The 144,179-nt window shown below is 51.7% G+C and overlaps 1 protein-coding gene across 1 annotated transcript; it reads right to left on the reverse strand.

Moving 5' to 3' along the window:
- Positions 1-39,270: 39,270 nt before the first annotated feature.
- Bmp7 (bone morphogenetic protein 7) lies at positions 39,271-111,393 on the reverse strand. The gene is made up of 7 exons (XM_051143890.1): positions 110,434-111,393; positions 85,783-85,975; positions 61,984-62,132; positions 48,980-49,177; positions 44,520-44,596; positions 42,799-42,909; positions 39,271-40,165 (listed from the first exon to the last, which is right to left on the reverse strand). Exons 1-7 carry the CDS (start codon positions 110,846-110,848, stop codon positions 40,016-40,018), a joined length of 1,293 nt encoding a protein of 430 aa, XP_050999847.1. The 5' UTR covers positions 110,849-111,393; the 3' UTR covers positions 39,271-40,015.
- Between the last annotated feature and the right edge of the window lie 32,786 nt (positions 111,394-144,179).

Consider the following 144,179-nt stretch of genomic DNA (forward strand, 5'->3'; position numbering starts at 1 on the left):
AGAGCTCGAAGCTGCCCCATGCTCAGATGGGGGCACCCCGGACACCTGTGTCCTTGTCCAATGTCCTGGACACTCTTGTCCATGTTACAAGCCCTGGTGCATTTGTGCCCAGCCATATCTTCGGGGAAGTCCAGTCTCACTCAGCTCTGGGTGGCTTCTGTCTGCCTTCAGGCCACCCTCAGACTCAGGGACAATCCTGTGGCTCTCTGTTCTTTGACTTATTGTGTTTCTAATTGATGCAACAAAGGAACCCGAATGGCTTCAAGGAACCAAGGGAGGCTCTCCAGAGACAAGAGAGAAGCAAAAAGCACTGGGAGCAGTGGGAACAGGGGAGGGCACTTTGTGGAGAAGTCCTGGCTCTTCGCAGCTGGGGACTGGGACGTCACAACCAGGGTGTGGTCCCTTCCCCTAGCAGCTCCTCTTCAACCAGATCGATGAAGGACAGCCACTGCAGGCATCTAAGGTTGTGTGACAGTTAGCGTTGGCAACTTGAATCCAGATGGCTCTCTGATGCTTTTGGGAGAGTGTCTTGACTAACTTTGCTGATGTGGAAAGATGCATCTTGATCAGGCTGAGCAGCTGAGCACCGCCAAAGCTGCAGCTCTCTATCTCTGGTGCAGATGTGACCACACTCCTCCAGCAACCACACCCCTCCAGCGCCATCCATGGACTATAACCCAGAACTGCAAGCTGAATAAATCCCTTTCCCTTAAGTGCTTTTGCCAGGTGTTTATCACAGCGGCAGGATAAGTCACAGACCCCCTGTGGGCCGTGTCCATCACCCGCCATACTGCCAGTGCCTGAGGGCTCGTGCCTACCCAGCTGACCTCACATCAGTTGCTGATGATTTCCCTCTGGAGTCATCTGGACCCCTTGAATATGAACCTGTTTTCACAGCTAAGGTCCTGAAGAGGGAGGCAGGGATGAGCCATTCACCTGGGATCCTTCTACCCCACAATCTCTTCTGTGGATGCCCCCCCCCCAGACCCCTGTGTCTCCTAACGGCTAGAGGGATTGATCTGCTGAGATCAGGGGCCAGCAAACTCCAGCCCGAGGTCCGTGTCCTCTACCACACCATGGAATGGAGATCATGAACATCACAGGTCCTTTAAAGAGAACTCTGCCAGCGTTGGAGAGTGGCTTGTCAAACAAAGGCCGCTGCCCAAGATGGGTAGGGGCTTTGTTTTAGCCTAGCTGTGTGGCTTTGGGGAGCCCCTCAGCTGCCACAGGCTCATGTCACTGTCCTTAAATCCAAGGTCTTTCCCCCCCTAAAGCTTTCAGCACTGTGACTCCCTGGAGCTACACCCCTTCCAGAATCTTCTAGTGGGCATTAGGGTATTCAACTCGCCCCAAAAGAGAGGCTCTCAAAGGGATTTATGACCGCCTAAGGAGAATCAAAGCACAGTTTACAAAAATCCCAGTTACCCGAGCTGGCCCCTGAACTTACGAGCATTTGTAAAATTAGAAAGAGTCGATATTAAACCCACCCGGGGTTGTGCAACTGAAGAGGCATGGGAAACGAGGCCTGAAGGCATCTTTCTTGGGACCTCAAGATCTGGGTGTGTCCCACTCTCTGGGACCCTTGCTGTGAGCTGCAAGGCCAAGGGGGGGGGGGGCAGGGCGTGGACAAGAAAGGAAGGCCAAGACACCCACAGCGACACACAGCAAAGCCTAAGAAGCCCCTCCATGCCTCCGCGGACCTCTCGTCCCAGACAGAGGGTGGTTACTGAACAAAGAGCTTTCATGGTGTCTTTTATTTCAAACATCTCCCCCATTAAAAAAAAAAAAATCATCAAGAACATCTGTATTGGCCAATCTGGACACACGCTAGGCCAGACACCGAGGAAAGGCTGCTGGTTTACACGGCCATGAGCCTGCAGCCTGGTTCTCTGCTTGGGCTGTAGCAGAGGCTCCGAGTTTGTGAGACTCAGTTTCCTCACTTGTAAAAAGGAATCCAGATACACCTTGTAGCCAGGTCTCCTGAAATGCCCCTAAGGGAGTGCAGGTAAAAGTTAACATACAAATACTGGCAAGAAGCCGCCGGAGAGGAGAGCTGTGGCTCTGTCACACAAGCCCTCCCCAGCTAGGCTGACTTAGGTCTCATTTTTCAAGAGGGAGACTCAAGTGAAGTCGTTTGTCTGGGATCGTCACACAGCCAGGCCCCAGCACAGCTCAGGATTGGGAGGTTCTTGAATACCAGTGACTCCCTAGCTCCCACAGCCTCAGTTTACCATCCTCCCTGCCCAGAGAAAGATCTCAGGAATAACAACTCTTTGTAAGTACAGGGTCTGAGTCCACCCCATGTGCAAAGAGTGCGTGGACCACCATGGTGAAGAAAGACGACAGCCTCTCGGCCAAGAGTGCTGCTGCAGAATCCATGTGGCCAGCAGAGGGCAGCAGAGAGCAAAAGCTGCTTCAGGGAGGAGCCATGGGCTGTTACCATTAGGGGTTGTTGGGCACAGTCCTATCTCTTTGACCCCTGATAAGGTTGGTGGTGACCTCCGGGCCCTCAGGTGCACGTATATATTGCTGTATTGTGAAGCGTTCTTTATGGCTGTGGCCAGGCCTATTGAAAAGGATGCCTGCCATGGGGTGCTGGGGAGGAGACCCTTACTGTGACCACCCTCCTTCAGGCCCCAGGAGCTTCCCACAGAAGCAGAGGTTCGGAACCAAAGTGATTCACCCAGGAGAAGCTCTGAGCAGTGACCCCCCAATTGTCACCTTCCTCCTTATCCCCAGAACCCAGATGGTGCTATTTGTCACAGCTGCAGGGGCCTCTCAGAGATGCATCTGGGAAGGAACACCGCGGTACGGATGTAGCCAGCGCACACGTTCACAAGAGGAAGATGGGAGCATCAGGAAGGTGTGTGCCATGGATACTGGGGCCCAGCAGCACAGTGGGGAAGGCTGTCTCATGGTGATGGTTACAACCTGGCAGATAGTAGCTGCTCCACAAATTCTTGCTGTGGACGGAATGCTTGCCATGCAGAAGAACCGCTCAGGCCAAAGCTCTTGGCTGCGATTATTTTTGGCAAGTCAGAGAAACTCAATCACCAGCAGGGGGCGCCTTTGACTTCTGACTTCACTGTGTGGTCCTAGGCCCAGACTTCACTCTCTCTCTCTCTCTCTCTCTCTCTCTCTCTCTCTCTCTCTCTCTCTCTCTCTCTCTCTCTCTCTCTCACTCACTCACACACACACCACACACAATGCACGCACACGTGCACACTCCTCCTCACTGAGCTGGCATGCCCCCTGAGCAGGCTTGTTACCCCAGCAGCTGACTGTGCCCACTCAAATTGGTGACCAGCTGCCAGTCAGGAGGTAGACCTGGAGCCCGGGCCTGGTCTTGCCTGGTAACACTAAGTCATAAACCTGTAAAGAGGGCCAGGACTAGGAGGGTGGCTACTATGTCCCTAGCTTGTGATTCCTGGCTAGGACCACAGGCTGGGAGGGCCCTGATGCAATCAGCTGGCACATCTGAGGGTCCCTTCAGGTCCTGCCTATATAAACCCACACCTTGTGACTCCCAGCTTCTCCTACCCCTGTGAAGACTGAGCCCAGAGGGGGCAAGGCTGTCTCTTACCCATGTGCAAGGGCACAGCCAGTGCTTTTCTTTTGCCATGTAACAGACAGTGCTGGAGAGTGTGTGAAAATAGCACAGGGTCAGCCATGTTTGTCTGATTCCACATCAGGGTGCAACTCTAGGCCCCTGGGCATCCTGAAGCAGGATTGACAGGCATGCAGAGACAATGATGGCTGGGTACCCCCAGCCTGTGCTGTGTCACTCAGTGTGGGGGGGCTGGGGGGCGGGGCATGGTTAGGCATGAGTCCTCCACACCTGTGTAGACAGACTCTGAAGTTCATTGTGTCCACGGGCTTCCTTGGCTTACTTTTACCTGGCCATAGTCAGGTCTTGGTCGAGGACAATGGAAGGTTAGTGTCCCCAAGAGCACCCAAAGGAGGAATCCACTGAGGGGCTTCACCCCTGCTGCCTGCCACTGTCTCGCAGCTGTCCCAACTTTCCCAAAGACCCTCCCAGCAGCCTCCATCCCTCCCTTCAGACTGGGTGGCATGGAGGTAGGGTGTCGAGATTGTAAAAGCATGCACTAGAATTTCCTGGAAGTAGGACCCCCCCACCCCCATAAAAGTCTCCCTGACTCTCATACTCTGTCCCAGGCCAGTTGCCCAGGTAATGGCTGTGTGTAGCCCAGCTTTAAAGGCAGGGTCTAGTAGGTTGTCAGGGGCAGGGCTGGCCAGCATGCTTTCCTTGGCATGAAGAGGCAGAGCGCTGCCTGTGGGAGGGCCCTGTTAGTGGCTTGAAACATGGAAGGAGAGGGACACAGCCTCCGCTGTGACCCACAAGGGCATCAAACTAGTCCACACTGCTTTGTCCACGGCAAGTTCTTCCCATCCCAGGGCTCCTCACCAGAATAAAAGTTCCAGCTGCTTAGATCACAGGGCAGGTGCCAGGATCTACACAAACAGGCTTGAATCTGGTTTCAGAATCTTTATTTTGTTTTGATGTGCTGTGGGTGGAACCCAGGGCCTCCGAACACTAAGCAAATGCTTTGCCCCTGAGCCGTATCTCAAGCCCCCTTTCTGGTTTTCAAGTGGAAACAGGGTCTCACCATGTTATCCAGGCATACCTCAGAATGCCAATCCTCCTGCCTCAGCGTTGAGTAGCTAGGATGACAGATCTGTTTCACCCCAACCCAGCTTTTTGAAAAGCCACCTCTCCTGAGCCTGGCTCCAAGCTGCTTCCTGCCCCAAGGCCATTGTGCTCACCTCTCCTCCACTTGAGGAAGCTCTCCCATCAATCTAGAGACCTTGCTCAAATACCCCCTCTGCCAGGGAGCCCTCTTGACTGCTGTGGTCACAGAGCCACCTTCCTGGCACCCTTCTGTCTTCAGCACAGTGGACTCCTCTGACTACCTCTTACCTCTCTGGGCAGATTTGCCCTCATGTTTGTGGATCTCTCTTCCCCTCTGTGTTTGTCAGCATTTTTGATTAGCACCTGAAGAGATTGTGTGCAGAGCATTTTTTAGTCCTTCCTCCTATATATCAGGCATGGTGCTGCACACCTGAAATCCCAGTACTCCGGAGGCTGGGACTGGGGGATCATGAGTTCGAGCCCTGCCCGACCTGCACAGCAAAGCTCACAAAAATAAAATTGGTCCAGGTATGGAGGCACATGTGCTTTGGAGGTAGAGACAGGGAGGTCACAAGTTCAAGGCCATCCTCAAGTATGTATCTACTACATACAAGGTTCTAGAAAAAGATGGCAAAGTCACACACTGGGTCTGACAGAGTCCTCCCTTGGGTCTGGGGTGGCAGCAAGTGGACACAGGCTGAGGCATTCTGACTGCAATCTTTGTTCTTACACCTGACATGGAAGATCATCTCAGCAAGAGAACTGGGCTTTGGGATTCCCTGGTCAGGGTCCAGTGTTAACACTGATTTGCTAACTGAAAAAGTTATAAAGTAGCCATACTATATAAAGAACTCTTAGAGGCCAATGACAAACGACAGAGCATCCATTTAAAAATGGACTCAAAAATGACACATTTCCAAAAGAGATGGCGCCATCAGTTGTTAGGCAAATGCAAGTTACACACTAATTCACACACATATACACACACACTCAGACACACACAGACACATACAGTCACACACACACACACATGCATACATAGACACAAGTGGAGAGTAACAAGTGCTGGGGAGAGTGTCACTGGTAATTTTGTTAAGTGACTTTCTCCTTTGGTTTTTTAAAAGCTAATCTACTGCTTGGTGAAAATTCTGGGAAATGGGGCTATTTGCTACTTCTCTGTTACTGTGATAAAATATCCTGGTGACAGCAACCTCAGAGGGAAAGGGGTTCTTTTGGCTCACAGTTTATGTACGATGAATCCTAGTGCAGGCAGGCAGGAGGAGCGAGGCAGCTGACATAGTGCAGACCTTGTCAGTGTTGGGGTTACTGTGTGCATCACCTTGCCTGGCTTGGAGAGCCAAGTTTGAAAAACTTTTCATTGATTCTTCGTGAATTTCACATCACGAACCACAAACCCACTCCTCTCCCTGTCCCGCCACATCTGCCCTCCACCCTCTCTGCCCTGCACTGTTGCAAACCTCCCCCCAAAACAAAACAAAACAAAAATCTCATTGTGGAACCTGCACTGTGTCACACAGTATACCATTCTGTCCACATATCTTTACTCGTAAATGCTCATTGCAATGAGCTGTTGGTCTGGTTCCAGGTCTCTGGCTTCTGCTACACTAACGATACTGGATCCTCACCGGAACTCCTCTCAGACATCCTGTTGTTGCCCTGTGTCAAGGAGACCCTGCAGCTTTGGTTCTAGAGAACCGGCCCTTTCACATGCTCCAGCAGTTCAGAGATGAAGTAGATGTTGAGGGTGGGCCACTCAAAGCCCTGGGCTGGGCCTGGGTGGTAGCTGAGTTGGTCAGCCTGACCAACTCTCCCAGGGTCACAGCATTGGGGCGAGCTCTCTTGCATCCACATTACCTGGACCAGCTCTCTAGCATTGACCAGGTGAGGGGTGGGGCGGATGAGGGGGGACAACTCTGCAAAGCCCTCCCCATCAACATGGCCCCAGGCAGCAGCCCAGACAAAGGACATCTGCTCCGGTCTTTGGTAGTAACACACCCACCTCCTCCCCCCCCCCCCCATCCCCCGCCCCACCCGCTGCTGCAGGGAGGGCCACGGACCCAGACATGACCCTTGGTGGCAGCACTGACCAGGAAATCACCATGGCCTCAGATGGCATTGCCCGCTACTCACATCCCTCACCACCCTCATGTCTCCGGAGTCTCTTCATCCTGCGCGGTCCACTCTGCTTCTCTTTTTTTCCCATCTGCCTTCTCCGCACAACTTACGTGCTCATCTGAGTGGCAGTAGGGGGCCTCTGAGTGCCTGGGGTCATCTCAGGAGTGCTATGGCCAGCCCTCAACGTGTGACACCGGGCGGGGGTCTGCCCACCTAGGCCGCATGGCACAAGTTTTAAATCTACGTCACGTCTCTTTAGCTCCAAATTTTAGTAAACTCAACCCACCTTGCCTTGGTGGAGAGACCAGGTCTATGGGGGTTGGGGAGGCATCTCAGACCCAGTATTTACTAGTGGCATGGCAGGCAGGTCTCTGTGGTGGCAATGGTCCATGCCACTGTATACCTCCCTCACCGCCCCACCTCCTCCCACCCGCTACCCACTTTCATTGTGGCCCAGACTCTTTAGATCCCAGAAGCTGTCACTCCTATGACCGGAGGCTGCTCTTCGGCACAGGTAACTCTAAGGAAAGCCTGGCTTTGATGGGTCAAAGGCCTCCTGGACCAGATTAGGAGCCTAAAAGATCTGATCTGAGGTCAGGCATGTGGCTCAGTTCTCTGAGTGCTTGCTTGGCGTGCACGGTTCCTGAGTGTGTGCACTCATGAATTAGTTGTGGGGGTGTCTGTCTCTCATCCCAGAACTAGGGAAGCAGAGGGGGCAGATCAGGAGCTCAGTCATGCCCAGCTGCCTAATAGTGAGTTTGGGGCCAGCCTGGGACTCATGAGACCCCGTGTCAAAAACAAACAAACAAAGACGGAAGTAGATCTGACTTAGCAGAAAATCCATGTTCAAATGGAAGGGGCCAGCTAGGACAGAATGAGGCTGCCTGCCAGGGGCGGGAAGGACTCCTGCCCTGTGGCCTGTGAAGAGGCAGGCACTGTGTCCTCCTTCCCCAGGCCTAAATGAGGAAATGGCAGACTGGGGGACACCTGACTATGAGCCCGCAACCCGACTGGGCACGGCCTAATGTGTCCAGGCAGTGAGAAGAAAGGAGGACCGCTTCAGCCCCTGTCTGTGGCCACTGTCTGCACTTCTGAAAGATAATAGCTTAAAAGGGATTTCTGAGAGCCCACTGAAGACCTTTACCCACTGTCCTGGCCCGCCCCCCAACACTGTCTCCTCCCACTCCCGGAGCCTCCTGGGGCTCCTGCTTTCCTGCCCAAACACTGTCCTAAAAGCCGGTTCTTAGATACAACAACATACTGTGTGCCATTCATCTCGCAGAGTATATAGAGGCCTTAAACTCCCAAGTAGGGTCCCCGGTGGGAGCTGCAACTGCGAGTTAGCACAGGGATGCCAACCCCCGACTACAGGGGCGAGGGGCTGGTTGGCACGGGGCGGGCATGGGGGGGGCGCAGCGTGAGCCTGAACAAAGCTCTGTCTTTGAGGTGGGCTGCCAACAGAGAGCCCTTTGTTCTGAGGGGAATTTAAGATTAGTGCTGGAAAGAAAGGGGACACGGTGACGCAGACATGTGGGAATCTCTGTAAGAATATATTTCTTTAACTCCTTGGCAAGTACAAACACATATCACATCCCGACACTTCCAACATCCGTTTGATTTGTCAGTGAGCCGTGGGTGTCACATTTTGATGACCGCCCCCCCCCACACCCCAACAACACAGATCGGGAGAAGGGAACCTTCAAGAACAGTGTGTCATAGAAGAGAGGGGTCAGGGTCACATCAGACTCCCATAGCTGTGTAACAAGCTACCCCAAACTCAAGCCCAATGCTGCAGCCACTGGCCATTTTGCCCAGATGTGCAGGCCCCTGAAGAGTTCATCTGGTCCAGCCTGGGCTCCCCGTGGTCAATATGGACTTAATACCCATGGCCAGCTTAAAGACTGAGACCAGTGTGAGTTGGAGTGGTGTAGTGACTGCAGCTGGGCCTCCTGTCCCACAGGCCACCTGGGCTTGGTCATAGTATTTGCAATGCCTAAAGGCTGCTTGTCCTCCAAAACCACCAAGCTACCCCAATTTTATGAGTGAGGAAACTGAGGTCAGGCGAGGAAGTGAGACGGCATACCCGCTCCCACTGTCTTTTAGTCCAGGCAGGCCAGAAGTCAGCACAGGATCCAGGAGGAAGGGAGGGAGGCCAGCTGCCATTAAGTGACACAGCATTGTCCCATGGCACAGAATGAAGCTCAAGGGAGTTTGGGGGGATCAGCTATCTGATGGATCTGCCCTGAGTACCACGTGCTGGCCACCCTGTATGCCTCTCTTTGCACCTCCAGGGAGGAGACTGGACCAGCAGGTCACTGCTTCCGCTGTGATTCTGTGACCCTGACTCTTGCTTGGATTCTCAATCCCCAGCCTAGGACACCCTTCCTTGGCACCCTGCCCCCCAAACCCTGGGAGGAGCCCCTTGCCATCAGCCAAAGTAGACATGTGTACCCCGCAAAGCCCACAGCATTCCAACAACCTCAGAGGAACCGGAAGTCCTTGAGATTCAGCCACCGAGTTGTAAACACTTCCACACACAGCAGAGCTCTGACCGCCTTTCCGTAGGCCTGGTCTCTCTGCATCGGACAGAGCAGCCAGGATCGTTCAAGACCGGCAGTAAAAACTGACCTATGTTTCAACTCAACTTAATGAGTACGTGAAGGCTGGAGCGGTCCCCAGGCGGCTTTGGGGCGAGGCCTCCTGCTGAGGCCAGCCCTCTGCACTGGTCCTGAGAGTCAAGGCCTGGCCTGTGAGACTGCAGTTGGAAAGAGACCTCTCCCTGGGTGCTGTTCTCAGAGCACCTGTCCCCCAAAACTCAACTACCCGCTCTGAGTGTGACACCAGGCCTCCAACCCCGGACCTGCCTCCGTCTGCCTTGCGACTTGGGTGAGCGGCTTAGCCTCTCAGAAGGCACAGAGGTCTCGTGCAAGAAGCGAAATGCGCTGCAAACACTGGTTCTAATTGCCACTGCAGATAGGATACCTCATTAATTTGAACAGCAGAGTGCAAATGAACAGTGCCCAGCCCAACATGGAGGACCCAAGCCTGGGGGCTCAGGAGACACGCCCATCAGAGAGCAGAGGCGAAGGTGGGTGGTGGCCAGGCCACACAGCCTGAGGGTGGGGCTCTCATCGGGCAAACTGTGAAGATGCAGTCACACACCTTCATTAAGGAAGATTAGGAAATACCCACTTCCCCCGACCTGACCTGACCTGACCCTCCACCTCGGGAGCAGCAACTGCAGACTTTGCAAGGAAAGCACCCATGCTGTGCACCTAGAAAGGGACCTTAGACTCAGCGGCTTCAGCATATGGGCAAAGCAAAGCTCTGGAAGGCTGACCCCACTACCTGTTCCCCAAGGCTGCCTGAGAGAATGTGACTGACAGCCTGCCAATCACAGGCAGGCTCCCTCTGGGTCTGACACTGGGAATTCCAGCCAAGTTACCTCCAATCCCTCCTCTCAACCTCAGCAGGGTTGGGATGTTCACACACACACACACACACACACACACACACACACACACACACACACACTTACACACTACACATATGCACACATATACACATATACAAACACACTACAAATATACACACATACATATATACACACATACATACATTCACACATACACACAGATACATATACATACACACACTACACATATATACACACATGTGAACTATACACATATACATACACACACACCACACACACATACACAGAGCATGAAAGCAATAGCTTGTCATATGAATCTAGGTGACAAGCCTGGTGCCACTAAGAACATTCACATTTGGGGGCAATTGTCTCCAGCCTCGTCCCATCTTGTAAAACTCAACCCTGTCCCTATGGAATTCTAGCTCCCCACTTCCTCTCTCCTAGTTGTGTGTCATTGGCACAAGAAAAGCTGCAAAATACTGTTTTTTTTTTTATTATAGTTGGTCATGTGTTGAAAAGGCTTCAGAGTCCATGGAAGAGGGGAGATGTAGAGTAAGGGACAGATCTCTTCACAAACATTGCCATTTCTCTGTTGTAGATGACACTGAGACCTGGGAAAGGGAGTGCCCTTCAGGCACTCAGCAGCAGCCGGCCCAAATAACTGTGTACTGTGCAAGCATGCGGACCTGAGTTCAAATCCCCAGCACACACATTTTAAACAGTCAGGTACGGTCATTCACACACCTATAACCCCAGTGCTGTGATAGGAAAGGTGGAGACAGGAGGATTCCTGGGAGTTGGTGGCTGCCACCCTAGCTCCAAGTTCAATGAGATATCCTCTGTCAAGGGTGGAGAGTCATAGAAGAGGACACTGGACAGCATCCTCTGGCCCCCATATCATAAAAGCACACACACACACACATACACACACACACACACACTTCACATACACACACACACACACTTCACACACACACACAACGTACACAGACATATACAACACACAGACACATATACACACATACATAAACACATGCATGTACATGCACACACACACGCAACACACATACAGACATAAACAGACACATACACACACATTCAGACAGACATGACACATACATAAACACACAGATACATGCACGCACACACACACATAATCATACATAGGCACAGACAGACAGACATGACACACACATAAATACACACAAACACATATACACATATGCAAACACATACAAACACTGTTGTATCTAACCATCTCATAAGAGTCAGTATGTGAGTGGTGACTGGCAAACCCAATAGAAAAAGCCAATCTAGAACTCGAATCAGATCCTCCGCCAGCCGCTCTTTGCAAAGCATACTGGTGATGTCAGCCAATGAAGAAAAAGGTCTGAGGGGGAAAAAAAGTCTGAACTGCACGCACAGAGACACAAGACCAGTTCTGCCCAGAGCAGCATTTTGCATTGTGGAAGCATGCTTCAGCTGGGATGATCACACGAAGAGAGGGAGAGAGAGAGAGAGAGAGAGAGAGAGAGAGAGAGAGAGAGAGAGAGAGAGAGAGGAGGGAGGGAGGTGGCGCCGTACTTCAGGGTCAGTAGTGGAAGTCTGAGCAGGAACACCCTGCTCACACTGCTCTGTGGGTTCAAGAGCTAAGGCTCCACTCTGCGAGCCGAGGGCAACGCCTCGGGACTGAGAGCATCCTCCAGGAGGGGTATTTGTATTCTGCGCCTATAAAAGTCAACACTCCTGTTACCCCTGTTCCAGGCCTTCCCCACCCAGCAGGGTGGAAACCAGAAGAATGTCATTTAGAAATGGGGCTGCGGGATGGTGCAGGAGCCCAGTGGCTCTGGCTGTCTGCAGATCCAGCCTCTGAAATTCCACAACCTCATGCTGCCCAGAAGACACTTCTACCTTCGCCAAGGTTTCATTGGATGCAGAAGAAGAAAGAGGTTAGAGACGACAGCCTAGAGGTGCCCTGGGGAGCTGGGTGAGGATCCTCCCGCCCCCTCATAGGCTGTGTGCGCTGTGCCAAGGAGTGAGGGCAAAACCTGCCTGAGCCATTCAGGATGCCTGCGGTGGCCACAGCAAGGTATGAGGGGAGTCTGTGTGTCATGTTTTCTGAGGTGAACTTCATTGTGAGAAGAGGGAGCTTGTAGCTAGGAGGATGGAAAAAAAAAAATACGCACATATTCCACTACCCAGGCGTGGGCACACTGGACTTTGTGTAGATCTATGAGGGAGTAGGTCTGCCCAAGAGGATAGAAGAGTGAGAGGCTGGGCCTCTGAAGGCAGGAGAAGCAGACAGCGATAGTCTCATGGCAGCTGTCCCCACGCCCCCACTTCACAGGACTCTTCCTCACACTGCCTCACTGTGGGAGCAAGGCTCGGTCATCTGTGACCTTAACTCTCTTGATCCCCTCACTCTATCCTCCCCAAGGCAGGGTTTCCCTAGGCCTGAAGACAAGTTGATAGTTTTAGGGGGTTACTGCACGTGGCATCATCTTTGAAGGGGTGTGTTCCACGGGCCTCCCTCTTGCTCTGCTCCAGCCTTTGAGTGGCATAGGCTAACAGCTGCTGGCCTGTAGCTGATGATGACAAGCTAGTCAGCATTGACTGGGGGACAGTGCTGCCTCTGGGAGGTCCACTCCACAGTCCTCCTCTGGGACTTGACAGTAGTGGGTGTCAGACCAGGACATTAGCTGATCGGCAAAGACGCTTCTAACAGCCAAGGGGAAGCAGGGGGATGGGACAGAGAGGAGTCCAATATGTGCCACTGGGGCCCCACCCGCATGCCCTCAACCCTCCCCAGCCTGGCGTGTGTCTGTAGCTCAATGCAGGGACTCATCCCTACTCTCTGAAGCTGTGTCACCATGAGACAGCAAGAAGCATTGGAAATGGCTGGCCAGAAGGTGCCACAGAGGAGGTGGGGGTGACGTGTAAGGGACCAACGCAGCCTTGGCCATCAGTCTCCAGGCTTCTGGTGGTGAAGTGACACAACTCAAGCTACACTCAGATGGCTGCTCTGTTCCTTGCTGGTGGAAATATTTCTAACAGGTACACTCTGTGGCTCTGTGAGTCAGCGGTGTCCCCCTCGGGCTCATGTGCTTGAACACCTGGTTACCAGCTGGTGGCAGGAAGTTGTGGAGTCTTTCAGATTGTGGGTTGGGAACAATCTTGAAGGTTGTTCTTACTTCCATCTCTAGCCTGTGCTCTGCTTGCTGATCCAGCATCCGTGGGGCAGGTACACACCAGCCAGAGCTGATTTAAGCAGTGCCTTCTGCGCTGTGTCAGATGGAAACTCTGCTGAGACTGTGAGCTAAAAGCAACCCCCACCCCTTCTTCCTTCAGCTGCTTCTGCAGATATTTGGTCAGAAGATCAAGAAGGGGTAACTAGGAACAGACTTCGTGCGTGTGTGCGAGTGTGTGCGTGTGCGCGTGTGCGTGTGTGCGTGCGTGTGTGTGTGTGCGTGTGTGTGTGTGTGTGTGCGTGTGTGTGCGTGTGTGCGTGTGTGTGTGTGCTGGTTATGGCAGCTTGGGCTACACTGCTCTATCTCCATCTCCATCTCTCTACGGCAGGACCCTCCCTGGCAGGCCTGGCTGCCTGACCCTCTCTGGCAGATGCAGTGTGCACAGAGGCTTTTGAAGTTCCCGTACCCTTTGCTTGGCTTGTGACTCAGCAGGGCTGCCCCCAGGGTAAGCTATTGCCCCTCTACTTGGGCCCCAGAGCAAGCAGCCTCCAACTGAGTGAGCCACCATGTCCTTTTAACTAAGTCTGGTGGGCCTAAGGCTGGAACAGAGATCTCTCCCAAGCAGGGCATTGAACAGTATCATGGTGTCCATAGCTGACCGGTACACGATGGTCACATAAAGGGTTTGCACCCTCCCCTGTCTCCAGGACTCTGGAGGCCAAGAACGGAGAGATACAGAACCTTGTGATCTTGCAGAACACCTATGACAGCCAAGGTGGGCTAGGTGGACATGAAAGGCCAAAGGACAGATCGATCATGTGGTCTAGCCAGAGGCTCGTGCGGCCACTGAGCCAGCATCATGTCACAGCTCAAACAGAAACAACACCTCCTAACACCATCTAAAAAACAGCTGGAACCAGCACGGTGGACAGAGAGGGTGCTCACCGTCTTCTGCTTCTTATTACATTTGCGTGTTACTAGTCTCACGAATTGACTGCTCCCACCAAACGTCGGACACCGTGACACGTTTGAAACCCTTGTACACTGACAAAAAGGGGGTTGTAGTGGTGGAGTAAATCCTATACTGGGAAATCCCAACCTGTTCCTGGAATTACACACACACACACACACACACACACACACACCCTCACTCTTCCCCTCCATTAGTGTTCATCAGACTCTATCCAAAATCCTGGGCAGGGTAGCTCTCTGAGAAGTGGTTGTGCATGTGTGTTCTGTAATGCTGTTGCCTCCCAGCCCCTTACTTTTGGACTGTCTCTGCCTGGGACATGATCCCAGAAAAAAATGGGTAGAGGCCTCCCCAGCCTTCGACACCAGGAAGAAAGACTCCAGGGGAATCCTCGGTATTCCCACGGATGCAGAAAGGAGCAGGTGTGGTAGGAACTTGCATCTGCAGTGTGCTCAAAGCACAAAGCCTCACTGAACTCAGAGAAGCTTCCCTGGGTCCTGGAGCTGCCTGGTGAGCTTTGGCTGAGAGAGAACCGAGGAAAAGTCACAGACAACAGGGGTGGGCCTGGGACTGAGACGCTCTGAGACCCCACGGATGAGAAGAGACGCTCAGCGAAAGGGACAGCCTGTTCCCTGTAACGGGGGCTTTAAGTAAACATTCACTTCTGCCTTGAGAGTTACACTCCTTGCACAGCAGATCAAAGTGCTGCCCAAGGCAAAGGCAAATAATCCTACCCTTCCCCCACCCCTAAGCAGTCAGTTCACTTCAGCGTTGTCTCTCCGTGTTCCCACTGCCCTAAAGCAGGGCTACAAATAAAGGCCCAAGGGCCAGATCTGGCCACTGACTATTTTCGTGAATATAGTTTTACTGCTACAACCACGGCCCCTCGCTTGTGCCTTGTCCAGTTGCCGTGGTAGGACGCAAACAGGCTGGCTCCATTCTCTTTGCTTTTCATCCCACTGCCTCCACTTTCTTCCCAGCATCACTCTCTAGACCGTGCCCTGACTGCTTCTTCTGCGCATGCTCTGCTCAGGCCCAGGGAAAGAGCCACCCAGCGGACAGGAACTTAGACCCACAAGTGGGCCTGCCAACCATTCCTCACACAGCCCAGAGCTTCCCAGACTTTACCCTCCAATTAGCCACTGCTGTGTGAGGCCTGCCTGGGTCGTGGGTACCTTCTATCAGTGCCCTTCTGTGCGCCATCGGTGATTCCCCCCCCCCCCCAGCCATTGCCCCCTCCCTACCCTCCCTCGCCCTGTGTTCCTCCAGAGAGGCCCCTGAAGGACAGAGGAGCCTCCGGATTCCAGCTCTGGCCCGACTCCACCCTGCGCGCGGATGCCAGCAGAAAGCCGGTGTTTTTGCCTCGATTAATCACAGGCCCAATCTGCAACTTGAGCCCCACGCACCAGAAATAAATGGAAAAGTGCAACCTGACCACAGAAGTATTATTTTATAAATAAGACCCTTCAGAAGTGGCTAATTAGATGCACATTTTGCAAGATTCGGGAAACATTAAAACTATCTACTCAAATTGGCTCGGTGGGTTCCTGTTACAGCCCGGGTGGTTTTTTTTTGGGTTTTTTTTTTTTTTTTTTTTGTCCCGCACCAGGCCCCAGCTGGCAGACTCTCTTCAAGTCTTTCTCAAGTACAATGCCCTTCTGCCCGGTTTGAGATTGATAACAGGTCTATAAATCACAGGACATGGCCCAGCCCCCAACCCTGCCAGCTAGGGTTCCACTGAGGCAAATGCCTAAAGGGGACACCAATTCTCACATCTACATCTCACCAAATTCCATTCGCTCCTGCTGTGTGTCAGTCAGCACACGCCTCGCATCCAGCCAGGGTCAAAGGCAGTTGTGCTCTCCCTCCCGAAGAAAGAGCTGGGAGGAGAGGGATCCAGGGAGACGGATCCTAAAAGCTGTGTTCAAGTTTGCTATAAATGGTGGCTCATGTGTGGTGACACACGCCTTTTTTCCCAGCACTTGGGAGGCAGAGGCAGGCGGATCACTGTGAATTCGAGGTCAGCCTGGTCTACAAAGCGACTCCAGGACAGCTAATGCTACAGAGAGAGACCCTGTCTCCGGGGGGAAAAAAAGGTGGCTCAGCCATCCCCACTACTCAGGAAGCTGAGGCTGAAGGATCACAAGTTCAAGGTCCCGGTGGCAACTTAGTGAGCCCCCTCCTGTCTCCAAATAAAAAGCAGAGAGAGGTGGTGGTGGGGTAGCTCAATGGTGGGTGGCTTGGCCCGGTGTGAAGGAGGAGGTCAAAGCCGGTTTCTCAGCTTCTCTAGGAAGATGCTCTCAAGTAGGATGGGAGCCGCTGTGTCAGGGCCTTCAGAGTAGGATGGGGGCCTCTGTGTCATGGCCTTTGGAGCAGGATGGGGGCCACTGTGTCAGGGCCTTCAGAGTAGGATGGGGGCCTCTGTGTCAGGGCCTTTGGAGCAGGATGGGGACTGCTGTGTCAGGGCCTTCGGAGTAGGATGGGGCCGCTGTGTCAGGGCCTTTGGAGCAGGATGGGGACTGCTGTGTCAGGGCCTTCGGAGTAGGATGGGGCCGCTGTGTCAGGGCCATTGGAGATTCCCACTGCAATAGAAGCAACTTACTTGTCTGCACAGTGGAACTGATGTCTTAGTTGCTCTCCCAATATTGTGATAAAATATACTGGCAAAAATGACTCATCTCACAGGTCAGGGTTCATCTCTCGCGGCAGGGAAGCCAGCCCGAAGCAGCTGGTCCCTTGCTTCCTCAATGGGGAAACAGGGAGCTATGAGCACCCGCTGCTGCCCAGCCCCCTACCCCTCCACTCATACAGTCCAGGGTCAAGCCAGGTAGTGGCAGTGCAGTGGGGGAGGGGGGCTCTTTCTACCTGGATTCAAGAGTAGGGAGATCACATCAAGGTTGTCCCCCTACCAACATGTCCAGAGGGCCATCTCTGGGGTGATCCTACGTCCTGCCATCCTTGACGATGAGCACTAGCCATTGCGGCTGATTCTCACACCACAGTGACATTTTAAGGCCACCCTCCCATCCTCAAATGACAATATAATTATCTTTTGCAGAGATTGGGCCTCAGATCTTCTGGGGCATTTCTTGTTTTGTCACCCACTGATTTGTCCCAGAAGCTAAATATGTACCGGACAGCCAGGTACATATCTCTGTCTCTGTCTCTCTCTGTCTCTCTGTCTCTCTCTCTCTCTCAGTGGTTCTCAACCTTGCTAATGCTGTGACCCTTTAATATAGTTCCTCATGTTGTAGTGACCCCCAAGCACAAAATATTTTTTTGTTGCTACTTCATAACTGTTATTTTGCTACTGTTATGAATCATAATGTAGATATCTGTATTTTGCAATGGTCTTAGGTGACCCCTGTGAAACAGTTGAACCCCAAAGGGGTCCTGAGAACAGCTAACTGCTCTAGATCTTCAGTCTCTTACAAAGAGGTCCCAGGTGGCCACAGTTTGAACAGTGGCTCCCCCTGCTGGCTGGGCTAGGTTCTGTAATTTCCGCAGTTCCCACCACTCCCTGGATACTGGCACCCAGCTTGAGCTCGTACCTTATCTGGAGCATTTGAGGATGTGGTGTTGTCTTAGGACTATGGGTACAGAGCGCTGAAAAGCCACTTTGCTGAGAAGGCAGCAAGGCCTGAAAAGGAAGAAAAGTCCATTCACAAAACAGTCACGCAGGACCACATCTGCAGAGGGATGGGCAAACCCAGTGCAGCTCAATGAAGCCTTTTTATTTCCCGGCCTACCTCTGATGCTGCCCAAAGTGATGAATTAGAGATGGTTGAAAGGGGGGGAAAGGCAGAAAGCAAAAGAAAAACAGCAGTGTTCAGGAGAAGCGTAGGAATGAGGAGGCTGGAGGCTGTGGGCATGTCTGCTTCCTCCCAGGGCTCCCGCTGGGCCGCTTCTGGCAGACACAGTGCATTTGTCAGAGGGTCTCCAGCAATTCTCTGGGATAGTCTAAAACACCACTCGGAAGTAAGTGGGGATCAACACGTTGTTAACTGTTTGATCTCCAAGTCAAAATTAATGATAAACATTTTATACAAAGGGAAAACCCGAACTTTCAGAGACGATTTAAGCTAACTGAAGACATCCTGAGCCATCATGTTGAGGTGCAGGCAGCTTCCTGCAGCACAGCTGGTCCACGTTTGCTGTCTGCGGGTGGCTGGCAGCAAGCAGTAATCTGAGCCAGACAGAGGGTGTGGGGGGGGCTGAAAATATAGGGGATACGCCCGGGGTGGGGGACTGGCTGCAAAGGGGATCCTAGGCTGGAGGCGGGATGCGACATTGTCAGAGCTTTGAGGAGAGATGGGAGGTTCTTTGTCTGGAGACAGAACTTCATTTGTTCATTCATTTGTTCTCTAAACGCTCGCAGAGCTGGCTGGGCTTTGTGGTCCAGATGGTACAGCAAAGGATCAATGTCTTTACCTACATTTAAGTGGTAGGGACACAAATCATCAAGTAAGAAAACTCCAAGTCGTGACCTGTGGCTTGGTGACTGTTCAATACACCTGGTGCCCAAGAACGGAGATCAGAGTGCAGGTCCCCAGCATACCTAGTAAATACCAGACCGGCATGGCCCACATTCAGAACACAGAAAAGACAGAATATGCCCTGAAGGATGAGGGAAGGGCATCAGTCATCTTGGATCAGTGGCTGAGGAAGGCCTCTCTGAAGAAGTGACAAGGGTCTGAAATCCAAGTAAACTAAGGAAGGTGTGAGCTAAGCAAACATCTAAGGTGCTGAGGCGGGCGGAGGCTTGGAGTGTTCCCACCACAGTAAGGCCAGTCACCCATGGGAGGGAGGGCAGTGGGAGAGGCTGCGGAGTGGAGACTGGAACATGAAAGGCTTGAGGCCTCTGTACTGAGCTGATGCATGCATTAAAGGGAGCCACTGGCCCGTGACTGAAACACGGGCTGTTGACTTCCGATAACTGAAAGCTCCAGGCCAGCCAGGCTACAGCGGGACCCTGCTGGGGGTGGGGGTGGGGGCGGGGAAGGACAAAAATCGGAGACTCTGTGGGGATGAGTTTTGATTTGTGTTTTGCAAACCTCTGTGGCTCTGGTGGAGACAGACTGTGAGTGCCAGCAGGGACAGTGGTGTCAGGAGCCAGGTGGAAACTGTGGGACATACAGGCAGATCAAGCAGGCAACGAGAGACAGAGGTACCCAGGGATCACACACCTAAGCCAAGGCTGGAACAAGGGCAAGGCATGTGGGCTTGGCACTCTGTGGTGGTTTGAATAAGGATGTCCCCACAGACCCCCATTTTTTAACAGTTAGTGGAACTGTTTAGGAAGGATTTGGAGATATGGTCTTGCTGGGGAAGGTGTGTCCCTGAGGGTGGGCTTTGAAGTTTCAAAAGCCAAAGCTAGGTCCAGTCTCACTCTCTCTGCCAGCAACTTTCAGGTCCTATAGGAGCCCCCAGCTACTGCTCCAGTGTCATGCCTGCCTGCTGCCATGCTACCCTGTTATAATCATGGACTCACCCTTTGAAACTGTAAGCACACCTCCAATGTGTGTGTGTGTGTGTGTGTGTGTGTGTGTGTGTGTGTGTGTGTGTAAATTGCCTTGATCATGGTGTCTCTTCACAGCAATAGAACAGTAACTAAGATACATTCTAAACCTCAATTTCAAAATGGGAGACAGAACATCATATGCTCAGAATCACAGGGAAGGATGTGGCCACATTTCTGACCTGTCTGATGTTCCTCAGGCTCCAGGGCACCCTGACCAATTCATCTTTCTACATGCTTTTGATATATTGTAAGGAAATTTTGCATTAATGCTTAATGTTTTAAAACACATTGGGGAACTGTCGAGATGGCTGAGTGGGCAAAGGTGCTGATGGCCTGCACCTGATCCTAGTGGTCCACAGGGTTGAGAGAACCAAGTCCTGCGAGTTGGTCTCTGACTACACACACTCACGCTGTGGTGCCTGGGCACCATCGACACAACAGCTAAACAAACAAGTACGTGTAATTTAAAAAAAAAATCAGAACATTACATTTGACTACATGTGACAGCACACACACACACACACACACACACACACACACACTCTGAAGAGTCTGGAGGTAGAGGCAGGAATATCAGTATCTGAGGCCAGCTACATACTGACTTCAAAGTTAGCCTGAGCTGCTTGAGATCCTGCCTCTAAGAGAACCTCCCCCCCCCATCTTATTCTTGTTGTGATTTCTTGTGCTTCATTTATTTTCTTTTCTTTTAGGCAGGGTCTCATTATGTAGCCCAGGCTGGCCTGTAATTCCTCAAGCACACTAGGCTGACCTTTGATTTGCAGCACAATTCTCCTGCCTCAGCCTCCCGAGTGCTGGGATTGCAGGTGTGCACTGCATGACCGGCATATTGTTTTTTTTTTCTTTTAGGGTCTCCCTAGGGGGTCCACTCTAGCCTCCTCCTTAGGCATCTCCTACTAGGAAGAGCCTGGCCATTTCCCAAGGTGGGAGCAACGGTTTATCCTCATTGTCGTTTTAATTGGATTTACAGTCATCAAAACTGTGAGGGGATTTCCAGAGAGGTTGAACTGAGGAGAGAAGATTCTGCTTGAGTGTGGACAATGCTGTCCTGTGAGCTGGCATCCCAGACTGAATAAAAAGGAGAAATTGAGAAGGTGGCCACCAGCACTCACCTCTCTCTCCTTCCTCCTGTGGATGCCATGTGGCCAGCTGCCTCGTGCTCCTGCTGCCATAAGGGATCCTCCAATAGAGGGTCAAAAAAAAAAAAAAAAAAAAAAAAAAAAAAAAACACCCTTCCTACCACCACTGTCACCAGGTATGTTGTCACAGCAGGACAAACGTGGCAGTCTGGACAGAGGGACACCAGCAGCCCTTATGTATTCATGTTTAAATATGTTGGGAAAACATAAGAAGCTGGCTGTGGCTTAGAAGCAAAGGCTGAAGGTGACAGGATGAGAGCAGGTAGTGGTGTCAGTGTCAAGAAAATGGCAAACAGCAAACATGGTCATTTCATGGACAGAGATGAAAATTGTGGAGGATAGTGACTGAAGACTTGGGGCATTTCCAATGGATGAGCCACGAGTGCTGGAGAACCCCTCAGATGTCTCCAGGTGGGTCTCCACGTGACAGGTGGCAAAATGCGTTTTAATCACACCTGTGCAGAGGCAGAGGAGGGACAGAAATGCTGAACCGTAAATCTTTGTGTATGTAACATTTAATTGTTTGTTGTGCCCAGGAGGCGCGCATGCTCCGTGGCTTGTGTGTGAACATTAGAGAACAGCTCTGCAGAGATGCTGTCTCCTTCCACCGGGTCTCTGGGATTTAACTCAGGTCCCAGGGCTTCACAGTAAGTGCCTTTACCTGCTGAGCAGTCTAGGCACCCATGGATTGTAAATTCTTGGTTCTGTAGTCTTCTCAACTGCCACCAAGCTGAGAATCTGTCTGTCGCTTTGCTGTGGTATTTTCTCAGACTTAGCCCAATTCTGTTTTTCTCAAGATTTCTTGAGGAAAAGAGGAAAGTCTATGGATCGCAATTCCTTCTTGTCCTGTGTTTCTCCACAGCAGCAACTCCCAGCCCAGAGTGAGGTTGGGAGAAGGGAGCCTTGTTAAGTTCCTAGCATGTGCAGTGTGACCCCGCAGCCAAGAAGAGCTTAGTTACAAGTGTCAGAAACATCCCAGTTTAGGAAGTCCCAGCCTTTGGCCACCACCATGTATCAGCTCTCAGGCTCGCAAGCATAAGGACCTGAGTTCGAATCCAGGCTCAGCGGAGGCAGATAGGTCTCCAGCTAGTTCCAGACCAGAAACAAACCACCTCAAAAGAAAGATGGAAGGTGTCTGAGAACCAGGAACAGACACTGCCCCATGACCTCTACAGTCAAATGTACACACCTGCCCCCACACAGGCAAGAACACACACACACACACACACACACACACACACACACACACACACGATGCATGCAACAACAACAAAAATAATAATAAATCCTGGCCATATAGCTGAGGTTGCCCAGAAATGAGCATGTTAGTGACTGCGAGCTGTGATGTGTTTGCTCATCTCAAGCTTTCTCACAGTACTATCTTTAGTAAGACCAGTGTTTATACAGCCTCATGTCAGACCAGGCACTGGACCAGGGACTTCTGCGTGTGTCCTCAACACTGCCCAACCAGCTCCATGCAAAAGAGGAAACTGAGCCCCAGAGAGGTCATACTCCAGCGGGAGGCAGCACAACCTCTACTCTAGAGACCATGTTTGACCCCAGCCCTTTGACTCACAAGCCTGGGCTGCTGTTCAGTGCAGTGTGGGCCCGTGTTAGAAGATTATATACTTTCCTTGGGACTCACTCAAAAGGCTTTTGTTATTAAAAGGGGGAAGCAAGCCCATGTTACATTTTTATACGTCCTGAGTTGCTGTTCAGAGAGGAAGAACTCACCCCCTCTTACCCCCCACCTCCACCCCGCCCCCACCCCACTATGCCCCCTTTCTCCTCTGCCTTTCATTTCCCTTCTGTCCCTGAGTGTCACATAAACCATGGCTGGAGGAGTTCACACAGCGAGGGCTGCAGCCAAGGGTTGCCAGTCACAAGGCTAAAACGGAACTATTGCTCCCAGCATGCACTTGAGCCGCACATGGCTGCCTTGCAGGGGGCTGAGTCCGGCGACTTTCTTTTTATACTGAACTCTGCAAACAACTCCCAGGTGTAATAGCAACCCCCAGGGCAGGGGCCAAGTCACTCAGCCACCCAGAAGAGCCTTGGTTCTCTCGGAAGCTTGCAGCTGAGTCAATACTGTTGGTTCCTAGGCTGTGCACAGCTGGTCAATGTTTGGCTCTTAGAAGCTGGACTTGAACCATACACACTTGCTCTTTGAGCAATCCTATAGGTCCCAGGACACTCAGATACATAACAGAAGACGAGAGGTGGAGGGTGGGTGCGGGGGAGGGGCACATTTTGGCACTAGATGACACCCACGCAGCTACTAGAGGGAGGGCTATGGCCATAGACAGTGGCCTGTGCATGGTTGATGTGACATGTTCTGCCTATCAACTCCCCTCCCTGGCCACTGGCCTTGGAGGGGAGGCTCCTTAGAACGTTTACAATTGTCCTCGGAGCAGATGTCTGCCATTCCCTAAAGTGGGTAGTATTTCTCCATATGTTATATTCAGGGGGCATTCAAGGGCTCAGAGACAACTTACCAATTGCTCCTGTCCCTGCAGCCATGGCAGGAGCCAGCCCTGCCCTGCTGCATAAGCAGAGCTTTGAGACAAGCATTCTTTATCCCCAAGAACTGTGTCCCTCACTCTGCCTCCGTGGCTCGAGGCTGATCTCTGCGCAGGAGGTCAGATCTGGAAGGTGTCGGGATCACGAGCAGCCGCAGAGAAGCACTGAAGGGACATCAGAGGGACAGGCCTGGAGGCACACCCCTTCATGTGCAGGCCAGATGCAGGCCAGAGAGCCTCAACCACATCAAAGTGGCTGGCATGGGCAGGCTGAGGGGGGTCCCACAACACAAGGACAGAGCCCCAAATTCTGTATAGCCAAGGCAAGCCATGCCCAGAGACACTGGCCCAGCATAAGTCTGAGAATGTGGGGACCTCAGGCTGCTGTGTCTCCAAGTTCAGAGGCTGGACCAGGCTCTGTCCTGTAAGCCAGGCAGTGTGAACCATCATCCTGCAGATCCCAGCATGCCTTGGCCTGAAGCTGCAGCCCAATTAGTCACTAAGCAATTCAACCCCTGGGCATCAGTTTGCCCATTTATACAATGGGATTGCTAGGGGCCTGGACAGATGGCTCAGCCAATATAGTGCCTACTGTGCAAGCCCTGATTCCCAGAACCCATGTAAAAAGTCTAGCACTGAGTAGGCACCAGAAACCCCAGAGCTAGATGGGCAGAGACATGTGGAGTCATGGAACTAAATGGCTGGTCAATCTCACCATTTTGGTGAGCTCCAGGTTTAGTGACAGAACCTGTCTCAAAAACAAACAAACAAAAAAACCCCCAAAAACCAAACCAAACAACAACAACAAAAAAAAAAAAAACCCACCAAGGTGAAGGAGACCAGAGAGAAGAAGGCTCAGAGGCCAAGAGCACTGAGGGCTTTTCTAGAGTGTCTGGGTTCAACTCCCCGCACCCCCTCTTCTGGCCTTCACAGGCACTGCATGCACGTGGTGCACAGACACACGTATACATAATAATAAAGAGGAGGGCAGGGGTGCAGCTCAGCTGGTACAAACCTTGTCCATGTGCAGAGAGCCCTCGGTTTGCCCCTCGGCACTATTTGAGTTCTGAGTGGCAAATCTGGCAGTGACCCTGTCACCCAGCACTTGGGAGGTGAAGGCAAGAGGATCAGATGTTCAGGATCACCCTTAACTACATAGAAAGTTTGACACCAGTCTGGGCTTCATGAGAACCCTATCAAGAGAAAGAAAAAAAGAAAAGAAAGAGAAAGAAAGAAGCAGAATACACCTGATGTGAGCCTTTGACCTACACACACACACACACACACTCACACAAACACACACCCACATACCAACACACACAAACACACACACTCACATACCAACACACACACACACATACACACACATGCACGCACGAGGTTGTTGACAAGATGAAATAGGGCAGCTGGTAGCATGAGGCAACAGCTCAGGCAGGCTCTCTGGGTGCTGGCTGCAGGCCTGCCAACCTCTGCGCTCCACTGAAGTTCTTCTGCACTGTCCTTACAGTCCCTGCAGCCACAGCCAGCCTGGCCCCCAAACATGCCTGTGGTGTCCTCTCTCCTTCCCTGACTCAGTTCCTTGCTCCCCTGCCTCTCAAACGCACGTCACAATCCTATGCCACCTTCTGCAGCCAGATGAGCCACACAGACGAGCCCACCACAAAACAGCACAGTCCCTCTGTTGCCACCATCTCACCTCCACACTCGGACTGGCCGGGAGAACCAGACCCAGGCAAGCCACACCCATGTCTGTCTCCCTGCCACAGGCAGACAAGAGGCAGTAAGCGTCAGGATGGGTTGTCTAGAGTCAGGTACAATCCTATACTTTGTCACCACATGGCAAATGTCAGGTATTTGGGGTGTAACTGGGTTGAACCAGCTTCGCTCTCATAGAACTCCAAAAGCTCTGCATAAAATTCTTCTATTGAGGGTTCCATGTACCATGGATGGCTTTGAACACGCACTACAGCTATAGATGATGCCTTGAGTTGCTGAGCCTCCTGCCTCTGTCTCCCCATCGCTGGGAGCGCAGGTATGCAGCACAGCACTTGATTTAGAAGTCCTGGCAAGGTCTTGAAATTCTCAATGTCTTCTAAGTAAAAGATCCGCCCCCCCCCCTCCGAGTTCCCAGTTTGCACCCGGCTTTGCCTTCCCCCCTGTGCTCCTCAGTTAGCCCAGCTGGCTCTTGGGCTTTTGAGAAATAAAAATGGGAAAATTAACAGACAGTATTGGAAGGACTGGAGAAGCTAGCTGCATGGGGGTCAGGACCAGCTAAGCGCACTGGTCCTCCACTCTTCCTCCAACCACTGATTGTGTGTTTGTGACATGGCCTCACGAGCCCAGCGTGGGCTCAAGTTCACTGTGTGGCTGAGGATGAACTTGAACTCCTGACCCTCTTGTCTCCACCTCCCGAGTGCCAGGATGACAGGTGTGTGACACATGCATGGCTCAGCCACTTTAAAAATTATTTTTTAACCAGCTTATACATCCACCCATGTGGTAGCTTACCAACTCTCCCTAGCATTACTGAGCACCTGGGCTCTGTCAATCTTGTGTGACTGTGCCTACCTGTCAGGTCCCCCCCCCCCCCCCCCCCCCCCCCGCCATGAGATGAGAGTGGGGAAGACACAGGGGTGTGGCGACTGGGCTACAATGTCTCCTCCATCAGCAAGAAGCTCAAAACTCCTCCCATTAGAGAAAAAGGGGTCAAAGCAGGCTCCTGGCTATCTTTCCCTGTAACCACACAGTATGAGGCAGCTTGCTGAGACTCTGCCTGTGTCTCTGTCTTGGCCAAGGCCATGAATTTGCCTGGACCTCCGCCCCGCACCCACAGTGCTCACCCAGTGGGGAAGGACCATTGATTGTGGGCCACAGGCGGGTGCAGCAGGGCCAGGGCTCAGACTCCACTGGTCATGGGGTTCCTGGAGTAGCCTGGGGTGGAGGAAAGGGGTCTGGAGAGATGAGCAGGCTGGTGAGATGAGATCTCATTACTGTGGTCTCATTCAACCAAACTTCCCATGAAGGTCGGTTGACTGCCACACTCCATGTCTGGTGGCTATGGCAGATTACCTCCAGGGATCAGCAAAAATAAAAGTAGCAGTAATGTCATCGCCGTCACTACTGCCGCATGCACGTCAGTGACCATACCAGGCATGAAGGCTCTGTCTCCCTTTTCCATTTTCCCCACAGCCCTGTGAAGCAGATGCTATAATTATATCCGTTTTGCAGATGAGGACACCAAGGCTCTGAATAACACCAAGGCCAAATAACACACCCAGCGAGTGGGTGAGGCGAGGCTGGGATACACCCACCTCAGCATCTTGAAGGCATGTCTCCCTTCTCACCAGCTGCCTCATCTCCAACCCTGTGTCCTTCCCTTAGGCCTGTCCCCACAGTCGAGAATGACTCCCATGGCTGGGTCCATTCAGGAAAGGGAGCCCCTCCCCCTCAACACAATCATCAGTGTGATAAATGGCGCATCCCACACACCCATCTCCAAAGGGGTACTTTGGTGCCTGCTGGTGACCCCCATCTACAAATCGCACCATCCACTGGTAGGACCAGCCCAACACCCTGCCATTGTCTGAGTCTCCCTGCCCCCTCCAGGTTGCCCCCTCTAGCCCCAGCATCCATCATGGTCTTTGCATGCAGCTCTTGTTTGGACTGGAAGCTTTTAAAGTGCTGTCTTGTAATTACAGAGAATGTGCGGGCGGAACGCACCAGGCTTGCCCACTCCGCTGCCCCCAGCAATTTGGGTAATGATAGTCATGTGCACCACTTATCTTTGGGGTTTCCAGAAATACAGGGACTTTTCCAGACACTTGTGAGTGCTTGAGATGAGTGACCCAGTCGTTGTGGTCCCAGGAAGCTGTGGAGATATGGCCCCACGGTGGCTCTCGGGGGTGGGGTGGGGGAGCTCCCAGTCAATCCACCATGGGGTGACCTCAGCAGTTCACCTAGAAGGAGGCTTTGTGCAACGGGTTTCCTGGGATGCAAGACTCCCTGTATGAAACCCCACAGATCCTAGGCAAAGAAGGACACAGGGTCACCATATGCATGCATTTTTCCTTTGCCTTTCTTCAAAGGGAAGTGTGTGAATTGTTAAAGAAAGAGAAAAACACTAAGGACGACGGGAAGAGAAAAGCCCATGGGGCCACTGAATATGGGAAGTGGCATATGGACTGTGAGGTCCAGGGAGCAGGGACTCCCCATCCCACCCCTCTCTGGAAATGCAGTGGGTGCCAACCTACAGAGGTGAGGCCCAAGTGTCTCTACCCCCAGGGTGATCGCACAGTGACGAGCAGGCCTCTGAGCTCACTTGGGAACGAAGGTAAAAGCCCTCGACCCCCCTGCCCTAGGGAACCAGAGACCAAAGCCCGGGCAGAAGGCAGCAGCAGATGTGGGCAGTAGAGCCAGCACGGAGGGAGGAAGATGCAGACTCTTGCCTCACTGTACTGTGCTCTTCAGTTTCACCAAGGACCCTGAAGCTTTTCCTAGCATGAGCACCTTGGGTCGTCTATTGGAAACTTCTTTGGGGTTTGGTTTCTAACGCCCCCACCCCCACCCCTAGTTTCTGTTCAATAGCTTCCAGGCCTGCTATGCAGTGTGACTCCTCCCATGGTAGACCTCGATAGTGCTCCCTTCTCACAGTGGATACTGTCCCAGTTGTCCTCAAATCACCAATGGAGGGATTTCCCAGATCAGATTAGCCTGTCTGTGGGGGGATTGCCTCAGTTGCCAGTTGGTGCACAGGCATAGATGGTAAGCAGCAGATTATATAAACAGTCCCTAGAGGACACAGATTTCTGCCTTACTGAGCGTGTACCCAAAACCAGTTCAGGCTATATCGGCCATTGTATGCTTTGTATCCTGATGCGCCACAAGTATGCTTGAATAGAAACTGTCTAAATTTGATTGTTGCTGGGGGGGGGGGGGCGGGGCAGAGAAATAAATCTACACTATTGCTCAGAGATGGGATTACATGCATCTTGATGCAGGTTTTATGGGCACTGAGATTGCCAGGTATATTGTTCAGAAAGGGGTGTGTATGCGCACAGTATGTGCATGTGAAGAAGCTAGGCCGTCAGCTTGATGTGTTACAAGAGGCATGTGCTTGCGTAACCCAGACTAAGTGGGGGCCCGTGGGTCCTAAACTGTCCCCTATGCTTGCTGTATGAGGATACCGATTCCAAAGACCCGTCTCCTGTACCGTCATGCCACAGTTAGCTTCAGCTGTCAGCTTGACACAAAACAAAGGCCACCAAGGAAGAGGGATTATCTGAAGAATTATCTCCATCAGGTTGGCCTGTGGGCATGTCTTGGGGGGGGGCACATTTCTTGCCTACTCCTTGATGTAGGAGAGCTTGGCCCAATGTGGGTGGCACCGGCCCTAAGCAGGTGGGACTGTGCTGTGTAAGGAAGGTGGCTGAGCAAGTCAGAGGAAGTAAGCCAGTGAGCAGCATTCTCCCTCCCACCCTCCCACCCCATGGTTTCCGCTTCAGTTCTTGCCCCTGGGTTCCAGCTGTGAGCTTCTGCTTCCATGCCTTAGTCATTGATGTGAAGAGATGCCATGACCAAGTCAACTTACAGAAGAAAGCACATAACTGGGGACTTGTTTACAGTTTTAGAAGGTGGGTCTATGACCTTCATGGAAGTCAGGCATGATGCTAGAATAATAGTGAAAACTTACATCTAAACCACAGGCATGGGAGAGAGAGACAGAGAAAGGCAGAGAGAGAGAGAGAGAGAGAGAGAGAGAGAGAGAGAGAGAGAGAGAGAGAGAGCGCCATGAGCTATTGAAACCTCAAAGCCCACCCCAGTGACACACCTTTTCCAACAAGGCCACACCTAATTTTTCCCAAGCAGAGTCCATCCCAAGCAGTTCCACCAAGTTCAGACAAAGCATTACAAACCTATGAGCCGATGGGAGCCATTCTCATTCAAACCAGCACATCTGGCTTCCTTTGATAATAGACTGTGATGTGACGACTCAAACCAAATAAACCAATTCTGCCCTCTTTAGGTTGTGTCTGGACAGTGCTTTATCACAACAACCGAACTAGGACATATCACCCTGGACTGTAGTCTAGATTTAATCCAGGAATTTGGAGGACAACGGACACTCAGACCAGGGCAGTGGGGTCATAGCTAAAGTAGGAAGTGAAGAAAAAGCATTGTGTATGTGGTCAGTATCATCTAAACAGAGGCACACATGTCAGGAGAGGGAAGGAGCGAAAGGAAAAGAGGCTCTTGGGAGGATCCAGGGCCCAGATTTAATGGCACGGTAATTTCCCAGTGTGGCCTGTCAAGACAGAACAACAAATTTGTGTCCCCATGAGAGTAGAGGCCAGTGGTGGGAAATATCATGGCTACTTTTTAATTCTAAATCTCATGATAGACATGAAGTTTTTTATCATTAAGATAGAAGTTTATAGCCAGGTGTGGTGGCGCATGCCTTTAATCCAAGCACTCAGGAGGTAGAGGTAGGAGGATCACCGTGAGTTCGAGGCCAGCCTGGTGTACAAAGCAAGTCCAGGACACTCAAGGCTAAACAGAGAAACCCTGTCTCAAAACAAACAAACAAACAAACAAACAAACAAACAGATAAAAGTTTACAACTGCAGGACGGCTTTCTGTGGAAAAGAAAGCAACAGATGTCCCACAGGTACACAAGCCCAGGAGCCCCGACTTGCTCTTAGGTTGGGATGGATTAGAAGCCCAGAGAATGTCTGTGTGCCCAAGACAATTTATGGAAAGTTTTACTTTGCTTATGGTTCCAGAGGGCTCAGCATGGAGGAGACTGCGTGCCAGCTAGCAGCAGGGCCTGCATCAGCCTTCATGCCTTGAACAGTGAGCACACAAAGCAGAGAGTGCCAGCATAAAGCCGGCCAGGCTTCTTAGCTCACAGACCACTTCCAGTGGGGCACACTGCCTCCAGCAGGACCACACCATCTAAACAGCCTCAAACAGCGTCACTAACTGGGGCCAAGTGTGCAAATGCTATGGGGACTTTCCCTTTCAAACCATTGCAGCCACTTAGTGAGGTGGCCCTATGAAGGTCAGTCAGGCTTAGGGCCAACCCCAAGAAGCAGGGGCTTCAAAAAGCCTGGAGGCTGGACAAGGTGTATGGATGGTAGCTGAGGCTAGGCCAGGAAGGAGGGCTCACAGGACCTGAGGATTCGGGACTTCACTTGGAGGCTGTGTCTCCTTGCTTAACACACACACACACACACACACACACACACACACACACACACACACATACGATTTGATAAGCACAGTTTTATTTTATGTATGTATTTTCCACATATGTATTTAGGTTTTTCTTTTTTCTCATTATGTAGATAGACACTCCCTGGAAATGATCTTAATGCTACAGGCAACAAATGTGCCCAATATCCCCATCCACCCAAGATGATTGATATTGTTGATGATTTGTTTTGGTTTAGTGTTAACTTGCTTTGCTTTGTTGGGGAGTAGGATGTAAGACAGGGTCTCGCGTGGCCCAGACTGCCCTGGAACTTACTATGTAGTCAAGGATGACCTCGAACTCCTAATCTTCCTGCTCTTAACTCTGGAGGACTTGGATTCTAGCATCTTTTATTGTACAAAGTCTGGATGTAAAAGGTGCTGGGCCGTGGGTGTCCAAGCAGGAGGCTTGTTGGGCCAAGCTGGCTTTAGGGGAGTTGGCAAGGGCCAGAGCTGCCCAAGAAGAGGCTGGGTAGGAGGTGCATGTAGCAGATGCTGGGCAGCTGAGCTGGAGAGGGTCTGCTGGGACATCCCAAGGTGGAGCTCAGTGGACAGGTTTGGAGTTGGGGGTGAAGAGTACTTGAGGAGGGTCTTAAGAGTCTAGAGATGGATGTGCCTCAGGAGGGGGAGGCTTTGTCTTTTGGACTTTGGTGGGCTGGTGGGACCTTTCAAGATGCCTATGTGGCCAGAGGGCAGCTCCGCAGACCAGAGTGAGCAGAGAGCTCTTGGAAGTCATTACGACTTCACGTGACCAGCCTCAGGCACACCTGTGTAGAGCCCCAGCCAGGTGGGTGCAGGTGAGCCCTGAGTTGGCCAAGGCCAGCAAACCAGCTCAAATATGCCAGAGTTGGGGCCAAAAGGGGCTTCCCTGGGATCCAGGCAGTTGAAAGGACCCGGATACAGATCTCTGTAAGAACTGGTAGCAATTCAGAAAGGCTAAACCACGTCTCAGTGGATGTACACAATGTATCCCCAGGAAAGGGGATTCTGTAACCAGATGGCATGGAGGACTGTCACAGGAGCTCAAGGAAGGGCCATCTTCACAGGTACAAGCAGTGTAGAGATGATACATATGGTCAGTGTCTGTGATGGCAGGAAACATGAAACACACAAACTTCCACAGTGTCACCGCCCAGCAGCAGCACAGCGGCAGGCTCCTGCTTGTTCAGCTCAGTCAGGACTGCCCACAAGTAAAACACAGAGGCAAGCTCATGACATCAGCCTCCCCCTCCCACCTAACAGGCATGAACACAGGCTCAGAGGGACCATCCCCAGCCAGTGTCCACAAACAGGAGCCCCCCCCCCCCACCCAGCTACCTCAGGGTTGCTGTTGACCAATGGCACACTCCCTGTCCCTCACTCAACGTGTCCTCCACCTATGGTGGAGGTGACTAACATATGTGCTTGGGACAGAAGGGTTGTTTCGCTTGTATGCTTTTCTAGGACTCTGAGGAGCCTGGCAGAATGCCTGGGGTTCCTGCCTCTCTCTAGTCACTGGGACAGTACGTGGCGTGGTCACGACACCTACAGCTACAGGATGGCCATATTGTGTCAACCCATCATGTGGTCACTTCCCCGCCCCAAGCCCAATGGACGGTGTTGCATATGTGGAGAGCACACAGCAAAGGGAAGTGATAGGGATGCTGATAGTGGTGATGGCGGGGATGCTGATAATAGCAATGCTGCTGCTGCTGATGCTGCTGACAATACTGGCAGTCATAGGCATACTAATGATGGCGATAAACATGATGGTCCTGAGAGTGTTGTCAACTTCACGCTTGTTCTGTGTGTGTTCTGAGCCAGGCACATCTCTGAGTACTGTGCATATGACCTTATTTAGCCCTCCCATCCTTGTTACGAGCTTCTAAGTAATTTCCACGCACGAGGACCAAAAACAGGGGATGGAAACCTAGGTGGCTTGTGTGTGCTCAGTCAGATGGCCACCAAATGTGAATCGGACCACAGTACCAAGAAGGCTGAGGCAGGACGTTGGTAAGTCTGAAGGTAGCCTGCACTACACTGTGGGACTCTGTGAAATAGTAGGTTTCAGAGGCGGAGGATTAAAAACAATAAGGAACAGGGGTGGGAGCAATCCCCATAGGTGAGCGTAGCTAATGTCCCAGTGTCCAGCAGGAAGAGCAGGTTTTCTGGGCAGCCTCCCTCCTCTCGCTTCATGCCCTTCTAATATTTCCAAACCACGCTTGGGAAAGCCTGAATGAGGGCGAGAGGAAATTCTGCAGGTGAGCCAGCTCCAGCCAGGGGATGCTGTGGGCATGATGTTGAGGGAAAGCGACACTGGCCAACACAGCTGGACAAAGGCTGCTCTGTGACTCAGTCCCCGGATGTCCCTTGACCTCATAGGCCCAGCTTTGTGAGCAAAGCATCTGTCACATACCAGGTGTGCCCACGCTAATGTTCCCAACACCGTACTGCACGCGTGGGTGTCAAGGACTAGTTATACCCCTTGGAATGTCATCAGGACAGCCAGCGCTAAGACCTGTCCATTCATCAGGGGCTCATGGCCACTTCTCCATCTGGCTCCCAGCATTCCTCGAGGACCCGGTTGGCATTATCAGCAAAGCCCTTCTAGAGATAAGTGGCCTTAACTCGGCCCACTAATGGTATTATTTTAGGGACCACTCAAAGGACACACTGGAATGGAGGCCCAGGTCACCTGTCACTGTTTCCATCATCAACACCCTAAACAGGTCAAACAAAGACCAGCACTTGTACATGGAGGTGGGGGGGGGGGTGAAAAGCGGAGGAGAGAATTCTCAAGCTGAAAACAGCCCCTCCCAAAAGGCAGCCGGGAAAAGAATGTGTTCAGTGTGCCTCTGCCTCTCATCACACTCCTGGGTGGACAACTCCCACGCCACAGCCAGGGCAACTGTACAGGGTGGAGGCACAGAGCTCCTACCACGCAACTCTGCGTTGATGGGGCATGGGAAAGCCTGCTCAGACAGACCTCTTGCTCGTCTCTGGATTCTGTTAGGGTCTCTGCTTCCTTCAGGGATTGAAATGATGTTTTTGGCTTTTTTTTTTTTTTTTTTTTTTTTTTTTTAATGCAGGCTAACCATTAGTTAAACTGAACATCCATTATCAAAGGTCAGGTAGGAAGGTGCAGACCTCTGAGCTCATGGTGGCTGGGCTCCTCACCCCCCAACTTCCGCCGTCATCCTACAGCTTCCACCACACTCACGTAACTTGTCCTTGGGTTTTATTTAGTCTGTTGTCCGTGGCGTGGTTATGGTATTAAACAATGACGTGAGTGTGGGCAAACAGGCGGCTAAGGTCAGATGTGTCATCATTAGCATTCCCAGGCACTTCCTTTCCTGTGAGGAAAAAGCATAGGAAACAGCTACATGGTGTAGAATGAAGGCCCAGGCTCCCTCAGGCCCCATCCTGTGCACACCTGAGAAACATCATGCGAGCTGCAAACACTGCCCACTACCACCAGAGTGCCGTGGCAAGATCTCAATTAAGTTGTCTAACACTGACATGGAAGGGGAGGCCCAGAAGAGCAGCAGTAAGACACCATCCAAGGTCATGTGACTAGCTGGAGCAGCCCCTTGTCTCCAGACTCCCAGGCTGTTAATAATGACACATCTAGTTATCAAAACACATCCAGCCAGCTGTGCAATGTGCTGAGAGCTTCCATCAGTTATCTCCTGAGCCAGCAGTGCTGCTCCCTCAGTCCATGGGGCTGAAAGGCCAACTCTCTTGACCTAAGGCTGGTTGACCTGCCATTAAGAATCATCTCAGGCTCAGGTATGGCGGACAGGGCTTGCTGTGAGGGACAGCAGATGTTCTCGTCACCCCTACCAAGGAATTCCAAGGGTGTCAGAAACTGTGCTTGGACATGCACCAAATCTTCCCTCACTTCCTTGCTGTTGTTATTTGTAGGCTTACTAATGATTAGTTCCTGTGTTTTTCACGCCTGTGTAAGTCTGTGTACCACATGCATGCAGTTCCTGAGAAGGCCAGAAGAGGGCATCATATCCTGTGGAACTTGAGTGACAAACAGTTACGAATGGCCATGGAGGTGCTGGCAATTAGACCAGATCCTCTGCAAGAGCAGCCAGCGCTCATAACTGCTGATCCATCTCTCCAGACCTCCGCTCACCTTTTTGGGAGACTCTGGCCATGGGAGGAAGAGTTTAAGCAGCTGAGCCCAGCTCATCACAAGGCCCCGCCCCTATACTCTGCCCTGTGCCTGCCTGCTTTCCACATGACCCCTGCCCGCTTCCCTCCACCCACTTCAAGCAGTCATCACTTGAGCAGATCTTTCTTCCTTCTGGGACCTCCTGCATGGTACGTTCCTGTGAGCCCTTGCTGGTGGCTGACTGGCTTATCACTTTCTGTTCATTCACCTGCTCAAGGACCTCACCTCCTGCTGTCTACAGCCCATCATGGCCAGCGCGCCATGCCCAGGGCACTACCAAAGGTGCTACCAAAGGTGCACAGACTCGAAGAATGTCCTTGGTGGATGACATGTGATGGATGCCCTACTCTATCCCTTGGGCACAGGATCTGTGAGGCCCCAGACGAAACAATAAATATGGGTCTCTTGTCTAAAGACAGTGATCAAGCCAAGCCGGCCACAGCAGAATGCCCAGCTACATTCAGGGTCCTTTGACGGTGGAGCCTGTGCCCAGCTGGCAGGACGGTGGGTGGGAGCAGACTTGAGGTGATGATTTGTGGGTGTGAGTCAGCCCTCCTGTCTTATCCGAGCTGATCACAGTGTCAGGGCCTTGCCTTGGTGTCGCAGAAGACTGCGGGAGACGGAGGGCAGCAGAGCTGATGTGGTGGGGGCAGCACGGGCCCTCCTGGCCAGGTGCAGTGTGCCTCCATCCAAGCAGCTGTCGAAACAGCCTTGGAGAGCCGAGTGTTTTCCTCTTCTATTTTTATTTCCTCAAATCTGGAACCAAGAGAGGCCAGCGCCAGAGCGCTAACAGGGTCTGAGCCAGGAGAATGGGGCCCACACGCCAATAGGAAGTGTCTAAAGAGGTCGGCACGCATATCTTTGGAAAGGGCAGACACTCACCACCCCAAGTGTGGGTTGGGCCCAGGCGACCTGACAATGCTGAGTCCTAGAAGAGAGTAATGCTGGCCAGGGCTGGCAGTGCGACTCCCTGGAGGCATTGTCCATTGACTTCATGGACAGCACTCAACTAGAGGTGTCATTTTATGGATGCTCTGTGCAAATAGTTGTGTAGGGCCCTGTCCAGGAAACAGCACTGGCACCGTGACAATTAAGACCCATGCTGCTTCTACTGCTGAGGCCTGGATCCAACCTGAGTGTGCTCACCTGCCGAGCATTCCTGCTCGGCTTGAGCAGGCTGCCCCAAGCCCATTCCAGGCATACCAGGGAGTTGGGCAAGGACTGACCTCCTAAATAAATTGGGGTGACAGGTAACCATTTTAGACACCTATCTGGGGTCTTGATGGGAACCATGAATTCAGCATAGCCCTATAATTGTGCATTGTGCTTGCTGCTGGTTGATGCTGTTTGTGCAGTCTCTGTGCTGGTTTCTGATGAGTGCAATGAAGCAGTGTTTTATGAGGCTCTCAAGAATTCTGCCATGGGTCCAGCAGGTCCTTCCTTGAATGCGCTGGGCACCATCTCCAAAGGGCCTTCTGCAGACAGGGCCAAGGAAGCGGCCTTTGTTGGCTCCAGGGGACTCTGACACCTTCCACCAAAGCTTTGTAGAGGAAAGGACAATGTTCCATGAGAGGCCCTATGGAGGGTACCCCCATGGCACTGATACCCCTCTCTGCTCCCACAGTGGTCACTAAGCCTAGGGAGGAAAGAGGAGGGACCACGGTGGGTAAGCAGCTTGCTCAGGGCAGCAGTCACAGGAAACCCAGGTCAAGGCCATGGCTGCAGATGCAGACCCGCAAGCAGTCTGAAAGCAGGAGAGAGATGACTCTGCTGGGCACGCAGGTCAGAGACTCAGCCTGGACTCAGCCACTAACATAGAGGGTTGGGAAAGGGCGTGCCCCGCAGGGGGTGGGTGTCATCAAAGCTGGGCACCCCGCAGAGGGTGGGCGCCATCAAAGCTGGGCATCAGTAATCCTTGCTTCCTAAACAGCCCCAGGAAATCCCAAGTCTGGGAGCCTAGGCTTCAGAAATTGCTAGCAGGTGGGCTTTAAGCAAAGCCTGTCACCTGCTGGTGCCCAATATTAAACAGCACTTGGCAGAGAGGTGGAAGCCAAGAGAGGAAAGGTGATAGGTGGTAAGACCATCTGGTCTACCTCACGTGGCCACAGAGCCTGCTTCGGAAACAGGCCGGCTTAAAACAAACATTGAAGCCACTGTCCTGAAGCCCATGCATCTCCCAGCACAGCTTTTCTTGTGCTAGTCCTTCTGGGACTTGGGCACAAACAGACGCTCATCTGCCTTTTTAAAGATGTCAGCTGACCTCACCCCTTTGAGGAAGAGGCAAAGGAATGTGGTGGTAATAGTGGCACTGGCATCTCTGTTCAGTTAAGAGCGGCACTCGGGGAGGAACCAGGTGGCCCACTCTGCCGACTGCGAGAGAGAAGCCCAAACTGATTTGCAAAAACATATTGGCAGCGAATTTGTGTTTTTAAAATGTGTAAACACCACTGGGGGTGGGGTTGAGGGGGATCAGGCACATCTGGGAGGCCACATCTGGGCCTCCGGCTTGTGGCTCTGGTCTTAAGCCTGGAAAACAGAACAAAAGCTAAATTGTCGGGACAGTGACAGGAGGGTTTAGAAATCACAGGGGCTGGAATGTGTTAGGAGCGGCTGCTGGGTCTGAGTCAACAGGGGAAGAAGGAGCAGCCTGTCCAAGGACCGGCTGGGATTCTAGAAACATCCATCAGGTGACCTTACTGCACACTTCAAAGACAGATGGAGCCAGATGAACACCGCTCCAAGCTTGATGGAGCCCACTCCTTCTCCAGGCCTGCGGTGGGCCGCCTACCTCCACAGCTGGCCTGCAAGGGCAGCCCACAACTGCCCGGGTGACGGGCACTGAATGACGCCAGCTGTGAGACCAGTTCTGCTTTCAAGTTTGGGGTATACACCCCCCTTTTCTCTCTTGTGCCTCTATTTTATTGGGATGACTAAATCCTTAGACTATGTTAGCAGTAAACACAGCTAATTTCCCCCTTGCCTCTTTGAAGCAGCTGCTGACAGCTGGGCTGTAATTCAATCAAGGATCCTTGCCATCCAGCCTACCAAACTCACATTTGTTGTTTGGTTCCATCTCTCCTGCCTGGAGCCCCACACAGCTGCACCAAATATTGACGAGCGCCCACTTCCCCCCGGGGCTGGGATGATAAACATCCCGTTAATGGTAGAGATCAAGGTCGAGGGTTCTCAGCAGATGAAATGCCAATGTCCAGGAGTAGGTGGGTGGGGGGAGCAGAAAAAAGACACAAGTACTCACATGGGTCAGACAACCAGAACCAAATGTTTCCTTTTATTGCAAACTCAAACCCCTTTTTACTCTATTTATACAGAATTTTTCACTAAGGACCACTTTATTCGACAGCTATGGGTACATCGGTCCAACTGTTAATAAATAGTCTTAAATAAGAAAACAAACAGATTGAAGGAAAGCGGCCCCATTGTTCTCCATGAGGAGCCTTTGAAAAGAGCCTCAGATGGAAATAAATAATTTCTTTGTCTTGTCATAACTATTTACACATTTAAATGTACAAGAGACACTAACTGCTTGCAGGCTGGGGCTGCAAGCAGTAAAATGTGTACCATGAGGGAGCCACACAAAAAGCCCCAGATCTGCCAACACACAAAACAAATTACAAGAGAAATGCTCTTCCCCCATTGATCAGGCAGAGTGGAAGCTGCAGCCCAAGCTACTGAAGAAGAAAAATTAAAACAGGACAGGAGAGAGAGCCCAGTGTTTCCAGGAATACAGACACAGAAAACCGGATCCCCCTTTGACCAGATGTTGCAGGGCCATAGGTGTATCCTGCCTGGCTAGCCTCACATCTTGTGTGGATGCAGGAAACACTGGCAGACAGTGCAGCCCTAGCCACAGCTTTGCCTTTGAGGCTACGAGCTGGTGCATGATAGGACACCACAGACCCAGGCAGAGTAGGCTTGCTTGAGCCATGACAGACCAGACATCCCACCTCTGAGGAAGAAAGTGTGGCGAGGAGGTTCTAAGTCACTACAACCCTGTTCCCATGAGACAACTGTTGTGTGGTCTCCCTCAGATCGAAGAAGCAATTTGTTACAGGGCCTTTTGATAGAGGTTGCGAGTGAGGAGAGGCAGACATGGAGGGCAGGGCCTGGAGAGGTCCCAGAGCAGAGGACAATGTCCTGAATAACCCTGCAACCTGTGTTTGTTCACTTTGAACTTTCTCACTGATCTCCTTTCACAAGGCAGGAATTGGGGCTGAGGAGCTGGCGAAGCCATTTTGCAGTCACGTGTGTGCGTGAGTGCGTGCATGTGTGTGTGTGTGTGTGTGTGTGTGTACATGCGTGCACCCCCCTCCATCTTCACTGCAGCACACCGCCTTTGAAGCCATGAGTCTCCGGCCTCTTTTGAGCAGACATCCTCCTTCCCCTCCCTACAGGGTGGGTTTGGGTATGTCTGGGTAAACACAAGGCCCTGCAGCCTCAGAAGGAAACCAAGATGGAAGGGAGGGGCCTCCCCAGCTCCCACAGGCCCCAGCCTCTGTTTATGAAGTCAGGGTAAACCAAGAAACAGGGATAAACTGTTTAGGAAAACATACCTATAACATCCTAACTATTTTCATTCATGGGTTTTATTGTGACATTTTATTACAGGGACTTCTGCTTTGCTTTTCCTGCAGCACAGACGGATGCGCCCACCCTGGCTATGCCCTTCCTCCTGAGGCAGTTGAAGTGTGCCTGCAGTTACCCATCAAAGGCTCGGTGCACTGCAGGGACCACATGACCAACGGACTCTTCCTTAGGAGATATTTTTCCTGCTAGATGTTTCCTGTGGCAGCTTGTGGGATCTCGTGCACAATGAGAGAGGGTGAAGGCGTGCTCGGCAGCCACTGGGTGCTCAGGCTTCTAAGGCCTTACGTGTTTCCAGAGGGGAAGGCTCAGGAGAGGTGGCTGGCCTGTTGGCTCAACAAGGTGGGCAGTGACAGACTTAGACAGCGAGACATCATCATGGATATGGAAAGATGTGGCCCCCAAAGGCCAGGCTCTCTGGAGGGCTAGTGGCAGCCACAGGCCCGGACCACCATGTTTCTGTACTTCTTCAGGATGACATTGGAGCTGTCGTCAAAGTAGAGGACAGAGATGGCATTGAGCTGGGTGGGCGCGCAGCAGGGCTTGGGTACCGTGTCTGGGTTGATGAAGTGAACCTGTAAGCCACCAACAGGAATCATGGTGAGAGGCAGTGAGGCCTTCTGCCTGCGTCTAGCTTTCTCTGAAGAACTTGTACTGTCTGGCTGAGCTGACCATAAACAACAGCCGAGCATGTCTCAGCTCAGGCCCCGGCTCCACTCTGCACACCAGGGAACCAGGATGCGCATCTTCATGCGCACATCTGATTTGGAAGACAGCTGTGGCTCCAAAGAGCCTGCGGAGCATCCTCCCCGACTCCTTCCCATTCAAAACATGCTCTGTCTTAAGGGCTGGGGTTGTAGCTCAGTGGCAGAGTGCTCGCCTGGTACTCACAAGGCCCTGGGTTCAGTCCCCAGTATCACAATAATAAGCAGAGGTCTGTTTTGCTCACGGGCACCTGTGCACCCTGAAGAGCAGTGGTTAAGACAAGGGAAAACTCAAATGCCTTGCAGGTACCACATGAGTACCATGTGAGCACCACATGAGTATCATGGACAAGCAAGGTAAAGCAGGGAGCAGGCAGCAGGGAGTGGTGGGGAGTGAAGCAAACGGAAGGGAGAGGCCACTCTTCATCCAAGCTGACCAGTCCACATCATCAGGCAAGCCCAGTGCTTAAGACAGGTCAGAGATTCCATTCTCCGCATGTGTTACTGGTTTGTTTGAGACAAGGCCAGGGCTGGCCTTGAACTTGCTGGGCTGGAACTACAGACCTAAGCCACCTCAGCCACCTAGTTTATGCAACAGTGGGGACTGTGTCCCAGGGCTTCCTGCATGCTGCCCAAGCAGCCCATCCCCAGCAGAGCCAGATCCCCAGCTCCTGATGTGTTGTTAGTGGGCAACTTCTAGGTATTGGGCCAACCAGGTATGGCAAAGCAAATGTATCTCAGCAACTGACTCTCAGCTCGCACCTTCCAGGCTGTGACCTCCAGTGTGGCTCCTTCCATCTCTTCCAGTGAACCGCACCAACCCCTTACCCTCTCCAACTTGCCCCTCTTTGAACAACTTTAACAGGGCCCCAGGTGTGTGGGTTTACTTCTAGTGTGAGTGGCAGCCAAGGAGTCACCCTGTGCCATGTACCCTTGGAGGAGGCCTCCTCCGTCCTCTGTTGATCCCCTGGGGAGATGCTAACAGAAGCAGGAGTTCCCTGGGGAGCTGCAACCCTGCCCCTGGACCACAAAGGCAGTGGCAAAGGGTGCTAGAGAGAAGTCCTAAAGCCAACAGGACACAGCGCTGTCGATACTCAGGGAAGGTCCCACAGGCAATATGGGCAGAGGTCACTCTGTCCCTGGTTTCAGACTCCATCTCAAATGCAGTTTGGGAGCTTATAGTTCAGAGGGAGGGAAAATGTTGGAAAACCAGCCCTTAAATACCCCTTAGTACTTAGCACCAGTATTTAGCTATCCCTTAGTCCTTAGTACCAGTATGTAGATATCCCTTAGTCCTTAGTACCAGTACTTGGAGATTCCTTGCTGCTGGCCTTGGGGTGCAGACCTGTAATTCCAGCTTCTCAGGGTCTGAGGCAGGAGGATTATAAGGTCACAGTGAGATCATGACCAGGTTGGATAGTTTAGTGAAACCTAAGGGCCAAAGAACCAGGTCATAGAGAGTTTGCCTACCATGGTTGGGGCTCTGGGGGCTGTCATTTCAACCATGAAAACAAGAGTGGGAGGAAAAGCGGGAGAAAAGGAAGAGGGAGAAGAAGGGGGGATGGCGATGAGTGGGGGACCCTTCCTCTGCCAAAGGGTAATGAAGAGCATGGCAGAGCCTCCTGTCCAGGGCTTATGAGTTGAGGTGGCACCGACATAAATTAGAATAACAAACAGAGCTGCACAGGGTGGGTGGGGGGTCAGGGGGTGAGCTCTTTGGCACCAGAGTCCAAACCAGCATGGATGACTAGTTGTCAAGAGAAGCCCAGACGAAGGCCGCTGCAGACAACAAGGTCTCCTAGAGCCCAGGGTGAAACAACAATCGCAGCAGCCACCAGAGGCTCTGTGCATCATCAGCACAGGCTTGGGCACCACCGTCATTGCACATGGCTCTTTCTGGTGACCCACAGAGGGAGGGTTGGCTTGAATCAGCTGCCGCCTCCTGCCGTCATCTACCCTTTCATGCGCTCGCTCTCTCCCTCTGAAATTCTCTCATCTGCTCGGTCTGTTTCCTCCCCTGGACAGTAAAGCCCTAAGGTGAAGCATATTGAGCTGCTCCCTGCAGTGTCCCCAGCTCCTGGCACGCAGCAGACAACAGGAGAAAGCCTCTTGTTCAAGTTCAAAGATGCGCCCGAGGGCTCGACAAACTTGTCTACCTTTCGCAGGAGAGGAGGGCCAGGTGCCAGCAGTCAGGTCTTATAACACAGGATGACAAGCTGATGCCTCAGAGGACAGTCCCCACCAGAAGGGGGCCCAGTCCTCCGTGAGGAACAGTGACAACATGGGGGCCCATAAAACTCTTTAACTTTTAAAATTAAAACAAATACAGAAATAAAAGAATTTTAGAGTCCTCCATGTGCCTAAAACATTTTCTCTACCCTTATATAGAGCAGATAACTGAAAGCATCATGACACACCCGGGCTGACAGCAGCTCAGGTTCTGTGTCAAAGGCAGTAAATGCCACTAACAACCCCCACTGGCCACACCCCCAGGAGGCACCCACCAGTGTCTGGACGATGGCGTGGTTTGTGGCATTCATGTAGGAGTTCAGAGGGAAGGCACACTCTCCCTCACAGTAGTAGGCGGCATAGCCTTCAGGTGCGATGATCCAATCCTACAGAGAGAGGAGAGTGGGGACAGGTCTGGCTAAGGCCTGCAGAAAGCCCAAGGCAGTGTCGCACCCCTGTGTGTCCCACCCCTGTGTGTCCTACTGCTTTGTGCCCCACTCGTGTGTCCCACCCATGTACCCCACCCCGTGTGTCCTCCCACCCCTGTGTCCCAGCCCCATGTGTCCTACTCCTGCGTGTCCCACTCCTATGTGTCCCACCCCTGTGTGTTCTACCTGTGTGTCCCACCCCTGTATGTTCTACCCCTGTGTGTCCCACTCTGTGTGTCCCACCTGTGTACCCCACCTCTGTATGGACTCCTTCCTTACGTCCAAGGGACATAGCCTAGGAGGCTCAGGCTATGCTCTCCTGTGCTGTGTGTGTGTGTGATCCCTGCAGGGGCAGGGAGGTGACCCCAGCATAAGGAAAAAAGCAAGAAAAAGAAAAGACTCAAGGCCTGGAGAGGTGGCCTAGCAGCAGGGAGTGAGACATGGGTCAGAGACTACACCTAGAACCACCCTGTCCCTGCTAGGGGTGGCATGCTTTAGCTTGCTTGCAGGTGTGTCCATATGACAGCCTAGACCTCGCATTCACTGGGTACAGATAGCTACCAATGACATCCAACGCAATGCCATAGACTTCGCTAAAAAACATTTTACGTATTTTGTCTGTTGCTTCTTTGTCTTGTTTTGTGGGTTTTAGTTTGTTCGGTTTTACGTCTTCTTTGGATGTGCAGTTTCAGAGTAAACTCTGTAGATGGTAACAGTCTGTCCCGCTGTCAAGACCGGACACGTTCATGAATCTAACACAACCTTCCCTGCCTGGCGCACTTTCTTGAGCAAGAGATTAGTGTCCCAGTGTGGCTCAGGTAATCTACCCAGGGCACCTCCTAAATTCTGGAAATGTGCCATGCTGCTCCATAAAGTGGTGCGTTGCAGGGATTGGAAGCAGAGAGCTCCTGCTAGAACGCAGGGAACAGCACGCCAGGAACACCTGTCATGTGCAGAACCCTCACTCCCACCACATGACCTACTGGGCTCAGGAACCTGAGTCACAGAACGGGACAGAGGAAGGGCAGAGGAAGCTGGCGCTCCAAGGCTGGATTTGAACACGTGTTCTTATGTGGGAGAAGCAGCCAGCCATAGGGTGAGACTAGGGTGTGAATGAAGAATGAAGTTCAGACTTTAAGTTCTGGCCCTAGAATCAATCACACCTTGGGTGTCGCGGGACATCATGGATGTCCTCATATGTACAAGCCCCTCTCTCGGGTGGGGCATCGAGTATCTCACCAGCAGAGACAAGAACTGTGGGCTGGGGCTGGTACTGGGCCTGGTAGAGTGCTTGCCTAGCACACAGGGAACTCTGGGTTCTGTCCCTATCACAGCACAAGCTAGGCATGGTGGCACACTCCTGTAATCCCAGAACCTGAGAGGTGGAGGCATGAGGGTCATCTTAGGCTATAGTGAGTTTGATGCCAGCCTGGGACATATGGGACCCTGTCCCTAGTTGGGGGGGGGGGGGGAATGAACTGCCACACACTGTACCCATGAAGACAGCCCTGTGGTGGGCAGGGACAGAGCATGCCCCATCCAGTGTGTGGTATTTCAGCCATCCTTACCTGCCAACCAAGGTCTCGGAAGCTGACGTACAGCTCGTGTTTCTTGCAGGCCTGCCTCTGATCACTGCTGCTGTTTTCTGCGTGGTCAAGGTGGTGAAGGGGGAAAAAAACCCAGGGAGGAGAGAGAAACACACATTCAAATCCCCTTGGTCCTACAGTGGGGGGCGGGAGCAGCCATTGGATTCAGAGGCTGTAGGACAGTGATCGTTCAGAAGCTAGCTTGAGGACCTGCCAGCCTTCAAGGTCACCTTTGCCCTTTAGCAGAGGTCCCCAGGCCTGCTCAGACTATCCTGCTTCCAGACCACCCTGCCTGAGGAGGCCCAGCAAGTGAGCCCCAAGATGCTCATGCAGCTGCAGTACTGGAGGTACAAACTGAGACGGGGGGGGGGGGGGGGGCAACACCAGGAAGAAACCAGAGGAAACTGCACAGCCCCAGCAACACCTGCTGAGCTGCTTTTTTTGTTTGTTTTGTTTTGTTTTGTTTGTTTTCTTAGACAAGGTTTCAATGTGTAGCCTTGGCTGTCTTGGACTCCCTTTGTAGATCAGGTTGGCCTTGAACTCACAGCGATCCGCCTGCCTCTGCCTCCAGAGTGCTGGGATTAAAGGTGTGTGCCACCCTACCCAGTTTCTTTAAGGAACAAGAACAGTGTGCTTGTGTTTTCCAGGATTTAAGTTTGTAGCATTTGTGCCAGAGACTGCACTTTGTAAATACAGAAGCATCTGTCTGTCTGTCCCTCAGGCGCAGTTAAGGACTCTTCCTCTACCTTGCAGCTGCACAAATGGTTGGTAATTAATGCCTCTCCTTAACCTGAGTTGACTCAGAGCTTTCCTTCACCTGTCCTTGCCCATAAAGCCCAGGCCCCTGGTCGCACCACAGAGCCCTACAGGCTGGGTGTCTGAGCAGTCAGGTGACTTCTCATCCCCACACACCCTGCGACTCTCCAAGCATGACTACTCCCTCTGAACCCACTGACAGGGGCTGACAGGCCACCAGGTGTCTGGTGATAACTGACACACCCCTCAGAATCAGCTTCCCAGGATGCGCAGAGATTCCACCTGCACAGCTCTGAGGTCAGGAAGAAAGAGTACAGGCCAGGATGTCGCTGGCACACAAAGGTCAAGAGTCTGGGCACCATCAGAGCACAGTCCACAGAACTGGACAACTGGTCTACCTCCTGGAACAGCTATGGCATGGATATCTATGGCACAATTCACCACTGTGCAAAACTGGGGGCTGCAGCTGCCACTATGCACCCCACAGCTCAAGTCCCTTTTTCCCTGAGGGAGAAAAGATGGGAGGATGAGGATCACCTTCTCAGCCCAGGGTGAAGCAGCCTGAGCGAGATACAGTTCTGAGTAGGATCACTAGGGACACAGCTCCCAGTCCTTAGTCACGGCTAATCCTGAAGTGAGATAGAGGAAAAGTGTGTGATTATTAATTAATGCTCTCTGTCAAGTACAGGGAAGAGGTAGCTCCCAGTGAAGAGCTTTGGTTTAATGTTGGAAGCTAGCTATGGGCACGCTGTGGGGCATGGGCCTTCACTTATGCGATCTGGAGTTGTGGCCTTGGAGCGGGTGGGGGGGGTGGGGGGGGTGGGGCACGGTGGGGCAGGGGGGCGGGGCTGGAATTCCCCAGCGTTCTCAGGTCTTTCTTAGCAGAAAAGCAAGGGAAGGAAATAGTGGAGCCACCCAGCAACCTCCTCCCACCTCCAATCCTGCTCCACCCATTCCACTCAGCACAGCAGAGCGCTCAGCTACCTCGCAAATGCTCTGCCCCAGACAGGTGCTCAGACTTGCTTCCACACCTGAGGGTCAGCTGGAGTAGGTGGCCAATTACTAGGGCGTTGGCCTGAAGCAGACAGGGGACCGAGGTTCTCCACCTGCATCTCAGAAGCAGTTGGAGCCCTGGGGCAGGGGTGGCTCACAGGAAAGAGACTTCCATGCAGAGGCATGCTGGGACATGTGTCTGCAGCTGGACACATAAAGGATGATGTGCGTGCAAGAGACGATTCAACTTGTGTGGCCTATCACGTGAGGTGTGAGCACTTCAAAGGCACTAGGCACACGCCTACACACACACACACACACACACACACACACACACACACACACACACACACACACACACACACACACACACACGCTGCCTTACTAAACCAGGGTGGGGCCTCAGCCCTGGTATTTTTTTTTTTTTTTTAATGTTAAACTTCCAGGCAGGGTTTGGAAGAACTTGAAACAAGGGTAGGGAGCTGAAATCTACAGGGGTGGGCAGATTCCAAGCCAGATGGACTAGCTGTCATGTGAGAGAGTGAGGGCCTGTCCTGGAGCTATGGAAGTAGGCACTCAGTGGGGCCCAGTCGGGTGGTCAGCTGCCAGCCCCCGCAGCATTCCTCTCACTCTACTGCCGAATGTCATAGACCTACAAGCTCTACACTGTAGACCTGCAAGACAAGGCCACCTTTGCTGGGATGGGACTTGCCAGCACCTTTTGCCAGCTGAGTTTGCCAAGACCTCTGGAAAGCTTCAGATTCTGAAAGGAGGCCTCCTTCACCCTGTGCTACACCCACCGTTCCCAGAGCAGCCAGCATGACCTCACACCTACACCGAACACAGCCCGAAACCATCAAACTCCCACTCCAGCTGGGGATGGACTTCAAACTCAAGAGAATGTCCCTCCCACCCACCCATAGCTTCAGCTACCTCCTCCCTCCCAGGCACCAGTCGTAAAGGCCGATGAGAAAAGTCGGAAAAGCTAAGCCATGAGACTCTGTGCCCTCCGGGTGGATGGGCCTCAGGAGTGGGACCACCCTTGCCTCGCTCTGGGCTCTCAGCTCAGTTCCCATGGGAATTTATTTCTGCACTGCTGAAATGAACTACCCAGTCACCAGCCCCCATCCAGGGCCGGTCACTGCACACGGATAAGGGGGACAGCCATGACCATCTTTCCCAAATAGCTGCTATCTCTAGACTTCCACCATGGAATTCCAATCCTAGCGTAAACAAGGCCCCCAGATATGAAGGGGCTCAGTTTTCATTTGGGAGCTCACACACCCCTTTGAGGTGTCTAAAAGGCCTCACCTGACAGAAGAGAATTCTATCCACAAGGAGCCACTGGCCACCGGCAGAGAGCAGGCAGGCAACTCTGTGCTCACAACAGCTGCTGGCAGCGTGCACCTCGCCCACCCCTGTTTTGCCTTGACTTGCTCCATGTTGGGTCTGGCACTGAGGCTGACCAACTCTGCATCTTATTTAACATGGCACCGCAAGCCTCCACACCAGAAGCTTGGCCAACAGGCAATTTACTTGCATCTATAAACAATGTTATCAGAACATTGTTCTGGACTCCCGAGCCATCCGTCAGACCAGAAGGAATGCTCCCACCTGGACTAGAACAGAGGAGCAGCCAACACAGACACGCAGGCACAGTGGCCCAGGCCCTCATCACCGTCACGAGCCTTGCCCAGGGACATTGCCACAGCGGGGGACTCCACCTGTCCCTTGGCCTCAGCTTCAGCCTCTGCCTGTCACCCTCAGACCCCTGCAAATTAACACCAAAACTCACCTAGATCTGCATTTGGAGACTCTGTCCCAAATAGACCTGAGCTGGTCCTAAGGGCCCTTTATCTGGTCCCCAGAAAGACTTTGCCTGTGGCCGGACCAGCTCTGCATCCCTAGAGTTAGGGCAGTCTCACTGAGCAGTGCTGCCTCTTTCTGAGCCACTTCATAGCCATTCTGTGCTGTGTGTGTTAGATATTCAATATGTCATCCTATATGCATTTAATGAATGCTAAGAGCTATTGATATAGGTAGTTAAGACTGACTTAGGATTGGAATAAAAACATGTGATTGGAAGTAGCCCTGTCTACCAAGGGGTAAGTGGTACCTGGTGAATTAAAGCTAATGAACCTGGCATAGGCTCTGAATCAATATTAAATTCTTATGCTGTGGAAAGATAAGATTGTGCCGGTCTATATTTCTGACACAACTCCCTCTACCCAGCAACGTCTATCCGGGACACTGGGGGACACACTAGAACCAGTAAGTCCAACTGCCCCCACAGGCCACCCTCTCTCTTGAGAAATAAAATGACTATCAATTTCAAGATGAGAGGAAGAAGCTGTGTGCAATGCAAGGTGACCTGGAGCGGACGGGTGGGAGGGGAGGGGAGTGGAGGGGGAGGGGGAGGGGAATGGCCTGGTGGTCTCATACTTAATTCTAAACAGCCCAAACCCCCCAGGGTGTTTCCTCATAATTCCCCAGGAGTTAGAAGACTGAGTCGGCTTAGAGCCCTCACGCATGCTTGGTTTGCTTGTGTCCAGCCCTTGCATTGCCTCAAGGTCACCAGAGGCCTGGAGAAGCTACATGCTGGACAGGCATGGCCCAGTCACAGGCTGATGTGTTCTGGAAGCCTCTACAATGCAGCTGGTCCCCTCTGGCTGCCCGAACCTGCATTGGCCTACCTGCCACACTAGCCATCCTGAGTGCCTCTTGGTTTTTTGGCGTCTTGGAGCGGTTCTGGCTGCGCTGCTTCCCTCCGGTGGACCGGATGCTGCGCAGATGGACCTCTGTGGCCTTGAAAAAGGCCACCATGAAGGGTTGCTTGTTCTGGGGTCCATGCCGTCCAATCAGGCCTGCCAACTTGGGGTTGATGCTCTGACCTGCAGAGAGGGGTTCATTACATCGTGGTGAGGACACAGGGGGAGGGCAGGGCGCGATTCTGTTCTCCCATCACACCACTTGCTAGTCATTCATCTGACAAGGACTATCGGATGCATTCCAGGAGCTATTTTAGAGGTGCCCCGTTCTGTTGAGCCCTGAGGGGTGATGGGCAAGGAAAGGCAAAGCCAGGCTAAGACCTGCAGGTCTCAGGCTAGAGAGCTCGGCAATGCACGGCTCACACTTCACTGGCCAGGGTTGGTCACTTGGTCAATCAGTCTTCGAGGGGTAGGAAATACAACTGCTATGGGTGCATGGCTGACAACAGCCCAATGACAATGAAGAGGCCACCACAGGAGAGACCAGGTGACAGGGCGGAATGAGCCCTGAGTCAGGAAGGGTGCTATGGGTGGAGGGCCCTACAGAATTAAAGGCCTGGCAGGAAGAGCCCAGGCTGGATTCCAGGAGTGTGAGAGCCTGTGGGAGAGAGAACAGCCACACAGGGTGAGAACTGGTAATAGGCTAGAGAGCACCTCCGGCCCAGTGGCAAGCATTTTGCCTGAACAAGGTCTTTGTAGGTGTAAGTCCTTGAGAAGCAGCCAGGCCATGCAGGACAGGCTTCTCTCCAGGCACCAGTGGCTTCGCAATAAGGAAGGGAGAGGCCACACATCACCAACAGATGCCAGGAGCTGGGGCTGCCTTCAGTGGGTGTGGGGAGGGACACCTGGGTACAGGATCCGTGCTTTTACAAGGGGACAGCAAGGCCCTGGTGCTTAGGAACCACAGACGTGTGAAACTTGGTCACGGAGACCCAAAATGGGACAGGAAGAGAGTGTAGAGATTGGCACATCCTTGGCCTTTCAGCCGCGAAGGCTTTACAAGATGGCAGCCAAGGCAGGGGCCTGCAGAATCAAGCATGGGAGACAAAGTTTAGTTTAGTGTTACAGATGCTGCGTGAATCCCTTCTCGGTACCAAGGGTTAGAGTTAGAGTCATGCGCGCCGCAGGAGGTCCTCACTGGGCTGGCAGGACCTAGCAGAACAAATGGACAAGCTTTACCTGGAGAATCAGTACAGCGAGGCTCCTGGGTCCTCCTCACTTTAACAACCCTCCTCACCCCACCATGGTACAGAGCTGGGCTCAGTTCTGTTTGAGATTTGAGGTTAGACAAACATGGGCCTAGATACCCTCTCTCTTACAGAGTCCAGGGTCTTAAAATGCATGGACAGGAAGAAGGAACTCTGAGAGAGCCTGGCAACCCAGAAACCAGAGTTAGAAGTACAGAAAATAGCATCCAGGCTGCAATGGTCAGTCATGACTGTCAATGGAAGCAGTCCTCTGGTTACGTCAGTGAGCGACTCTCTAGGCTGGGGTGGCTGAGCTGGGAGGACAGTGTTATCCCACGGGCTGGGATGCTGGAGTGAGAAAAGAGGAGAAAGGAGCTGAGCACTAGTGTCCACCTCTGTCTGCTTCCTGGCTGTGGACGCAGCGTGCCCAGCTGCCTCACGCCCCCGACATCATGATGGACTGTACCCTCAAGTCAAGAGGCAAAGCAAACCTTTCCTAAGTTGCTTTTGCTGTCTAATTTGTCACAGCACTGAGAAAATTAACACACACACAGGTCCTGGCCTGTCCCAAGGCCCTGGCGATAAGGATACGCTGTTCATCTCCCCATGGGCCAACATCAAGGAGACTCTTAGAAACAGAAATGAACGTCACACCTGGTGATGGATGCTTCAGAGCAGAGAGACAATGCCGACTGCTCACTGCAGAACAAGACTAGAGAGGCCGAGAGACTCAGAAAGCAATGACACTGAATCCAACCCCAGGCGAGGCTGAGTTGTGTGCGAGCACATGCGTACGTGCATGTGTGCGTACGTACATGCATGTGGCTTCACCATTGCAGCTACAACACCCCCAAGTTCAGTGACAGAGCCAAGGCCAGCAAAAGTGATAGTTAGTTGGGAGAGCCTTGGCCCATCAGGAAGTCACATCAGCTAGTGTCCCCCAGGCAGGTCAGACACAGGGAAGCCAGCCTCCAGTGCCTGGCTCAGTCCCGGCAGTTGGAATGGTTTTTAAGAGTTCAAGTTTAAGAACACACATTTCCCCAACCCCCATGGTTCACCTTCCCCCGCTGTCAGCATCCAGTTCTCGTGCATTCTTCAGCAGGGTCCCCCCCAGTTCATCCATCTATAACAAGAGTGAGTCTATAAAAGAAACCATTAAAGCCGGCCCCCGAGGAATTGTGCTTCCCCCCTGGAAGGCTTTTAGGGCAGAATAAAAATACCTTGCCTGAAACCCTGATGCCCCTCTGGACCCCTTAAAATCCAGGTGCCAAGAGTGGCCCCAGCCCCGGCAGCCCTCTTGACCTGCCGGCTAGTGCTGGAGGTTGCCAGCAAAGCCACCTCCAGCCGTCACAACCTCTGCTAAGAAAGAACCAAAACCCACGCCTGCCACCAGGATGAGGCCACCAGTCTCAGGTCCCTGTTTCCCTAGTTAATGGAGCTCTTTTCACCCAGGCAGATTTGCTCAAGCTGACTCCACCCTGGCCTCCAGGCTGGGTACAAGGTGGTTTAAGAGGCACCTAATCCTCTTGCACAGTCGCTGTCACTGCTCTGGGGTGAGACATGACCCAGTTCAGCCAAAACACAGAAGAGAGGTGTCCTGGAAATTTCTAGAAAACATACTTGCTGCTATTATGTTCAGAAGAAACCTATTCTCTCAGTAGTATAAGAGTCACCTGCATTGTAGGGGTTACCAGTGAACAAATATCTCCATCTACTGAGTTCAGGGAAACCATGTTTTCAAACAAGGGCTACCCACGGGAGGAACCTCTTGTGACACAGCTGTCACAGGATTCAAGGGAGCCTGCAGCCTGGATTCTCATCCCAACCATCACCATGAATGCCCTACCTTGAAGACTAAATCTAGAACCTGGTATATGGCTGTTCCTCCCCGACCCCCACCCCCACCCCCAAAGGCTGTGGACAGAGAACATGGGCACAGGCAGACTTTGGGCCCAGCATGGAGCCGGCCCTCAGGAGCGAATGCTCCTTCTGACCTCATCGCCTAACATGGGGACAGGTTCAGGGTTTCTATGTAAAGCCTGGAAGACATCCCAACTACATTCATTTGCCTTCAGCAGAAAGCAGGGTCGGGAAACCGGCTGGGGCATCTTTAGAAAGACATAAACACACCCCTATTAAGAGTGACGGCTCCCCTTCTTTGCCAAGGTGGCTAAATTTAGAACCGGAGACACACCTCTGGGAGAGTCTGAGGAACTTTCCCAAGAGGCTTAACTGGAGAGGGAAGACCACCATGAACGTGGTGGCCCACAGGCCCACACGGAGTGAGAGGGAGCGAGCAGAGCTGCAGCATTCATTCACCTAGCTCTCTGCTTCCTGAGAGCCGACATTGTAACCAGTTGCTAGTGTCCCTGCAGTGACAGAATGTCCCCTCAAACCATGACACAAAGAAGGCCCCCTGCTCCTTTAAGCTGCACTTGTGGGGTGTTTTGTCACGGCCATGTGGCTAACATAGCCCACACCACACATCAAGTCCACAGCAGCACTATTTGCAATAGTCTGGAAGCAAAAAGCCCAGCATGGCACCTGAGGGACGAAGAGGGCAGGAAGGGTACACTATAGGTATGGGTCCCAGAGAGTGTTCTATGTACTGCGGGGTGCTCAAGCAGCTTCCACCCAGGACCCCAGACACTGTCACACGTCTCCTCAGAAGCAAAAGACCCTGGATGGAAAGCTACAGCTGTCATAAGAGTTCATATACAACGTAATCAAAACAATCATTGACGTGTGGCTCCCAGGCAGAGCACTTGTCCAGCATGAGGGAGGCCCTGGGTCATGCCCAGCATTTGGTAGATGACAAATCACAACTGACCTGTTCTATACAGAGGTGTGTCTGTAGACAGTCACACACATATACACACAGGCACACACACACACACACACACACACACACACACACACACACACACACACACACACACGCATACATATTTGATATATGGTCTCATTACACATCCCAGGCCAACCTTGAACCTACTTCTCCTCCGGAGGGCTGGGGTTACAGGCATGAGCCACCATGCTGTGCTCTTCCTTTTGATATTGAACAAGGGGGCAGTTTCAAAAGAGTGATTGTAAGAATTCATTTCCCTTTGAGATGTTTCTGCATGACACTTTTAGTTAGGGCTCCTAATTACTTGTTTTGACTGTTTGTACTTAAACATCCAGCAAGTTCCTGAACTGAGGTACGGGGTAGAAGTGGGTGAAGTAATTAATCCAGGCAGAAAAAAAGATACATACATAATACTTTGAATCATAAAATCTCTGGCTTTGGCAAAATTAAAAAAAAAAAAAAAAACTTTCTAATGTAGCCAAGGGTTAGCTGGATGAGTATTTTTGTCCAAGCCCACAGATTTGCCTATGAAAAAGCAGGGTTTGGAAATATGAGAGCAGGTTGCCCCAAATGAAACCATTACAAGTGTTCACTGCCACACAAATTCAACTGGCATCTTCTGTCTCCTAAGCCTGGGTTGGGACAGTTTTCTCACTGTGTCCTAAGGACCTCTTTGGAGCTACAACACGCAGCAGGGGCATGCGTACCTGCGCCTGCCAGGCAGGCAGGATGAGGCCAGAGGTGGCTGGTCCCTCCTGGAACTCACACTGGTCCTTTTTGTTGTTGCTCCCTCGTTTTGTGTTTTGAAGCAAGGTCTCACATGGCCCAGGCTAGTGTTAAATTCATTATAGAGCAGGGGCTGGCCTTGAACTTCCTGTCCTCCTGCCTCTACCTCTAGAGGGCTGGAATTCCAGGCGTGCACCACACAACCCCTTTACGAGGTGCTAGAGATCAAACCCAGGACTTCAAACAAGGTGGGAAGTCTCCACCAAGTCACAGCCCCGCCTGTTTACTTTTTTTTTTTTTTTTAAATAATAGTAAAAATTACTTTTTAGAGGTTGAGGGTTTTTTTTAATGGTGTTTTGTTTGCAAATCTGTATTCTGACATGTGTGCCAACAGCCAGTTGAGTCAATACATAATAGTGCTGCCATAACACCACACACACACACACACACACACACACACACACACACACACACACACACCACATACACTACACACTACATACACACACACACATATATATACATGCACACATACCACATACACCACACACCACTGCCTCTTCTAGTTCTCAGCAGGGGGCTCCTGCCACACACCATGGTCTAGGGATGTAAATGTCAGGGGGAGCCCAACGTCCCTGGCAAATCCCTCAGGGGGACCATCTTGATCCACTAAGTGTGATTTGGGGCCTCACTAGGGCTCCATCACATGTACTTGCCAGTCTTCTGCACTGACCTACTTCAGTGTTTGTGTCTTCCAGATTCTTCCATGAAGCCCCATTTCCATTACTTCCTTATATTGCTGAGTAGTATGTCACAACATACATCAGAGTCCATTTGTCTGGTCACTGGATGAGACCCTCGTAGTGCCCAGGACTGGTGATTTTGGATATAGTGGGAAGCAGCCACACACAGGTTGTCATGAGAACCTGCCTTCTCATTTCCTGATGCAGAGTAGAAGATCCTTCATGTCCCCAGCTCCTCCAACTCAACTCGGCACACTGCAGAGGAAGGGCCAGAAGAGCTCAGCGAGGCTCACCCAGAGGCCCAGGCAGAGAGTCTAGAGGGCAGAGGGAGCTAGCTGCTGGCCTCTCTGCCCACCCCTGTTCTCTGGCCCTCCCTCCTCTTCAGAGGCAGACTAGAATTTCTCCCACCTCACTTGTTCTGGGGCTGGGTGCTGCCGGCTTCTAGGAAGTGTCTTCCTCCCTAACAAGGCTGGCATGAGGAGAAGTGTGAATCCCTTCTCCTTCCACACCTGGGGGCCTGAGCCGGAGGCAGTCATTTTGCCAAGTGTGCTGTGCTAAGGTCTGGGCCAAAATGCCAATGTGCTTAAGTGATGGGCCAAAAGAGAAAAGCCATGATACCACAGACACTCTAGTCCAGGAATCAGCAAATTACATCTGGCCAACTGCCTGCTTTATCAAATAAAGTTTTATTAGAACACAGCCGGTGCACAGTCAGAAATGCAGCCTCTGGCTGCCCTCGTGCTAACAAGTCCCCCTCCAAACATGAAATACCCAGCCTCTGGAATGTTCTAGAGGTGTTTGCTGACATTCACTCTAACCCACACTGATTCTGGTCCTGCTTATTTCTAGTTGGTAGAGCGCTGGTCTAGCATGCACAGAGCCCTGGGGTCGATCTCTGACGCTGCATAAAACCAGGCCTGGTGGTACAGGCTTTAATGCTAGCATTGGCAAGACAGAGGAAGAAAGACTGGAAGTTTAAGGTCACCCTTAACTATATATAACAAGTTTGAGACCAGCTTGAGCTGCATGAGGCCTTAACTTAAAAAAAGAAAGGAAGGAAGGAAGGAAGAAAACCATTGGTACTCCCCAAAGATAAGACTCCATCATGTTTCTGCTAAGTGCCAGTGTGACAACCACCCTTCTTTACACCAATGTGAGCCACTGCAGCAGAGGGTGGAGATGGAATCCATACCTGGCTAGCTGACTCAAGATGGCCTACTTCACTTTGCACCACTCACCAAAGTGTCCAGGCAGATGTCAGGACCAGGTCTGAGGGGGGCCTTCCAAGAAGCCATCAGGTAGGCATGGAGCCCTGGGCAATGAGTTAAGGGCAGGGACCAGCATGCACTGGGGCACTCGGGGCATGGGCAGAATCAGAAAGCTCAGCAGCTGAGAGCTCTTAGAAATATTTCAGAGCAGGCAGAGAGTACAAATGGGGCTTCTGGAAAAGGAGGGTGCATCCTCCCACATGGAGGGTGGTGCCCCGCTTTCCTGTGGCTTCTTTGCTCTCTAGGCCCAGGACCCCAGCCATACCACGGAGAGCCCAAGAATGTTCTTCATTAATTATAGAAAAATGGGTTCCAGCCACTGCTTCGGAAGGCTCAAGGTCCCAGGGACAAGTGAGAATGTAGTTAACCCTTGTGACCTCTTTCTGGCTCCAGAAAATCAATTCAGCCCAGACCTAGAGAGCCTATCCTGGGAGGATACATCTCAGCTGTTGGGCCATTGGGCCTGTTCTGTTCTCTGTCTTCTGGGATTCTCGGTGAAAAGGAAGTGAAGTCATGTTGGAGTGCAGAGGTGCCTCTAACCAGCTGTGTTGTGAGATTACCCATCAGACTAGCTTTACACCGTAGCGTCCCCAACTACAGGCCGGAGGCTCCGCTCCTGCCTTCTTCCCAGCTGCCCCAGCATCACATTTGGACAGCACATGCCCTTTGGTCCTTTAAATGCCCTGTGACCATATCTGATCCACCTGGGATGGTCAAGAGGAGGAACACGAGTTCCCGTGTGCCAGAGCAGAAAATCCAGGGGCAACACACACACACACACACACAGAGGAGGGGGGAAGGAGGGAGGGGGCACACATGCTTTGGAAGGTAGAGGTAGGGTGAGAAAAAAAAGAGAAGGTGCACTGTGGTCTCGAAGCTTAGGAGATAAGGCATAAGTCCTGCTTTGTGAAGAAACTGTGGTGATGGGAGGGAGGTGGGTGCGGTGGATGGGAGCGCCAGACCGTCTTCTGAGATTGGCAGGGTCAATAGGTGTTTCTTCTTGGAGCAGGCAAGTGAGCAAAGAGTGGAGGCTGGGGGATGACCACAGACAGTGGCAACAGGGTGGCTGGGACCTTCCTGGTGGAAACAAGGTGCCTCTGCATGGGCAGGAGTCAGTGTCTGTCTGTGAGTGACTCCACTCCCTACAGTAGACTTTGGAGATGAAAGGCAACTTGGGAAAGTAGGTATGTCCATTTGTGCATCACAGGAGCCCTTCTGAGCCCTCCCCACAATGCAAAGAGAGTCTTTGACCCTCTCCTTCAGTGTGAGGCCTCTGCTACTGTCCATTTCCTTGGGAGAGGCTGTGGGTCACCTGATAGTAAATCTACTTTTTTAGGCTGTTTGTTGAATGGCTACATAAGTTTCCAACCTCTGCGGATCAACAGGCTATTGGCTGCAGAAGCTGCTCTGAACACACGGGCATGGGGTTGGGGGAGGGATCAGCGTGGCTCCACGGTACCCTGGACCACCACATCAACCAGGACACTGAGGGCTCCCTGAGTGGGCTCTGGTGTCTCTTCAAACAGAAAGGAAACTTTTGGGGGGGGGTTGGTTTTTGTTTTCTGTTTGAGTCCCAATCTATAGCTCAAGGTGGCCTGAAACTATGTAACCCAGTCTAACATCAAATTCGTGGCAATCCACCTGCCTCTACCTCCCATTTGCTGCCATAACAGATGTAAGCCGCACCACCATACCCTGCTGAGAAAATGTCTTATTTTCACCTCCTGCCAGGATTATTCATGCCAACACAGTCATAAAAAGTGGAATGCAGGCCATGCCATGTGGAGACACGCTCATCCCGCAGGCCCCACAGGCAATCTCTTCTCTCTTTACCCCAGGAGAGAGGAGTGTGCAGAGGCTTGGGCCTCTTCTGATTGGCCCTGGTGACTCCAGCATAGCCCCTTAAGCATCCACTGTCCCCACAACTCCCTCCCTCACCAGGTCACAGGTACCACATTCCTCAAAGGTGTTCCCAGTAAAGAACCCGAGTCCCGCGTTCTGAACTGAGAGCCACACATGACTTAAACCCCCAGCTTCCTCCACGTCAGTTTCCTTGTTTGCAAAAGGTTGTGAGGAGCTGCTGTGCTCCCTGGGCAGAGCAACTGCGAGAATTAAGAAAATCAGCAGTAACATAGACATCTACCCTTTGGGAGCACGGAGTCAGGGCTGCCCCAAGGCTCAGCATCTTCCATGAACTCACTCGTCATCCTCCCAGCTGCTGCAGAGGAGGTCATCTATCTGCCCATGGAGAGCATGAAGGGATGGAGACTCCAAGAGGTTGGATGGGCTGAAACCACACAGGGACCTGAGGAGCAGCAATGGTGGCCCAGGGACCACTGGACTGTCCTGCTTCCAGTAGCTACAGGTGAGAGAGAGAGTCAAAGCCACAGGAGCCTGCTTGGGTAACCATCCTCTATTCTCTCCTATTCTACCCTACCCCACATCCCCCACGAGCCGCACCAACCTGGTGTGCAGGAAGGACATGGCTGGCCCGGGAGTAGAGAAAGTAGGCCATTGGGCTTTGGCAGGAGGAGCCACCACCTTTCCTGTGGTCTCTCCTGTGTGAAAAGCAGAGTCACAAGCCCCTTCCCCCTCATCCATCCATCCATCCATCCATCCATCCATCTCCTGCTGCATGCCTGTCTTCTGAGAGCCAAGGAGTCCAGAAGGTGTCGACTTCCGTCCAACACCACATGCTCGACACCGGAGGCCAGCTGTGATGCTTTGGTGACTAACAGGGGGCTGCAGCTGGAAGGAGGGGTAACAGGGGCAGGCTTTGCACACTGCCTGGGTGGTCTAGGAAGGGCACTTCTGACCCAGGACCTCCCTCAGGGCCAGATGGAGGAAGTGAGCGATGGGCGTGCTGGGGACTCTGCAACTTGCCATCTGGTAGGGTCTGATGTCAGGCCAAAAAAACATCAGGCTGCCAGAAAGAACTCTGCGGTGTTGGCACTTGGATGGAGGCAGATGTCCTTGAGCATGGAGGGAAACTGAGGCCTGACAGGCAAACCAGCTTCCAATTCTGGCTGAAGACTGGCCTTCTTCACCCAGGTGGTGTAGCCTCAAGGCTTGGCAGTCTGGATTTCACTGTTAGCGTCAGGGTGAGGATTGGTGCCCTGCTTCCTTCCACCCTAGTGCCACCCTGAGTTTGCCCTCTGTGGGAGCTATCCAAAACACTGAGGTTCCCTGAGTTAGTTCAGATCCCCAGGGTGGGCACAGGGGACTCTGCTGTTAGCTCAGGGCTCAGCACACAGTGGCTGCTGATGACACTGACTTCCTAGTGGGCTCGTGAGCCTTTCACCCATGCAGTTTGCAAGTGCGGCGTCTGTCAGTCAGCCAGCTCTCCACATAAGCAGGGTGTGAGAGGGTCACTATTGTTGTTACCTAGCCAGACCCCAAGGTGCCCAAGAACATGGTCATGAGTCACCTTTGGGGACTTGCTGTTGGGGCGCGTGGATGGGGACCCTGCGCACTGGTGGCCACCGGATGGGGAAGACTATGAGCCTGAGGGTAGGAAGTGCCAGTCACCTTACTCTGTAGCATGTCCCCAGAGGTCCTTACCCACACAGCCAAATGACCTCCTCGGCATATCTGTCAGGATGGTCTGAGGGCAGGCCTGCCCTGGCCAGGTGACCAATGAAAGCCCTTCCTGGGAAATCTCTACACCTGGGCAGGTATGCCTTCCCTTCTGTGCCTCACTCAGGAGGCAGGTACAGCCTGAGCCTCACCCTGACAGGACAGTCTTTTAGCTCCCAGCCTGGAGGGCTGGAGGGGCCTTCCAGATGGGTTGCTGATATTTGGAGCTCCAGTGGGCACTCGGGTACTTGGCTTCCTCTCCTGCACTGTGAACTGTTGATGATGACATCTCCTTACTGTGTGGCCATGGCATATCCAGAGGCAACGAGGTAAGACTCTCGTGCAGACTGGCTGCCACTTGGCCCAGTGGATGAGCATCCTGAACTGCCCCACACAGGAACTGCTGTTGGCCCATTTTCTAGAAGAGAGCTGTTCTTGATAATCTATCCTGGGAACAGCAAGGCTGGGATTTGAGCCACCTGGTTCTAAGCCCCAAACTGCCCTACCCCAAAGCCTGCTGAGCCCCAACACAGTTCTGGGAAAGGAGAGAAGAGGGTAATAACCCTGGCCACTGAGTACAAGCCTCCTAAGAGGAAAATCAAAGCTGAGCCCGGGAGCCAGCAAGGCCGGCAGGATACAGACACCCAGGATCCACGGGTCAAGCTAGAAGCCCCAACAGGTGTCCCCAAATCCAAAGAAAGGGCCACTGTGAAGAGGGAAGTGAAGCTTCACCCTCACCTCCACACTCCATCCTCATTTTTATCTCATCTCCCACATGCCCACAGGGACTGTTTTTTTTTTGTTTTGTTTTGTTTTGTTTTGTTTTGAGACAGTGTTTCTCTGTGTAGCCTTGGCTGTCCTGGACTCGCTTTGTAGACCAGGCTGGCCTCAAACTCAACGATCCACCTGCCTCTGCCTCCCGAGTGCTGGGATTAAAGGCGTGCACCACCACGCTCAGCCCCACGGGGACTTTTAAGAGATGAATTATTCTGTGGCAGCAAACATTCTGAATTCTTGTATGCGAAACCCTCACCAGGAGATTAACAAGGAGCACTGGCAAAACGGTCTCTGGTAAGTCCTGAAGAGAAGAAGCCTGTTTAGTTTTTTTTCCGGCTGGCATTCCTCGTACTTAACAGACTGTGAGCCCTTCCCTCAGAGGGTCACCTGCATCTCTTCAGGGAGCACTGGCTGAGGAAGGCTGGTGCAGGCCCAGTGCTGTACACTTTCCTGAGAAGTTGTCTTTGTCAAAAGGGCCACTACATATGCCCAGCTTGGCAGGTTATCGGGTGTCTGTCACAGCTACTCAACTCTGTGACTGGAGCTCTAAAGCCACTGTGGACCACAGGGACAGATGGGCGTGGCTGCTGCCACCTGACACATTTGGGAACAACGAAGTGAATATCCTATCACTCCTTGTGCCAAGCAGTTTTCTTCTGGTTTGTCGGAAACCATTTAAAAAATATGAAAACTCAGGCTGGGGAGGTGACCGGTGGGCAAAGTGCTCTCCAGGCAGGCACAAGGATGTGACCGGATCCCCAGCAACCATGTAAAAAGCAGAGCACGGCAGCATGCACGGGTAACTAACTCCAGCATTACAGCTCAGTGGCTGGGGAGGGGAGGCAGGTGATAGAGAGTGACAGGGGAAGACAGCTGGCCTTGACCTCTGACCTCCAACACACCCGTGCATGTATATCAATGCACACCCACCCCCTGCGTACCCATGCCTATACACACAGACACGTTCACTCACACAGTAAAACACAGGAAAAGTCAAAAGTGACAAAAACAGGCTTCAAGCTGAAAGGGGCCTTCAGGGTGTCGTTTGTTTACCAACCCCTAACACAGAAAACTGAGCTCTAGTATATCCAGAGACCTCTGTGGGTCTCTGGAAAAGCTGATAAAGACTGAGAGGGAGTGATTCAAACAAGGTGGCCTCCACATAGCCTTGAACTTAGGTGAGCTTTCTGAAGATCAGGCAAAAGGAATGCTCTAGAAGGTGTGTGTGTGGGGGCGAGGGGGGCACACAATCAGGATTGCCCCAGTTCTCTACCACTAACAATGGCTTCTCCAGGACTTTGCAACTCAGACCACTATTGTATCTTTGGTGCATCAGTCTCAGCCCACAGAGAACTCAAGCAACGTCTGAAGACATTTTGGGTGGTAGTATCACCATCCAGTGCTTAGATGGTCGGGGATGCTGGCCACCATGTTCCATTGCTCAGGATGCCAGGAGTGCTGAGGACAAGGAGCCAAAACCTGCCTGATACACCCCGCTGTGCTGTGTGTGTTGTGTCACCTCGGGGACCTTATGCAGTTTTCCCGAAGCAGGACTGGACTGACCCAAACTTCCACATTTCTAAGCAACTGCCACCCTCTGAGCAGTGAGGCCACTCCTGGCCAGCTTGCCCAGCTTCTGATCTTCTCCTGTGAGGAACAAGAGGATGTGCTGGGTGTACGTGAGAAACCAGAGGTGAGGCCGACTGAGGCGGGAGCAGGCAGAGGACAAACGAATGGGTGAGTGGCTGAGGAGCCCCTCCTGGAGGTTTCCTTTGGGCTAGAGGTGCTGATGCTTAGAACTCACCGTCCAGGGTCTCCACAGAGAGCTGCAGGCCCAGGTTGTGCCGAGGGTTGACCACCCAGTGGTTGCTGGTGGCTGTGATGTCAAACACCAGCCAGCCCTCCTCAGAAGCCCAGAGGGTGCGGCTGTCCAGCAAGAAGAGGTCAGACTCCCTGGAAAGAGAAGAGAGAGACACAGGCTCAGGGTTAGGCAGGTCACAGCTCAGCCACCTTCACAGTCAGCATCTTACCAGACAGGAGAAGTCCTGTGTAGCAAACAGGACAAGTTGCGGCTGGGCACCAGTCCCCTACATACACAGGCTTGTCAGAAGAGACCTGGGCACAATGGCCTCTTAGCAGCTGTGATGGAGAAAAAATATATATATATAGAATTTCCAGGAAGTGGGGAACAGACCCAAGGCCATCTCTCTCTACCAGATGTCAGGGGGCCCCAGCAGGACACAGGAGAGGTAGGAATATTCAGTCTACAAGTTTCTAGGGAAGAAGGCAATGCCAACAAGGTAATTCACCAGGTGTTCGGCACCACACCAAGAACTCCATGCACCCTGTGAGAGGCGGAAGGTGGCTGGCTGGCTGGCTGGCTGGCCAGGGGTTGGAGCAGTAGATGGATTTGTGGGTAGAAAATGGACGGGTAGGTTAAGCGAGTGGACGAATAGGCAGATGAAAGGTGAATGGGTGGGTAAGTAGGTAGACAAGTAGGCAGAGAGGTGAGAGACGGATAGACGATGGGAGAAATGGATGAGTGGATGAGTAGATGGGTGGATGCATGGATAAGTGAACGGATGTGAATACGGTGGATAGAAGGGTGAGTGGATAACAGATGAGTTGATAGAAATACTCGATAGATGACATACGGCTGGGTGGATGGATAAGAGAGGACTGGTAAAGAAAAGGAGATGGATGGGCAGGTGGATGTGGAGGTAGGTGGAGGACAGATGAGTGGTTCGATGGATACCACCCCTGCCTTGCATACAATATGTGAGGGATTCATACAGCTCTGTGGACTTTTAGTTATATCAAGACTCAGCGTCAACATTCGGAGCCCTTCGGTGGCCGACTGAAATACTAGAGCACCTATGCTGTTCTGGCACTGGGGTGCAGTGAGGCACCTCTCCAACCTGGACCCTTCCCCGAGCCCCTCACCTTCCCTGGAACAGGGTACGTTTTCGCTGCTCACACACAAAGACCTCAGATGTGGCAACTGTTGGCTGAGCACAGTTCCCTTGGTAGGCTCTGAAGAAGAAAGCTCAGCCAGAATCCTGTCACTGTGTCCTCGAAACAATCACTGGGCACATCTCCCTGGGCAGGACAGAGCTGCAGAAGGCAGGCCGGTGGGGCTTTGTCTCGACTCTCGGAGCCTTTGACAAGTCACACTCGTTGCTGTGTGTTCCACTGAGCCGGCAGCCAGAACCACACCTGATGCCAGTCTAGAAAGAGTCTCCAGTCTGTCCCTGCTCCCTCCTCCTCCTAAACTACTGCTGGACACCCCCAGTCATCGGTCCCACATATCTCAGACATCTCCGAGTTCTCTCTCTCTGCTGGGAGCCACAGTGCATTTTACAGCCACCAGGTCCACCAACACACACAAGGCAGCGAGTGAAATTGTAACTGGACCCTTAGCACTTAGACCCATAGCCAGCGTTTTCAACTTCTCTTCACTCAGAACCCATTGGCACTGCTCTGGGAGTTCAACAGTCGCTCAGAAACCAAATGAGGACACAGTCAGACTCAGTGAGCCAGTGCCAAGGCAGGCATGAGGGGACTGGCGGTCTCATGGGTCAGAGTCATCAAAGGAATGTTCTGAACTGTTTCTCCCACTTCTCATTCCTCCCATCAAAAGAGTAGACACAGAGAACCTAGGTGGCCTAGGCAAGTCTCACGCCGAGGCTTGGAAGTGGTGGGCAGGGCACTTCAGACATGGACAGCATCACCAAGACCAGAGGTGGAGGTGTGGGTGGTCCTGATGCACACTCCCTCACGCCTGACTTAGAAGACGCTGAACAACATCATTGTTCCAGCCAGAGTGCTGTGCCTCTTCCCAAACTCATGTTGGAAGCTAATCTACAACATGGCACTACTAAGAGGTGGGAGCTGTTCAAGGCAACGCAGGCACTGCCCTTGTGATAGGACTAGTCCTCGGGAGAGGTTTAGAGGGAGAGCATTTGATCCCCTTTGTGCATTCCCCTTCCTCAGGATGTAGTAACAAGGTGCCATATTGAAACAGAGTTAACATTTTCGGACACTGCCAGACACAGACACAGTCCCCACTGGCGCCTTGACCTCCAACCTCCAGAACTATGAACACAAATTTCTGTTCTTGTAAGTTTTCCAGTCTTGGGAAATTTGTTACAGCCACAGAAACAAACTAAGATGCTACAAATGCTCATCTTAAACCAGCAGTGAATCAGCAGGCGGACAAGAGCCTATGTTGTCCCTTAGGAGGCCAGACCAAAGTCACTACACAGCTGTAGTAGTTTGTCGTCTCAGTTACTCTTTACAGGGACAAAAGCTTTGTTAGGGTCACACGGGGTTTGAAAGACCCTAAATTTGACTTTGATGACCAAGCTGAACAATTGTAACAACTTAGTCTTCAGTACCCACTTACTGTCCTACCCAGATACGGTGATGTCAGGACCTGTTTGGGGGGATATCTTACATGGCTTTCAAAGCCACATACAGGCACATCTGACTAGCTCCATCTTTAGTTTGCTGACGAGGGCTTCCCTGACACTGGAGCGCTCCTGGGACTGTCAGTGAAGTGGCTCGCTACCCTGTCAGTGGATGGAAGGAAAAAGATGTCACTCCAAGTCAAGGGTGGGACATTTGCTCCAAGCTCGAGATGAGAAACCTGGGTGGTGGCGTTGCTGGGAAGTTAGATGTGCAGGAGGATGGGAGCAGATGCTGGCACAGGAAGCAATGCTCGTGACCAGGGGACAGAGCAAGCCTTCACACAGGCTGCCCTGCCCACACACGCTAAGCCTTCTTTCATTAAAGGCCAGGACACCAAGGCCAGATGTGTCAGGCCAGAAGTGACTCATCCCCAGATCACCAGGAAGGCGGCCACTCCTCGGACCCATCACAGTTGCAATTGATCTCAGGCATGCATGGAAGAGCCGCACCTCATCTGAACGGACAGGAGTGGGATGGAGGCATACAGATACCTCACCAGAACAGAGGCAGGACCATGGGAAAGGGACAGCAGGTACACACTCCACAGCATGCTCCCAACTGAGTGGGAAAGTGGATTCCTGGTCCCTCTCATAGCATTGCAAAGTTGCACAACACTGGTTGTACAGCTGAGAGCGCTGTGAATGGACCTCTGGGACACTTATTTACGTGCAGCACACCGGCTGCCTGCCCAGCCCAGGTGAGTACAGAGGTGAGGAAGGCGCTGGTGCTGGGGCCCCAAGGAACAGACACGCATTCATGTACCTTCACCACTCCTGAAGCCTGGGTGCTTTCCAAGCCTGGAACTCTGAGCTTCCCCCAGCCCTCGGTCATAGCAGAGGTCACTCCCACGTTGGGCGCGGTGGCACACACCTGTAATCCCAGCACCAGTGAGGCAGGCACAGGACTGCTACAAATCTGATCCATGTAATGAGTTCCAGGCAGTAGGTATGGTTACCACGGTTACCATGTCACACATGTGGGCATGGGGACATGGTGTTACTGCCCCAAGGCAAGCCTTCTATATGGTGGACTTAGGTGTGGCATACGAAACCTAACTTAAGAGCCACTATCCCTAAGCCTGTCCCCATTACTTCTCAGCAGGGAGTGAGGGACAATGACAAGGCTGTATCTGAACTGCGTGGATCAGGGACAGCATGAGAGAAGCCAGGAGCCAGGAGGGTGAATAGAGAAGCCAAGACAGCTCATCTCGGTGTCTTCCTGGGTAATATGAGGACAGTGTCATCTTGGATGGCAATTAGGAAGAGCCAAGTGAAGACAAGGCATACACTCCCAGTGTTCCCGAGACACACACGGTACCCAGTTATGGCAGAGTGGGTGACTTCTTCCTGCTGTGCTCTAGGAAATCCTACAGCGGGGCCACTCTGAGGTCAGGACTTGCTTGAGAAGCTCCGACACTAAAAGCCTCCATCCGAGTAAAGATTGTCAACTGTGGGCTTCACACACGTGCGAAGAGGCGCTCACAGCTGTGCGAAGCTCTCTAGATATGATCAGCAATCCCTCCTGTCTGCATCCAGGACCTACCCCCTCATACAGCAGAGGAGGCTGGCCTCCATCTTGGATGTCTAGGCTGATGGTGTGACCCACTGTGTCAACGGGTCCCTGTGGGAACAAGGTCCAGCCAGGACCAGGCCTTGAGAATCTGGGTACCTTCTGGATCTGCCCCCTGGCCTGGAAATTGAGTCAGCAAGCTTTACTGCACTGGGGGGAGGGGAGAATGGCAGGATGCTCCTGTGCTGGGTGGGTTTATATCAACTGGACACAAGCTAAAGTCATCTGAGAGGAGGGAACTCAATTAGGAAAATTTCTTCGTAGGATCAGGTTGTATGCAGCCTGCAGAACATTTTTTAAATTAGTGATTAATGTGGGCAGGCCCAGCCCATTGTGGGTGGGGTCATCATCCCTGGGCTGGTGGTCTTGGGTGCTATAATAAAGCAGGCTCAGCAAGTTTTGAGGAGCAAGCCAGTAAGCAGCACCCCTCCGTGGCCTCCAGGTTCCTGCCCTGTGTGAGTTACTGTCCTGACTTCCTCCAATGATGAACAGTGATGTGGAAGTGTGAGCCAAGTAAAGCCTTTCCTCCCCAGTTTGCTTTTGGTCACAGTGTTTTCATCGCAGCACTAGTGACCCTGACTACAATGCCTCCTGAAGAGGGAGAAAGAGATGGCTCAGGAGAGACTTTGCTGCTGCTGTGATAAACACCATGGCCAAAAGCAACTTAAACAAAAAGAATTAGCTTTAACTATGTCTCCAGAAAGCAGAGGCATTCTACCATGACAGGGAAGACTCGCAGTCAATCAAAACAAGCCCAGCGGCAAGAACATAAAGCTGGCAGATGACAGCTCAACTGCGCGCAGACCATAGAGCAAGAGAACAGGAATTGGATGAGGCTAGAAAGCCTCAAAGCCCACCCCCAATGATGCACTTCCTCCAGCAAAGCCCGCCCCCAGTGACGCACTTCCTCCAGCAAGGCTGCACCTCCTAAAAGTTCCCTACCCTCCCCAGCCATCACCAGCCAGGGATTGAGTCTTCAAATCTGAGGAAGCCTGCATAGCAAGGAGGAAAGAAACCAAGCCATCCCCCAGGTGATGCATCAGCTTAGGCGTCTCAGCTCCCAGCTTCATGGCCCCAGGAACAGAAGAACCGCCTGGTGTTAAGCACTTTCCGAATGGGCAGCATGGCTGTCATTGTAAGCCACTCACTGTAGATGGTCAGTCCCAGAAAAAAAGACAAGTCAGACAACACTCATGATGCACATTGCAGAAAAACTGAAAACTATCTCTCAGGAGGACCTCTTAAAACACCATGGTATGTGAGTTCGAGGCCAGCCTGGTCAACAAAGTGAGTCAAGGACGGTCAAGGTACACAGAGAAACTCTGTCTCGAAAAGCCAAAAAGAAAGAAGGAGAAGAAAAAGGAAAAGGAGGAGAAGAAGAAGAAGAGCAAAGAAAAAGAAGAAGAAGAAGAAGAAGAAGAAGAAGAAGAAGAAGAAGAAGAAGAAGAAGAAGAGAAAAAAAACAAAAAACAAAAAACAACAACAACAAAAAAAAAAACACCATGGTATGTCCAAGGCAAGAGAGCGCTCTACAGCTGCTTCCAAGAACCACATTCCTACTTGGTAGCAAAGGGAAACAGACACTGGCCAAAAGGTGTACATGGCAAAATGTGTGACATGTAAGCATCTGCGGATACAATCTGCTTTGAGTAGTTTTTACAAAATCAACAGTAGGGCTGGAGAGATGGCTCAGCCCTTAAAGGCTCTTAACCAAAACCAACAGGAATTCCTTCCTGTTCAGCTGGTCCAGAAAGTGGAGGACAAGTTCCAAGCCCACACAGCAAAGCTAGCACGTCACTGCCTCAGAGGACAGACATAGCCAATCTTGATAGGCTGTTCTCTAAACACACAACAAACAACCCCAGTGGGACACACACACACACACAAGTGCAGTTGCATTAGCTGCCAGGGGAAAAGCAAATGAAAATTAAAATGGGCAAAGGTGCTTTCTGCCAAACCTGGTGACCAGAGTTCAATTCCCAGAATCCACAGGCTAGAGAGAGGAACCCCAGATTGTTCTCTGCAAACTAACAAAATGTGAAAGATATAAAGAACAGGGGAAATGGTTCAGTCAGCAAAGTGCTTGTAGTGCAAACGTGAAGACCCAAGTTCAAATCCCCAGCACCTTTGTTAAAAACTGGATGCAGCGGTGCTTGGAAGGCAGAGACAGGTGGAACCCTGGGGTTTGATTAGCAGCCAACCTCGCTGAATTGGTGAGCACTGGCTTCAGTGAGAAATGCTGTCTCAAATAAGGTGGACTGCATCTCGGGCTCCCACCTCCAAACACAAGCACATGCACCCCACCCCATACATGAACTCATGGGAACATGTGCACACACACTCTCTGTTACTCTCACACAGAAATCCAGCTGAGGTGGGAGGGACTTTGTGCTCCCTCTCCTCTCCAAGCTGTAATTTCTTTTTCTGGCTTGAGTGTGAACAGACCTTGTGCTCTGCCACACCTGCTGTGCATCCTATAAGCAGCTGCCCTGCTGTGTCCAGACAACAATGTTCCTTTGCAGTCATGTACCCCCTCCCCTGCAATGATCCTTGAGTCTTGGGGGCGTGCGTGCGTGTGTGTGTGTGTGTGTGTGTGTGTGTGTGTGTGTGTGTGTGTGTGTGTGTGTGTAATAGAGATGTGTCATCTAAGGCTGAGCATCCCATGGTTTCTTACTGTCTGTACCTTGCTTGACCAGCTGTGAGGCTCTGTGTTAATCACCATCTACTGCAAAAAGAAGCTTCTCTGATGGGAGCTGAGAGATGCACTAGGTTATACTCTATTTTTTAAATGAATAAAACTCAAGGGTGAGGGTGTATGATACTCAGCATAGCACCCTCTACAGGAATAACTTCCTAAAGTTTGCATCCCTCACACAGGAAACCTGCTTGTGCACTCTAGCAGACTCTACTACACACACACACACACACACACACACATACACACACACACACACACACACACCAGCACCAGCATCAGGAAGACACAGAAGGTCACCTTCTCCCCTCCAGAAACCCAGGTTACCCCAGAGCTCTGCTCTGTAAGGCGTGAACCCAGGCTGACCCTGAGCTGGCACTGTGATGTTAATAATTAACCACTTGGCTGTGCACTGCAAGCTACTGGGTCCAGGGCACCTCCTCCCAAGGAAACCCATGAACAGCAGAAACCTAACCTTGGAGGGGAAGTGGGCAGAGCCTCCGCCCCCCCATACATCAGGACTCTCAACACACCCTCCCCTGGAAAGTTCTACCACTGTGGAAAGTGGGTATTTTAAATCTCCAGTGTGGGAGGGTGGAGAGTTCTGTCTGGGACTTCTGGCTACTCTGAGGCTATTTCTAGTCTGCAATCCCCAGGGGCCTTCAACCATCCCCTAGAGATAGCCACATGTCCTCATATCAAGGATACCGAGGGTAGTCTTTTTCCTGGGGGGGGGGGGGAAAGACCCGAAGGGCCCTCTGGAAAATCTGAGGACACTCAGCCACAAGTGAATTCCTTTTTAGAACCCAGTGCCAGCCTCAAGGGCCCAGGAGGATCTTGGAATCCCTGCATGACATCTTGGCTGTAGGTGAAGGTGGGGAGCGTCCATATCGCTGCTGTTGCTGCTGCTGCTGCTGCTGCTGCTGCTGCTGCTGCTGCTGCTGGTACTCGATGGGAGGGAATCTGTGTGACAGCCACAATCTTAAGTGGTGTAATTAAAAGTATTCTGAAAATCAGACAAGGTGGTATAGACCTACAATCGTAGCTACCTGGACAAGGTCAAGGCCAGTCTGGGCAATCTGGCTAGACTCTGCCTCAAGATAAAAACGAGAGACAGAGAGAGACAAAGAGGGACAGATGGGGGAGGGAACAGGACAGAAAGACAGAGATGCAGCTTGGTGGCACAGTGCATCCTCGGCAGACTCTGGGCCCTGGATTCAAACTTCACCATTGAGGGAGGGGTTCCCAATATCATAGCCTGAGACTCAGCTAGTGACCCCCAGGGGCCCTCAGGCACAGTGTACCATCTACAGGGACCCCCAGACATAGCCCACTACCTGCAGGGACCCTCAGGCATAGCTCTTTACTTGCAGGGACCCTCAGACACAGCCCACCACTTGGAGGGACCCTCAGGCATAGCTCACCACTTGCAGGGAGCAGACACATGCTGCAGATTGAAAAGGATGGCCTTTGGAATTCCTCAGAGTCTCCAGGAGGCCTTAGTACCCAGCCAGGCACCTGTCACTCTCACCCAACCTCCCTGCATCCTGTGATACAGGTACAAGAGTGATCCCCCACTTAGTGGTGGAGGTGGTTAGGAATCAGGGTGTCTGCTGGGTAAGTGCCCCAGGCTGTTACAGAGAAACACTTTGGGCAATCATCATGGACAGTGCCAGCCAGGAATCACACCACAAGTCATAGGAGGTGACAGGAGCTTGGTTTTGAATGACTCCACTACCAAACAAAACGAAATGCATTTGAGAGAACAGGCAAACAGAATAATAGGTCCTCGGAAGTTCTGAGTGGAGGGCCAGGACCTGAGTGTGCCAACATGGGTGGCAGAAGGGGTCCAAAGACAGAAGAAATGAGGGACGCCTGGATTGAGGCAATTCTCCAGGTAGTCCTGGAGGTTCAAAGTCACCAGAGTCTTTGTGAGTTAAAGAAGAGAGTGGAAGCTGGGCGTGGTGGTGCACGCCTTTAATCCCAGCACTCAGGAGGCAGAGGCAGGCAGATTGCTGTGAGTTCGAGGCCAGCCTGGTCTACAGAGTGAGTCCAGGATAGCCAAGGCTACACAGAGAAACCCTGTCTCGAAAATTCAAAAAAAAAAAAAAAAAAAAGAAAGAAAAAGAAGAGAGTGGAGAGTCAGATGCTGTCAGTGTGATGTGACTGTTGGTGGGGCATCCCCAACCAAGAAGAGAGGTCACTTCTAGAAGCCAGAAAAGGCTAGGAACTGAGTTCTCCTCTGGAGTCCAATTCAGACAACTAGTGTCCTTCCTCTACACTCTGCTATCTTAGTTCTTGAGAGAGGGTCTCTCTGAGAACTTAAAGCACTCATGTTCAGGGTTGACCAAACCAGCTGGCCAGCAAGAACCCCAGGACACACCTGCTTCTGCCTCTACAACACCGATTCACATCACTGTGCCCTGTATTTAGAAGGAGGAGGAGGAGAGCAGTAAGGTCTCCCTGTGTAGACAAGGCTGGCCTCAAATCCACAGAGATCTATCATGTGTGTGATGAGCATCCAGATTCGGGTCTTTATGTTTATGCATCGAGGTCTTTACCCACAGAGCCATCTCCTCAGTCCTAGAATTCCTATTTTAAGCCATTAAATGTACGGTCCCTTGTTACAGCAATTCAGTCATCAGCAGGGGACGCCTCATCTTATGGCCAAACTAGGGACAAGAGCAGCCAGAATAGAGTCTGAGGACCAGAGGCCAGAATAGCAACACACAAATTGGGTGGGTGACTAAAATGTTGAACAAAGCATACAGAAGAAAATATTTCTGAAAGAGCAAAAGAACAGTACAAGAGTTGTGGAGAAGAAAGTTCAAGGGGACACCCCATCAGGACAAGAGAAGAGTGAAGAAAGCCAATACAGACGAGATGTTTGGTACAAGTGTTTCTGACAGGGGAACAGACCGTATGGAAAGTATAAGAGACCAGTGAGGAGGGTGTACAGGTGGTTGTGCAGACTTCTGGCCACTACAAGTCAGGTGCTAAGAACTGAAGAAAATGGAGCATGTTGAGGGTGGGGTATATGTGTGTGTAGAATCTTTGCTAGTGACCCCATCCCCCTCCCTGCCCTCCACACCTTCACTGTATTGGGCATGATGGGAGTGGGAGGGAGGGAAGGAGGGAGAAGGAGGGAGGGAGGGGAGAGAGAGAACATGGCAGGGAGAGAGAAAGCCAAAGAGTGAAGGGAGCTTTCCCAAGCTAGCATGATGTCATGTGGGTCGAGCCCTCATGACTCAGAAGAGAAGGCACTTGGATCCTGCACCTGGAGCCAGCCCAGCATGAGCCCTCCAGGCTGCAGGGAGGCCCAGGAGGCAGATCAAAGTCCTGAGCCCTGCAGGGGCGGGTCACCAGGCGCCTGGAGCTGCCCACCTCAGTGTTAGGAAATGCCCAGCTTTTCCAACAAGGACCTAAGTGGTCCTGGCGTCCCTGAGACTGGCCGATGAAGTCAGAGGCCGATGCTTTTTATAAACCACTTTCTTGAGGCCTTACACATCCAGGAAGACCTGAATTAAGTCGTTTGGGAGAAAGGTGGAAAAACATACGAAAAGCCACAGCACCTCCTACCACAGAATGAGCTGGGGCCACCCACAGCCTTCCCATCCACTCCAGGACTGGCAGGCTGCCCACCAAGGAAGCCCACCAGGCATCCGTGGAAGGCCTGGGACATCCTGCACAGAAACCAGAACGGCTACTAGGCAGGGAATGAGCAGCCATTCCTGTTCAGGGCTTCCAGAGCCTTCCTGCAAGAAGATGGGTTTGAAGCTTATCGGGGTCACCAAAGTGTAGCTCATTAGCAGAGGGCCAACGGCCAAAAGGGCTATTCGTGAAACAAGCTCACTGATCTTCAGAGATGTCTTGCTGTATGCACATACATTAAAAGCTCTGAGGAGCCTTGAGAAAGCTCAGTGGCTTAAGGTGCTTGCCACCAAACATGCTGACCTGAGTTCTATCCCCAGGACCCACACAGTAGGAGAGAACCAGCTTCTGATTGTCCTCTGATCTCTCTCTCTCTCTCTCTCTCTCTCTCTCTCTCTCTCTCTCTCTCTCTCTCTCTCTCTCCACACACACACACACACAGAGGCACGTACAGAAAATGAGTATGTATATAAAAAACTAAAGGAAAAAGAGTGAAAAACTTTTTTCACATTTCATAAGTATCACCAGAAACGGATTGGATTCCCAATTCCCCAGGGCCTGTGCCCACAGGTCCTACTCTGAGCACCTTGGAAACCGACTCCAAAACCCTGGGTGATCACCCACACTGACTAAGGAGAAACCCTGGGCACTTCCTCCCACCTCCCACCTCCCACAGGGACCCTGCCTGGTGTCATAGACTTGGAGACTGGGGGCAGGGGCTGCTTGCTCATTCCTCCTTGGTGAGATCCACTTAGACAGTGCAAGGACTGAGCCACCCTGTTCACCCAGTGACACATCCAACATCATCACAGTGAGATAGACGAGAACCTCAGGAGGTCCCCCCCCCCCCCGCAGAAACTGTGGGGAGCTCTGTGGAGCTTCTGAGTCAGCTTGGTGTCCTCTTGATGGACCCCTGGCTGCGGCTGTGCAAAGGTGGATCTTTCTAGACGTCCCCTGGCTGCCACATTTCTCCAGCCTAGACTGAACCAGGGCAAGGTAACCTCAGTCTCCTCACCAACTCTCAGGGCAGGAACAAGCCAACGCTGACAGCTTGCCCACCGCGTCATCTCTCCAACCTTAAGGGGAAAAAAAAGAACCACAGACTGTTTCAAGACTCCAAAACCCAGAGACCAAAAGGGGAGGGGAGCAAGAAAACAAACTTGACAGTGGCAGTCCATGGAGCTGCAGACAGAAGCAAGCAATGCTCCAAAGTGTATAGACAGTCCCGTCACCTTTAGGCTTATCTTACCTTCAAAGACAGAGGCCCCCACTATTCAGAGCGTGAAATGCGGCTTCTGAGGGTGTCAACCTTACTTTTGCAAGTCAACACTCCTCTCTCCATCCCAGCTCATGAGGCATAAACAGATAAACAATTGATTTATGCAAATGAAATATTACCAGCTATCAAATTAATCAAACTAAGTCTGGAACACATGGAAATGTGGGTGTATCAAAACCACCTCAGAGAGCTAAAGACACGGATCAGTTGGTAAGATGCTTGCCTTGCAAGTACCAGGACCTGAGCCCAATTCCCCAGCAAGTATGTAAAAGCTGGGGTGTGTGCATGTAACCTCACCACCGAGGAGGCAACCATAGGCAGGTGTCCAGGGACCACTGGCTGTCCAGGCTAGCCTACGTAGTGAGCTCCAGACCAATGAAGGCTTTATGTAAAAAAGAAAAACAAAACAAACCAAAACCAAAAACCAAGGAGGATTATTATCTGTGGTTGTCCTGGCTTCAACACACAAGGATACAGGGCCACACCTACACACAAACATGCACACACACGAGCATATGCAAAACCGCATCACAGTGAACAGGCCCATTTGCTTTTCAGACATATATAACACCAAGGAAAGACGCACCTACTTCACCTGGATCATGCAAAGTTGGGGGCACCTGGGCCAGCGAGACGGCTCAGCAGGCAAAGGCATTTGCCTCCAAGCCTAATGACCAAGTATGAAGACCACAGTATCCTCAGTCGCTTGAGGCCCTTGCCACCAAACATGATGCCCTGAGTCTGACCCCTAGTACCCACGCTAGGGTAGAACTACTCCAGAGGCCACGGGGAACGCTGTTTACTAGCTTGTGGCATTTCAGAAATGCAGCAACCAGGGAGTCTGGAAAGATCTGCCTCTGGGCCACCAGCCGCAGTCAAGGTCCATCAAGAGGACACCGAGCTGACTCAGAAGCTCCACAGGGCTCCCCACAGTTTCTCGGAGAGGGAGGGTCTCCTAAGGTTTTGCTGTCTCACTGTGACGATGTTTGATGCGTCACCAGATGAACAGGGTGGCTCGGTCCTTGCACTGTGTCCAAGTGGGTCCCACCACGGGGGTAGTGGGCACACAGACCCCCATAGTCTCCAAGTCTATAGTATCAGTGGCTCAAGTGTCCCCACGCCAAGGAAACCGATGTAGCTTGTGGATGTTCTTCTATAAACTCTGACGCTAGACAAACGCAGACCTGAAATGCTGTGTTGCTGACAAGTGGCTGTGATCATTCCCAAACTTTGAGTCTCCACAGCTAAGGCAAATGGGGGCCCCGGGAAGCAAGGCAGAGAGGGCCGGAGAGAGAAAGGAAAAGGGAAAGCTAAGAAAAATGGATCATACTTAGGTACTTGACAAGTGTTGAGAGCCAGGCCTGGGAAGCAGGGCCCAGCTCGCCCTGTGGGACAAAACAAACAAACAAACAAAACAAACAAACAAACAAAAAACAAACAAAAAATTGGTTGTTTGTTGTTTTGTTTAAAGACAGGGTCTCATTATGTTATCCTGGCTGGACTGGAAGTCTCTGTGTAGACAAGGCTGGCCTTGAACTTATGGCCATCCTCCTGCCTCTGCCTTTTGAGGACCAAGATTATAGATGGCATTTTCCCACATTTATACAACCACTTTTTCTCGATGTGGGGCTAGTCAGCACGTATTAACAAGAGTGAATGCCTCTAGATTTCTTTTTTTTTCTTCTTTTTTTTTTGTTTTTGCTTTTGTTTTTGTTTTTGTAGACAGGGTTTCTCTGTGTAGCCTTGACTGTGCTAGACTCATATTTTTGTAGACCAGGCTGGCCTCAAACTCACACCTGCCTTTGCCTCTCAAGCGCTGGGATTAAAGGTGTAAGCCACCACCACCCGGCTGCCTCTAGATTTCTTAATAGCTGGGTTAGAACCAAGGGTCTCTCCGACCTGAGTGGGATTCTGCAGACAGTCGGAAGCGGGTGGCACAGGCAAGCATAAGGAGTCATGAGGTCGGATGAAGCGACGGAGTTGCTGTACTTCCCACTCCAAGTATGGCCAGCTCTGGTGGCCTCCACAGGGGCTTTCCCCAAGGCTGGCACCTCTGGACCTTCCTGCTGGGGCACCAAGGCCCCAGGGGGGTCTCACTGTTGCTCCTTGTGAACTGGAATCCCCACTCTACCTGGGCCACTCTGACCCTACAGAACAAAGTTCACTGGCTATTCTGTTTCTGCACCTGGGTGCTGTGAGGTGTGCCCGGCATCTTATGTACTGAGGTTGGAGAGGCTGCCGAACACACCATCAGCCTGCCCCAGAAAAGAGTCAAAAGCCCACAGCACCAAAGGTGGGAGCCCTGCCTGAAATGATGCCCTATGGAGTTCCTGCCCAACTACTGCAAGGAGAGTATATGACTTTGTCTCTGCATCCACAGCAGGGGAGCAGACCACAGCTATCCCCCTAGGGATCACCATCCTCGCCTCCTGGCCCCACCCCCTGTATTTCTATGGGTCCCTTCTAGGAACCTGTCACAAACCCTCATCTCAGGCTTGGACGATGGCATTTAGGAGGGTGCTGGGGACCCAGCTCAGGTCCTTATGTGTTCACAACAAGCCAGGCGAGAAGATGCACCTATAAGCCCAGTGCTGAGGATGACAAGAGGGTCAGGTGCCCTGGCTTACTGGCCACACACACACACACACACACACACACACACACACACACACACACACTTCACAGTTGACCCTGAAGAAACCTTGACCTGAGACCAGGGGCCAAAGCAGGCTTCCCTTGTTGGAGACTTCACTTGGTCAGCAGTGGCTGCTTCTCTTTCATGCAGTTGCACTGAGGACTGCAGGAAGGAGTGCTGTGATTCATTAGTCATGCCTGCCTTGGCTCCCAGAGGGAGACTAGTGCAGAACGTGCTAGAATAGAGGCCAAATGTCCAGTTTCTCTCCTTCCATACTTGAAGCAGCAAATACAATTTAAGGAGAAAGATGGCGCTAATGGGGATGACAGTGGGAAGAGGAAGAGACCAGAGTTTGGAAAAGCCTTGAACACTCACTGCTTCTGACCCGTGTTTGAGATAGCAGAGGCCTTTGTGGAAATAGTTGGCCACTTAGAAACAATGTTTTCCCTGGGGGCACCTGTTTCCCCCATCCTCACAGAGTTAGCATCTGAGAAGGCATTTGTTATCCTGGCTACAGAGGACCGCTTACAACCAAATTGAAAAATATTAATTCCCTTTGTTTCCTGCCAAGAAGGCTAAAGCAATTACAGGCCCTGATATGAAACACATATGTTAATACATTTGGAAAAGCAGGTTCCTATAGGCAAGCAGAGGTCCCGATCCAAAAATGGAGTGCTTGTGGAATTAAAGCATCTGATCAAGTTATCCAGACAAACCGATCCTAAAGCCCACTGTCCCCAGATGCATCCCAGCACCAAGAACCCAGGGCCCCGGCACATGCCGCCATTTCCCTGCCACTGTCAAAGAGAGTCCACTGACCTCTGGACCCCCTGGCAGCCCCTCGCTCCTCAGAATATAATTACAGTCATCACAGCAAAGCTCTCGGAGAATCGAACACAGTATAATTACAGGCAATTTTCACTTTTTTGGAAATTGCGCTCAGATGCTGAAGTTAAGACTGGAAACAACACAGTGGGAGCATGCAAAGTGTGCTGGGTGGACCAACCAGTCCACGAGGAGATGCACTTGGCACCTGCACATGTAGCAGTTACCTGTGGGCATGTCCCTATAACACCTCCATACAAGAGGCCCTAGCCCCACAGCAGGAGGCCCTGCAGTAGGTATTCCCTGAGTGCTTACTGTGTGCCACAGACTTCCCTCCTACTGAAAGTCTCAGCGGCTGCCACTCAGAAGTCACTCAGCAGTCAATGAAGCCAGGCCAGCAGGCTGCCAACTCCACACAGCTGTGAAACTGAAGGTAGCTGGCTGCAGGTAGCAGTCTGGGCCTCCTCACAGCATTGTTAGGACAAGCTAGGAAAGTCATTTGTCCTCTCTGCCTCAGTTTCCCTGGTGGAAATTCAGTTGACTTATCGCCCAGTTTTCAGAACTGTGTGAAGAGAACGGACAGGTTGCCCTCATCAGCGTTCATCTTGGGGTCGCCTGCCTTGGTTTTCTGCAAAACGAGTGATGAAGAAGCCTCTCCTGGGGTATTGCTGTAGCCACATGGGCAGAATCTGTGACCAGGGAGGACAGGAGGCTCAGGAGGACAGCTACTGCTTCTGGCACAGAGGCAGATCACTGGGCAGAGGAGCCGAGCTGTAAGCCTTCTCATGCACAGGGCTGCAACGATGCTGAGCCTGACTTGGGACCCCTGGCCAGACTGAGAGGAGTCCAAGAAAATGAGAGCCCCTCCCCCACCTGCCAAGCCTACTGTTGAGCCCCCACAGGACCTTATCACAAGTGCCCCACAGATACACCCTGTTACTGCTGCCACCCAGTCCCCAAGAAGCCAGGCTATGGATAAATGATGGAAAAGAGAAAAAAGGCACAGAGATCAAAACAGCCGCCAAAGCCCACCAGCTGGCCTCAGACCACAGGACAGGAAGCCAGTGGGCATCTGGCTCCAGGACACAGAGCAGGACCAGCTGACAGCCTTTCCACAACTAACTAGATTGGACACAGTGGCTTGCTGCCGTGCCCTGCTGTGTGGCATTGAATGCAAGCTTTTTCCAGAATGATCCTTGCGAATTATTGAGTGCGTCCTTAGGGAACTAAGCAGCGCCAAGGTCTATTCCTTGTCCGAGGCTCAGAGCTGGGGTCTGGAGTGGCACTCAGAGAAAGGGGCCTCAAAGAGAGGTGCCCGGGCAGCCCTAACCCAGGCTTTTCATGGTTCTCTCCTATGATCTTCCGGGACATCACTGGTACTACAGCTAGCTAGCGTTCACAGCTAAGGGAGCTCAAATCCTAAGCTTATGTCCTGGGGCTGAGGTGTAGTGGCAAGAGGTAGATGCCAGGCAGGAGACACAGAAAGCCAGCACAGTGGCCTTTAGGAGCAGGAAGCTGGAAGCTTCTGGAAGGATCTCGACTCTCAGCTAGTCGCTTGCCTATGCCAGTGAGATGGACAATCAGAGTCAGACACATGAATAGGTCTCTGTCCTGTGAAAAGGAGAACAAATCTACAAGGGAGCGCACCTCTGGTAGCCAGGGCTGAAGCAGAAATGACCTATGCTCCACTTATCTGATAGATGAGTAGGCCAAGACACGACATGAGGGATGACAGGCACCTGCTCAGAGCCTGGCAGTTAGAACAAGCGGGCTGTCTCAAGAAATATCAACACCCAGCTCAACCCATCCACACAGGAAGCTTTGATGGATCTTGATCAACCTAACTGACCATGGCCATTGTTGAGAATCTCATCACAGCTCAGAATACAAGTAGGGGAGTGGGGTCTCAAAGATCTGGGTTCAAGACCTGCCTCGGACACTTCCTGACAATATAGCCTCAGCTGAGCCCTAAGAAGACCCATTGTGGAGGTGGAACACCCACCACATTACTGCAAACAGCAAACACCAAAGCGGGAGAGGCCTCAGTCCTCAGCCTGGGGATGTCTTAGTGCTGTGCCTATGACCTCTGCCTGAATGTGGTTATATGAAAGCCTTTCCACAGTATGTCCTGAGCCTATAGCCAAAGTGATGGCACCTGAAAGTACCCACAGAGGACAGGGTGAATGAAGCGAGGTGTCACCCCAGGGGCTACCTAGAGACCACTGTGGAGTATGAAGACCAGATGCCCTTTCTATTGCCCTCAGCTCCAGCAAACCTCGGCAGCAATCCCTGTGGTCCCCCATGTGCGTCTTGTGGTCCTCCATGCGTGCCCTGTGGTGCTCCATGCGTGCCCTGTGGTGCTCCATGCGTGCCCTGTAGTCTTCCATGTGTGCCCTGTGGTCCTCCATGTGTGTTCCGTGGTCCTCCATGTGTGCCCTGTGGTCCTCCATGTGTGTCCTATAGTACAGAGGCACAGCCTGTCCTGGTGTGGATAAGAGGCCATGCTGAGATGCCTCAGAGGTTGGGTGCAACAGGCTACAAGGAACAGCTGCGGACAGGTGTGTACTTGGTTTTGCAGCAGGGGCACTCTGGTAGGGACATCTCCTCTACGTGGGACCAAGAGCCAGATGTCCTGGAGAGGGCTGGACTTGGTTGAGGAGGGAGCCAGTAAGCCATCCTTTGGCCTCCTCTGCCCCAGTCTCTCTCTGGAAGGACAGGCAGAACTAGCCCCTCTCCCTCATGGTGACTCGGGCTGAAGTTGAGCCAAATCATGGCACTGGAAAAGCTGAGGTCACCCTCCTGGCAGCCAACCCCCTGCAATGGAGCAAGGGACATTTTCATCCAGCTGCAGACAACATCTCAACCTCGGTGGTGACAGGGCCTGGCCTCCTGAGGCTCCTGGTGCAAGCACAGCCCTCCAGTGCAGGAGGAGCAAGCCTGGAAGCTCCCAGGAAGGGCACAGGTTGGGATGGAGTGCCTAGGGTGACCCCCAGCCTGCAGAAGGAACCAACAAGGGCAGAAGCAAGCCCACGTCCCGGGAGCTGGCTGGTCTAGCCTCAGGCCCAGGGTCCAGGAAGTAAAGCTAAGCTGCTGATCCTCCTGTATCAACCCAGCAAAGCCTCCAGAACCAAGCCACCATCACGAGGCCCACCTCTCAGCTCTCCCACAGCTGGCCAAGAGTGGCTCTGGCATACCTCTCCCCGCCTTTTCAGCTATCTGGAGCTTGGCTTGAGGCAGGGACAGACTGTGGAAGGCCTCCAACTCCAAGAGATCAAGAGGACTTTGTAGAAAGTGACTCCCACAGGAGAGAAATGCTGAGGCCAGCCCACAGCTGGCTAATCCCCGCACCCCTGGAGCGTCCCTGGAGCCTGCCAAGGAGCCAGATGTCCAGGCCCTGAACAGCTGGGTGGCTGGGCGGGGTGGGGGGGCAGCAGAGCTACATCCTCTAAGCACAGAGCCCAGGATGGTAGCAGGACTGGGGGAGGGCTAGGCAAGCAGGAGGCTGTAATGGAAGATGCGCAGCTGCAGACAGGCAAAGGAGCCCTATATATGGGCCCAGTTCATGTCTCTGTCCCCAGCATATTCTTAGGCTTAAAGTATTCAGAATCCCAGAGAAGCAGGCAGAGCTGCCGAAGCTGGAGGCTCTCCCCTCTGCTACGGACTCCCCCACTTACAGTAAGGAGAAAAGCAGAGACCATTACTGGATAGATGCTCTGTGAGCACTTACCTTGTGAAAGTGGTTCTCTAAAACACCTCTCCATAACCCTGAGAGGGAGACCCCCCCCACCCCCCCCAATCATCCCTTCGCAGAGGAGAAAGTGAGCCATGGCTCCCAGGACCACTCTAGCAGGACTTGAGCCCATGCTCCTGTAAGCCAGCCCGGCTCACCCCCATGCCTCCAGACAAGCACCTAGGTTCAAAAGCAACCCAGAACACAAAGCAGAGAAAGCTAAAGCTTTGCCTCCTGGAGAAAGGTCTCATTGCTGCTTCTTCGGCCTGTGGAGTTCAGCAAGGATACCTAGTAACCCAGCCCACTGTCCCCGCCTTCCTGCTGTCAATCAACTCTGTGTCCCCTCCTCTCCTCAGTAAGAAGCCCCCAGAGGCTCAGCAATAAGCCATCCCTGTCACCAACACACCAGGGCACTGAAGACTTCTATACCACATGTCCCTCTGTCAGAAAACTCACACCTCACCTCCCAGAGATTTTAGGATCCATCACTGGGTCTCAGGAGCCAAGGGAGGAGAGGGAGGACGATACACAAAGGCTTGTCTTTTATGCAAATCCTGAGTGGTCCAAATCATATCAACACCTACAAGTCTCTCTCTCTTCCCTCATGTGACCCTAAGACCCCTGTGGTTCTCCCACAGATGCTGCCTCTGCCCTCTACTGACAGAGCTCCTGTCACTCAAAACACCCCCAGCTCAACAATAACATTGATGACTTTGCCACCACCTTCCCCCTCAGCTCCAAGCCATCCACTTCTCTCCACACTTGCTCCTGAACTCACATCTTCTCCCTAAGCCCCAAGACCTGTCAATGGAATCATCCTCAATCAGAACCAGTGTCTCTGCAGACATGAGTTAAACGTACCCACAGCACAGTGGGGTGGACCCCTTCCTGCCACAGGAGACACCGGGGGAGGGAGCCCAGGTGAAAACATTGAATGTCATGCTGAGACTGAGCCTAAATGCACCCGCAGCTAACAGCCATGTCAGGAACTTTCAAGAAGAGTAGAATCAGGTACAAACACACGTGTATACCCACACATACACGCGTGTACACACACGTGCGTGTACACACACGCATGTATGCACATATACACACACTCATATGCATGCATGTACTCACACACATGCACACTCACACACATGCACACTCACACATGTGCACACACATACACACACGCATGTATGCATGCACACACTCAGGTTTCAGAGGGGACAGGCCCCACTAATTCTGAAGTTACAGCCTCCAGGGAATCCAGTCCCAGTGCTCTCGGCTGCCCTGTTTGTGAAACTTCAGCAAGACAGCATCCTCAGAAACTCAGATGTATCACTATCAAAAGTCACATGACATTCATGCCCTCACAGTCCTCCCCCATTTATTCCCACTGCCTGACCTCTACGAACAGCACCTAGCATGTGTGCACACAAAAGTGGCTCATACGTAAATCACGAAGCCCACTGTTCATCAATGTCAGGAAAGCCACCTGGCCTCCAGCACCTTCCACCACAGGGTATAGCAGGTGCACACAGGCATGGGACAGAGACACGCTCCTACCCCCACACCCACTGCTACTCAGAAAGAAGAGAGTGCAAGGTTGTGGTATCAGGGAGTGAGTTCTGCACAAGTAAGAGGCACTCGGGTCAGAGGTGATCTCCAGAGACCCAATGACCCTCAGCCCCCGGGAGGGTACATGTTCCTGCAGGGAGAGATGGGAGAAGAGAGAGAGAGAGAGAGAGAGAGAGAGAGAGCGCGCGAGAGAGAGAGAGAGAGAGTGTGTGTGTGTGTGTGTGTGTGTGTGTGTGTGTGTGTGTGTGTGTGTGTGTGTGTGTGTGTGTGTCCATTCAGCCATCCCAGGAAGGTTGGGCAAGACTCACTGGATGCCACTATATCCCTGCAGTTGGACCTCTCAATGAGGCATTCTGGCCAGCCGAGAGCCCCGGCACAGGTGGATGCCCCACTTGCTGGCAAACAACCTCTGGGCTCATGCCTTACCTCACACTATCAGCCTTTAAGAAAGATCAGACACATGGGAGTCTTGATGGCCTGGGGGGGGGGGGGGGGCGGCGGCGTGGCTCAGTGCTGGAGCACTTACCTACCCAGCTTACAGACAAACAAGAGTCCTGAGGTGAGAATGTACCCACATGCACAGTAGGTGCTGGACTCCAGATGATGACCCACGTCCTCTCCGTGAGGTCGGGCCTGAGGACCAAACTAAGACCCACAGGGCATCTGAGTGCCTGGGAAGATTCAGAGTTGAGTTGATCCACATATCTGCCTTCCTGCTCCGGCCACCCAGCTCGGCCCTGCCCTATAGTTCACTGCCTACCTCTCTAGCAAGAAATCCATGCAGGGTAGAGCTTGGTGCATGGTAGTGGAGGCTCTAAACATAAATTAAGCTACGCTGGGATGCCATCTGTCACCCGTCAAGTGACAAGGATCAAAACAGTTTGGTAAGAGGCCTTGCTGAGTACTCCTCCACAGCCTGTGGAGGAAGCTGGGTGACGTCCGAGAAGGCTGTGTGTGCGTGTGTGCGTGTGTGTTTGCGCACCTGTGAGTAACCCAGCCACAGTTCTAGAGCATCAGGCAGACATGCTCAGGAATGTTGCTGAGGCCACCCACATCATCGCACTGCCCACAGCAGCCACCCACATCATCGCACTGTCCACAGCAGCCACCCACATCATCTCACTGTCCACAGCAGCCACCCACATCATCGCACTGTCCACAGCAGCCACCCACATCATCTCACTGTCCACAGCAGCCACCCACATCATCGCACTGTCCACAGCAGCCACCCACATCATCTCACTGTCCACAGCAGCCACCCACATCATCGCACTGTCCACAGCAGCCACCCACATCATCGCACTGTCCACAGCAGCCACCCACATCATCGCACTGTCCACAGCAGCCACCCACATCATCTCACTGTCCACAGCAGCCACCCACATCCTCTCACTGTCCACAGCAGCCACCCACATCATCTCACTGTCCACAGCAGCCACCCACATCATCTCACTGTCCACAGCAGCCACCCACATCATCTCACTGTCCACAGCAGCCACCCACATCATCTCACTGTCCACAGCAGCCACCCACATCATCGCACTGTCCACAGCAGCCACCCACATCATCGCACTGTCCACAGCAGCCACCCACATCATCTCACTGTCCACAGCAGCCACCCACATCATCGCACTGTCCACAGCAGCAGAATGGAGGCTATTGCATACTCATGGGCAACAAACAGGTGAGATACCTAACACAACACAGCCCATCCCTGACCATGTGGGTCTGAAAGACTCAGGGCAGGGAGGTGTCAGTTGCCCCCCCCACTCAGAAGCAAGAGAGAGTAGACGGGTGGTCTCCTCCACAGGAAGAGAAACAGGGGCCAACAAGGCCACCTAGAGAAAGGACTGAGGACACAATGGCGAGAGAGAACCCAAATGCTAGTCTCTGCTTCTCTCTTCAGCTTTATTCCTCGTGTGTCTCACCCATCTAAAACTAAGTTTTTCTTCCTTGCTTCACTGAGGATTAAACCCAGGGCCTTGCGTACTCTAGGCAAGCACTCTACAGCTGAGCTCCGGCCCCAGACCTCTTATTTTACTTTTCAGTTTGAGTCAGGGTATAACCAAAAGAACACGGTCCTCCTGTCTCAGCCTCCTGGGTGGCTGGGTACCACCAAAGTCAGCTCAAAATTAAATCATTATCAGAAAGGCTTTTCATAAGCCTGGTCTCTAGTTCCCCCAAACCAGGCCAAATTCTCATGCAGCAACTCACTCTCTCTCTCTCTCTCTCTCTCTCTCTCTCTCTCTCTCTCTCTCTCTCTCTCTCTCTCTCTCTCTCTCTTTCTCTCGCTGGCCTTCTGTGGTGGTTTTAGGATACTCTGATCCTGCCCATTTCACAGGCTCCTTACGGCAGAGTGCTGGTCTGGCGTGCATAGAAAGTGATGACGCATGGGTGCAAGGCATGAGAAACACACCACAGTTCTGTTTCCCTCAACACCAAGATGGGCTGCCCAACAGCAGTACCAGAACCAGGCATCCCTTGTCCCTGCCCTGTCCTAGCTGAAGAGTCTCCCACTAACTTCCATGCCACAGCATCTGTGGGCGGGACAAAAGCCCTACAGCTTCAGAGCCCAAAAGCCCAGCCACAAAGAAAGGCGGCTAGAATGTGTCTGAGGGGCTGCTCACCATCGCCTCTGAGCTCTAAGCCTTTCTTGGGGCTCCGAAGTAAGAGGATCTCCAGAAATCAGTCTTTCAAACCAAACTGTCGGTCCCTGACCTAGCAATTCTTGGACAGCCAAGAGTTCTCCAGCTCTTTGCTTTTGGTTTTTTTGTTTTGTTTGTTTTGTTTCTCTCCCTTTGGCATTTGACCATAAGTGGCCATTTTCACTGGCTGCCTGACATCATCGATCGCTTAGAACAGTAAATGGAAGGACAGTCAACACCACCTCTCCCTCCCTCCTCCCTCTCTGAACACACCACCATTCCTGGACCATTCCTGTAGACCTGCCCATGGAGGCAAAGCCCCAGGCATCCCAGCCTCCCAGTATCCCTATCCAAGACTGCACAGGGTCACAGTTTGAGGGAACAGTCCACACATCACACCTTTAAGATGCTTCTCTGGACTGGGGATTGATAAAGGAGGCCACAGGACTGTGCCCGGCCGGACCCTCAGCCAGTCACCCGCTCCTTCCTCCACAGCTACAGGAAGCTCAGCATCCCACCCCGACACGGAGGCAGAACGTACCTGCCTGAGTGCTCCTGGAGCACCTGGTAGACTCTGATCTGGAAGGTCTCATTGTCAAATCGCTCCCGGATGTAGTCCTTATAGATCCTGAATTCAGCTGCAGTCACCGCTTCCCCCTCAGGGATCTTGGAAAGATCAAATCGGAACTCCCGATGGTGGTAGCGAGGGTGGAAGAATTCTTTGTCGTGTTCCACTGGAGGGGAAGAAAACACACCAGCACCAAAACCGTTTAGTGTCTGGTTCCTTTCTGTCCATGCAATTGACCCGAGCTGGGTGGACACTGCCTATGTGACAACCTTCCATCCCATATAGGCACACTGTGGATCTGACTATCACAGGCCCAGACCCCAGGGCCATCTTGAACAAGAGCTCGGCTCTGTACCCAGCCTGCTGGGGAAAGTGAAGCAGGACCACAGCAACAGCCACACTAGACTGGACTCCTAGCAGCCCAGGATTAGGTTCGAATCCAGCCTCGGCCACTAAGTAGCACCGTGGCAGTAGAAAGATTCATGATACCCCATCTGGAACTCAGTTTTACCACATGGAAAGTGAGGCTCTGATGGGTGAGGGACCTAATTCACATAAGCAGCTAGTTATGGCTAGCGGCTAGATAATGTTATAGGTAGGTAACTGCCACTGGTGAACGTGCACCTTGTTAGACCTGTCCTGGGACAGTGTAGGACAGTGGTCCTCAGCCCTGGCTGCATAAAATAATGACTGTGGATGCTTTTAGCAATTAAAGATGTCTGGTCATGGTGGGCTGGTAATATAAGCCAGCTCTCAGAAGGGCTTGCCAATTCCTATAGTATAAATGCTACCATCCTAAGAGAGTTCAATTGCTGACACAAAGCCACTGACCTCACAGGTGGGAAGAGAGGCCCACCATGACTGCTCCACCATGCTGCTCATACCCTACCCTGAATCAAAAGGGATCAAGAGCTGGCCAGAGAGAATGCTCCAGAAACCTTCCATGTGTCTCCTGCTGTTGACTCTCCTCCTGCCCACTCTTTGTCTCACAAGGAGCACATCCTTTCTACATCAACCCACAGGAAAGCCCAGCTAACGTCAGAAAGACGGATGAGAGATGCCACCTGGCCCTCGGGTCTATTGACAGGCCAATGCTCCTTTGCTGCAGCAGCCGCTGACTATGGCAGTCGACTTCTTGGATGTCGAGAGCCTAGGGAGGTGACCTGGATAAGGAGGCAAGGCACAAAGCCCAGGACAGTCCCTGTCATCTGCTAGTTCCTTTCACCCTGGCCAAGCTTCATTTCTGTTGCTGAGAAAACATCCAGACACAAGGCAACTTGAGAGGAAAGGGTTTATTTGGCTTAAAATTCCAGGGAATTTCAGGGAAGTCAGAGGCAAGGACTTGGTCATGGACAAGAGCAGAGACACGTGGATGTATCCACGCAGCCTTCTGGCTTGTTAGGTTTCTAGTCAGGGCCTCCCCACCTATGGGATGCCAATGCGCACACAGGCCTTGGTCTTTCTATGACAATTAAGACAGTCCTCCGCAGACAAGCTCACAGAGCTGCCTGATCTAGACCATGCCTTGACTTCCCACGTGACTTCTAGGTGGTACCAACTGAGTTAAAATGAACCAGCGCATGTGCCCAAGCCACCTTAGGAGAAGGGTATAACACAGCGGTGGCCAAGCATGCACCTGAGACCCCACGGTGTCTAACAGCCTGCCCAGAGTCACAAAGCTGGGATTCAAACCAGGATCTACCAAGGCCGAGATCTTCGCCACCACAAGTCCACAGCGACAGTAAGAGCAGCTTGGCGGCATCCGCTCTCTGCTTATTTAACAGGCTTCACAGTGCACTATTACATGTGTGTTCAGGAAACACATGTGTAACCCGGCAGACCTTCACAAAAGTCCTCCTGGTAGGAACCCCTCTGGATCACCACGCCAGAGCACACCAGTCCTGCCTGGCCCGGACCCTCCAGCTGGGGGCTGTTGTTGCCGTTTACAACACTCTGACAGGAGTGACGGTGCGGGTGCAGGCTCTTCCATATCTTATTTCCTTAACAACATATTTCTAACGCTGTTGCTGTGACTATCTGGGGCTGCCTAAGCCTCCACAGTTTGACTCCATCGGAACTCCCCGCTCCACAGCTCCTGGGAGCGACTCTTAGGTCAGCATCGCTCTGACACAGAGAGTATGTTTTGGTGGTGGCATTGCTTGTGCATACCTGTTCCACATAGTTCTGTGTCAACTTGGCACAAGCTAAAGTCATTTGAAAGGAGGAGAATCTTGATTAAGATGTTTCCGTGAGACTGGATGGTAGGCAAGCCTGGAGGGCACTGCTTTAACTAGTGGTTGACGTGCAAGGGCCCAGCCCGTTGTGGATGGGGCCATCCCTGGGCTGGTGGCTGCTGGGGAGCAAGCCAGCAAGCAGCACCCCTCCAGCAGCCTCTGCATCAGCTCCTGCCACCAGGTTCCTGCCTTGTTTGAGTTCCTGCCCTGACTTCCTTTGATGATGAACAACACTGTGGAAGTGTAAGCCAAACAAACCCTTCCCTCCCCAAGTTATTTTGGTCACGACACAAGTCCTGAGAGCATCTCTGCGAGCAGCCAGTTCCTGTGCCCCGCACCCCATCTGCTCACCCCCAAAAAGACCCCCACTGCACACCCCTAAGACTCTACCCAAGCAAGGTCACAAAAGGCCACCCTGTGACTAGCTGGGACCCAAATGGGCAGCCCTAGTCTTGCTAGCTGCCAGCGGGTAGCACTCAACACATAGCCCCTGCCTTTGGATGCATGCCGCCCTTTCCTATCTCCTGCACTAGGAACTGTTGGGGGCCTTCCTGATTCCTTAACCATCTCTTCTTGGCCCTAGCTGCTGAGATGTCATCTTCCGTCCACCCTGCAAGCATTCCCTAGACTCCAGTTTGGCTTCCTCACGCTCTGTACCTCCCCAGGGAGAGCCCATCCACCCAAGGGGAAGTTACAACCCACAGGCAGATGGCTCCCTGCATGAAAATGACCCCACCTACAGACGACCACCTACACACTAATGGCTCCAACACGGAGACAACTCTCAGCATATAAATGATCCTCACATGGCTTACCCTGGTACCTGGCTGTCTCCCCTGAGTCTCCTGCTCATGCGCCCAGCCTCTCTTGACACTGCCAGACGTAGGCCTCTCAGACCAAGGACAAGTCAGTCCCCAAATCATTCATATGTTCTCACATTGACCAAACAGCCTTTATCCTTGTCTGCTCCAGCAGAACCCCCTCCCAAACACCCCAGATGTGCCATCCCTCTCTCTTCCTCATCCTAATGCTCATCAACAGTTCTATGTCCTCACTTCCACCCTTTCCTCGCTCTCCAGCTGCAGAGCTGAACTTGGGTGACTGTGCCTATAGATGGGACGAGACTCTCACAGGGACATCTGCTTGGGGTCTGGTGATGCTGTGGAGTGTCAGGATTGCTGAGAGACAGCCCTCACTGTGTCTTCCAACTTCTTCCTTGCTCCCCTTACAGAAGACATCAGAAGAGCCTTTCCTTCCCCTCCTGGAGCGGGCCATGTTTCCCTGAGCGGGTGATGCTTCCGCACCCAGCAAAGAGGGCTGCCCCATGTGTCTACCCAGGAGCACCGTGGGCTCTCAGCTGGAATGTAGTCAGCTGCCCCAACCCCAAGTTTTATTCCTGGCAAATGAAAAGATCAGCCAGAAAAGAGGACTGGCTGAAGAGCCCGGGGAAGCAGAAGACACATCCCCTGCTACTGCTCGAAGGTGCTCCGTGATGAAAAGCTTTGGCTGTTGTCTTGAGGGGGTCCCAGTGAGGTTGGAGGGATACCTGCTTTGCAGAGAGGAAACTGGAGTTGAGGAAAGCCAGTTAGCTTACCCCCCGAGTGCAAAATGACCGACTGGATCTTGTGGCCCCACACTTTTGGCCTCTATTCTCTGAGGCCTGCAAGTTTGGTCTGTGATGTGCCACTGACTATTTGTGTGGTCTGGATCATGTGACCTGTGCTCTCAGAGGATAGCAGTAATGGGCCTGGCAGTCACAGAGGGTGGCTCTTAAGAAGTAATGTCACGGGGCCTCTAAATGATGAGGCAGGAGAACACCCATCAGTGCAGACAACAGGATGTACCTGTGGGTGTTTACGTCACAACACTGGGATAGGCTCACTTACAAAAGAAAAACAAAGAATCATGAGGCAATAAATAAATAAGTAAATAAAAATAAACAAAAAGGGACTGTGTTGTTTACTTCTCTGGGGCTGTGACACAGAGCTCAATCAGGCAATGTTAGAAGGAAAGGTTTATTTGAGCCTCTGGTTCCAGAGGGCTAAGAGTCTACCACCACAGTAGAGAGAGAATACAGCAGCAGGAGGCATGACAGCTGGAGCCAGAAGCTCCAGTCACATCTTAAACTGCAACAGAAAGCAAAGAGAAATATCCAGGAAGGGAGATGAGTAAAGAGCTTGGCAAGGCCACTGGAAGTCCATGGAAGCCGAGTGATCCAGAAACCCTGGGACTCTTAAGGGAAATGTGTCCCCACTAACAGGGCAGCAGTGTCATACTGGAGAGGTTGAGATGTCCACATTGCTCCTTGGGGAGGGAGGAAGTAGGCTTGCAAAGTAACAGGTTCCATAGCCACAGCATCAGTCAACACGATGCTCATGGAGGCCGAGGCTTGGATTCCAGATCCTGGCTGGTCAGTATCAGAGAGAAGTGTGTGGAGCCCATAGCATCCACAGTATCTTTTCCAGTGTGGCCTCTAAGCCAGGCAACACACAAAAAAAATCCCCTATACTCAATGAGTTTTAAGATTCATTTTCACTGATTTTAGGTGGGTGTGTGGGTATGGGTGTGGGTGTGGGTGCCATATGCATAAATGTGCATGACTATGCATGCCTGTGGAGGCAAGAAGAAGAAAGTGCTGGATGCCCTGGGGCTGGAGTTACAGGTGGTTTGTGAGCCAGCTGACAAGGGTGCTGGGAACTGAACTCTTGAGTCCTTTAGAAGTGCAGCAAATGCTCTTAAGTGCTGAGCCATCTCTCCAGCCCTCTACAACTGCTAAACTTTAATGTTCACATGGTAAAATGTGGGTAACAAAACACTGTCCTGCCACCTGCACACATGCCATGCCGTTGTGTGAGACATATTCACACTCTGCTGTATCTAGAATATCTGGAAAATTGAAACTCAGTCCACACTGAACACTCACTTATTCTCCACTTCCCCAGCCCTGGACACTTAACTTCCCGCCATTGTGAACTGCATTCCTCCGAGGACCTGCTATGAGAATCTGTCCTGTGATTGACTCATTTCATTCCACAATGTCCTCAAGATTGGCCAAGAGTTAATAGGTGTCAGAACATCCCTTTTCAGGGCTGAATAATAATCCTTCCTGTGGCTAGACCTCACCCTGTTATCTATTAATCCTCCAGTGGAATTTGAACAGCTTCTGTTCCAGCTGTGGTGACAAGTGTCCCGTCAGCATGGACGTACAGCAGTTCCTGGACACCCTGTTTAGCATTCTTTGGGGTAGAGAGCAAGAGGAGGAATGGCTGAACGAGACACTAACTCTGCTTGTTCCACCACTGTCTGCCAGAGTGGCTGCCCATTCCACCCACAGTGCACTGTGCCCCGACTTTTCCACATGTCATCAGAGACTGCTGCTTCCGTTCTGTTAGCAAGTGGCCACTGTAGCTGACAGGTGTGTGGGGGGGGGCACTGTCTTAAGAGCCCTCTCAGCTGGGAAAGACAGTAAAGTACTCACTGCAAAAGCCTGAAAATATGAATTCAATCCCCTGGACCAATATGGAAAAAACCGACATAGTGGCATGTACCCATGGCCACAGTAGTTGGGGGGTGGGGGATGGGGTTGGAGACACGTTGTCTGTGGGGCCACTGTTCAGCCAATCTTGCTTAAACTGCTGAGTTTCAGGTCACAAAGAGACACTATGACTTAAAAAATAAGGTAAACAACTCCTGACATATGACACCTCAGGCTGACCTTCAGTCTACACACACAAACACACACACACACACACACACACCCCACCACCACCACCACCACACACACACAGACACACACACACACACCCCACCACCACCACCACCACCACCACACACACACAGACACACACACACACACCCCACCACCACCACCACCACCACACACACACAGACACACACACACACACACCACCACCACCACACACACACAGACATACACATACACCACACACAGACACACCACACACACATACATACACTTACACCTCACACACACACACACTTCACAATACCCCACCCCCCACACTCTCCACCCCACACGGCCCACACACACCCTCTCACTGGCCTGATGCCCCATCTCCATCACACAGGTCACATCCTTGACCCTTAGGCAACTCCTGCTCCAAGGCAGGTATGTCTCATGAGTCTCACAGCTCAGGACACTTAATGCTCAGCATAAAAGTCATTGGCTACAGCCACAGAGACCTGGAGGCCCACAGGCCAGCGCCAAGCCCCCACCACCCTGAACCACAGATGACCTTGTACTGGGGCAGCACGGGGAGGGGGTGGGGGGTGTGCATCTGAGCATGGGAGCTGGACGTGCACAGAGCCCTCAGCATTCCCCGAAGGTTCACATTCATCTCACTGTCACTTTAGCTCTGGAACTCCATCAAATATCTGTTGTGACCGGCAGGCCCCCAGGGTCCCCACACCAGCTCTCTGAACGGGTCTTGGAGGCTTTGGCATTGGAGGTTGTCTTTCTGCTTTGACATGGAGGTGTCTCTCTACTTTGGCATGGGGTGTGTTTCTACTTTGGCATTGTGGGTCTCTCTCTACTTTGGCATAGGGGGCCCTTTCTGTCCTCAGCCTGCAGCCTACAGAGATGTGGGAACAGAGGCAAGGCTGAGGCTGAAGTGAGGTCTTTGCTGCACGATTAAACACGTTAGTGTCCACATGTGTGCTGCAGAGCTCGAACAAATCATCACTGTAAACTGGGTGAGGCTGAGGGTTCCGGCTGGGGTGGAGAGGGGGGAAAGACGTGTCTAATTGTCTCTCCAGGGCCAGGCCAGTTGTTTGCCTAAAAAGACCCAGAGTGAAAAGATGGTCCACAGTCTAGGGCCTTCCTCCCTCTACAAACCAGTGGTCAGCCTTGACTCATCATTCGCGTTCCCCGCATGAAGGTCAGATACTCAGGGCTGTCTGGTCCCAGTCCCATCCTCTACTAACAGAAAAACACAGGAAAACAACAGAAGTCATGATGATGGTCCACTAGACCAGCCTCCCACATCCAGGGAAGCTTGTCCTCAACCCCTTCTGCACACGGCCACTCTGAACAGCACCTGGATGTATCTATAGGCATCACACAGGTGCATGGAATTACCAGAATCTAGTAGGTTGAGGCCATAATGTCGCCATGCCCCACAATGCACTGCACAGACCCAGAATGCTGAATGGGGGATTAACAGTGGCTCATGTCTGGGATCTTGGCTACTGTGAAAGCCACTGTAATAGGGTCACCTGTAATCCCAGCACTTGGGAGTCAGAGGCAGGTGATGTCTGTAAGTTTGAGACCAGCCTGGTCTACAGAGTAAGCTCCAGGATAGCCAGAGCCACACAGAAAAACCCTGCCTTGAAAACACAAAAACAAGGATGGGGGAGGGGAGGAAGTCACTTGATCCTACAGGTTCAAGGACAGCCCAGCAAAATGTAAGACTCACTCTAGTTTTCCCCCCTTTCTTTCTTCTTCATTTATTAATCCATTATAAAGATAGGCTACCAAGATAAGACTGGATAGGCTGTGACCGTATGGTGGGGGAGGAGGTACCCTTCTGTCATAGATCTAGGGGAGGGGAATAAGGTGAAAGAGGGAGGGAGGGAGGGAGGGACAGAGGGAGGGAGGGAGGGACAGAGGGAGGGAGGGAGGGAGGAACAGGAGGATACAAGTGATGGGATAACAATTGAGATGTAATCTGAATAAATTAATTAAAAATAATTTTTAAAAAATAAATAAAGATAGGATTTAAACCTAGGGCCTTAAACACACCCCAGACAAGCCCTCTACCACTGACCTATATCCCTAAGCCCATTTCTGATTTTTTTTGAGATGCAATTTCTTGTAGCTTAGGCTAATTTTGAACTTGCTATGTAGCTAAGGGCAGCCTTGAACTCTTGATCCTCCCATCTCCATCTCCTCAGCCCTAGTGCTGCAGGCGTGTTCCACAATGCCTCCCAGATGTTATTGTGCAGTGTTGAGGGGCTCTGAGCTAACCAGACCTCAAGAGGTCAAGGATGCTGGATTTGATTGCTATCTGGGCTGTCAGCCAGCTGGGTGGGACCCCGATGCCTTTCATCACTCTGAAGTCCTCTTTCTCTTCCAGTGGGTCATGTCACACACACTTGCCAGCACCCCACCAACCTGGGGTGCTGCACCAACAGCATGCATCTGAAGGCCAGGATGTGGCTCAGGATGGGCCTCTCTATCCACGCACATTGACCACGGCAGGAGCCACGGACTACATGTGGCCACCGTGGCTGGGTGCTTTGCTTTTGTTGTTGTAGTTTAAATAGCCACATGTGGCCTGTGGACTCCCTGCAGCATGGTAGAAAGTTCTGTGGATCAGCATTGCTCTGCAGCTCCAGATGCCACCTGCTCCAAATCAGCCAACATATGTAGAGTTGATGCAAAGAGGGAAGAGGCACGTGTGTGGGACACACAAGATGGCTATCTTCAAAGAGGAAGCTTTAAGGTGAGAAGATCTATAGACATCAGAATTCCACTGAAGGGCTGTGGAGATAGCTCTGTGGATAAAGTGACTGTGACAGAAGCATGAAGTCATGGGTTTGGACCCCCAGCATCCACATAAACACTGGGCATGGCAGCATGCATCTGAAGGCCAGTGCTGGGAAGTGACAAGGATCCCTGAGGCTCACTGACCAACCAATGTAGCTGAACCGATCAGCTCTGGGTTCAGTGAGAGACTCCACCCCACCCCCAAAAGAGGGAAAGAGATCCACACCCAATATTAACCTCTGTCCTCCACATGCACCTACACACACACACACACACACACACACACACACTCCAGAGCTTGGGGTCTGAGACTCACATGTGGGTCTCATGGACTCTGGAGACTGCCGTTCCTGGTTCTGCCCGCACAGCAAGCAGGAAGAGTCCTGCTCAGATCACAGAGTCCCTGAAAGCAGATGCTTACACCTCACATGTGGCTTATGTCATTGTACAGACACTAGTCAGACATGCCCAGGTGACAACATGCAAGGCTGTGCTCCAGACCCACCTGGCCCTTGGTTCCTGGTCCCTTCCCAGCTGGCCAGAAATCAGCCTGGCATGCTCCAGTCATCACTACCCTCTCGGAGCCTCCATCCTTTCCCGTCTAGAACCCGGCTGCTCATCTGCTGCCTACTGCAGGAACCGCACACCAGAGTCCTGGCCCTGCACTCTGGGAATGTGGCTCTTGCTCTGGACCTAGTGACCTGGGCCATAGGGAGGTCAAGACTGCTCCCCTAGATGCAGACTGTCACCATGCTTATGCCTGAACCTCACTTGCAACATGGCCAAACAGGCTCTAAGGTCAGACGGACACAGCCTATTCCTAAGGGTGACCACTGCCTGGAGACCCCCTATTCCCAAGGGTGACCGCTGCCTGGAGACCCCATTTTGACAACTGCTGGGATACATGAAAGCTGTGGCGCCTCCAGCACACTCAAAGATCTTCAAGGATGGCTGCCTTCACTCTCCCGTTCACCTCAGCTCTACCTACCACTCAGCAGCCGGGTGCTCAGCAGCTTCTCTGGGAAGGTGGCAGAGGGATAGATAGTCTAACCAACATCTCTCAGTTCCCAGAACTCTACTCCACTCCAGGAAAAAAAAAAAAGCTGTGTGTAATTCCAGGGGCCTGGAGGTCCAATAGGGTGCAGCTTCTGTCCAACCGCTGACAGGGACTCAGGACAAGTTAGCACATCTCTAGAAGGCTCAGCTTCCCCCTGTGACACAAGGCCACAAAGAGGCCCGTACTTATGGGAGTCTAGTGAAAAGTAGAGACAACAGAGACCAGCACTTGATGTGGCAGACCAAGGTCCCCAGGATATGACCAGCCTGGCAGGGGCGGGGGACCACCAGCCAGGTGTGAGTGGGGCTGTTGCCTTCTCCTTCCCCACTGGGTGAGGGGAGACCCAGACCGCCCCAGGCAGCTGGGGCTGCAGGTCAGCTGGGCAAGCACAGCTGCTTCCAGGTACTCAGCAGCAAGTCAGATCACATGAGAATTTATAATCCTTCCTGAGGTCTGGGTTCCATCAACCTAAACTCATTAGCCCCAGAGATGCAGGTGCCTCAGAGAGGAGCAGGCGCCATCTCCCCTTCAAAATAAGAGTCTTTTGTAGTGACTTTGCTCCTGGAAACGGGCTGGTGTGGACCTATATAAAGTCTGCATCTGAATGGCTAGAGATGGTTTGGTGGAAATTGGAAATCTTCAAGGTTCTCACTTCCTCAAGCTCACATTTCTAAAAACGACACTCGAACTCTTGGTCTGAACTACAAAAAAAAAAAAAAAAAAAAAAATGTGGAATCAGGCATGGTGGCGAGGATGCACACCACCTTTAATCCTAGCATTCAAGGCAGAGGCAGAGACAGGAAGGGCAGAGGGATCTCTGTTGAGTCCAGGCCAGCCAGGGCTGTGTGTTGAGACCTTGTGGACTCACTGTGGAACTGAGGAAGAGGTTTTTCCGACGGCAGACACATACCAAGCCACAGACAGGCCCCCTGAGCCTCTGGGTCACAAAAGAGCTGCCACAGCACCAAGCATCACGTCCTCATAGAACCACATTCAAGGCAAGGAAAGAAGGGGAACACAACATTGTGTTTGCTTGGCAGTCATTCAGTGGGAAGCAAAATATTATTTCTGAACCACCTCTCAGCCCGTTGTACAACCAACAGGTTTCCTGTCGTGTCTGCTAATTAGAATAACACCCCAAGGCCATTTCAAGCTGCAAGGAAGCTGAGCAAGCAAAGGGGGTGGAGGGAGGACTCATCCTGTAATCAGGAGCTGGTGTGTGCTCCAACAGGCCAGGTAGCGGAGAGGCAGAAAGGGCTCATGGTCTGCCTACTGACAGCACTGAACACCTTTGTTAAACAGATCCTGCACCCTCTCCAGGACTCAGCAGCTGTTGGCTTAGTGTATCCTTTCTTAACACTTGGGGAGGCGCTGATCTCCCCCCCCCCACCCCCATAAGCCACTCATTACTGAGCTCCGATGCCCACGACCAGGGAATTCTAACAAACGAGCTTCTGTTCCCAGCAGACATACGCTGGCCAGAAAGCATCCTACAAATATCTCCAAACTCCCTTCCCCTTCTTCCCCCACCACCCAGCAGGAGAAGCTCGCAGGCCCTGTCCCAGCATCCCCCAGGGGAACAAGCAGCAGAAGGGTCGAGGCTAGACCCCACCCACCGATGTAGGGTCTGCCAGGGTTCAGGCCCCACCAGCAGCTCTCAGGCAGAAGGCCTTGGCCACACGGTTCACATGTTGACTAGACTCCTGGTGGCACTCACAGCACCTTGTCCTTGTGTATACACTGACCAGGGAGGCAGCTGTCAAGGGTCCCTGAGCAGGACTCAGACAGAGACCCACCCAGCTGTACCTCCACCTAGGGGACAGGACTTCTGGCCTCCTCTGGTCACTGTCAAGAGCTTTTGCCCTGTGGAAGGACACTGGAAGTGTTCTACAGGTCATGTTTGCAGCAAATGCCCACCTTCTGTTGGGTCTTCAAGACCAGACCTTTGGGGCTGGGGTTCAGGAGAAACCACTAGTAAGTAGCCTGCAGTTCGGTTAATAGCAATGTGCCAAGGTCACAGGATGGAGGTGGTGCATTCGCCAGCAGGTTCGAGGCCCTGGGTTCCGTCCCCAGTACCAATAAACACAAAACAACCACCAAATGCAACCAGCCTTCTGCGAACACACACGGCTGCACACTGCTACGTTTGCAGGCTTTGGCACAGGCTTTGGCTAGCCTGGGCTCTACTCACCCACACATACAGTGCCTTCCTAAATACAAGTATGCAATGTAGGAAAACACAAGAGGGAGAGACCATTTTATTCCACTGAATATGGCTCCAACAGCCAGCCTAAGTTTCCCTTGTCTTCCAGAGCACAGCTGGCTAGAGGCTGCTGGAGCACTCCTCTCTGCCCTTGCTTGCAGCAAGATGTGTCCTTGAGTCAAAGAAGGCAACATCTTCTACGGAACCACAGGGGAGGTTGCCGGCACTCCATTGGGGCACTCCTCCAGCTGGTACCCAGCGCTGTTTCTTTAAGAAACCCTGACCAATAGCAGATCTTAATCAACCAAGAGATAAACTTACTAGTGTAACAGGATCAGCCCCAGCGTGATAACACCAACTTCCTGTTTTGCCTCATGCCCTGTCAACACAGGCAAGCTTCTGTCTGAGCAGGTGTCTCTCTGTTCAGGCACGCCACACATCCATCCAGCGCCCCAGATGCAGGACCAGGGTGAGTTAGTGACAACACACCAACACACCAGTTTCTTCTCTCCTATCAAGCCGGCTCCAGGGGTTGGATGGCAGGGTCAGCTCTAGAGATGGAACCAAATCCTGGATCCACCAAAAGGCAGAAAGGGGCCCCAGAGCTGGGGTGCTTTAAAAAAATCTTCAGCCAGGCATGGTGGAGCACGCCTTTAATCCCAGCACTCAGGAGGCAGAGGCAGGTGGATCGCTGTTGAGTTCGAGGCCAGCCTGGTCTACAAAGTGAGTCCAGGACAGCCAAGGCTAACACAGAGAAACCCTGTCTCAAAAAACAAAAAAGAAACAAAACAAAACAACAACAAAATCTTCAAAAAGTCTGTAGGGACAGGATGCAGAGACCTGACCACTTGGGGAAAAGCCAGGTGGGGTGGAGCAATGCCCTGGAGTGAGGGTGGGGAACCGCATCAGAAGTGATACAGGTCCAACCAAACCAGGATGGGGATGCGCTGAGAAGGGAGCCCCTGCACAAGGATGGTGTACCCAGACAACAGTCTGTTCACAGATCAGGTCAGCAACGGTCACTACAGGGGTCTACAAATGCCTGCGGCAGGCCAAGCAGGACTCTCAAGCTTTGGCCGCCACACTGTCTGACAAAGCCACACTGGCGGGCCACTATAGGCTGAAAATGGCCTCAGAGAACACACCCAGCCTGTGCATTCGCCATCCCTGACACTTGGGTTGTGGGCAATCATCACGTCTCCTGATTACCTGACACGTGTTTTAGATGAACAAACCGTCCTGAGATCACAGGGTGGCTAGGCTGAGCCTGAGGCTGTGATCTGACACCAGCTGAGGCCTAAGGCGATTTCTACTATCTGAGGAGCTTTGAAGCCCATAGGAAGGAAGCTGGCTTGCCCATCTTGTCCATCCAAAAAGATCACCGGGTGAGGACACCCAGTCTCCTCTTGGGGATGCTGGAAGAGAGCTTGTGAGTAGACCCAGAGTGGGTCCAAGCAGGCCGCAGGTCCAGGTGCACACTGAAGCACCGTTAGCTTGTAGGGAGCGGGGATGGGGGGGGAGCGCAAACGGGGGTGTCTCTCTGGGCTCCAGAGAAATAATAGTTGTCCAAGGGATCTCATGGCGTCCCTCTCCACCTTGATCTCTGGAGCATCTTTCAGGAAGGCAGGAGGGTCCAAGAGTCCAGTCTTCCTTCATTGCAGACATAAAGGGACCCACACCCCCAAGAATGCAGTACCCCCACTCCTTGCTTGGCTGCTGCAAAACTGCAGCTAACTCTCAGAAACCAGAATCAATGGTTTCCAACTGGGAGGAGGGGCCAGGTGTGAGGTTACACGTGGGGCATAGGCACTCCTGGCATCTTGCTGGAGGGCCAGGGAATGGCTGACAATTCCACAGTACACAGAGCAGGGTGACCCCACAGACCACACTCATCAGCAGCCACATGCTGCCTACAAAGGGTACCTCCATGTTCCCAGGGTGCTGAACCACACCACCGGCCCCTCCCAGATCCCCTTCCCCACCCCCCCTCCACCGACCCAACCCCCACCGCTACATTAAGACAACCCAGATTGCGTTGAGTGGGTGAAAGGTAAGTCACTTCATTTATTGTTTCCTCCTGAGGGGAATGACCAACTAGTGCCTCCATCCTATAAACATTTACTGGCCCTGGAAAGTTCCAGGCCCCCACTGCCATTTTTAAGGGCTTGTCTCTCAACAAATGTTAAGGTCAAGTCAGTCAGAAAGTGGAACTTGAGAAGGGGAAGGGGTGGGGGTGTGTTTCACAAAGTTCAAGACTGAGAAGCAAAGGGAAAGACCCCAGATTCCCCCAGCCCCGTGAACAAATGCCTGCTTTCTTCTAAGCACTTTCAAGACAGGCAAGGGAGCTTTAAATGTCTCCGGGCACTGCCCCACTGGGTCTCCAGTTGCTCGTTGGCCCTTTTGTGCTCAGGGGTCTGGAGACTTATTGGTTATTGATCCTTGAGGCATGATATCATGGCACCACCATGGAGGGGCCGCCCTGCCACAGAAAAGCCCGATGTGGACTGTTCATGGCGGCATCTCCAGTAGGATGCGGTCTGGTGTGCTGGGCTTGGGAAAAGCTAGATCTCATAGCAAACTGGAGAGACCAGGCCTCCACGAGAGTAAAATAAGATCAATTCTTTTTGGAATAAGGAGATTTGCAAGAGACTCTCAAAGCCGGTGTGTAGAGTTGCTACCTACGCCCTTTACCCAGTTCCCCCGTGTGAGTTCTGTACATGGCAGAACTGAGAGTCACGCTGGTGTGCTGCTGACCCTGAGCGCCGGGAGCTTTGGGAATGAGTGTGTCACTGCTGTCCTGCCCAAGGTCTGTCCCCAAGACATCATGCTGTGCTTCCTTTGGTTTCTCACTGATACAAGAATAAAAGCCTGAGGGGCTGAGGAGATGGCTCAGTTGGTTGCCACACAAGCTTGAAGAGCAGACTGCGGATCCTCCACTTTCACGTAAAAAGCTACATGAGACACACACACACACACACACACACACACACACACACACACCTGTTACCCCAGCAACGGGAAGGAAAAGACAAATGGATCCCTAGAGCTCACTGGTCTGTCAGCCCTTCTAACATGGAGCTCCAGGTTCATTGGGGGAAAAGGAGTGGACAGTTATTGGAAAAGAAAGATACCACGTGTTCCTCCACACACAAGTATAAACACACCTGACAGGTGTATACATACCTTGGCATATGCACACACTCATAAGTGTATAAATGCATACACCACATACATACACACACACACACACACACACACACACACACACACACATGCACACACACAAGAAAGGAATTAAACTGGGACACGTGTGCCTGGTCTTTACCTCTTGTCTTGGCCTCCCCTAGCAGGTCCTGAGTCCCTTCCATGCTCAGGGCCCCACTACAGTGCATAGAAGCTCACCGTCTGCAGACAGACAGACACACACACACACACACACACACACACACACACACACACACACACACACACACCCCGGACCAAGTGAACCTATGTGCTCAGCCTACAAATGTCCACATTATTCTAAACAGGCTCTGCTCCTCACCTCCTCTCTCGACAGGTTCTAAGTCACACAGAGAGGTCTTTGCATTTGAATTGCACAGCTGTATCTACTCTCAGAGCCATTGGAATGTTCCCCACAATATGTATGCCACATGCGCACACACACACACACACACACACACACACACACACACACACACACACACACGTGCTGGAGGACACCCAGGGAAGGGCGACTCCCCTGATCAAAACACAGCTGCAATTGGAAGCTCTGGCACATGGGAAGGCTGTTTCCACAGACTTTCCACACAGCACTGTGACGTCTGACTATTAAAAGACACATCTGTAGCCGTCCCAGGGTTTCCTCAGAGGGAGGAGGATACACGCAGGACCCCACTTACAGGCACACAGGCCCTTGGCCCTGACAATTGTTTTCTAGCCATAATGGCAGACAGAGGTCTGATTGCACTTAGGATGGAGAGCCAGAGGGAGAGAGGTGTGCCCGCCTCTCTTTCTCTCACCCATCAGAAGGGACCACAAAGTCAAGGTCAAGGCCTAGCATCTATTTTTATCTATTTCTAATAGCCTGTATCATCCACTGTGCCTCCTCCCAGCCCCAGGAGGCATGTACTCATTGGCATATACAGTCCATGCTTACCAGAAAAGGTAGGGCTTCCCCATGGCACTTACTCCTCAGCAAACTGGAGAGGTCAACGCGGGGGGGGGGGGGAGATTTGGTGGGGCTGAAGGAAGGGGGGTAGTCTAATGAAGGACTACACAGAGAGCTAGCTCTAAATGTGCCAGATCAGCCTGATCCCTTTCAGGGAGGGTTAGATAAGACCCGGAATTCTGGGAAAACAGCAACCACTGTGTCTTCATCCCCAGGCTCTCACCCATAAACCCTAAGTCGTTACCAAACACCCCCACCAGCTGGGCACCAGGTGTTCAGACCCACGGGTGGGCGGGCGGGGGACAGTTCACACTCAATCCCTTTTGATAAACAAACATGACGGTGCCGTGTTGTTGTTTTTTCTCTCTCTGGGGCCCCTGCTTAACACTGCCATTTTCATCTATGCAAACCTTTCCCAGTGCGCTGCTCATTATGCAGTTTGCGTCTATGTAGGCTGCGCGTTGTAAATGCACCAGGGAGGGACCACGAGATCAGTCACATTTACAGGTCTCTCTCTGGCTGGAACATACACACGGACATTCCCATGTACACAGACACAGGCGGCCAACATGTGAACACACCTGGTGCACCCTAGGACCTTGTGCAAGCCAGCAAGGGGGGGCTGAGAAACCCATCAAGGAAGGAGTCCTTCATCCAAAACCAAAGCCACCAGACAGACCTAGGCTGCATGCATAATATACATGCGCACACATGCAGATATTGCACATGCATGCGAGCACGCTTTTTTGCAAGTGCATGCACACCTGTGTTTGTGCCTGTATCTGCATACGCATGACTGTGTAGAGTCACCTGGCAGGTGAGCACCTGGTCCACCAGCTATCGAGTGTAGCTAGTGTTCAGTGCCACATGAAAGCAACAGTGACACTGAGACTTGAAGGCCTCCGAACACCAAGTGCAAGTTCCTACTCACAGACAAATTCAACTAAGCATTACTAGAGAGGGGAGCCTGAGGCTTTGGGGAGATAAAGAAGGAGCCAAACCCGTGGCCTCGGAGATACTGAGAAATCTACATACCACGGTGGATTCTCCAAATGACATGGAGAGCTGACAGGAATTTGGGAGGCCCTGGAAGGAGGCCCACATCTGCCTCAAGCCTCGGACATGATCTCTGCGCCTCTAGCCTCTGAGGAATCCACACCAGGCTTTATTAGTGTCGTCTGCACAGACCCAGCTGCAGGAGTCAGGGGCACCTTGCACCTGCTCCAATCACAAGTGGGAAACTACAGGCTCAGTTAATGAATGCTCTGGGCTTGTCACTCCCCGCCCCAAGGGAAAGACTATTTGTACTTTGACCAGCTTCCAGAAAGGGGTGGAAGAAATACTTAAGTAATGAGATTTCTCTTTTAATTAAACTTTTTCATGTTGGAATAAGTTTTTATTTGAACTTGCTATACAGACCCCTTAATTCCATTTTGGTCTCCCAGGTAGTGATTTTTTTTTTTTTTTTAAATAACCGCAGATGTTAAAATCCAGAGAAAGAGTCGGCATTTGCTCCGCTCCCAGTTGAGTCGGAGGGCATCATGAGGAGTGGCTTTGCTGACCCTAGTAGAGTGGATGGAGAAAGTCAGCTTCTAAGTCTTTGAAAGAGGGAAACTTAACTGGGGACATTTGCTTACACTTCAAATACTTGACCTCAGTATCTGTATACTGAGATACTTGAGATATTGAGATAGATTCTTGCGTGGCCCAGGCTGGCCTTGAACATGCCCCATAGCCAAGGCTATCCTTGTACTCCTCCTGATCTTCCTCCCTCTCCCTCCCAAGTGCTGGAATTATAGGCCTGGCCTGATGTGGTGCTGGGTATCAGACCTGGGGCCTCCTATATGCTGAACAAGAACTCTGACGACCAAGGGACAAGTATGGCAGCACTTGCTCTCGGCTGCAGTGGTGACTCGGTGCTGAAGGGAGCTTACTGCTCAGCCATGAAGCTCCCAATTGTGATCCCAGCACCCACATAGAGAGGTTCACAAATGGCTGTAACTTCAAAGGATCAGACATCCTCTTCTGGCCTCAGTGGGCGTGTGTGAGTACATGTACACACACACATATGCTCACACAGATACACACACACAGAAAAAAAATGAAATAATCTTTTTAAACCAAAGCAGGGGGAGACATATGCTGCCAAGCCTGACCAGCTGAGTTGGATCTCCAAAGCCACCATGGTGGAAAGGGAAAACTGGCTTCCCCATGTGCCACAGAGGCACCTCCTGCCCAATAAATAAGTAGGGGCTGGAGAGATGGCTCAGAGGTTAAGGGCACTGTCTGTTCTTCGAAAGGTCCTGAGTTCAATTCCCAGCAAACAGGTTGGCAGCTCACAACCATCTATAATGAGATCTTGTGCCCTCTTCTGGCCAGAATACTGTATAAATAATAAATGTATTTTTAAAATAAATAAGTGTAACAAAATAATTTAATCGAAATTTAGACTAACATACCAAAAGAAATAGGGCTTTACCCACCCTAACAACAAGAAGCGCATCTGTTATATACCTATTATTTCTGGGGTGGTGGGACTTGTGTTTTCTTGAGAATCTGTTAAGTAGAGGACTGTCATCCAGTTTTTATGGCATGAGGGGACAGACTCAGAGACATTCAAGTAGCTTGCCCAAGGTCACACAGCCACTATTCTACCAGGGTGGAAACAGACGCATGGGTTTAAGCCATGTCTAAAGAGAATTACTGTGGATGTTCCTCAGGGCTCCCTTGCCAAACCACACCCACTGCTGTCACCAAGAACTTCCGTTCCTCGCCAGGGAAGCCCCCAACCCCCCACCCCATAGATCATCCAGAATTAACTGCAAAGTGTCAGGAAACTTGGCCAGGCGGCTGGAGCGTGAGCGAGGGCTGGAAGCCTTCACTGTGAAGCCCTTTATAGAAAGCCGGTTGGCAGCCCCGGCTCCTGCATGGGAACAAATTAACAATGGCATCCCAAACACAGGAAAGGAAGGAAATTGGAAACACAGTTTATGCTTGGCCGGCCCTTTGAAATACTGTACCATGCTACTGACATCAATTAATGAAAAGCAGGGCTGTGCTGAGAGGCTCCAGTTTGGAAATGCATTAACACACGTTAAACATGTTGGTACAGGAACCAGATTATAAGCACTCTGGCTCCCAAACAATAAAGCAGTTACCCAAACCCTGGTGCTCGCTGAGGCCTCATTAATTCGATCCACTCCTCGAGGATCAGCAGAGGCTTTGCGCCGCTCCCCGCGATGCCTTCCGACACAAATGTTGAAAGGACAGCCTGGCACATGCTACTCTGAGCTTCACAACGGGGCGTGTCAGGCTCCGTGCACTCCTGACATCCTCCAAATCATAAACAGCCCATCCTGGAGGGGGGGATGTACCCGGCCCAGTCCTGGTGTTCATCTGCACTGCCATCGCACTTGGGGGTCGAGCGATTTTTCACCCGGGGGAGGTTAACCGTGAAATATCTGTTCCACATTAAGAAATACCAAGTCACATTTTTTGTCAAATAGTATTTGTCAAATGCCATTTGCTGCAAAAACCCAGGGAATTCAATCCCAGCTGAGCACACAGCTAATGCCGACTAGCTCGCATAATAGCCACGGTGGTGCATGCGATCGCTTGCAAGGCAAGCCCTCCTGCCTCTATAAACAGTTGCAGGGACTAGGAAGGCAAGTTCTGGAACAAATAAAGCATGCGCCCTGAGCTGCCCCAGCACAAAGAACCCCACATGCTGGCGGAGCCCCTGAATGGTTTTGCAAGAATGTTCTAGGGAGAGAATTGGTGAATCTCAGCTTTTCTGACTGCCTATACAAAAAGTGAGCTCTTTTGTTGAAAGTTCAAGCTCACCAACACTGCCCCTGAACACCTATTGTGTCCCCACACAGGGGTGGGGGTGGGGGGTCCTGGCAGGGGGGGAGGGGGGAGTCCTCGGCATCACCAATGTCCGTCATCCCTCTCAATGCTACATCGATCTGGGATCCATCAAGCCAAGCCTGGGCCATTGGAGTGTGTGAAGCTGAACGTGTTATCAGTTTCTATGTAAATATTGGTGTTTCCTCACCCCACGGAGGCAAGGGAAGGCAAAACAGCATGGGCACGTTTGATTTAAACTAATTAAAAGCAGAGCGCTGTGCAATTCAATATATTGATTTTACCAGTGGGACTTAAATCTTTTATAATAAGTGTACACAGCTGTGGCTCCCTCCAACCCCCATGCTCTCCTGCTAATCCCCCCCCCCAGTGCATTCCTCTTGACAATAACAAGACAGATCCTATACATCCCTGCCTGCGCCCTGACCCCAGAGACACAGCAGGACCCTTGAAGGCAAGCTGTGCAGTGGCCAGCCACATCCCCTGTGTGTCAATGACAATGACAACGGGCCCCAGCCACCAGTCTGGGTGGGAAGGTCTCCATTCCACAGCTACACCGAGAGGCAGGGCGGGAAGGGTGGAGGAGGCAGCCGGAGGACACTGTGAGGCTCAACGACAGCCAAATATGACCTTAGCAAACGGGGTGGGCGAGATATGAAAGTGATCGGGGCGATCAATCATCCACAGGACTCTGCCTGGGATGAAATCATCACTTGTCTCCCAGTTCAGCAGGCATGTGACATGCGCTCACATCACAGGCATGCCAGTGCTCTGTGTTTATCTAGGCAAGGGCTTGCCGGCTGCCACCACCGCTGCTGAGGTAAAGCCCCAACCCAGTTCTCTGAAGCTGGGTCTCAGAGGGTCTCCCTTTCTTCTCTCCATGCAGGGAAACAATCAACTGCTCTCTTGCTCTTCTCCCTACCACCTCCCGCCTTCCAAGGAACCTCAGACCCAAATGACTGCCCTGGGATAAGAACCCAAACCAGCCATCTGAGCTGCCACCCAGGGCCCAGCCTTAGCCTGTCTTGATTGCAGAAGGGAAGTACACAAAAGATCCAAAACAGTTCAAATCTGGGTCACATAATATCCTTGGGAAAAGGGGAGGGGGGAATCTTTGATTTATAGGCCCAGGAAAATGAGGTTTAAAAGTGATTTTGAAAGGGTTACGGGAAACACAGCTGTCGGTGCACCCCTATGGTGAAGTTGATCTGGGGGGGAGCGTGAGTGCGAGCACACACACACACACACACACACAAGAGCGAAGGGGGAGGCCATGTGACATCTGTATTAACCTTCCCCTGCTAACCAGAAAGGGCTGGAATGCAAAGGAGCCCCTTCCAAATTCTAGGCGGGCCAGCTTACAGCTGCAGGCGCCTGCAGCCATGCTCTGTGGAGCACTCCCCAAAGGACATGTTTAAATTGTAACAGAACCTTTCCCTACTACTCCCCAGTGGTAGGGCCTGTTCCGAGGGGTAAAGGAGAGATCTTAACGCCAAACACTTGTCTAAGGAAAGGACAGCCAGATGGGGTAAAGTGAAAACCGAACTGCTAGGCCTCGCCTCTGCTTCCCAGAACAAGTTAACAAAAGCCACTTTTATGTGCTGGCTACAATAATGACAGGGTTCTAGCTGGCTCCTTTTTCTAACTTAGCTTCGAAGATTAAACAAATTTCATTCCTTCCTAGCCTGGCCCAGCGATAAGCATGGGGTCACATACACCCTCTCCAAGTCACTTGGCTTTCTGGAAGATTCTGAATGGGGCTGCTGGGATCCCAAAGAAAGTGTGGTCAGGGCTGGTGGCTAGACTCTGCAGGATCAACTTTGCCTGGGGACTGTTTGAGAGAGTGTGGCCTGTTTTGAATTCCAAATCAAATCTACCCAGAGGAGTAGGGGGCTTGTTAATCCAAACCAGTTTATATATCCTGCCATTGAACTCAAGGGCCAGAGCCGGGAAGATGGGTGTCCCAGGCAAGCAGCTGGCTCACTGGCTTTTCCAGGGGCTTTATAGCGTGGGCTGGTCAAGTCTTCACATGCCGCACCTGGTTTTGTTGTAAATTTTCCTCTAGTGGAGATCCCACTCGGCCTGGCAAACTCCTCAGATTCCAGGGAGAACAACTTACAAGAATAAAAACCAGTTTGGCTGCAGACAGAAGGGTAACGGCAGTTGATCTGTAAAAGCCTTCAGGATTTGAGGCGGGGGTGGGGGTTGGGGGGTGGGGGGTGTCCCTGATCAGGCAGGCCTGGGCGGGCATTGGAGGTGACTGAGGAGTCAGTCTCTGCCACCAACACCAAATGCTGTAAGGGTGACAAGACATGGTTTGACGAGAATCAGCAACGTTTTCTCCCCCAGGAGAGAAGGGTTAGGGTGGGCTTCTAAAACTTTGTTTCTGATCCACGGGACTGACAATCCAACTAAGCTTTCTCAGCAAACTCAGTGTCGGGACAAGTTTCCAGTCACACCACCGTCTCTAGGTCACGCAGCTGCCAGCCCCAGTCACACTCACAGGGGCAGGAGGTTCATGCCCGTGCTGTGGCCCAGCAGAGATTAAAGATGCACCTACAGGAAGTCCTTAGCAGCTGCAGTTTGGGGCTTCCCCTAATTACCTCTAGTTTAGGGACAGAAAGAGAAAGAAAACAAGACCCTGGGTTCAGGGTTCTGTTAAAAGCCACTCTGCTATCTAATTGGGAGCGGTGATCCAGAAGGCCAGGCCTGAGAAAGTCAGGACGGTCCCACAAAAGCCCAAAGCCGGCCCCACTGATTAAGAGGCCCAGACAAGCCAGTCTTTGTCCTTTCAACATGAAAGAACGGACTGAAAGGTGTGTGTGCAGTCAGAGGAAGCCACCCAGCTGTGGCCTCCCCAGCATGCCCCAGCTTGTACCCGAGTGGGGGGGCAGGAGCAACCACCCCACCAAGTTCCCAGAAGGGCCCTAGGAGCCGCCCTGGCCCTCTGGGGCCACACTGCCTGACCTGCCACCAAAGTCAGGGATTATGTACCTCTGCTTGATGAGCCCAGTGAGGTTCTGAACCATCAGCTAGGACCCACTACCATCCTGGAGATCACAGGAGAGAACAGAAGATGGCATAAGCCCCTACCCTCACACCAAAGAAAAAGCCCTGTTTACCCCTGCCTTTGGATGGCTTCACACACCGATGCTGAGCACATGCTGCTGAACACATATTTGAGGGGTCTTCTTTAGTTTTTGGTAATAAATCCACTTTAAAAAAAAAAAAAGTTGACACAGTGAAAAACAGCCTCTGTCTCCCAGCACCCTAAGCCCTACCCTCAGGAAAATCTCTCTGCAATTCCCAGGTATCTATGGCTGAGCAGCACCTGGCTTTTCCTACCTTCGCCACCTGAAGGCTGTTCCAGAGCAGAGCCTCTTCTTAACAGTGCCTAAGGAGAATTTAAGGGTGCTCTATACTTTTGACCTTTAATAGAGACAGACAATGGCTTCCCAGGGACTCCTGAGCCATTATCTGGAGCTGAAAAGATTAGCGTGGCCCCTGTCTTCCCAGAGACCCCTTCTGCGCCCCAGGTGTCCAGGGAGGGAAGGGTGGCCTTCAAGCTTCATGATTTCCAAGTTGACACTGTGCCCGCGGTGTGTTTGGTGCCTTGGGGTTTTCTCAGCAACTTCCACAAGCAGAATAAAAGCGACTCAGGAAACGGTAGTATCAGGGCGTGTTATCACCAAAGCCAAATATTTGACGATCAGCCCCACAGCACCCAGCCAGGGGTTAGTTTGAGCAAGTAAGATACGTGCGCGCTAGATGCAGGGGGAGCTGTCCCAGACCAACCGCAAACCAGCCTCGAATCACTGGGTTGGCTGGGACTCCAGTAGGGAAGCGGGTTCCCCAGCCACTCCGTGGCGGCCTCTGTTCCGAAGTCCCCAGCTACCCAATCGCCAAAACCCGTGGTTTGCGCGCCACACGTGATAAACTCTGAAAATGGATTCTGCCCGCCCGGGACCTATCATTAAATATTTAAAATAGAAAGCTCGCAATGGCAACGTTCTTTCCCCGACTCCAACCAAGAGCCCAAAGGTGGGAGACGGGCGGCTGGGAGAGGAGCCTCGCGGCACTCCGAGCGCGCGCTGAGGCTGGCGCACCGCAAAGGGACAGGTAGGGCTGGCCCGAGTGGGGAAGGGAAGGGGATGAGCGGGATACCGGAGCCAAGATGCACTGAGAGGAGTGGAGGAGTGGAGGAAGGGCGGGAAGGCAGCCTTGCCCACAAGGGCCCTCTCACAGGTAGCGAGGGCCGCTATGGCCGGTTCAGCTCACATGACCCAGCCTGGCGCTTTGAACTGAGCCGCTGCCCGCACCTCCCGCTCCTGAACCCGCCGCAGAGGAGCCGGCAAAGAAAGTCAGGGCTGGTTCTTCCCTCCTGTGAGCCCGTACAAACCCTCCAAGCCAGCAAGACCTACCGGAGACGCGCAGAGCTTAGGGTTCATTAAGACCCCGGTGCCTCTGGCGGGCACTGATATTTTGCAAATGGGAAGGTGGGCCAAGGTGGCTCGTAAGCAGCGACCCTCTCCCCGTCCCAAAGTGGCTCCCGTCTGATATATACCTCCTCCCTCCGCCACTCACCTAGGTTGACGAAGCTCATGACCATGTCGGCGTCGGTGAGAAAGTGGCTATCCTGCAGGCTGGCTAAAGGGGGACCCTGAGTACTGAAGACGGCCTTGTAGGGGTAGGAAAAGCCCTGGCCATCGGGTCCGCTCTCCTCCACCGCCATGGCGTTGTACAGGTCCAACATGAACATGGGCGCTGAGTTATGCTTTCCCTGGAGGTGCGGGCGCGGGCGATGGGGCAAGCCCAAGATGGACAGAATCTCCCGCTGCATCTCCCGCCGCTCCTGGCTGCGGAGGCGCCGGTGGATGAAGCTGGAGTGCACCTCGTTGTCCAGGCTGAAGTCGGCCAGGGCGGAGCGCAACAAGAACAGAGGCGCCCAGAGCGCCACGAAGCTGTGTGGCGCCGCAGCGCGCAGCGAGCGCACGTGCATCCCGCCGGCTCTACGCGCGATCCGGGGCACCGAGCCCGCACCGCCCCAGGTGGCAGCGGAGGGGGCAGGGCAGCGGTCCACGACCCGAGGTCACTTGGAGCAGACAAGCTTCGCTGCGGCCTCGCCACACATGGCCACTCCCCGGCCGGCTGCGCTCTGCCCTGGACGCCCCTGTCCTCAGCTCAGCTCTGGCCCGGGGCCCCTCGGCCCTCACTCGCCGGGACACACGGCACGGCTGGTACAACAGCTCTGGAGAGCAGGCGAGAGAGCGAGGAGGCGGGCCGGGGTGGGAGGAGCAGCAGCTTGCAGACCTACAAGTCCAGAGAGCGAGTGCCGGGGAGGCGGCTGGGCGCCTGGGAGCCCTCTCTCCCTCCTCCCGCTGTTGTCGCGTCTGGGCCGGCGGGCACCCCCAACAAACCCTCTTCCTACCTCCCGCGCCCAGCACAGGGGTCCCAGGTCGCTGCTCCAGCCTTGGGCACCCCGACCGCCCGCCAGCTGCCTCGGGAGCCCCAGAGTTGGGCGCGCTGGGGCCCGGCAAGAGGAGAAGGGGGAGGAGGAGCGGGAGGACAAACCTCCCCGCCCCTCCCGCGCCCGCGCCCGCGGCCTCCCACCTGCGCCGGCCCCGCCCTCCTCAAGCCTAGCCCAATGGCTTCATTCATTCCTCCCAGGGCGCTCTAAAAATATTTACTGAGTGCCCACCGGGTGTCCGGTACAGGGACGGACGCCCCGGGAGTTCGGAGAGAAAAATCCAAGGCAGCCTTGCCCTCTCGGAACTAGCGTTTGGAGGTGGCCAAAGTGAGACCTGTAAGGGGAGCGAGTGCAGGAATCTGAGAAGGCTCCTTGGAGGTGGCCACCCTTGGACCTGGCTCATCTTTCGTTCCTCCATTTGCTGCAGTCATGCAGACCCCCTCCACACTCCTACTTGCCTGCCAGCTCTGCTGCCCTGCCCATTCCTCCTTAGAGGACATTCTCTCCCGGCCCTTCCCCCCTCGGGTGCCACTTCCTCTGGGAACCTTCCTGGTCTGGCAGAGATAATGTGAAGATAAGATTGTTTCCCCCTCCAGATGTTACTTTTCTTGACACCCACCCGACACGCCTCCCTCCCTCCCTCCCCCCTCTCTATTTACAGTCTATTGTCACACACACACACACACACACACACACACCAAGTTCAGCACCGTTCAGGTGCTTTCTAGGCTGCTTCTCTCTAGTATTTTGAACCCAGAGCCTGTGGGACCCCCTGATGTTGCAGCTCTGTTGAGTGCATAAATGAAATCTGAGACTAGAGAGTACTCTCACCCTCTCCTCTTTTTTGGGGGGAGGGGTAGAGGTTCCACCCACCCCTTATCCTGTCAGGAGTCCTTTGGTCCCTCGCTCTCTAACACCACCCCCACCCCCCAGCCCCTGGCAGGGCCTGAGGAGTAGGAAGCTGGTCAAGTCCAGGAGACCTCCCAGATGCATTTTCCTGTCCCAAAGGACCAGCGACCCTCTCCTCACACAAAGAAAGGCCCCCAGACAATGGTTGGGCTTTTAGTGGATTGCTGCTCTTTGGGTCCTCACTTTGCCTATCTGAGAAATGGGAGCAAAGCAGCAGTCACCCAGAGTAGCTCTGGGCATGTGGGGGTGTAGGCCAGGCCTCCCTGCTCTGCTTCAAGAGGCTCCAGGTGAATCTGAAGAGTGATGGTAGAGCTTGGGGAAGGGCGTTGGGTAGGGGTCCCTCTTGACATTCTAGGGTGAGAAGGGACAGCCTGGTCTTTCAGGCTTCTTGGAACAGAGATGGCAACCATGGGACTCTTGGGGCCTCTTTGTGGAGATTTAGACTATGTGGCTATTTGAGGGTTTCAGGGATGGTCTGCAGGTCTCAGCGCAGACTATGGGTGCCAACAGTACTGAGTCCCTGGCCAGTACAGCCCTGAGAAGCCCCTCCATGGACCTGCTATGGCTTGTGAACTGAGGCCATGCAGGCTGTGAGCTGGTGATAAGACCTCTGGTCTGCGGTCTTGATACTGAATAAACAAAGGGGCCCTACTTTCACTTCAGAACCCGGTGGGCACCCTGGGTATCACACATAGGACCAGGCAGGAAGACAAAACAGTGAGTGAGCCAACGCGGTGACATCCATGGTGGGCTGGTTCTCGGGCCCCTGGAAACAACAGGGTCTCTCAGTAAAGTCCTTTTAATTTTCTCCTCCATGGAAAGCAGCAAAGCCACATGGAGGAGGCAACCAAGAGGGTAAAGATGGGACACGTGGCTAGGCTTTGGGTAGAAGAGGACAGGGGCTGCAGAGGAGGTGACAGGAAAGCTGCTGCTTCCAGAATCCATAGAACAATACACAAAATGGGACCCCAGGTCACTCCAGGCCGCCCAGAGAGAGTGGGCCACACAGTGAGGTGACAGGTGGGACAGAGGGTTTCTGAAGGAGAGATTTTAAGAGACGAGCCCAGTCAGCAAGTGCCCCAGCTCTGTCTGTGGCCTTGGCCAAGGCCCCTACAGACACTATGTTGATACCACTGCCAGCTTCGATGAAGAGGTCTCCTTCCAAAGTCTAGAATGCCACCAAAGTTAAGGTGTGCTGCTCAAAGAAGCCTCCTGGTTCAGACGCACCCTCATCTTTAGGAGCATGTCCCCAGCAAGCACAATGGGGACAGCCCAGAGGGAGGAGCAGGTGTGTGTGTGTGTGTGTGTGTGTGTGTGTGTGTGTGTGTGTGTGTGTTGGTGGTGATGGTGGTAGTGGTTGGGGTGGGGTCCTCCTGACTCCTCTACCTGAAAAGGCCTGAAGGCTGGATCCTTGACTCTTTCCTGCCGGGCTTTCTCTGGGGACGTCCCATACACACATGCAAAGCCGATGTCTGCTCACCTAGTACCTGTTGGGTGAATGGTAATCAACCAAACCTAACCCAGAAGGCCAATGTCTGAGGAACGGAACATGAAAGGCTTCTCATTTCCTCCCAGGCCCATCACACAGGTCCCCCACCTCCCAGGGCCACCTTTTCTCATTCCTAAAACTCCAGAGATAAGATTCCCTCTGAACTCCCATCACTCCTGGTCAGCATTATCTCTCTCTCTAACCCTGGGGGAAGGAGGATGCTTTTCTGCTTCCTCTTCCAGAGGAGTCCCCAAGACCTCCCACTCCCCAGCTAGCTTCCTGAGTGATGGAGCAAACAAGCAGGAGAGACACACCGCTGGAGCAACCCCCAGGCCACCTAGAGAAGGATTTTGGGGGTGCTTGGGAACAACCTTCTAGGGAAGACGTGACAGCCTGACTCCTGGGAGCCCAGGGCCCCCACACTCAATTCTTCCAGCTGTACAGTGAGAGTGGTCAGCGCCTGCCTTAGTTTCCCCACCAATAAAATGGCAGACAAGGAGCTTGTGGTTCCCAAGGTTGCCGGAGGATCTCCAAGTTCCCTCACATGGAAAGGGATCTGCCAGGTGCCTGGGGGGGTGGTGGGGGGGACAGAGGACATCTTGGTAAATGTTAGTTGCTATCTGAGTAAGATGGCAAAGCCACCAAGAAGAAGCTTCTAGCAGTTAAAATGAACAGAACTTTCCATGGTAGCCTGAACAGGGGAGCGAGACAGTCCTGAACAAACAGCGATGGTCCTGTGAAGAAAGGAGAGCCCAGCCAATGTGAAGGCTCATGAACCTCTCAGACCTCTGTCAGCTTCTCATTGTTCCCTAGCCCCCCACCCCCACCCCAGGCCAGCCTGGGCTCAGGGACTTCCTGAGCAGCCAGGCCCTGACCCACACCAGCCCCACCCTCAGCATGGTTCCCCACCCCCACCGTGCCAGGGCACCCAGTGCAGGCTCCAGAATGTAATGTGATCCCCCCCCCAAGGCTGCTCCACACCTGGGCCACCTGGGCCTGGAACGGAGGGGTGTCATTGTGTTTGGAGGCTGCTCTCTCCCACTGGCCTCCCAGGGTCAGGCAAGTTCTCATCTGGCACAGCACCTCACATCCCACAGAGGCGATTTTGACCCGAGCAGCATATGTCTCCAAGGCAATAAAAAAGAAAAGAATTCTGCTGACGAACACATTGCAGAGCAAGGTGGGACCTCATCTTCAGCTGCAAAGTCTCATTCCATCTATTTGGGAGCAGGAGCTGAGCCAGGGTGCCCTGCACAGCCAGGGGTTACAGGCAGTCCACTCTGCCCTCACCCAACCTAGTGAAGGCCTGATGACCCAGATCTTAGACCCTCCCTCCCTCAACAAGCTCTCCCCTCCTTTCCACCCCCTCTGGGATCCAAGAGCCAACTCTCTCTCTCTCTCTCTCTCTCTCTCTCTCTCTCTCTCTCTCTCTCTCTCTCTCTCTCTCACACACACACACACACACACACACACACACACACATTCCTGTATGCCTAGAGCACCACCCCACAATAAAACTTATTTCTTCACACCTGCCATGCCTTCCTGGCAAACTTTTTCCAGCAGCAGCAGCAGCCATTGTGTCCATGCCTCCTGCACACTCATTGCACGCTTAAACAGGACCGAGAAACTACCTCCATCAGCCCAGCGTGGCACTTCACTTGATGGCCAAGACACCCCACTCCTAGGGATGATGAGGCAGGAGGCTTGTGAGATCCAGGCTAGGTTAGGACACACAGAGCCTATTGCCAGAAAGGAGGGAAGTAGGTCAGGAAGATAACTCAGTCGGTAAAGTGCTTCCAGCATCCAGGTGGAAAAGCCATTCGTGACACTGTGCACTTATAATCCACACACTGAGGCAGAGGCAGGTAGACTGGTGGGCCTGACAACCTAGCCCAGTTGTGAGGTCCAGGTCCCCTCAGAGATCCTGACTCAGAAGCAAGGTGGACAGCTCCTGAAGGACATACCTGAGGTTGTCCTTTAGCCTTTACACTCAAATGCTATTAAACAGACACACACACAGAGAGGGGGAGGGGAGAAGGAAAAAGGCAGGCAGAATTTTGTGAATTTGAGGCCAGACTGGTCTACAAAGTGAGTCCAGGACAGCCAAGGCTACATAGAGAAACCCTGTAGAAGAAGAGAAGAAGAAGAAGAAGAAGAAGAAGAAGAAGAAGAAGAAGAAGAAGAAGAAGAAGAGGAGGAGGAGGAGGAGGAGGAGGAGGAGGAGGAGGAGGAGGAGGAGGAAGGGGGGGGGAGGAGGAGGGGGAGGATGGAGGAGGAGGAGGAAGAAACAAAGGAGGAATGTGAGTCTAGGCCACTAGCTATCCTTGGTTCCACTTTAGAGGGAGCCCTCTCCTCTCTTTCCAGGAAGTGACAGGGAGCTTCTGACCCACAGGACACATTTGCTGCACAGGAGGTGCCTGCTAAGACCATATACACTTCCATCTTCACATAGTGCAGCAAGAAGGCTGACAGTCTGGGAAAGACTGGCCCAAGGTCCAAGCAGTCGGGTGGAATGGGACCTAGAGTCGCACTGTGGACAAGCCGTACTGCCACTATTTGCTGGTGTGCAGGGTGAATGCAGATCTCACATGTAGGCCAGGGGACACTTAGACCATGCCATTCCCAGGGTCAGCAGTCTGTGGACTCTCCACAGAGGACCAAACACTCTCCTAAGTTACAGCTAATACAGCAAGGCTTCAGATTGAAAATCATATGCCTGCCAGTTAGGACCAGAGAACCTTCTTTTTTTTGTTTTGGTTTGTTTTTTTAAGACAGGGTTTCTCTGTGTAGCCTTGGTTGTCCTAGAACTCACTCTGTAGACCTCGAACGCACAGAGATCCACCTGCTTCTGCCTCCTGAGTGCTGGGATTAAAGGCGCATGCTATCATCACTCAGCTGGACTATAGTACTTTCTAAATTAACTGTCTGCCTTTTTCAGCTACTTCTCCCATAGTCTCTGTTATTACCCTCAGTTTACACACCAGAAGAGCTCAGCTCAGCTACTAGGAACCTGCTCAAGACTGCCAATCAGAGCTCTAACAGGGACATGCCCCATGTGTCTCCTAGTATTGGCAGGAGCTTTACCCATAGGAGTGGCCATCGGTGTGTCACATGATGTCCACAGCATTTTGGGGCCTGTCTGCCCCCACTGCCACAGGAAGCACCAAGGGACCAGCACAAGCCTCGCAGAGACACAAGGAAGACATGCTTGGTCCCTTGCTGGCTTCCTTAAAGAAAGCTGTGAGTACAGCTGCGAGGCTGGGGATGAGTGCTTTATACAGTAAGGAGGGGAAGAACTGGGATAAGCTGGGGACCGCAATACCATGCCAGAACTTGACATGCAACTCATGTGACAGTTCATATCTCCAAAGGAAACTGGTACCAAGTCCACATATGACAATTCTCATGTTTATTTGATGACAAGCTCATTGGCTTTTTAAAAAGAATTTTATTACACTTAATCATTTTAGTATCTCTCTGTGTGTATGTGTGGGCACATACATGTGTGATGCACAAATAAAGAGGTCAGAGGATAATTTGCAGAAGTGGATAGATTCTCTTCTTCCACCATGAGGGTTACAAGGATTGCACTCAGGTCATGAGACTTGACAGCAAGTGGCCTCAGTCGAGGCCACTGCTGGACTTGGGCCAGAATTTCCTAGCTTAAGCCATTGTGTGTTGAGTTCTTTGTCAGTAGCAAAAGCACTGGAAATCCAGGCGTCAACATCTTCCTCTTGGAACAAGCAAAGATGCTGTTTGGGTCTAATTTAGGGGTCAGTGCCAAGCTGCGGTTAGCATCTGTTCTCAGCCAGACACAAGGCCCTCTCGGGGAGAGAGAGCTCAGTGGGTCAAAATTACCTGCCACACAAGCAAGCGAAGCAGTGTTCAACTCCCAGCCCCCAGCACCCATGGAGGAGTGGAGACAGGAGAATTGCTGGGGTGGCTGCCAGCCTAACTCTAGGTTCAATGAGACACCCTGTCTCAAAGATGGACATTGATAGAAGACCTCCAAAGTCCTACACCACACACACATACACACACACACACACACACACACACACACACACACACACACACAGTGCGATCCCTTCTCACTCTGTGGTTAGCGTTATCCTCCCTAAACCCTCCTTTCAGTAGCTCAGTCCTGACTCATGGGAGAAAGCCAATATGGGGAGATTAGCAGTTTAGGTGGTGGTGTCTTAGACTGGATGCAAAACCTCCTAAGAAGTAGATTACGGGCACAGCTCCCCACGGCAAAGCAGTAAACTCTTAACCTCTCACAGGGTTGTTGGCTTTCCTGTCCCACAAATGAGACTATATTCAGCCAGTGTTCGGAGTGAGTCCTGGAGTACCTGACGCTGAAAGTCCTATTTCGGCTGGACAGTCCCTCCCATGGAGGTGTAGAGTCTACTACACCCATGGCTCTAACTGTTGCTTTGAACTGCCAGATTCGGCAAGTTAGTTAAAATCAAGATATAGACTTAGGAAGACGGGTTTTTCTCATTCATATTTTCCTCCCCCTAAATATGTAGTTTCTTGTCTATTGTCTTCTTCCCCATTAAGATGTGGGCATGGCCGGGTGTGGTGGCACATGCTTTTAATCCCAGCACTGGGGAGGCAGAGGCAGATAAGTCTCTGTGAGTTCGAGACCAACCTGGTCTACAAAAGAGAGTGCCAGGACAGCCAAGGCTATTACAGAGAAATCCTGTCTCCAAAAACCAAAAAAGAAGAAGGAGGAGGAGGAGGAGGAGAAGAAGAAGAAAGATGTGGGCATGTAGGGAGGGGCTGAAGCAATGTGCAGCAAGTTCTGCTCTTGCGAAGGACTCAGGTTTGGTTCCCAGGACTCATGTGGATCATAGCCGTCATTAATTACAGTTCCAGGAGGTCTGACTCCCTCTTCTGCACTCCAAGGGTACTGCACTCCACACAGAGGTGTGTACACACACACACACACACACACACACACACACACACACACACAATATATTACATGTGAAAATGTGGGGATTGATTTTATTCTAACCTGTTCACATCCCTGAGAGCCAGAATGGTGTCTGAAATGCACATGGTGCTCAGTGAAGAATGAATGCATGCATGCATGAACGAATGAGCAAGCTTTCAGAGAGAACTGAGAGATGGCTAGAATGGAACCTGACTCAGAATCTGAGATATGCTCACATGCCAAGCGATGACAGACATTCCTCTGGTCCCCCTCCTTCAGCAGCACTCATCTGACAAGTCCTTATCATAGGACTACCAGGTGACAGAAGATTCCAGATGGAGCCCTCACTTAGCAGCCTCAGCTCCCTCCATTCTTCCTGCCAGCTCATGTCCCACAACTGGGCCCAGGGACACAGCCCTGGGGTTTCCTGAGCCCAGACTATCTCTGCAGCCATGCTCGCCACACAAGCAGAACCAGAGAACACAGTGGGGGCAGCAGCTCTCAGGGATAAGCTCCTGGCGTGGCCTTTATCACCTCTGAACGCCTCCTTGCTTTTCCGAATAGATACCGTTTATATACGCCACAGACGAGGAAACTGAGTCTCCAAGAAACTAAGCAGCCTGCTCAGGGCTGGGTCACACAGAAAGCAGACAGCCCAGCCAGTCCATCTGAAGGCCTAGACATTTCCTGTCGTCAGTTTTTGTGATAGCGCCACCTACTGTGGATGTGTGAAATGCCGGAGTGATGTGAGGGGCCAGACTAGGTGGGCTATAACCCCACCAGCACTAACACCTTATGTCTATGTCCAGACAGAGCTTGTGACATGCAAGCCACCATTCAAGCTGGCCAGAGTGGCAAATGATGCAAGCTTTAAGCAGGACAACTATGCACACTTCTCAGATCTACTCTTTTTGTGAAAACCATGAGACTTCCCTGGTCAGGGAAGACACAGACTGCAAAGGCAGCATGGCCATGACCAGTGAGGAGCCAGCTGGTGTCACAGAGGGACCCAGGGCTGTGTGTGAGGTGAGGGAGGAGGAACAAGAGTGAGTAACAAGACCCAGCAGAGCCACACACCCCTTTAATGCCAGCACTAGGGAGGCAGAGGCAGGCAGATCTCGGTGAGTTTGAGGCCAGCCTGGTCTACATATTGAGTTCCAGGACAGCCAGGGCTCCACAGAGAAACTTCGTCTCGGCCTTTCCCTGCAAAGAAGAGTGAGTGACAAGGAAGAGCCAAGCAAGGACTCAAGAACAGAGCAGGCGGAGGGGGGCTTTTGAAGGAAGGACTTCCAAGAAGCTAGGCATGAGAGAAACCGTGGAAGGGTACTGTTGGTACAGGGAACAGCAAGTGTGAAGTGAGCATCAGGAGCAAATGGAATAATTAACCCAGACATCTAATGCAGTGGAGCTCCAGGCTTGTGCCAGCCCCTTCTATCTGTCTGCATTCTCCCCCTGCGCTCACCACGGCGGCCAGAGTCAGTCAGGACCAAATTCCTGCTGCCCAAGAACTCAGCACAGACACCTGCCTGCTCCCTCCCCAGGAACAGAGTCCACACAGTGCACTATTGAGTTCTCTCCTACTACTCCTGGCCGAAAAGGTGGCCAGACCCCTCCCTACCCTGCTCGGCCCCAGATGCTCCCAGGCGGGGGTGGGGGTGGGGCTATCTGTCTGTCCATCCACAAGCACCCTGAGCCAGAAGATGGCATGATGCCAGACACCAAAGTGTTTGGCACACCAGACCATTTCCTGCTGTGGCAGCTGAGCTGCCGCACCCCCAAGACAGGACAGGAGTTACCAGTCTCAAGCCCCATTTCCCTACCCGGTGGCTCCCTGTGTCCCTTCTGAGTCTCTGGCACTGTGGCCTTGATTCTGTTTTGATGGGGTAAAAATCCTTTGATTCCCAAATGCCATGTGGGAATTTGCAGGGGGAGAGACAGGAGGGGGCTGGGGGCAGAGAAACAAAAGACTGATTTTTGGGGCTTCAAAAGCCTCGTTATAACCAGAAAATTTAATTTCCAGACATTTGGTTCTTTTATTTCCATCTTTGAAGAAGGCAGGAGATCAACAGAGGACGGCTGTCCCGCGCCCCAGGCTCAGTGCACGTTTGAGGCATCTGGGCCTCAGACACCCTTGTCTTGGAATGAGACAGTAAACAAGCTGCACAGACAGAGCTGGCCTGTGGTGGAGGAGCAGGCCTGGCTCCCAGGCAAGGTTTTTATAGATAAAAACAACATGGCAGGACTAGGAAGACATGCTGTGAAAGAGGTCCCATGTGGACACCAACATCCCCGCTCACCAGCAGCTGCACACAACAAGGGACGGTCTTAGGAATCTAGAAGACTTCTCTGCCTGCCTTGCCTTCCAGCCACCACCTGGAAGCTTCTGCGGCTTCTGCATTTGGGTTCTTCCTTTGTTTGAAGCAGGGTCTCACTGTGGAGCCTGGCTCATCCTGAACTCACGACGATCCTCCTGTCTCAGTCTTCTTGATGAGCTTCGTGTTACATAGTTCCACCTTCATCATGATGAGTCTGTCAATCTCCAGAAGCAGAGAGCTTCCCACCATTAAGGTTAGGAAGTGATGGCGTTAAGAAAGCTCAGCGGGCTTGGAGAGGCACTATTTTTAATCATGGAAAGGGGGTTTTGTGCTTCTAAGCTGGTTTGGGATATTTTGAGGTGCAGGACCAGAACTAGGACTTCAAATATTCTGGATAAGTGCACCTCCACTAAGCCCCACCCTCAGTGTGGGGTTCTAGGCAGGTACCCCACCACTGAGCCATACTCCAACCCCTCAGTTGGGAGTTCTAGGAAAGTATGTCTGCCCTCAGTGGGGGGGGGGGGGAGGGTTCTAGGCAGGTTGTCTGACACAACCCAGGCAAGGGTGATATCCCTAGCAGGGAGGCCTTCATGGCATGCTCTCCTTAGCCTTCTTTTCCTCCATCTCTCTTACTCTGCCTTTCCATTGCTGTCATTGAACAAACCAAGAAGGGATACATGTGGTGAGATGGAAGCTAGGTTGGCTCAAGAACGCATTGGCCTGGTCCATGGGCAGCAGACCTCTGGAGAGCAGCCCTGGTCATCAGTTCCAAGCCCTTCTACTCTTGAGAGCCCACTGCCTGCCTTCAGCAGATTAGCAGCTCTGGATACTGAGTTGTGCGTGATCTGCAGGCCCCAGGGCCATGCTGGTACCACCATCTGGGCTTTCTGCAGTTGGTGTTCAATAAACAGTCTAAAGCCAAAGCCCCTGCTCACGTCCCACAGAAGACATTTACACTTCCCTGTTTGCTTCTCACCCCCCTCAGAAGAATTCCCGGGTCATGCCTGTGATAGGTCATGCTGCCTCATGTACCACACAGCAAGGCACTGTGACACTGAGAGGCCAGTGATGTTCTCCAGTGGTTCAGCTGTGTGGGCTTGCTTGGTTGTCTTTGTACCTCCCTTGAGTCTTGAACTGGGTTCTCCCTCTGCCCATCTTAACTTCATTTCATATATACATACATATATATATATGTATATATATATATATATATATATATCTGTGTATATGTATATGTGTGCATATGTATGCAGGTATATATGCACATATATGTACATACATATATATGTACACACACACATATATATATACATATGCATCTATGTGTGGGAATGAGTACATAAGTATAGGTACCCACAGAGACCAAAAGAGGGCACCAGAGTCCCTGGAGCTAGAATTTTGGGCAGTTGTGTGCTGCCTGACATGGGTGATGGAAACCAAACTCTGGTCCTCTGAAGATCAGCACACGCTCTTAACCACTAAGACATCCCTCTAGCTCTCTCCATGTGCTTGGAATTATTTTCTTAGAGTCCGTTCCATCCTCACAGGACAAGGATTTATTGTGTACTATGGTGTGATAGGCCCTTTCCAAGAGTCTGGGAGGCTGTGATGGGGTACACATTTTCTGACATGAAGAACTGTTACCAGTGACAGGGAGCAGAGGTTCAAAGGGACAGGGCCACTTCAACTGCAGCAGCCAGAAAAGGCTGCTTGAGAAGAAATCTGAGCAGAGGCCCTGAAAGCAGTGGGGGAAATCACACTATCTGGCAGAACTGCGGTCTAAGTCAAGGAAATGACATATTCAAAGGTCCTGGGGCAGGGCAGATGTCCGTGTTTACATAGAAACCAGAGGCTTCCTGTGAACGGGACACTGAGATGGGGAATTAAGAACCTGAGTGCAAGGAGACACCATGGAGAAGTTGCAGGCTGTGGAGTCCTCAGTCTCTAAGGCAGGTCCTGGCCAGTCCCAGCTCCTGGCTTTCCTGCCTGAGCCCTCCCTCACATTCAAGTATGGGCGGGACCTGTAACTCATCCATAGCCAATGGCATAGTGGCATTTCTGTGATTGTACTGGGCTGCAACTTTGTTCTGCTCTGATGAGGTCAGCTACCTTGAGACTATGCTGATGACCCGAATGACTAGGAGCTCAGGCTAGCCTCTGGCCCACGGTCAGTAACGGGCACATGGGAGCCCCAGCACCCATCTTCCTTAGCCAAAGCCAAAGCCAAAGCCAACCCTACAAGGAGCCATGAAGCTACCCCAAAGCCCACCCTAGACCCTAGCTCTGAGCTCTAAGCCACTAGGTTGTATAATGATTTTGTCACATAGCTGTAGCTGTGAGTGACAGCCAAGAGAAGGAACAGAGCAGGTTACACGGAAGGAGACGGTAGGAAGCCCGGAGCCGTGTAAGCCACAGGAGCTTCAGAACAGAGATGGGACTACCTTCCACTTGATGTCAGAGGCAGCCATGATCGTGGCTGGGGTCTGCGTTCCTGAGAGTATAGCTCGGCAATTCTCAGATTAACCACATGCATGGGGAGAAAAACGGGGACTTGGTACGGTTTGCAGCCTGAGCGATAGGATGGGTGGAAGGCAGCACCACTTACTAAAAGTAGGAGGATACAGGAGAAGAAAGGCCTAGAAGAGTGGGCAAGGGCACCTTCTGGAGTCATTCTTACCAAAGCCAGGCACGGTAGCTCAAGTCTGTAATCCGAGCTCTTTGGGAGACCTAGGCAGGAGAATGGCCTACAAGTTAGCTACATAGCAAGTTCCAAGGTAGCCTGGGATATGGAGTGAGAACCAAGCTCAAAACAACAGAAATGTCCTATTCACCGAGTTTAGGGATTGCTGCCTGAAAGGTGCTGTTGGGTGAGGTGCTTGGCTGCAGGTGGGCCCCAGGTAACAGTGTTTTCAGCACCAGCCCCATGTGCCCTCAGAGAGCCACAGGGAGAGAGGCTGGGGCACCAGGCTGGCCTAAGGAGTCCCCCTGCAGCCACCAGGAATCTGTTGGCACCAACCTCCCCAGTGTGCCCTCCTCAGGGCTTCTTTATTCATACTTGTCACCCTAAGATCATAAGAAGAGGTCACCTCTCTGGGCACTGAGGGGAAGGAGAGGGCCTGGCACCTCTCTTTTGCTTGGAATGAATTCCCTCATGTGCTGTCCCTTTGCCTTCTATTTGCCAGAGCAGGCCACATAGCCATCTTTTGCTGTAAGGGTATGGGGAGGGGGGACAGGGGGAGGAGCTTCATGAGTAGCTCAGTGGCTGTCTTGAGAAGCCCACTCTACTAGCACAGAAAGTTCTACCCTACCCCTACCCCAAGCCCTTAGCAAGTGACATCTGCACAGAGGGAGAGAAACGGCCACAGTTCTGACACACGGAAAACAATGCAGAAGAACACTGTTAGGATTTCTACTGCTGTGATAAAACACCATGATGAAAAGCAACTTCCACATAGTTGTTCATCAGTGAAGGAAACCCAGGCAGGATGGGCACTCAAGCAGGGTCGGAACTTGGAGGCAAAAGCGGATGCAGATGCCGCTGAGGGATGCTGCTTACTGGCTTGCTCCTCATGGCCTGTTCAGCCTGCTCTTTTATGCCAACTGGGATCATCTGCCCAGGGGATGGCACCACCCACAGTGAACGGGGCCTTCCCCCATTAATCTCTAACCAACATGATACTGCTTAGACTTGCATTTTCTCACTCGAGAATCCCTCTTCCCAAATGACTCCAGCTCATGTAGAGCTGACAAAATAAATAAATAAATAAATAAATAAATAAATAAATAAATAAATAAATAAGACGAGCCAGTGCACATTGAGAGCCAGATGGCCATTTCCAGCTCCTTGACTGTTTTCCCAGCTGATCACCAAGTTAAAGGAGAAAATCAAGTGATAAAATCTATCCCAGGGCTCAGGAGATGGCTCAGTGGGGAACGTGCTTACCATGCAAGCAAGAAGACCTACGCTTGAAGCCTAGAACCCACACGAAAGCATATGCAGCCGTCTATGCTGTAGCATAGGGTCTGAATTCCAGCACCTACAGCAATGTCCTGGAGACAGGATAATCCTCAGAAGCTCTCTGTCCAGCTGTTCCCCTGGTCTCTGATTGACTGTTAGTCCATCCCTGGGCTCAGCATTTGAATCAAGACTGAATTTGGGCTGTAGCAGAGGCCTCTTCATAGTAACTGACCAAACAAGAACATGATAGTTTGAGTCTGGCTTTGTTTTTGTTTCGTTTTGTTTTCCTCAGGATACAGAAACTCTACAGGAGGGAAGTCCAATACTAACCAATGCAGATTCTCAAACAATAATTGCAAACGACTCCCCTTCTCAGGCTTGTTGCTCTGCTGCGCCGCCCCCCTCCCCCGCCTCCATCTGTCCTTTGTGGTACAGCTACTCCTGTCCCAGGCACCGCATTGCCCTTCCTGGCAGAATTAATGAAAGAAGGAAGGGCAGGAAGTACCTGCCAGCTGAGTCTGCCCTGAATTTTTAGGAAAGTAGTAGCTTTTCCTGATGTCATTATATCTCATCCTTGAATTTCCTCAGCTAGCACAGGATTCATGTAGTTGCAAGAGAGTCTAGTATAAAGGAGAGCAAGAAGAATGAGAACCCAGCTGCTGCATCTACACATCCCAGGCTTAGCCTCCAACATCCTCAGGAGGTAAAGTGAGCACATGTCACTAGTCCTGGGCCCCACAGGCTGTGCTCTGAGAGCCAAATAAGGTGCCCATCTTCATTGAAGTAAGACATGTTATGGAAATACAGTGATGGCCAGTGTTTATATATTATCTATGGCTACCTGGTTTTCTATGGTAGCAGTGGAGGAGGTATGATAGAGAACCCCATGGTCCACAGACTCTAAACACATGTACAGCCTGACCCTTCAGAGAGAGAGTGTTCACCCATGCCAATTCTCTGCTGCTTGTAGTGTGTCTGTGGACCAGCAACAGAGACTTGCCAGATGACCCAAGTGGCTTCATCAGACCATCCTATTTTGCCTAATTCTCTGTAGAACTTACAGTTTCACTCCAAGATAATTCATGGAGACATGGAAATGTTATCACCTCACAGGCAGCGTGCTCTGAGAAGGGAGGGGGCTTCTGAATTCTCCAGAGGAAGAGGCCAGGCTCATCAGTGCATGCGGCACAGGAGGCTGAGGCAGGACAACCATAGAGCTAGCCTGGGCTGCTGAGTGAGTTCTAAGCTAGCCTGGGCAACTTAATAAGACTGTCTCAAAATACAAACTAGAAACAGAGCTGGGGACAGATTGCCCGGTGGGGTCTCGCTGCTAGCACTCACACTGACCCTCTTTCAGGTGTCACATTCTGTGGGGTCTACCCTAACCTTAACCACAACCCTAACTTTGCCGCATGGCTACCAGGAGTCATACTGACCTTTCTTTAGGTGTCACTTTCTCTCTGGGGGTTGAGTGCACATCACACAGAAGTGGTGGGGACAGCTGCTCCTCTTGGGCTCTCTGGCCAGTTTTCAGCGGTGTGTCCTCAAGGCTTCTTCAGCCTGTGTGGGTGCTCTATCCAGCCCACACAGCTCAGAGTGGTTTTGACAATCATCCTTGTTTCCATTAAGCCCTCAGCTCATGTGGACGAAATGCTGAGCTGTAGGAGGCCCTACACTGTGACCATGACATGCATCTTTGGGGACAAACACTCTAGAAGGAATCCTAAGGTCATCAAAGTAAGTCCAGACCCAAGTCAGCCCCAAACATCATCACTACTAATACTGACAAAAATACATAAAAGTAAAAACTGGGGTACTCCAGAGCACTTACACTGCTCTAGCCAAGGTCCTGGGTTCTAGTCCCAGCAGTCACATGGTAGCTTACAAGCATCCTTAACTCGAGTTCCAAGGAACCCAACACCCTCTTCTGGTCTCTGAGGATACCGCACACTTGTGGTACATATACATACATGTAGGCAAAGATTCATATACATAAAATAAAACAAAAATACTGTAAACCATAAGGCAGAGGCTCCCATCCTCCACAACACAGGGCAGTACAGCCCCACTTTGGGGTTTGGAAGTGCCTCCTTACTGGGTACTTTTAGGATGGGGGTTGGAGAGACAGCCAGAGTAGAGTTCTCCAGGCCATGTGTCCTGAACAGCCAGCCTGGAGTCACAGGTGCTGCATCCACATGCACCAGGACCTATGTATCCCAAAAGACACTGGGGAGCCAGCATAAGAGCAGCAAGCACACCACTTTCCAGGTAGCTCCAGGCACCCGACCAAGGTGACTACCTGGTTCTGTTTAGGCTATAAATTTCCTACTCAGGATCAGACACTGAAGTCAGAGATGGGGAACCCACGGCTGGCTGCTTCCAAATCTGGGGCCCATCGGATCCACTTTCAACTGCAGAGGCCAGACTGCAGCCAGGGAGACAATAAGAACAGACCAACTTTTGTTCTTACTAAACTGTTTTTTAATGGTTCCTTCCAGGCCAGGCCTGTGGAAGTCTCAACAAGGCAGCCATTGAAGCCCCTGGAAGTGCCCAGTCGGGCAGAGCCAAGGCACTGGGGAGGGCTGGGGCCTTTGCTCCGCCTTGGTGGTCTGGCCGCAAGGGAGGCTGGCTCTTTTGTTTGCTGTCTAAGATGGAAAAGGGGGAGGGTGTGAGGCAGGCGGGACTGACCCACAATTCCCATAATTGGTGCCTTCAAAGTGTCAGGAGCGCTCTCACAGGCACACGGCACATGCACTAGCATCTGTGTGTGCACTGCTCCCTGACATGGGATGTCTTCCAGGAGGGGACATGGGTTTCCAGAAGCTCAGGGGGTGAATCTGCAAATGGGGCAGGGTGCAGTTCCTAAGCCCAGCATTCTGAAGACACCAAGGAAGCCACAGTCCAGAACCCTTGCTTTTCATCTGGAGGCTACTGAGTCCAGAGGAAACAGATGGACAAATGTAAATGCCGGCTTAATAACTGAGGACTGATTTGTTCACTAACAGTTAAGGGCCCAGGTTGTGAAATGCACCCCGCCCCCCAATAATGAAATCCTGGGTGCTCCTAGTTAAATACCCTGTGATGAAATCTTGGGCCACACAGTATCTGCTTCCTGGTCCAGAAACTGACCCTTTATGTCTTAACATCTCCAGGATTCAGTGGTATCCCTGATGTGGGCCAGCTCAGCCAGGCGCTGGATCTCAGTGGCCATGTGTGGGATGTGCCCACAAGCAGCTCACCCCGAGCAGTTCAGGGGAACCTACAGCATTGCTGGGATATTCTATTCTCTGACTGCAGGCCTGGGTATGGAGGGCTCAGCCTACACAAATGTTGGGCACAAGTGTAATTGCAGATGAATAAGTCAAGTGCCCAAGATCAGCCTTAAGGCCACATGGGTGAGGTGCTAAAGCCAGCCACATCTCAGCCAGCCTCTGCTCTGAGCTCTCCTGGAATCACTTGGAGGCTTTAGATAAAGTTGTCCCATCATGCCGAGGTACAGAGGAGATAAAGGACCGTCCCAGGGTTCCGACAGGGAGGGACCCTTCCCCAACCCTGCAGGTCACTGATATCTTCAGGAGTAAGAAAAGCTGGTCCTCAGTAGGCCACTTTCCTTCCTCCATTCTTCCCTTCTGGTCTCTAACCCCCCCCCCCCACTTCCTTTGCTTTCTGCCTCCTTCTTTTGTCTTCTTTCTCCTTTCTTCCCTTCATTTTTTAATTAAACAAGGATGGGATTCCTTTCCAGAGGCCACATGGGGTGCAGTCTCCTGGAAACCTGAATTAATGCATCCTGCCTGCCTCCCATGGTCACACATGGCATGACTGTTTAAGTCACTTGGAGTTAGTCTGGGGCAAATAACGCTTTCATCAAATGCTTCTCATATTTTTCATATTTTCCCTCTCCCTGTTAAGGGCTTCTGTTCAGAGCCATCCTTTCTCTTCACAGTCAACATTGAGTGACACAGCTCTCTCTCTCTCTCTCTCTCTCTCTCTCTCTCTCTCTCTCTCTCTCTCTCTCTCTGTGTGTGTGTGTGTGTGTGTGTGTGTGTGTGTGTGTGTGTGATTTGAGACAGGGTTTCTCTGTGTAGCCCTGGCTATCCTGGAACTCACAGAAATCCACGTGCCTCTGCCTCTGCCTCCAGAGCCCTGGGATTAAAGGTCTGCCTAGCTAGAGTGACAAAGCTCATCATGGCCAGAGTTTCAAAGGTTTGAGGGTTGTATGCATACTTCATTTATTTATGTATTTATTTATTTATTTCCCTCCTTCCTTAAAAAAAAAAAAAAAAAAATCTAGGGACTGGAGAGATGGCTAAGAGGTTAGGAGCACTGTCTGTTCTTCCAAAAGACCAGGGTTCAATTCCCAGAGCCCACATGGCAGCTCACAACTGTCTGTAACTTCAATTCCAGGGGATCTGACACCTTCATACCAATGCACATAGAATAAAAAAATTTTTAAATCTATTTATGTACATGAGTGTTTGTCTGCATGTATGTATGTACATGCATGCAGTACCCACAGAGTCCAGAAGAGAGTGTCAGATTTGCCTGGAACTGAAGTTACAGACAGCTCTGAGTTGACATGTGGGTGCTGGGAACTGAACCCCACCCTTCTACAAGAACAAGTGCCCTTCGGCCTTTTTTTTCTTCCTTTCTTCCTTCTTTTCTCCTCTTCTCTTTCCTTTTCCTCACAGCCACACCCACCGTAGAAAAGATAAATATGAATTTTTTTTCTTCCCATAACAGAGAAAGAAATAGAGGTATGGGGTTAGGTGTTGTGGTAAATTTCTATCGGTGGGAACCCTCTAGATCAGAGGTTCTTAACCTATGGGTCACGACCCCTTTGGGGGTCCAATGACACTTTCACAGGGGCTGCCTAAGGCCATCGGAAAAAATAGATATTTATATTATGATTCATAACAGCAGCATAATTACAGTTATGAAGCAGCAATGAAAATAATTGTATGGTTTGGGGGTCACCATACCACGAGGAACCATATTAAAGTGTCGCCGCAGCATTAGGAAGGTGGAGGACCTGCCTTAGAAGGTAGGGGAAGCTGCACCATAGACAGGTGAGATAACTCACCCTGAGTCTCCAAGCAAAGCAGAGCTCAAAGAGGGCTGGCCTCCAAGCCCCACCCCCTACACCCACTCCGCACCGAAGTGCTGGCGTGCCAGGAACATGCAACCAAAAAGCCAGACAAAAGTCTCTCCCCTGATTCACTGCGGGGGTGATCAAAGCGATAAAGGGCAAGGGAATTTTACTCTTGATTCCTTGAGAACCTTCCGTGGGCTTTCTGCCTCTCCCAGCTGGCAAGACACATGTGTAAACACTGAAGGCCAAGATTCAGACAGATTAGGGTTCATGTTGGACACACATCACTGGCTGGCCATGTAAACTTCAGTGAGACTCTTAACTCTTTTTAAACTCTGTCCTCCTGGCTGGGAAATTCCAGCTGATGGTGGTGCAAGCCTCAGGGCTGCCATTGCAAGCCTTGGGGGCTGCCTTGGGAATTAACGGAGGAGGAGGGTGTTCAAATGTCATTTGTGTTTAAAAACAGGAGGACAAAAATTAAAATTACTAGGGAGATAGCTCAGTCAATGAAGTGCTTACTAAGCAAGCACGAAGACCTAAGGTTGATTCCCAGCACCTATGAGGAAAAGCACTAGGAAAAGAAAAGGCCCCATAAAGTGGCTCACACCTATAATCTCAGTGCTGGAAAGGTGGATGCGAGCAGATCCCTCCAACTTGCTGAACTTCCAGAAACTGGTCAGAATAGCTGAATTCTCCTACTCCAGGTTCAGGGAGAGAGCCTGTCTCAAAAAAATAAGGAAGAAAACAATAAGACAGAGAATACTGACAAAAAACACTGGATGTCAGCCTCGAACATCACCTGTGAACACACACACACACACACACACACACACACACACACACACACACAGGACCCAGGTCTGTTGGTACGTGCCTGTACTATAGTCCCAGCTGCTGGAGAGGCAGATGCAAAAAGGTCAAGTGATCTATATTTTGCTTTCCAAGAGCTGCAGAGCTCAAGGTGTTGGTGTCTGCCATTGAGGCTGTGCCGGGGAGCAGCTGTGAAATGATTCCTTTAAGCTGGCTATGGCAGCACATGCTTGCGATCCCGGTGCTTAGGAGGCTGAGACAAGAGGAACTCTGTGAGATTAAGGCTAACCTGAGCCACATAGTGAGACCTTTTCTCAAAAATCAAAACCAAATCAATCACTTTATTACATTAAAAAAACTGAGAGTTAATTTACATAGGTAGATGTGTGTGTGTGTGTGTGTGAGAGAGAGAGAGAGAGAGAGAGAGAGAGAGAGAGAGAGAGAGAGAGAGAAGAAGAAGAAGAAGAAGAAGAAGAAGAAGAAGAAGAAGAAGAAGAAGAAGAAGAAGAAGAAGACATAGAATGGAAAGGCTTTGATAGCATCTAGGGCTTCCGACATCCAGGTGGGTCTCTACATAGCCTCATATGAAGTCCCCATATATGGGGCATAGGAGGGACATCTGTCTTTGCTGGCTCGGTCCCTTGCTCCCTAGACAACAGTGACAGCTTCTTCAACCCCTGTGCCAGGTCACCATCCACAAGTGGTCAGAGGACTCAAAAGCCAATGTGAATTTCTGTCCCTGAGAGTGAGCTCCCACACCCCGGGGGTGGCTCTCAGACTGAAAGGGCCAGGCTTTTCTGATATAAAGAAAGTAGTTCTTACTATCTTCATGGGCTTTGGTCTTCCCCTCGGTCCCCCAGGCACAGCTCCATTCTCCTGCCTCCTATGGCAGGCTGACTCCATCACACCTCCTTCTCCTTGGCTTGAGGTCTTAGGGTTCCCAAGCAGCTTTCTGAGGGAGCTTTGTCCCCATAGTGCCAGCTGGTCAACCTCACAGACCTGTGAGTAGTATGTCTGTCTCCTTCCTGATAAGTCCTGTGGTGTGGGACTTTCTGCTTCAGGCCCCCCGCAAGACCTGCAGACCCTGAGGGTGGAGGTGTGAGACTGTACCACTGAGCTGATCCCTTAGCTTAGTTACAGAGGGGAGGGGAGAGACTGATGCCGTTCCTGAAGGTGGAGACTGCAGGCCATAAACAGAGGCAGATGGGCACAGCCAGGCCATATGTAGGGAGTGGACAGGAATACCCTGATAGTCTCCTCTACCCAGGGACCCGGTTGTTTCCACACTTGTGGGATTCTTGCCCTTCCTCCCTCCTATGAGGCATGAGAGAAGAGCTTTGCCCTCCATGAGATCCTTTTCATCTCAGAAGGCCAGACCCTGTCACCCAACTGCCTTCACAAATTTCATGAATATCACCCTTACCACCTAGATGATAACAAATCCTTGGTGACACCAGGAATGGCTGGGGGAGGGGCTCCCTGTATGGCTCAGGAAATTCCTGGCTGGTCAGGAACTTCTTAACAAATTTTTATTTTATTTTATTTTATTTTTATGTGCATTGGTGTTTTACCTGCATGTATAAGGAGGCCGGATCCCCTTTATAAGACCGTATAACCACTGAGTCATCTCTCCTGCCCCAGCCAGGAACTTCTTAAAATTACTTCTACACAAATTACATTCAATTTGGAAGTGAGGCTGGAGCCACACTTTCCAAGGTACTTGTACCACCTGCATAATCTTAAAATGCTAACATCAGCCGGGCGGGATGGCAAATGCCTTTAGTCCAGGCACTCGGGAGGCAGAGGCAGGTGAATCGCTGTGAGTTCAAGGCCAGCCTGGTCTACAAAGAGAGTCCAGGTCAGCCAAGGCTACACAGAGATACCCTGTCTCAAAATATAAAGCAAAACAAAGAGACGCTAACATCTGTGTTTGGGTGAATCTCCCATAAAGTTGGGTAACAACAGCTGTTACCTAATGGCTGGCTCTTATTGCTGTAGAGCATTTAGGAAGCTCTGGATAACTGAGCTTCCTCATGCTGCCACTGACCTAGGGTTACAGGCTCTGTTGAAGGGAACACACTTGGAAGTATGGCTGGGGTGTTGCTTACTACGCTTGCCTGGAGAACGTGATTTGCCTGGCATGCATGAGGCCATGCATTCAATGTCCAGCACCACATAGAGACACAAAACAAATAAATAATACTCCTGAAAGTCTGTACTGGCATACCAGCCTCTAACAAGTGATACGACCTCACTATGCCTCAGGTTCCATGCCTGTAAACAGATAGATACAAGGCTCAAATTCATCAGTAATTAGGACGGTATTTTAAACATGCCTAAGACTCAGTTAAAAGTGTGTCATTTGACCAGCAAGTCTGCCTTTCCAAACGAAGTCCAGTTTTCAATGCTCCAGTCAAGTATCTTAGCACTGTAAGCATTTGTGACTGAAAAGCCCTGTCAGCCTCCTAAGCACCTGCTGAGAGGGGCCTCATCTCTGAGTCTCTGCGGTGGGTACAGAAGACCTCCTTTAGGATGAGGTCTGGGAACTTGGGAGTTTCCCATAGGAGGGAGGTGACTAAACAGTGTGTGTGTGTGTGTGTGTGTGTGTGTGTGTGTGTGTGTTCTGTTTTGCTCTTTAAAAACTCTTGTCAGGGGGCTGAGGAGATGGCTCAGGTGGTAAAATGCTTGTTACACACAGGTGGGAGGACATGAGTTCAAACTCCCAGAACTCACATAAAAACAAATCTGGGCATGGAGGTGCATGCCTGCAATGAAGCATTGGGCATGGAGGTGCATGCCTGCAATGAAGCATTGGGCATGGAGGTGTGTGCCTGTATTGACAGCACTGGGAAGATACAGAGAAGAGGATCCCTAGGGTTTACTGGCCAGTCAGCCTGGCCCAATTGGTGAACCTTAGGTCCCTGTATTTAGCATCTGAGGAATAGCACCAAAGAATGGCTCTGGCCTCCAGAGTACACAAGGGCAACACACACACACACACACACACACACACACGGAAGAATGGGGTATACTAATGGAATATTTCCAAGCTGCTCATGTTTTTGAGAGAGTTTACTTTTTCCATTCATGTTTCAACATTTATTTATTTATGTCTCAGTATTTATATGACCTTCAGATCTAGAAATAATAGAAGCAGAATTGGCCTGTGGGAAACCAGCCAGCACTGTGCTCTGAGGAGGGGGCAGGCATGAACTGTGGGATCCTGACTGCGGGCTTGGAGGTCACATTCCACTGCAGTGACCTGGAAGGAGCTGTCACATACTTTTCAAAAGGAATCTCAGAGCATTTAGTGTGACTTTCTGGGGGTGACCTAAGAGCTGGGTTGGGGCATGCCTTCTGAGTCAGAGGTGTAGGCAGTAAGCGAGAGGGGCCTTAGACGTTATGTCAGCCCTCCTGAGCCACCACAGAGAGCACAGAGTTCTGGGACCAGGACTGGAATGCGGCTGCATCAAGGTGGAAGATGAGACAACAGAGGCATGGAAGGCCGAGGTGGCTCCAGTCCTCTGGAGCTGCCCAGTCCCCTCCAGAGCCTCCTCCTCAGCCTCCAGGCTCTGAGAGGACTAAGCTGCTCTGCTCACTCACACGATTAGAGAATTAGAGACGGCATAACCCTGAGGCTTATCACTGCTCGCTTCCTGAAGCTAACAGCCTGATAGCCAGTGCGGGGGGCTGCCATCTCAAATGCTGCAGGTGAAGGCAGGAGAATCAGAACTTCCAGGCCAGGGCTACATATTTAGATGCTGTATCAAAAGAAACGAGGGAGCCGGGCAGTGGTGGCACACGCCTTTAATCCCAGCATTCAGGAGGCAGAGGCAGGCAGATTGCTGTGAGTTCAAGGCCAGACTGGTCTACAAAGAGAGTCCGAGATAGCCAAAGCTACACAGAGAAACCCTGCCTTGAAAAAACAAACAAACAAAAACCAAAAAAGAAAGAAAGAAGGGAGGGAGGGAAGAAGGAAAAACATGCCTGGGTTTGGGGTGCGGCTCAGTGGTAGAGCTCTTGCCCAATCCATACCCCAGCACCCCTAACTACCATAACAGACCTCCTGGGATACACACACATTGACTAATTCAAAGAATTCCCTGACCTAAACAAATAAATAAATGAACAGAAATTTCCTAAACCTTGGGGCACAGAGCTCAAATTTTCTGGGGCTGGCACCAGTATGAGTGAAGCCTGGCTAAGCTTCTCAGCTGTGTACACTAAAATAAAATAAAGAACTTGAAGAGTGTTGGCTTTCACACCAGGACAAGAGGCTGAGGTGCCTATATAGCATATCAAAGTGGACTTGACCTCCAAGTTCTCCCAGCATCCCTCAGTCCCTACCTGTTACAGAGTATGGCTGGCATACCCCCACCCTCTGCCCTGAGCTCTCCATCTCAGAAAATGGGCTCCTGCTAGGCTAGAGTGTATTTCTCTCTGTCTGCATGATGAATTCCCTGGCCCCATCCATTGCTTGGGACCAGTGAGCCCTCCTGAGAGCTGCACCCAATAAACCCATCTTTATTTTTTCTAATTCAGCTTGAATTGGCTTATTTCGCTGGCAGAGAAAACCTATTAAAGGGATTTAAACAATTGAATTGAGATCACACAAGTCAGAAAGAATAGAATTTGCACATTTGATCATTTCTGAAGTCATTTTCCAATTCTTGCAAGTTGTATGTTGGACTTAAACTCATAATAGATTGAAATCATCACAAACCACACAATAAATGAAGCGACCACACACACAAGAATGTCTTTGCTGGTGAAGCTGGTCACAGGCTGTGGCATCTGAATGAGAAATGTCCCCAAAGTTCCTGTGCTTCACCACTTGGTCCCCAGTGGAGGGTATGGAGCCTTTAAGAGGTAGAGCCAAGCCCTCTCTCCCTCCCTCCCTCCCTTTCTCTTTCTCTCTCCCTCCATGCCTCTCTCTCCCTCCATCCATCCCCCCCCCTCTCTATCCCTCTTTCTGCTTCTTGTGTGTTCCTGCTGTCTTCCCTCCCATTAACGGACCCTGGCCTACCAGAACCATAAACCAAAACACTCTCCTTTAAAAAAAAAAAAAAAGATTTATTTTATTTATTATGTATACAATGTTGTGCCTGCACACACACCTGCAGGCCTGAAGAGGGCACCAGCTCTCATTATAGATGGTTGTGAGGCACCTTGTGGTTGCTGGGAATTGAACTCAGAACCTCTGGAAGAAAAGCCAGTGCTCCTAACCTTTGAGCCATCTCTCTAACTCTAATCTCTCTCTCTTTTTTTAAAAAAAAAGTTGCTTTTGATAATGATGTTTTATTATAGCAACAGAAGAGAAATGAATGCAGCAATTCATTTTACTGCGCCACACACAACACATTTTCACTGGGTAGCTTCTAAACACCATGCCCCGCTCAACTTTCTAGGTCTTATGTGGCTTTGAGGCCTCCAGGCAACATCTAGCCTGGAGTTCAGGTTTGAACTCATTTTAGAATGAGTGGGTGGAAGGACGGACAGATGGATGGACTGACAAACATCGTGCATATACTTCTTTTTGTTCTTTTTCCCCCATTGGAGGTGACATCTCACCATGTAGCTGAGACTGGCTTGGAACTCACTGTTTGGCTCAAGCTTCCCTTTAATTCTTTATTCTCTTGCCTCCGTGCTCCTGGGTGCTGCAGTTACCCGAATGCACCACTATGCCTGCCGTGGACATAGACTCTGTGTGCGTCTATGTGCGGTCTCTCTCTCTCTCTCTCTCTCTCTCTCTCTCTCTCTCTCTCTCTCTCTCTCTGTGTGTGTGTGTGTGTGTGTGTGTGTGTGTGTGTTGGGGGGAACATGTGTGTGCACAGGTGAGTGTTCCTGTGTGAGCTAGTCTGAGCTCATGTGTGTGGAGGCCAGAGAGCAGTTCCTTGGGCCGTGCACCTTGTCTTTGAGATCAGATCACTCATTAGCCTAGAGGTCACTGACTAGACTAAGCTTCACTGGCCATGAACCCCTGAGGTTCACCTGTCTCCCCCCCCACCACTGAGATAACAAATGCACACAACCACATTTATTTCTCCTTGAGTCCTGAGGTTGCAACTTCGGGTCTCATGTTTGATGGGCACTTTCCCTGTTCAGCTATTTGCCTAGCACTGTACACACATTTCCAGGGCTGGAAATCTACCCCACACTTCTGAGGTAGAAACTTAGGAGGTGTGTTGGTTTGATGAGGTGATAAAGAAGATCCACTTATCTTAGGAATGATAACAAAAACACTTTTCAAAAGAAAAAATGCTAACATGAGAATAATCTACCTCCATTCAAGACTGCAAAGCTTCAGTTGGGTGGGTTCCAAGGTTGTCTGAAACTTTGGCAAACTTTAAAAACTGAGAGAGCTCTTGAAAATCAAGTGGGTGACAGGTGATGAGAGAGGGACAGATTACACCGGAATAATCAAAGAAAGTAAATGCAGTAAATTGTCATAGCACCTCAGTGATAGGATGGAGTAGGGTGTGTGCAGCATGCATCTTTTTATATCTTGGAAACTTTTTATGATCAAAAGAAAAATGCTGGGCTTGTTGCGGAGCTGATTTCAAGGTGTGGTCATGCCCCAACACATGCCAACATCTGTCTGCTCGCTATATATAGGGCGCATGAAATGGAAAAAGAGCCTCCACAAAGCAGCACAAAGGCCAAGCCAAGCTCACAAATGAACGAGATCTGCAGTGCTGTAGAGGCTCTGGGGCTAGACAGTGGCTGGGACAGCCTGTACCCTGGAGCAGCAACACACCTGGAAATGTCCCTAGACACATTTTAGGAGACTCCTTCCTTGCTGGTTTCCTATTTCTGAAAGGTAAAAGTCTCCTCTTGGAGACTCCACAAACCTGCTTTTGACATACTGGGTTTGCCTGGAGCTTCTGCCTATATCTCCAGATGACCTCTCTTCAGACACACTCCAGTTTCCAGTACTACTTCCTTCCAGAAGTCTTTCCTGACTTCCTAGAGGAACTCTCTGGAGGGACCTCACTTTGGATTGTGTGGGACTCTGCTGGATATGGGTGAAGTGTGACTTCTCTGGAGAGCCGTTTCATGCTCAGTCTGTGACCATTGGACTCCCTTTCTCAGCAGGGTTCTTACTCTTCCTGATCTGGTAACCCCAGATTTTGTAAGAGGTGTCACACAGTCCTAAAGGAAAAATACAGGCTTGACTCTTTCATGATAAGGAACTTTAACAAGCACAGGGAATTCCCGGAAGTACCCTACCCTGTGCTGAGGTCCTAACCTCCAGCAAATGGCCCTTAACTGTATCTAGGAGTCACCTCCTTACACATAGGATAATTAAATACTGTTTTCTTCCTCTTATGATAGGACCCCCTGTTACTGAGGCATTGTACCGCTGTAGTAGATTAAGTATCCTGGCGCCCTTAAGCCTATCAAATCAGACACATTCACCCTCAAAACCCCTCCTTACTGCTCAAGGGGTGCTCCCCCATGCTCTGGAGTGCTCCTTCTACAGCCCACACTCTCTTGTTTGCCCTTCCTCCACTGTGACTGTCTGAGACTCCATTTATTCTGGGTGGTGGTCAGGTGGATGCCTGGTGGTCAGGCAGCAACAGTGGAACTGCCTTTGCAGCCCCTGGGGCCTGCTCAACTGGGTGCTGGCCCTCAGTGAAGCACAGCTGGGCCTGTGTCTCACTCAGCCTGCCAGCCGGTTCCTCTACCTGCCTCCCACAGTAGAGGGACCAGAGAGCTGTGACACTGTGGTACCACCGCAGGCCTTTGGAATGCTCAAGTTCCAAATACTAATAATGTTATTGCCTTTTGGCTGGTTTCAGGTGTTTACCTGCTTTTCCATGTCGTGGCTGCATGAGGAGACGCAACACTTGTGGAGCTCCCGAGGCTCCACTGCCTTCCGAGACTCACAGGCTTGTTCTATAAAGAACTGATTGTGTAACACCCGATGTGGGAACTCATTTCCCACCTCCCCCTGGGGAGGCTGGGGACCCGGCTTTGCGCCCAAGCCACAAACAAGCCTCAGCCCTGAAGTACTCTAGCAGCCCCTGAGTGAGAGACGGGGACCCCTGATGTCAAGGTCCACTGGATGGGAAACTACAGGATTGCAGAGACACAACTCGGTGACCAATTGATCATCATCTGCCCATCAAGTGAGACAGGACACTCCAGGAAAGCAGACCTGTCCTTGGTGTCCCCAGCACCAAGCCCGGTGCTCTCCACAAATGCTCACTAAGAGCCAAAGCACGAAGAACAGCATCAGGGAAAACAGGAAGAGTGCCCAGAAGACTCAGGGATCATGACCAAAAAGCAAGTTGGGGAGCTTACTGGCTGATTTTGTGTGTTAACTTGACACAAGTTAGAGCCATCAGAGAAGAAGGAGCCTCAGCTGAAGAAATGCCTCCGTGAGATGCAGCTGTAAGATTTTCTCAATTAATGGTCAATGGGGGAGGGCCCAGCCCATTGTGGGTGGTGCCATCCCTGGACTAGTGGTCCTGGGTTCTATAAGAAAGCAGGCTGAGCAAGCCATGGGGAGCAAGCCAGTAAGCAGCCCGCCTCCATGGCCTCTGCGTCAGTTCCTGCCTCCAGGATCCAGCCCTATTTGATTTCCTGGCCTGACTTCTTCCAATAATGGACTACGGAATGGAAGTTTTGGTTTCTTTGTAAATCCAGTTACGTTACACAAATATGTTTTTGTTTTAACCCAAGTGTGAGGTTTTAGTTTAGGCTTTAGTATGTCCACAGATGATGATTGCCTCCTGTGGGGGTGTGGTCTTTGCCAGCTGGTAAACAGCCTGGCCTAGCTCATGAGACATGGAGAGGGGCATGGTATAGGGCTATGAGGAAGACAAATAGGAGAGCTCGGAGCGAGAAACGTGGCATGTAGTGGTGGTTTGAGGCGTGTAGCAGTTTGGAGAGACCAGAGACAGATGGTGTAGCGCCTTGGAGATAGATGGAGAGAAACGTTTCAACGTGGTTGCTCGGAGGCGACTGCTTGCTGCGTTTGCTGTAGACGGAGATTGATATTGCCTCAAAAGAACCCACGAACCCTAAACCACCAGGAGAAGAAAAGTGGTTTATGCCCCCTCTCTCCATTAACTCTCTTTCTCATACCCAGGGTTAAGGGGTTGGTGGAAGGGAGGGAGAGGCTTCAATACATCAAATAAAATAGAGTTTAAAACCAAGCGTCAACAGGACTACGATCTGGAAGTGTAAGCCGAATAAATCTTTTCCTCTTCAACTTGTTTGTTTTTATGATTTATTTATTTATAGGCAGTTGTGAGCTGCCATGTGGGTACTGGGAATTGAACCCAGGTCTTCTGGAAGAGCAGCCACTGCTCTTAACTGCTAAGCCATCTCTCCAGCCCCTCAACTTGCTTTTTGGTCATGGTGGTTCCTTGAAGCAATAAGACCCAAAGTAAGACAGGAGAGAGAAGGGTTTATTTGGCTTACACTTCCATAGTGCTGTTTGTTATTGAAAAAAGTTGGGAGAGGAGCTCAAACAAGGCTGGATCCTGGAGGCAGGAACCGACGCAGAGCTCCATGGAGGGGTGCTGCTTCCTGGCTTGCTCCTATGTCTTGCTCAGCCTGCTTTTTATAGAACCTAGGATCACCAGCTCAGGGGGTGGCACCACCTACCATAGGCTGAGCCCGCCCCCATTGATCACTAGTTAGGAAAATACTACAGCTGGATCTCATGGAGGCATTTCCTCAACTGAGGCATCTTCCTCTCTGATGAGTCTAGCCTGTGTCAAGTTGACACAAAACCAGCTAGGACACCAGGGTCAAGGTGTCTCTCTTGTCACTGGGAGACACAGGGGACAAGGCTCAGGCCCTGCAGGGATCAGGGCAGTGGGGGCCATGGTGTAAGAAGGATACTTATGGAGGTATCTGGTGATTGGCCTGGAAGCTCAGCCATCTAGGTGTGACTGTAGGAACAGGGTATAGCTGTGGCTTGTTATATTTATCATGCCCAGAGAGTCCTACAGGAAAGTCAATGTCTTACAAAGTCTAGGTGTGACTGTAGGAACACGATATAGCTGTGGCTTGTTTTTTATATATGTGTGTGTGTGTCTGTGGGTGTGTACACAGACACACCCACAGACACACCCACAGATATATATATATATATATATATATATATATATATATATATATATATATATATATATAATATGAGAGTCAAGATCCTACCAAGTCGATGGTCAATATTGACCATCATCGCGCAGTTGCCAACTAATGAGCCATTTTTTGGGAAGTAGTTGGGGCAGGAGGTCTCTGAGCTCACCAATGAATTCACCACTGACAGATTTGTGATTTGATGGCTCTGTTGGGTAGTGGTGGAAGTGACGAGGGGAGGCCCAGTTGGAGGAAGTCGGTCATAACCTGTGAGCCTCTTCTCCTGCCATAGTGATTGCATCTGAGACAGACACCTGCGTTGTCTAAGGTTGGGGTTTGGGTAAGGACTCAGCATAACATGGTCCTGGGGTTTCTTTTGTCATCTAGATGCTTCTTCCCAGTAGAGTTGCTGAGCACTGGGTACAAGCGTCTGTCTGACGACCATCTTTCTTGTCATCTCTTCCCTGAGAGAGGAAAGGATGGGTTGAACATCTAGAGACTGGCCTACTTGCAGCTGCTACCTGGGACATAGACTACACACACTGATGTCTGCTTTTCCTGTTAAACTGTTTCACTGATTTGTCATTTTTAACTTACTGGGTCCGAAAGGCAGAACACATTGCAGTCACTGTCAGACTTAGTGATGGGCAACATTCTGAGAAGCGCATCCTCAGGCACCTTCCTTGTGTTGGTATCAAACAAGGCAGTGAGAACACCCGGCGCCTCCTCTTGCCTAGCGAAGCTCCTGTCACACAGGAGTCCACCTCCCACAGAAATGTTGTATGACTCTTCACTGTGCTTTGCCTTGCTCATGGCCCCCTGCTTTGCTCTGAGTATTGAAATACTGTTGGCCAAACATCCTGCCTGATAGCCCAGGGTCCCAGGGAGGGTCTTGGTAAGCCGTGGAGGCCACCTCAGCCCACTTCCTGACATATGTCTAGATCTTGCCCCTGGACCCTTCTCTCTATCCGTCTTCTCTCTCTCTCTGTGTAGAAAATTGTCTCCCGGTTTCCTGAAAGGGGGAATCCTTGAGTAGTGAGCTCAGGCTTAGCGTGTGGACCTTGGAAGCGGGCCTCTCAGGCCATGCAGGCCCTAAGTACCAGCACTGCACGTATGTGACTCAGGAAGATTCCTGACCCTCTCTGAGACTGAGTTTCCTTTTCACCACACCGGGATATCGATTCCTACTAACTATTGCACACACATGCATGCACACACACTCACACACACGCACATGCACTCACACACATGTACTCATATATGCACATGCTTATGTGTGTGCGTGCACACACACACACACACACACACACACACACACACACACACACACACACACACGGCCCATGGAAACTGAGTCTCTCTATTAAACAGAACCTTCTTGCTCCAAGACTTAGCCCAAGTCCACTGGCCACACTCCCAAGGTGACTTGGAGGACTAAAGAGGTCACCAGCTCAGGCCATCCCCTCTGTGAAGTTGCCTGCAAACTCTCAAATGATGACGTAGCTCCTCCAGGAGGCCCACTCCACTGCCTGGTCAGCCTGCCTCTGAGACTGTAACACCACCATCTGGGAGGTTCAAAGGCAGGCCCAATAATGATTTCCCTGTGTTCGCAGGTCTCAGCTTGCTATGCAGAGACTGGGGTGCCTCTGTGGGGAGGGGGGGGAATGGGGAGCTGTCACAAATAGCCTGGCCTGCACGGTGCAATCCATCTTGGCTTTGGGAGTAAGCAACATGTTGGGCTGTACTGGGCAGCTTCTGGATTCCTGGACTCCATGCTTTTGAAGCAAAACTGAGGCACTGGGAGTGTAGGATGCTTGCCTACCGTGTAGGAGGTCCCAGGCTCAACTCCCAGCACGCAGGGCAAGAACATCTGAAAAGAGAAATGAAGCCTAAGCCAAAGCAGGCACTTCACTGCAGCAAGGCTTCTTCAACTTTGAACTTTTCCACTTGCACCCCACGTTAACCAAGAACTTTTTTTTTAACATGGCCTTGGATACATACATACATACATACATACATACATACATACATACATACATATATATATATAATAGGTATACTAATCAAATGTTTGTGATAATAAGTCATAAATAAATATATTTAGGGACTTCAGAGATGGCTCAGGACCATAGCATCCTTGTCAGGTGGTTCACAACCCTCCAGCTCGAGGGGCATCCACTGCCTCTAGCCTCTTTGAAAACACACACATAATTAAAAATAACAAATACAATTTTTTCAAAAAAAATTACTTTCTGTGAGTTCAAGGCCAGCCTGGTCTACAAAGTGAGTCTAGGACAACCAAGGCTACACAGAGAAACCCTGTCTCAAAAAAACCAAATAAATAAATAAAATAAAAATAAATTACTTTAATTAAAATTTTTTTTTGCTATACAGTTTTACTATTCATTAAAGACAAAAAGAATTTGCATGCTGCTGACCTTATTTATTTTTACCTGAGGAATTAAACTGCGGCTGAATATTTTTTTAAAGATTTATTTATTTATTTATTATGTATACAGTGCTCTGCCTGCATGTATACCTGCAGGCCAGAAGAGGGCATCAGATCACATTACAGATGGTTGTGAACCACCATGTAGTTGCTGGGAATTGAACTCAGGACCTTTCGAAGAGCAGACAGCACTCTTTTTTTGTTTTGTTTTGTTTTTGTTTTTGTTTCTTTCTTTTTTTATTTATTAATTTATTCTTGTTACATCTCAATGGTTATCCCATCCCTTGTATCCTCCCATTCCTCCCTCCCTCCCATTTTCCCCTTACTCCCCTTCCCTATGACTGTGCCTGAGAGGGACTTCCTCCCCCTTTATATGCTCATAGGGTATCAAGTCTCTTCTTGGTAGCCTGCTATCCTTCCTCTGAGTGCCACCAGGTCTCCCCCTCCAGGGGACATGGTCAAATATGAGGCACCAGAGTACGTGTGAAAGTCATACCCAACTCTCCACTCAACTGTGGAGAATGTCCTGTCCATTGGCTAGATCTGGGTAGGGGTTTAAAGTTTATGGCCTGTATTGTCCTTGGCTGGTGCCATAGTTTGAGCAGGACCCCTGGGCCCACAGACAGCACTCTTAACCACTGAACCATCGCTCCAGCCCCCAGCTGAATATTTAATAGTGAAGGAGCAGAGCATCTCCAGGGTTTCTTATGCTGGCCAATATTTTTTTAATCTATAATCAAAATACACACATAGTATAAAATAACACAGGCTTTTCCAGGTCAATCAGAAATTGTTGGAAAT

The sequence above is a fragment of the Acomys russatus genome, chromosome 4, assembly GCF_903995435.1.
Source record: "Acomys russatus chromosome 4, mAcoRus1.1, whole genome shotgun sequence".
Lineage (NCBI taxonomy): Eukaryota > Metazoa > Chordata > Mammalia > Rodentia > Muridae > Acomys > Acomys russatus.

Bases quoted from the DNA above. Each gene is read 5' to 3' on its own strand.
- Bmp7 (XM_051143890.1), bottom strand. From the start codon at position 110,848: ATGCACGTGCGCTCGCTGCGCGCTGCGGCGCCACACAGCTTCGTGGCG. The intron at 49,178-61,983 runs GTGAGTTCTAAG...CCCTCTCTGCAG, and splicing joins CTCTGTGGAGACCCTGGACG to GTCAGAGCATCAACCCCAAG. The intron at 40,166-42,798 runs GTGGGTGCCTCC...GGTGGCTTACAG, and splicing joins ACGCCATCGTCCAGACACTG to GTTCACTTCATCAACCCAGA.